The sequence below is a fragment of the Ranitomeya variabilis genome, chromosome 2 (assembly GCF_051348905.1).
Source record: "Ranitomeya variabilis isolate aRanVar5 chromosome 2, aRanVar5.hap1, whole genome shotgun sequence".
NCBI lineage: Eukaryota > Metazoa > Chordata > Amphibia > Anura > Dendrobatidae > Ranitomeya > Ranitomeya variabilis.
Window position 1 is genome coordinate 949,013,258 of NC_135233.1, and position 144,179 is coordinate 949,157,436.

General features: G+C 45.5%; 1 protein-coding gene across 1 annotated transcript; it reads right to left on the minus strand.

The window, feature by feature from the left end:
• Window positions 1–1,815: 1,815 nt before the first annotated feature.
• PFN2 (profilin 2) lies at window positions 1,816–104,274 on the minus strand. The gene is made up of 3 exons (XM_077290769.1): window positions 103,832–104,274; window positions 8,286–8,478; window positions 1,816–4,594 (listed from the first exon to the last, which is right to left on the minus strand). The coding sequence occupies exons 1-3, from the start codon at window positions 103,961–103,963 to the stop codon at window positions 4,497–4,499; spliced, it is 423 nt and encodes a 140-aa protein (XP_077146884.1). The 5' UTR covers window positions 103,964–104,274; the 3' UTR covers window positions 1,816–4,496.
• Between the last annotated feature and the right edge of the window lie 39,905 nt (window positions 104,275–144,179).

Genomic DNA, 144,179 nt, shown 5'->3' on the forward strand with positions numbered 1-144,179 from the left:
CTCCTCGCTGCTAGAATTTTTTTTTCATATGCAAGTTTAATCCATCGGATGTCTGTACATAGAGATTAAAGGTACCGTCACACTCAGCAACTTTGCAACGAGAACGACAACGATCCGTGACGTTGCAGCGTCCTGGATAGCGATCTCGTTGTGTTTGACACGCAGCAGTGATCTGAATCCCGCTGTGATATCGCTGGTCGGAGCTAGAAGTCCAGAACTTTATTTGGTCGTCAGGTCGGCGTGTATCGTCATGTTTGACATCAAAAGCAACGATGTCAGCAATGTTTTACATAGAGCTAACAACCAGCGAGAACGATAAGCGAGTCGCCGTTACATCACTGGATCGCTCCTGCATCGTTCTGGAGCTGCTGTGTTTGACGTCTCTACAGCGACGCTCCAGCGATCGGCTCGTTGTCTGTATCGCTGCAGCGTCACTGAGTGTGACGGTACCTTTAGTGATGAGCTGATTGTTTTTTTTTTGTTTTTTTTTAAACTACTGCACGTTACTTAAGGTATCTTCACACGAAACGACATCGCTAGCAATCCGTGACGTTGCAGCGTCCTGGCTAGCGATATCGTTTCGTTTGACACGCAGCAGCGATCAGGATCCTGCTGTGATGTCGCTGGTCGCTGAATAAAGTCCAGAACTTTATTTGGTCGTCCGATCGCCGTGTATCGTTGTGTTTGACACCAAAAGCAACGATACCAGCGATGTTTTACACTGGTAACCAGGGTAAACATCGGGTTACCAAGCGCAGGGCCGCGCTTAGTAACCCGATGTTTACCCTGGTTACCAGCGTAAAAGTAAAAAAAACAAACAGCACATACTTACATGCGTCCCCCAGCGTCTGCTTCCTGACACTTACTGAGCGCCGGCCCTAAAAGTGAAAGCACAGCGGTGACGTCACCGCTGTGCTGTTAGGGCCGGAGCTCAGTCAGTGTCAGGAAGCAGACGCTGGGGGACGCATGTAAGTATGTGCTGTTTGTTTTTTTTTACTTTTACGCTGGTAACCAGGATAAACATCGGGTTACTAAGCGCGGCCCTGCGCTTAGCAACCCGATGTTTACCCTGGTTACCCGGGGACCTCGGCATCGTTGGTCGCTGGAGAGCGGTCTGTGTGACAGCTCTCCAGCGATCAAACAGCGACGCTGCAGCGATCGGCATCGTTGTCGCTATCGCTGCAGCGTCGCTTCGTGTGAAGGTACCTTTACCTGTCTCTGCAGCCCCAAGCCTGAATAATCCCGTTAAGTAGTACAATAAAATTATCCTCCATTTATATGATAAGGGATAACTTTTGGATAGCTGGGGATCCAACAGCTGTTGACTCCATCAGTCTTGAGAACTGTGCCAAGAGCACCCATCTGAATGAAAAGATGGCCAATCAAGAGCACTGCCGCTCCATTCATTTTCTTGGTCTGCAGGAGATAACTTCTTGATCACGGGAATAAGTCTATCCTCCCCATGCCATAACTAGGGGACAACTTCCAAAACTTGAGTAATTCCTTTAGCTCCATTAATATTTACTATGATATACAGGACTGCAGATCTAGAAGTACAGGAGGAAGGTCTTCAATACAGCAATTAACAATTCGACAATACATTTAAAAAATAAAAAATAAAAAATCAGGATGACAACAATTTGGTTGGAATAAATTTTAATTTCATCTGTCTGTAAACAAGGTGTTTTAATAGTTTATGGCATTTTTTTAAATGCATATTAAATCAGATGAGTTAGACTGTATCCCAGATGTAACAAAAGTGCAGGGAAAGATATGGACAAATTAACATGAATGTGTAGTTTTTTTTTTTCTTCCTTCACATGATACACAAGACAAAACAGAAGCAAAATACTAAAATATCTTTACAGAAGTGCCATTCCAGAAGAAGTAAGACCTTGTGTCAGTTAAAACCCATCTCACGGCTTGGTTTTGTCATATGGCACAGAATACATATGAAGCTATCACAAATACAGCCGGGTTCATTCTAAAGAATGCCATCTACTATTCTTTAGTACAAAGAATGCATATTTTTCCCCATTTATTAAATTAGACAGTGAGTAGTGAATTTAACTGACCACCAGGTTATGCATGTGTCAAATAATACGAGGAAAAAATGTACTGAACTGATTCTGCAGCAAACTTTCCCCAATTGTTAATTTGCTGTTACGGTTTATCAGCAGCACTATTGCAGACTACCAACCCTTTAAAAACTATGAAGAGAATCAAGCAGCAATGTCATTGCTCTTAGGAGAGCCAGCCCAAAAAAAATATATATATATAAATCAGCTGGAGTACTTCACTACAGCTGGCAGCTCCTTCTTTAAAATGGGCCAGTCGTGACGATAAAGCGGCCATATTGTGGCCTGGACCAATGTTTGGATGAGCTCAACTGGAAACAAAGTTGCATCAGAGACGCTTCGTGATGATGACCTCAATGCACCCGTCTCCTGGTCAAATATGCAACTTAATACTGATGCAACCCACAACAGAGCTCCTTATAGTGACTGGTTTGCTTTAAGATACACTAAGCCTTTAAGCGCTTGGGAAATATGTAGCTGCAATTGGTCCAATGAACAAAAAAAAAGTTATACCACAATATTGTACATTATTAAAAAGGGTTTAATAACAATATTCCCTAACATTAAAAAAAGAACCTTAAAACTAAAAACTTAGCTAGCTGACCAAGAGCCTGTGTCAACGGCCCCTTCAAAAATGAAGGATTTTATAATTTTAGTGTTAAATAGCTTTCTTGGTTTTACGTTAAGAATGTAATCTAGTTCTTGCAGTATCCAGCAGGATCATCGATCAGCCAACTTCCACTAAAAAAAAAAATCCTATGTGGCAGACAGGAAAGGAGACACTGTCATTTACGCTAATGTCACAAGATCACAACAGAACTAAACAAGAAGATGGATATTTCTAGGAGGGAAAGGGAGACCAGAACATAGATTAGTCAACATTGCGATACAGGCCCTCGCCCGAGGCGGCAAATGCTTACTATGCAGGTCCAGAAAGAGAAATAAGTTATCAAGATATCCCCGAATCTCTTCCTTCTTACGGGACTCAATTAAAGACCTTCTTATACTGGCGCTTCTATAGTCACATGTTCGCTTCCTCATCCATGAAAACCTTTGCAGTGCTGGGTGTAAGATTTTTATAAACTGGAGCTTATAGTTAAAAATAAAAAGAAAGATTTACCCCCATCTCAACCACGATGAAGGAATACATTTTAGCAAATGGCTTTAAAACTTATTTAAAAAAATATGATTTGGCATATACTAGTGTGGAATAAAAAGGGTGTAACTGAGTTATTGCACTGAAAACACTTCCCTCCGAGCACGGCGGTCAATGCCAAAGCGGTAAGGGCGGCACCGTGATCTGCACTTATCATAGGAGGGATCAATCAGAAACACACCAAAAAGAATAAAAGATACAAGAAGTCGTGAGAACGTGGACCTAGAATTTAGTGTGTGTTGTAGGTATATCCACCTGTGTTTGAGCAAAGGAAGACTAAAGCTGAGCTATGTATATGCTCAAACCACTCAATAGGCAAACGATCCAGTGGTTTATCAACATGCTTTATTTTACAGCCGTTTTTCTGTGCACTGCCATTCACCCCAGTATGTATGTATGTATATAATATATATATCCCATACATATATACATATTTTATAGCCCATGTTCAGTCCTGCAGACGTAAGATGCTAGGCCTTTACTTTCCTAAGCCTAGACCTCCTCTAAGACAACATAAGCCTGTGCTAGATACCTCTTGCTTGTAGCAAAGCAGCACAAAATGGGAAAATCTCCTGGAAAAACTGGGTATTAAATAGGTCACCAATCTCTTTAGCAAACAGATTGTACTGGAGTCAAGTACTTGGTATTTTAGAAGAGAGGCCTGAAACTTCCTTAGCTGAGGTACAATTTGTGGCAAGTTTACATTCGGTACTCAAGTGGTCTTGAGCAGGGACCCATGTCCACAGTTTACTACAGAAATTCCAAATACAATGTGACGGACACTATGGTATGAAGGGAACTGGATGACGAGTTCTTTAATACATTTAAAGCCACAGTTCACATTATGGGACTACAATTAGGGCGGACATTAATGGATAAACGTAAGACGAATTGTAACCACCCCCCCACAGGCTGGATGATGGGGGAGACACAGCGATGGCTGGCAGGAGATGCTGCTCAGTGGCAAAGCCTTTAGGAAGGGTGAAAGCAGTTAACAGAACATCTGGTTGGGTTGTCCCATCGAGGACATAATCTGCCATATTAACTAAATTGCTTGAAAAGACAAAAATCAAAAGAAAAAAAAAAGAAAAATAACACTTTCCCCACTTAAATAGGGATACAAAGGAGACACAGGTTCATCCCCCATCACCCCAGTTATTGCTAATAAAATTTCCAGATGAAAGGATGCTTTGTTCAGACAGGAAAGTTTAGTAGCAATTTTTTTTTTTATTTTCCCCCTAGAATATAAGTTGGCCTAACAGCTAGAATCCCATATCTCTCAAATATTTTGCCATTGCAAACGCCTTTTTATTCAAGCCGCCTCCGTGGACTCCTTCTTTCCCCATTGCGAAGACCAAGACTGAAAAATAAAAAGAGAAAGTGGGTTACAAAAATAAGTCTTATTAAATGGAATCGGTCAACAAGTTTTTAATACCTGAGCATAATGATGTAGGGGCAAAGACCGGATACCAGCGATGTGGCACTTAATGAGCTGCTTGCTGCAGTTTTCATAAAAATCACTTTTCTGCAGATCAAGCAGGTTCTGAATGCCGAACCCTGTATAGCCCCGCCCACACCTCGGATTGGCAGCTTTCTGTTTACACTGTGCATAGGCAGAAAGCTGCCAATCAGCATTTTACCATCCATTGCACATTTGGACTCTATAATATATGTCTGGTGCATCCCTATTCATCTCATTCCATTTGTTCTTTTTCTTCTTGTTCCCACTTCACCTAGTATATACCGTATCTTTCGGACTATAAGACACACCGGACCATAAAATGTACTTAGGTTTTAGAGGAGAAAATTAGAAAAAAAAAATTGAAGCAAAAAGTGTGGTCAATTCTGTACTTAATATCCCTGATCCTGGCATGCATGCCCCCCCCCCCCCATCCCCATATTCTGGTAGGAATGGTCCCTCATCTCCGTGCTGTAATGCATGGCCCCATCCTTATTCTGGTGCGCAGGGCTCCTATCCGTATCCTGGCATAATTGGACCCCATCCCCATCCTGGTGCGTGGGGCCCCATCAGCTTCCTGTTCCGATGCCAGCAGCTGTTTTATGCTTGCAAGCAGCGCATGGCAGGGACGTCATGCACTGCTTACAAGCAGAGGACAGCTGCCGGAATACTCACTGCTCTGCACGCCGGGTCTGTGTGCGTGGAGGGCAGTGAGTAGTCATTGCTCTTTAGTAGTGAGCACAGTGTCAGCCGCAACCGCCAGGTGTCTCAGCTACTAAAGAGAATGAATATTCATTTCCCATGGGAGTGGAGAGCAGCGAATATTCATTTAGTAGCGGGCGACACGTGAACGCTCGGCGGTTGACACTGTGCTCGCTACTGAAGAGCAATGAAAACTGACTGCCCTCCAAGCGCATAGTCCCGGCGTGGGGAGCAGGGAGTAATCTGGCAGCGTTTCTTCAGTTTGCAAGCAGCGCATGAAGTCCCTGCCATGCACTGCTTACAAGCATAAAGCAGCTGCTGGCACTGGAACAAGACGCTGCGAGTTAGCGGAGGAAGGCAAGTGGAATGATTTGGTTTTCTTTTTAAATGTTTTTCTGTTGGGGCCATGCATACCAGGATGGGGATGGGGCCAGCCACACCAGGATAAAAATGAGGGCCAATCATACCAGGATGGGAGGCAAAATTATACCAGAATGAAGATGGGTCCATGCATACCAGGATACCACGGGCGTGGAAAGCAGTGTAAATTCATTTCTCTTTAGGAGCAGGCACAGGAGTTAGCCGCAGTAGCCGGCTCCTACCTCCGGTGACCCTCTGCTCCGCCACTCCCCCATCTCCCCACCACAGCCAGAGCAGGTGAGTCCGGACTATAAGATGCACTCTCCTCTATTTTCCTCCACATTTTTGGAGGAAAAAGAAAGTGCTTCTTATAGTCCAAAAATACGGTATACACTACATGCATATATATTTTTCTTGTACCATTCTATTATTTTATATATGCATTGATCTGTCAATATAACACAGCTTATATTACACATTTATTTAATTTTCAGCACACGTTCATTCCCCACGTCACATTTTATTATAATGTACTGTATATCTATTTCACACTTGGGCTTTTTAGCTCTTCAGACTTGCATTTATTGCTACAAACATGCACTCATTGCACTTTACTATAAGCTATGCTCACAGCCTCAATCATGTATTTACTTTACATGCACCAGTCGCACTCTCATTTGTGTAACTGACAAGTGTCCTTATGTTACAATTATCATCATCATCATTCTTATAATGGATGTAGCGTTTCCTCCTTCGATATGCACTATATATATGATCCTCTGTTAGATCCATTGGGTTGTACCCGCTCTCTCCCCTTCCTTTCTTTCAGAGGCTGCACAATACAGGGCTTGCTGGTGAGCATGCACGCTGAGGTGCAGTATCACTGACGCGTCTCGCTTGGCGGCGGGTAGGTCGTGTGACCGTGGCACCGCTTGTCATTGTGGCCCCTTCCGATAACACCCTCAGTGATGCTGACCTCCAGTAAACGTCAGCGCTTCATGCGCCAATCAACAGCAACCTCTCTTTTTGGAAAACAGCTACACGTTATATGATTGGTTTAGCAAAACTACTTAAGGGTTGCAGCTTTAGTATGATGACACTCAAACGAAACGCGCGTCACGGACACAGCGCCGCTGCGTAGCCAAGGTATATCCTTCCTCCTGTTTCTTTCAACATGCACTTGGTGGATTTCATACTGTTTTGATGGCATTACATTCTATCATATTTAGCCATTCAATGATGCCATCTATTGCACTAGATCACTTTACCTCAGGTTTACTACAAAGGAATGAATTCAGCATTATTGATATTACACACGATATGATGCCATTCGTCTGCTCCATATACTGTAAGCCATATAATTCATTTTTCACCTAGCTGTGGTTCCCCCTATTGGTCTTTCTGCTATACAATCACATGCCCACTATTTCCAATGCTTTATCTTTGTATCTAATAAAATTGTTATATTTTGAAAACATCATAATAATGATGTAAGGGCAAAGATCAGATTCCAGTGATGTAGCTGCTTGCTGCAGTTTTGATTAAAAAAAAAAATCACTTATCTGCTGCAGATGTACGTCTCTGAACGCTGAGCTCTGTGTAACCACAGCAACGCCTCCGATTGGCAGCTCTGTGCACACTGTGCATAGGCAGAAATATGCCAATCTGTAATGTGGGCAGGGTTATACAGAGCACATGGATGACAGTTTTTGCTCTCATTCTATTTGCTACTCCTCGGAGTTTTCAAAGTTTTCTTGGAAACCACGGTATAGTTCTAGAGATACAGGCTTTCATTTAGTGCTAATATGTATGGTCATTAGTAAAGGGTATTCTTACACAGCGTTGATTTGCTCATGAAAGACTAGGGCCGATAACACGAATGACACGTACTCTGTTAGAGTTAGACTTTCATGTGATCCCATTCTCACATAAGAATCGCAGCACAGGTGCGGAGAAGGAGAACTTCATTTCTCCATTGTCTTTGTCCATGTACATTAAACTGCACTCTGACGACATCTGAGTGCAGTCGAATGTTTCATACGCATCTATAGACTTGTATGAGTGAGTGTGATCCCAAAATCAGAGCCACACACAGCATGCATGAGAAAATTGCTAATCTACAATGCCCCATAGTATCACTTTGTTCCGAGGGCTATACGATAAATCACATAGCACTAGGCTGTGTTATGACAGCTCCTTATTAGAGACACTAAATAAAAAAGGTCCATCTCTCTGGAACTGTATGGCGGGTTTGAGAGAAAAAAAAACAAAACACAAATGAAACAGTCAGGGGAAATAAACTAGGAACAAAAACTGGCCACTTTTCACCTTCCGACAGGTCCTCCAAGTCTAGTGACAACCAGTTTTAGGCTTCCCTGACACGTGGGGATTTTGCCGGCTTTTTATTAGTGTGTTACGCATCTATTTTTGGGAACTCATGCTTTCCTCTTTACGTATAAGGACCATGGATAAAAAGGCATTTCAAGGACTACATGACACAAGCAGTCCCCACCAAGCCCATCAGTCTCACCTCTGACAGCTCTGCCTACAGCAATGTTGTATGTTGGTTCTCCACCTTGACTTTTTGTCCTGATGTCCATTGTGTAATCATTTTCAATATACAGGCTGTCTCTGATCACCGAGCACTTCTTTCCTCCAACAGTTAGGCCATTAGTGAAGAATCCTTCTCTGTCCTTTCCTATCAGCACATCTATTTCAGCAGGCTGGAGTTTAAGGAGGGAAAAAACACAAAAACAATTATTAATTTCTGACTTGAGCTATTCAAGGTTTCGTAAAAGAACAGAGCAAAGCCATAAAAAGAGATTAAAAACAGTCTGCCACCCAAAAAAAGTACACATTATGGGGACCTGGGGCGGAGAGCTGCCGGCATCAGGGACCGCACATAGTCACGTTTCTGCTGCCATACAGGTACAGTGCCTTGCGAAAGTATTCAGCCCTCTGGAACTTTTCAACCTTTTCCCACATATCATGCTTCAAACATAAAGATACCAAATGTAAATTTTTGGTGAAGAATCAACAACAAGTGGAACATAATAATGAAGTTGAACGAAATTTATTGGTTATTTTAAATTTTTTTTGAAATTCAAAAACTGAAAAGTGGGGCGTGCAATATTATTTGGTCCCTTTACTTTCAATGCAGCAAACTCACTCCAGAAGTTCATTGTGGATCTCTGAATGATCCAATGTTGTCCTTCATGCCTAATGATGATAAATATAATCCACCTGTGTGTAATCAAGTCTCCATATAAATGCACCTGCTCTGTGACAGTCTCAGGGTTCTGTTTGAAGCACAGAGCATCATGAACACCAAGGAACACAACAGGCAGGTCCGTGATACTGTTGTGGAGAAGTTTAAAGCTGGATTTGGATACAAAATGATTTCCAAAACTTTAAACATCCCAAGGAGCACTGTGCAAGCGATGATATTGAAATGGAAGGAGTATCATACCACTGCAAATCTACCAAGACCCGGCCGTCCCGCTAAACTTTCATCTCGGAGATGCAGCCAAGAGGCCCATGATCACTCTGGATGAACTGCAGAGATCTACAGCTGAGGTGGGACAGTCTGTCCATAGGAGAACAATCAGTCGTACACTGTACAAATCTGGCCTTTATGGAAGAGTGGCAAGAAGAAAGCCATTTCTCAAAGATATCCATAAAAAGTCATTTAAAGTTTCCAACAAGCCACCTGGGAGACACACCAAACATGTGGAAGAAGGTGCTCTGGTCAGATGAAACCAAAATCGAACTTTTTGGCAACAATGCCAAACAATATGTTTGGTGTAAAGACAGCACAGCCCATCACCCTGAACACATCATCCCCACTGTGAAACAGGGTGATGGAAACATCATGGTTTGGGCCTGCTTTTCTTCAGCAGGGACAGGGAAGATGGTTAAAATTGATGGGAAGATGATGGAGCCAAAAACAGGACCATTCTTGAAGAAAACCTGTTGGAGTCTGCAAAAGACCTGAGACCGGCACGGAGATTTGTCTTCCAGCAAGACAATGATCTCAAACAAAGCAAAATCTACAATGGAATGGTTCACAAACGTATCCAGGTGTTAGAATGGCCAAGTCAAAGACCAGACCTCAATCCAATCGAGAATCTGTGGAAAGAGCTGAAAACTGCTGTTCACAAACGATCTCCATCAAACCTCACTGAGCTCGAGCTGTTTGCCAAGGAAGAATGGGCAAGAATTTCAGTTTCTCGATGTACAAAACTGATAGAGACATACCCCAAGTGACTTGCAGCTGTAATCGCAGCAAAAGGGGGCACAACAAAGTATTAAGATAAAGAGGCCGAATAATATTGCACGCCCCACTTTTCAGTTTTTGAATTTCCACAAAAATTTAAAATAACCAATAAATTTCATTCAACTTCACAATTGTATTTTACTTCTTGTTGATTCTTCACCAAAAATTTACATTTGGTATCTTTATGTTTGAAGCATGATGTGTGGGAAAAGGTTGAAAAGTTCCAGGGAGCCGAATACTTTCACAAGGCACTAACGCATTCATGAGCTACAGGGAAAGGGCCGGCGGGACACGGGCTAAATGAGCTGCTGCCAGGGGTGCGGGGAGCTCACCTGGGGAGAACCTCTGTCCATATGTCCAGTTAGGGCACACAGAGGTCCTGGGGGCAGTTTATACCGGCCCTAGAGAATAAAGTTATCCCACAGACAGGTCGTACAGAGTTAGAAAAGGAAACCAAATCAATAAAGGACACATCACCTAAAGTGGTTAGCAAAAATTTACCGTAGACAGAAAAATGGCCCATCGTATGAAAAACATGGATCTCCCATTTAAAACAACGGGTGAGGGTTTGTGTGCACTTTTTACCTGGTATTTGGGGACGAAAACATTCAGAAACCCATACTGGGGGTGAAAAAAAAAAAAAAAAACAACCTCAGTTTAGCACACACTGGGGTTCTGGCCACAATATTTGGGCACAGCACGTCCTTTGGGCATTTTTGTGCTTGGGGGGTCCATGTCTATGTACTCTTCTAGCATACAAGCCTAAGGGTCGGAGCGGTTTCTTATAGCAGGAAGGTAGTAACAAGACGGTCCTGGCACGCCAACTTCACAGCGCTGGGCACGAGCTCCACTGACAGCTAAATGTCACAGAACTAATCATGGGGCGACTGGAATAATTGGGCCACAATAGAAACCATTCCTCTACAATAAAGGCTGAGTCACACATAACGATATCGTTGCAACGTCACGCTTTTGGTGACGTAGCAACGATCCCGCTAACGATCTCATTATGTGTGACAGCAACCAACGATCAGGCCCCTGCTGGGAGATCGTTGGTCGTTGGGGAATGATCAGGACCATTTTTTGGTCGCTGATCACCCGCTGTCATCGCTGGATCGGCGTGTGTGACGCTGATCCAGCGATGTGTTCACTTGTAACCAGGGTAAACATCGGGTTACTAGGGCCGCGCTTAGTAACCCGATATTTACCCTGGTTACCATTGTAAAAGTTAAAAAAAAAAACCAGTACATACTCACATTCTGATGTCTGTCACGTCCCCCGGCGTCCACAGGGTTAAAACTGCTTTCGGCAGGAGCGCTGCTAATGCACGCGCTGCTGCCAAGAGCTTCCCTGCACTGACTGTCAGCGCCAGCCGTAAAGCAGAGCGTCACCGCTGTGCTCTGCTTTACGGCCGGCGCTGACACATTCAGTGCAGGGAAGCTCTCGGCAGCAGCGCGTGCATTACCAGCGCTCCTGCCGAAAGCAGTTTTAACCCTGTGGACGCCGGGGGACGTGACAGACATCAGAATGTGAGTATGTACTGGTTTTTTTTTTTTTTAACTTTTACAATGGTAACCAGGGTAAATATCGCGTTACTAAGCGCGGCCCTGCACTTAGTAACTCGATGTTTACCCTGGTTACCCGGGTGCTGCAGGGGGACTTCGGCATCGTTGAAGACAGTTTCATCGATGCCGAAGTCATTCCCCTGATCATTGGTCGCTGGAGAGAGCTGTCTGTGTGACAGCTCCCCAGCGACCACACGACTTACCAACGATCTCGGCCAGGTCGTAGCGCTGGTCGTGATCGTTGGTAAGTCGTTTAGTGTAACGGTACCTTAAGTCATCAGCATTCACAGCCCATGAAGGTCGGTCTCGTGTAAGCCCATTGCCACATGCAGGTAGAGATTGCTGCCTAATCTAGGACTGTAGTGCTGACCCATAAGATGACGTGACACCGGGTCACTTAAGATTTAAAAACAAACAAACAAACAAAAAAAAAAACACAATTAATTTATGACTAATTGGACAGGAAAGGAAAAATGGAAAAAGTGTTGAGTGAATTACCAGCATAAGCATCAAGCAAAATGTGGAGTAAGGCAGACAACCGTACTATTACACCATGAGAGTGGAGTGGACCCCCAAATAAGATACCTAATCATATGTTGTGCTGTTGGGTTATTGCCAATTTTTTTTTTTTTTTTAACATCGCTTATAAAGAAAAAAAGAAAAAGGGGTTCATGGTAACTTACAAGATATCTAAGGTGCAGAGGGTCATTTGGCCAGGCCTCACTGGACACCTACTTGTGCCATTGCTGGTGGCCAGTAAGGAATCCATATTGACACCACATGTTGTGGTTTACCTGGCATCTACTGCATTTGGTCCTGGTCACTGGCTTTACAGAACGCTTAATGGATCCCACCAATGATCTTGTGTATTAGGAAAGACCCAATACATCCAGATGTGCGCTATGGTGGAGGGAGTGGGGAAACTAAGCATTGAGCACGGCTGCTTGAAAAAAATTGGATCTTCTCCTGAGAATTGAGAAGCGGCTCATTCCTCTTTCTTGATGCCAATAAACACATGATCAGCTGACCCATGAGGAGGAGTCGGCTTTTTAGGCTGTAATCACAGTAGTGCGTATCATCGGATGCGATATGCTAATGACACTCGGCTCCAGCTCTGCTGTGATCAGGAGCGGAGTGTCAGTGCTCCTATCCTCACTCATCAGCGAATCGCAGCCCAGCGGCGACTAAGTACAGTATATACTCGAGTATAAGCCGACCCGAGTATAAGCCGAGACCCCTAATTTTGCCCCAAAAAAAAACAAAAAACTGGGAAACTTAATGACTCAAGGATAAGCCTAGGGTAGGAAATGCAGCAGCTACCGGTAAATTTAAAAAAATAAAAATAGATAGCAATAAAAGTAAAATTAATTGAGATATCCATAGGATAAGTGTTTTTGAATATCCATATTGAATCAGGAGCCCCATATAATGCTCCATACAGTTCATGATGGCCCCATAAGATGCTCCATACAAAATACGCCCCATATAATGCAGCACAAAGGTTAATAATGGCCCTATAAGATGCTCCATAGACACATTTGCCCCATACAGTGCTGCATAAAGGTTAATAAGGGCCCCATAGAGATATTTGCCCCATATAATGCTGCACAAATGCTGATTATGGCCCCATAAGATGCTCCATAGAGATATTTGACCCATATGCTGTTGCTGCAATTAAAAAATAATAATGACATACTCCCCTCTCGTCACTCAGGCCCCCAGCACTTGTGATATTAAAAAAAAACAAAAAAACAAAAGACGTGCGCACTATTCAGCCTGAGATTCCTGTTTCACCTCCCTTCGGCTTGGGAGCGTAAGTTGCTACCACCACGGACCAAGGGTGCTCATTCAGAAAATAGCTGATCCACATGAACAAATAAAAGAAAAGGAAGAGCACTCACCATCCGTGTGTTGAGTCCGGTCTTTATTAAAGTGGCTTTACAATAAAAAGCAGAGCATGGCAGGGAGATACAATGGAGGGACGACGGCCGTTTCGCGCTGCCTGCGGTCCCATCGGACCCGTTGAAGCGCAGGCAGCGCGAAACGGCCGTCGACAAAATTATCTTAAAGTGCAATAATTAAAGAAACCTCCTGACGAAGATCGGCGAAACGCGCGTTGAGGCGACAGGCTGGGGCCCGGCATCCACATTCCACTCTAGGTAATATTTCTATGCTATACTAAACAGCCTTAAGTACATTTGTTAGTGTTGTTCCTGGGTTCAAACCTTTGCTGCATTTTTGCACTATGGCACTTTGTATCTAGAGCTTCACGTTAGATGTATCAGGCTAATTTATGCCTCCATATACCTATGCTGCTTAGCACAGTTTCTCCACGTTCCTAGGTTCAAACCTTTGCTGCATCCTGCACTACGGCACTTTGTATCTAGAGCTCCACGCTAGCTGTGCCAGGCTAATATATTCCTTTATATACCTATGCTGCTTAGTATAGTTTCTTTAATTATGGCACTTTAAGATAATTTTGGTACTTTTTACTCTGATTTATTTTTTATTTTGATTTTGTTTTTTGCCATCAGCTTTTAATTGTTATATGTGGTCAGCCGGGCTCTGTATCCTGTATGACTAGCCCTACCCTGCTTTATATTATGTGTAATTTTTGTATTTTATGATCTAATAAATTTATATATTTGTTATAAACACTCTTATTGGTTTTTTTTCCCTATTTGGAAATCCCTTTTGTTCTATATGTTATTAGAGTGATCTATTTATGATAGAAATCATTTGGTGGAATTGGATGTTCTAGTTTGAAAGTATGACAGATCTATTGGCAATCAACAATTTAACGCTTTGGTCTGTTTAGACCTTCATCAGAACGGTGTGAAATATACCAAAAGAGTAACAGTAATTGACAAGATCACAAAATAAATAAAAATCAAAAGTGTGTGACAAGTAGTTCCGCCATTTGTGACGAGTAACAATGCAAGATACAGTCAAAGGCATCAAAGTAATTTTTCAAAATCACAAAGGATACACCCTCCAAAAGTACACATTATAACAAAGAATTCGGACAGGTCAAAAAGGATATCGTAAGGGATCTGGAGCGAGGTCCCAAAAGACTATCGTAATGAAGGCCGGACCAAAAAGAGAAAGAATCAGCAAATGTTATAATACGATCAATAGATGAGCCATCCAAACTAAATATGGCTACATGAAGGATGAAATTAATGTGCGCATTTTAATGAGAACATATCCTAATGTCTAGGGTATTACCATTTGGGTCCATTGACAACTTGTGGGAAATTGGGCAAGTTCTTATCCGGTTTGGCTTGCCAATAAATCTGTTATACGTCCGAACTATCTGAGTGCTAGGATTATTGCTACTATTGGATTACGGGTTGAAACCCTACACGGGCACCAGAATCACTCAGCAGGAGTGCCGTATATTCCTTTTCTACATATGGTTTTTAAATGTAGCTTAGCATTCATATATCGGTTAAATTATATATTTATGATTAATAAATATCAAATTGTATTTTATGCCCAATGTTGATATATGGCGAGGTGTGTGTATACACATATACAGACACACGCACACTTCAATCTACTGTATCAACGTTTTACATAAAGACAACTTAACTGATCAACTATCCATTATAAAATACAAAATCTGCATACGCTCTCCTTGGACCAGTGCCACCCTCTTGGAGGTCATGTCACCACTGCAGCTGATCGGCAGCTGGTGATCAGCTGCAGCCTTTACCATTCCATCATAACAGAATCCTGAATACTGCAACTGTAAAGAGACATTGTTACATCCAAAGTGGCGGAGTCGCTATAAAATAGACAGCCTCCTAAAATATATAATAAATTGGGTACAGTGCAGGATGTGCTGTAAAATGTTCTTAATAATTTGGGAAAGTTATGAAATGTCCTATAAAGGTCTGTTCTGTTCCTGATCAAAGGATCCAGGCTTTTAGTTGAATCTCTGCTGCACTTTATATACATGCTCAGTTGTGACCCGTGCTATGGGGTTGGGGTCAGGGAAATTGGGGAGTCAGAGGTTTGGCTTTCCGACTCCACAGCCCTGGTTACGTCACTGCCAGAGACCAGCGCGAGGAGCTGCACTTGTCCACGGGGGAACGTATGAATTTTATGGTGGACAGTGGAGGGGTTATCCAGTACTGGTTAACCCTCTAATATTACAGGAAAAAAAATTTTTTTCCTCTTCTTTAGTCTTTCTGGGTGTATTAAACTTTTATAAGCGAAAAGGCTTACATAATACACTACAAGACATCTCTATTACGTCGAAGGCTACTTTCACACTAGCGTCGTGCACTGCACGTTGCAATGCGTCGTTGTGGATAAAAACGCATCCTGCAAAGTTGTCCGCAGGATGCGTTTTTTCTCCATAGACTTATTAGCGATGCATTGCGACGGTTGCGTCGTGTTTTGGCGCACCGCCGCCACAAAAAAGTTACATGTAACTTTTTTGTGTGTCGGGACCGCCATTTCCTACCGCGCATGCGCGGCCGAAACTCCACCCCCTCCTCCCCGTACCTTACAATGAAGCAGCGGAAGCGTCTTAAGACTGCTTCCGCTGCCAACGTCGGGCATTTTCTTCACAGTATGCGTCGGTACGTCGGACTGACGCAGCGCGACGGCCCCGTACCGACGCTAGTGTGAAAGCAGCCTAACTCATACGTTTGTGTTTAAACATAGAAAATGACGACACCAGTGCTATTTTTTTGCATCGGTGTATGGTCCGTGTGTCCGTTTCACCATGAGTGCGTCAATGTTTTTCATAGATGGATAAATTACAAAGCTTCTCCTATCCTTTGCCATGTTGTCTACGTACAGCACACGGACTGAACACGGATGTCATCTATGTGCCCTACGTGTTTTTTATGGACCTATAGACTAGTATTGGCCATTCTCATCCGCATTACCGGAAAAAAAAAATTGGACATGTGAACAACACCATAGATTATAAATTGGTATGTGTTGTAGCTGTGAAAAAAAAAATGGATACAACACGTACATGCAATATGGACGTGTAAAACAATCATAATGCCAGGTCACATAATGCCAGGTCACATAAAGCGCCCAGCTGCTATGATAAACGTATCACATCCCCTTGTCTAACTTAGACAATACTGACAATAGTGCCGATATCTACTAAGAAGGTACATGCAGAGTATCGGTGCACTCAAATCCCTGCAGTTTCAGCAGGAGCCCAGTTATGTATAGCAGCCGACCTTCTGCCACAGATAGTGAAGGTCCTAAGGCAGTACCCACCAGATCAGTATCTACTATATAATTGTCTAAGGGTCACTTCCGTCTGTCTGTCCTTCTGTCTTTCTTTCTGTCACGGATATTCATTGGTCGCGGCCTCTGTCTGTCATGGAATCCAAGACGCTGATTGGTCTCGCCAGCTGCCTGTCATGGCTGCCGCGACCAATCAGCGATGGCCACAGTCCAATTAGTCCCTCCCTACTTCCCTGCAGTCAGTGCCCTGCACCCGCTCCATACTCCCCTCCAGTCACCGCTCACACAGGGTTAATGCCAGCGGTAACGGACCGCGTTATGCCGGGGGTAACTCACTCCGTTAACGCCGCTATTAACCCCGTGTGACCAAGTTTTTACTACTGATGCTGCCTATGCAGCGTCAATAGTAAAAACTTCTAATGTTTAACCCCTTAAGCCCCGAGGGTGGTTTGCACGTTAATGACCGGGCCAATTTTTACAATTCTGACCACTGTCCCTTTATGAGGCTATAACTCTGGAACGCTTTGACGGATCTTGGCGATTCTGACATTGTTTTCTCATGACATATTGTACTTCATGTTAGTGGTAAAATTTATTCGATATAACTTGCGTTTATTTGTGAAAAAAATGGAAATTTGGCGAAAACTGAAAATTTCGCAATTTTCCAACTTTGAATTTTTATGCCCTTAAATCACAGACATATGTCACGCAAAATACTTCATAAGTAACATTTCCCACATGTCTACTTTACATCAGCACAATTTTGGAACCAAAATTTTTTTTTGTGACGGAGTTATAAGGGTTAAAAGTTGACCAGCAATTTCTCATTTTTACAACACCATTTTTTTTTTTAGGGACCACATCACCTTTGAAGTCATTTTGAGGGGTCTATATGATAGAAAATACCCAAGTGTGACACCATTCTAAAAACTGAACCCCTCAAGGTGCTCAAAACCACATTCAAGAAGTTTATTAACCCTTCAGGTGTTTCACAGGAATTTTTGGAATGTTTAAATAAAAATGAACATTTAACTTTTTTTCACACAAAATTTAATTCAGCTCCAATTTGTTTTATTTTACCAAGGGTAACAGGAGAAAATGGACCCCCAAAGTTGTTGTACAATTTGTCCTGAGTACGCTGATACCCCATATGTGGGTGTAAACCATTGTTTGGGCGCATGGCAGAGCTTGGAAGGGAAGGAGCGCCATTTGACTTTTCAATGCAAAATTGACTGGAATTGAGATGGGACGCCATGTTGCGTTTGGAGAGCCCCTGATGTGCCTAAACATTGAAACCCCCCACAAGTGACACCATTTTGGAAAGTAGACCCCCTAAGGAACTTATCTAGATGTGTTTTGAGAGCTTTGAACCCCCAAGTGTTTCACTACAGATTATAACGCAGAGCCGTGAAAATATATATATATTTTTTTTTCACAAAAATGATTTTTTAGCCCCCAGCTTTGTATTTTTACAAGGGTAACAGAATAAATTGGACCCCAAAATTTGTTGTCCAATTTGTCCTGAGTACGCTGATACCCCATATGTGGGGGGGGAACCACTGTTTGGGCGCATGACAGAGCTCAGAAGGGAAGGAGCGCCATTTGGAATGCAGACTTAAATGGATTGGTCAGCAGCCGTCACGTTGCATTTGCAGAGCCCCTGATGTACCCAAACAGTACAAACCCCCCACAAGAAACCCCATATTGGAAACTAGACCTCCAAAGGAACTTATCTAGATGTGTTGTGAGAACTTTGAACCCCCAAGTGTTTCACTACAGTTTATAACGCAGAGCCGTGAAAATAAAACATCTTTTTTTTTCCTCACAAAAACGATTTTTAGCCCCCCAAATTTTTAATTTTCCCAAGGTTAACAAGAGAACTTGGACCCCAGAAGTTGTTGTTCAATTTGTCCCGAGTACGCTGATAACCCATATGTTGGGGTAAACCCCTTTTTGGGCGCACGGGAGAGCTCGGAAGGGAAGGAGCACTGTTTTACTTTTTCAGCGCAGAATTGGCTGGAATTGAGATTGGACGCCATGTCGCGTTTGGAGAGCCCCTGATGTGCCTGGACAGTGGAAACTCCCCAATTCTACCTGAAACCCTAACCCAAACACACCCCTAACCCTAATCCCAACGGTAACCCTAACCACACCCCTAGCCCTGACACACCCATAATTCTAATCCCAACCCTAATCCAAACCGTAAATGTAATTCAAACCCTAACCCTAACTTTAGCCCCAACCCTAACCCTAACTTTACCTCCAACCCTAACCCTAACCTTAGCCCTAACCCTAACCCTAACTTTAGCCCCAACCCGAACTCTAGCCCTAACCCTAACCCTAGCCCTAACCCTAGCCCTAATGGGAAAATGGAAATAAATACATTTTTTTAATTTTATTATTTTTCCCTAACTAAGGGGGTGATGAAGGAGGGTTTGATTTACTTTTATAGCGTTTTTTATATCGGATTTTTATGATTGGCAGCTGTCACACACTAAAAGACGCTTTTTATAGCAGAAAAGTTTTTGCGTCTCCACATTTTGAGACCTATAATTTTTCCACATTTTGCTGCACAGAGTCATGTGAGGTCTTGTTTTTTGCGGGACGAGTTGATGTTTTTATTGGTAACATTTTCGGACACGTGACCGTTTTTGATCACTTTTTATTCCGATTTTTGTGAGGCAGAATGACCAAAAACCTGCTATTCATGAATTTCTTTTGGGAGAGGCGTTTATACCGTTCCGTGTTTGGTAAAATTGATAAAGCAGTTTTATTCGACGGGTCAGTACGATTACAGCGATATCTCATTTATATCATTTTTTTATGTTTTGGCGCTTTTATACGATAAAAACTATTTTATAGAAAAAATTATTATTTTAGTATCACTTTATTCTCAGGACTATAACTTTTTTATTTTTTTGCTGATGATGCTGTATGGCGGCTTGTTTTTTGCGGGACAAGATGACGTTTTCAGCGGTACCATGATTATTTATATCAGTCTTTTTGATCGCGTGTTATTCCACTTTTTGTACGGCGGTATGGTAAAGAGTTTTTTGCCTCTTTTTTTCTTACGGTGTTTACTGAAGGGGTTAACTAGTGGGGCAGTTTTATAGGTTGGGTCGTTACGGACGCGGCGATACTAAATATGTGTACTTTTATTGTTTTGTTTTTTATTTAGATAAAGAAATGTATTTATGGGAATAATATATATTTTTTTATTATTTATTTAGGAATTTTTTTTTTATTTTTTTTACACACGTGGAAACATTTTTTTTTAAACTTTTTTACTTTGTCCCAAGGGGGGACATCACAGATCGATGATCTGATAGTGTGCACAGCGCTCTGTCAGATCACCGATCTCACTGACAGGGCTGCAGGCTTACCAGCGTCTGCACTGAGCAGGCACTCGGTAAGCCACCTCCTTTTCCCTGCAGGACCCGGATGCCGCGGCCATCTTGGATCCGGGACCTGCAGCGAGGAAGGAGGTAGGAGACCCTCGGAGCAACGCGATCACATCGCGTTGCTCCGGGGGTCTCAGGGAAGCCCGCAGGGAGCCCCCTCCCTGCGTGATGCTTCCCTATACCGCCGGTACACTGCGATCATGTTTGATCGCGGTATGCCGGGGGTTAATGTGCCGGGGGCGGTCCGTGACCGCTCCTGGCACATAGTGCCGGATGTCAGCTGCGATAGGCAGCTGACACCCGGCCGCGATCGGCCGCGCTCCCCCCGTGAGCGCGGCCGATCGCGTATGACGTACTATCCCGTCACCCGGAATTAAGTCCCAGGTCACCTTGACGGGATAGTACGTCATACGGGATTAAGAGGTTAAAAATAATTAAAAAAATTAAAAAAATCATTATATACTCACCTTCCGCCGGCAGGTTTCGGTGGCAAGGATGGTATGCGCGAAGGACCTGCCATGACGTCACGGTCATGTGACTGCGACGTCATCACAGGCCCTGAGCGAGAAGGACCTGGCATGACGTCACGGTCATGTGACCGTTATGTCATGGCAGGTCCTTCTCGCACAGGCACGAAGCTGCGGTACCATGGGACAGGCAGGGACAGCGTCAGGAGCAGGTGAGTATTTCATATTCACCTGTCCGCGTTCCATCCGCCGGGCGCCGCTCCATCTTCCCGTCCTCTTGCAGTGACTGTGCAGGTCAGAGGGTGCGATGACGTATTAGTGTGCGCGCCGCCCTCTGCCTGAACAGTCAGTGCGGAGAGACGGGACGCTGAGGAGCAGCGGGCAGCGACAAGAGACGAGTATGATTTTTTTTTTTTTATTGCAGCAGCATTACATGTGGCACAATGCTGTATGGAGCGTCTATGGGGCCATAAAGAACTGCATGGAGCATTATATGGGGCATCTATGGGGCCATAATGAACTGCATGGAGCATTATATGGGGCATCTATGGGGCCATAATGAACTGCATGGAGCATTATATGCAGCTCACTGTTCCTCTGCCTCCTGCTTAAAAAGGGCCAGTGCGCTCCTGCTTGCTTGACCACGTAAACCAGCGGCATCATTGCTCATGGCCCACACTGTACAGGCTCTGATGTTGTTACATGGGAATAGCTTTGTCTTTGGAATCCCAGAGGCACTGAAGCCGATCAGGGTCAGGAGCCAACAACGAACTCCAGACAGGTTTAGAGCAGCGATTACAAGCTGTAATGGAAAGCTTGTAAGCACAATGTATGTTTGGCCACCGCCGCTAGACTCTGGTGGTGGGCAGTAACCTAGGCAATTAGCAGTGAATATAGTTAAAAGTCTCTCCACTCTTGAGAACGGAAGGATTTTTAACAAGTAAAATGCAAAGCTGTTGGTTTTCACAGGCAGATTTCCATTTTATCCATTAAAGATCAAGATATCATTGAGACATTCTGTTCTTTATACACGTTCCATTCATGGTTTTCATGGATGAAATATGCAACACATACTGGTCTGGAAAAATATCCGAACATCAATTACAGTTGTGGCCAAAAGTATTGACACCCCTGCAATTCTGTCAGATAATACTCAGTTTCTTCCTGAAAATGATTGCAATCACAAATTCTTTGGTATTATTATCTTCATTTAGTTTGTCTTAAATGAAAACACAAAAGAGAATGAAGCAAAAAGCAAAACATTGATCATTTCACACACAACTCCAAAAATGAGCCAGACAAAAGTATTGGCACCCTCAGCCTAATACTTGGTTGCACAACCTTTAGCCAAAATAACTGCGACCAACCACTTCCGGTAACCATCAATGAGTTTCTTACAATGCTCTGCTAGAATTTTAGACCATTCGTCTTTGGCAAACTGCTCCAGGTCCCTGATATTTGAAGGGTGCCTTCTCCAAACTGCCATTTTTAGATCTCTCCACAGGTGTTCTATGGGATTCAGGTCTGGACTCATTGCTGGCCACCTTAGAAGTCTCCCGTGCTTTCTCTTAAACCATTTTCTAGTGCTTTTTGAAGTGTGTTTTGGGTCATTGTCCTGCTGGAAGACCCATGACCTCTGAGGGAGACCCAGCTTTCTCACACTGAGCCCTACATTATGCTGCAAAATTTGTTGGTAGTCTTCAGACTTCATAATCCCATGCACACGGTCAAGCAGTCCAGTGCCAGAGGCAGCAAAGCAACCCCAAAACATCAGGGAACCTCCGCCATGCTTGACTGTAGGGACCGTGTTCTTTTCTTTGAATGCCTCTTTTTTTCTCCTGTAAACTCTATGTTGATGCCTTTGCCCAAAAAGCTCTACTTTTGTCTCATCTGACCAGAGAACATTCTTCCAAAACGTTTTAGGCTTTTTCAGGTATGTTTCGGCAAACTCCAGCCTGGCTTTTTTATGTCTCGGGGTAAGAAGTGGGGTCTTCCTGGGTCTCCTACCATACAGTCCCTTTTCATTCAGACGCCGACGGATAGTACGGGTTGACACTCTTGTACCCTCGGACTGCAGGGCAGCTTGAACTTGTTTGGATGTTAGTCGAGGTTCTTTATCCAACATCCACACAATCTTGCGTTGAAATCTCTTGTCAATTTTGCTTTTCCGTCCACATCTAGGGAGGTTAGCCACAGTGCCTTGGGCTTTAAACTTCTTGATGACACTGCGCACGGTAGACACAGGAACATTCAGGTCTTTGGAGATGGACTTGTAGCCTTGAGATTGCTCATGCTTCCTCACAATTTGGTTTCTCAAGTCCTCAGACAGTTCTTTGGTCTTCTTTCTTTTCTCCATGCTCAATGTGGTACACACAAGGACACCGGACAGAGGTTGAGTCAACTTTAATCCATGTCAACTGGCTGCAAGTGTGATTTAGTTATTGCCAACACCTGTTAGGTGCCACAGGTAAGTTACAGGTGCTGTTAATTACACAAATTAGAGAAGCATCATGTGATTTTTCAAACAGTTCCAATACTTTTGTCCACCCCCTTTTTTATGTTTGGTGTGGAATTATATCCAATTTGGCTTTAGGACCATTCTTTTTGTGTTTTTTCATTTAAGACAAATTAAATGAAGATAATACCAAAGAATTTGTGATTGCAATCATTTTCAGGAAGAAACTGAGTATTATCTGACAGAATTGCAGGGGTGTCAATACTTTTGGCCACAACTGTATATGTGGCAGTCCAAGAGACAAACGTCTGACCAAAATCCTGAGCTGGTTACATAGTTATTAAGGTTGAAGGAAGACTGTATGTCCATCTAGTTCAACCCATAGCCTAACCTAACATGCCCTAACATGGTGATCCAGAGGAAGGCAAAAAAAACAGACTAGTTCCCTGGATCAACGCCCTATCAAGGAATCTACTGTATATACCCTGTAACATTATACTTTTCCAGAAAGGAATCCAGTCCCCTCTTAAATTTAAGCAATGAATCACTCATTACAACATCATACGGCAGAGAGTTCCATAGTCACTGCTCTTACAGTAAAGAATCCGCGTCTGTTATTATGCTTAAACCTTCTTTTCTCCCTGTCACCAGTCTATGATTAAAAAGATGATCAGAAAGGTCTTTGTACTGTCCCCTCATATATTTATACATTAACATAAGATCACCCCTTAGCCTTCGTTTTTCCAAACTAAATAGCCCCAAGTGTAATAACCTATCTTGGTATTGCAGACCCCCCAGTCCTCTAAAAACCTTGGTCGCTCTTCTCTGCACCCGCTCCAGTTCAGCTATGTCTTTCTTATACACCGGAGACCAGAACTGTGCACAGTATTCTAAGTGTGGTCGAACTAGTGACTTGTATAGAGGTAAAATTATGTTCTCCTCATGAGCATCTATGCCTCTTTTAATGCATCCCATTATTTTATTTGCCTTTGTAGCAGCTGCCTGACACTATAATTACCGAGTTCAGTTTTTGTCCCCTTTTTGAATATTGGCACCACATTTGCTATACGCCAGTCCTGTGGTACAGACCCTGTTATTATGGAGTCTTTAAAGATTAAAAATAATGGTCTATCAATGACTGTACTTAGTTCCTGCAGTACTCGGGGGTGTATCCCATCCGGGCCCGGAGATTTGTCAATTTTAGTGATTTTTAGACGCCGCCATACTTCCTGCTGGATTAAGCAGGTGACATTTAATTGGGAATTTTTATCACTAGTCATTTTGTCTGCCATGGGATTTTCTTTTGTAAATACTGATGAAAAAAAGTCATTTAGCATATTGGCTTTTTCCTCATCCTCATCCACCATTTCACCCAGACTATTTTTAAGGGGGCCAACACTATCATTTTTTTATTTCTTACTATTTATGTAGTTAAAGAATATTTTGGGATTATTTTTACTCTCTCTGGCAATGAGTCTTTCTGTCTCAATCTTTGCTGCCTTGATTTGCTTTACAGAATCTATTTAATTTTCTGTATTTATTTAATGCCTCATCACTGCCTACTTCCTTTAATTTTCTAAATGCTTTCTTTTTTGTCACTTATTGCGTCCCTTACAGCTTTATTTAGCCATATTGGTTTCCTCCTATTTCTAGTATGTTTATTCCCATACGGTATATACTGTGCACAGGTCCTATCCAGGATGCTAATAAACGTCTCCCATTTTCTTTGTGTATTTTTATGTCTCAGGATATCGTCCCAGTTAATTGCACCAACATCCTCTCTCATCCGTTGGAAATTTGCCCTCCTGAAGTTTAGTGTCCTTGTCACCCCTCTACTACACATCTTATTAAAGGATACACGAAAACTTATTTTGTGATCACTATTTCCCAAGTGACCCCCAACTCTTATATTTGATATGCGGTCTGGCCTGTTGGTTAATATTAGGTCTAGCAGTGCCCCCCCTTCTTGTTGGGTCCTGAACCAGTTGTGAAAGGTAATTGTCTCTCATAGTTGTCAAAAACCAATTACCTTTGCTGGAACTGCAGGTTTCTGTTCCCCAATCTATTTCAGGGTAGTTGATAATAATAATTACTTCTCCTTGAGTCGCAGCTTCATCTATTTGCTTTACGAGGATATTCTCCATTGCTTCCATTATTTTTGGAGATTTATAACAAACCCCTATCAGTTATTTATTATTTTTCCCCCTCCCCTTATTTCCACCCACAGGGACTCTACATTTTCATTAAATTCACCTATATTATCACGCAGGATGGGTTTTAAGGATGATTTTACATATAGACACACCCCACCCCCTCGCTTATCTGTACGGTCATTTCTGAACAGGCTATAGCCCTGCAAGTTAACAGCCCAGTCATGGCTCTCATCCAGCCATGTTTCAGATATCCGCACCATGTCATAATTATGCTCCAACAACATTAATTACGTCACCGCTCTGCTTTACGGCCGGCACTTACACAGGATGCAGGAGGAGTGCAGGGAAGCGGACGCCGGGGACTGGAATTTGAGTATGTGTTTTTTTTACTTTTACAATGGTAACCAGGGTAAACATCGGGTTACTAAGTGCGGCCCTGGGCTTAGTAACCCGATGTTTACCCTGGTTACCAGTGAAGACATCGCTGGATCGGTGTCACACACACCGATCCAGCGATGTCAGCGGGAGATCCAGCGACGAAATAAAGTTCTGGACTTTCAGCAACGACCAGCAATCTCACAGCGGGATCCTGATCGCTGCTGCGTGTCAAACACAACGATATCGCTAGCCAGGACGCTGCAACGTCACGGATTGCTAGCGATATCGTTTAGTGTGAAGGTACCTTTACACTCAGGTCACACTCAGCTTGCTCACACTCGCTATGCTGAAGATTTATAGATTAATTTTTTTTTCCCTCTATTTCCCCTCAACAGGAATCCACCTTGCTGTTCAAATGCACTTCTAAAAAAAAAAAAAAAAAAAAAAAAAAAGGTTAGGGTCTGTTCCCACTAGTGTAACCTAGAAATTCATTTTTTTTCCTGTTCAATCATAGGGACAGAAGAACAGTACTCAAAGAAAAAAAAGAGACCCATTCCATGCAGGGCTGTGGAGTCGGAGTCATGGAAATTGAGGAGTCAGAGGTTTGGCTTACCGACTCCACAGCCCTGGTTCCATGACCACCACAAGCACTACCAGAAGAACCCCATCATCTACCCTGGCTCTCCCTAACCCGCCACCATGACTTTTTGCTCCCCATTTCTACATACTAACAAGCTCCTGCTTATTAGCGATTGCTCTATAAACCAACACCAAAATCTAATCTGCACTAGAGAGTCTTGCAAATCTGTGAGGACAAGCCTGGTGGTGCACCGATTACCCCAGGTTACTTCTCCCTCCCGTCTTGTACGCACGCCTCCGATGTGTGATCAATGTGATTTAGGGTCATTCCATATCAAGTGATCCAAATATGAATATTTTTTTTACCTGACGTCTTTAGATTTTTTTTATTTTTTGTTTTTATGAAGTACAACTTTAGTTAATTACAAATTAAAAGTTTAAATTTTTTTTCTTCATCAGTTAATTTTTTACAGATTTTTAAAGTTTTAAAAAAGCGCAGATTTTGGCCTGGTATGGCTTTACATTTTGTATCATATCTCGGGCTAGAATTAAGATATAGAGGTGGGAGAGGCATCATTTTTCTCAGAACGGTACCGGCTTTCATTTGATGTGTCACAAGACTATGTTTCTTTATATTTTGTTTTGGTGAAATCAAATTAAACATTTTGATGCGCCATTCTGAAAAAAACGTATGTTTTAAAATTGTGAAAACATGCATGTGTGTTACTTGTGTCCTTGTTTATATTTGTACAGGGATTCAACTTGGGACCTATCAAATTTGTATTTTTTTTTTTAAGCCTTGAATCATCTGATTTTATGTTTGTGTGAGTTTCTTCCCTTTTTCTTTTCAAATTACAACTTATTGCATTCAGCATTTATATGTAACAATAAATAAACGCAAAAAACAAATACCAAAGTGCCATAATAAATACATCTTAATCATCATAACACAACTTGCTCAGCATTTTCAACCTGATGTAATTGAACAAGCCAAAAGAAAAAACGTGATCATATCCTCAAGTGTGATTTTCTAAATACAGTCTGATCCTAATTATATGTTAAAAACAAGATTCAAAGAACCAATATTTTTACCACCTATTTATACATGGAACAATTTTTTTTCTACTATATCACTAAACATGTAATCTCTGAAGTGTTTAAGAAGAATAGTCCAGTAGTTAAATCCTCGTACTATAAAATATGAACTAATCAATCAATTAATAGTAGGTTTTTACACTGGTCTTCTATCATCAATGTGTCCCTTCTAGAGGATGAAATGTCATCTTGTCCATAAGCGCTCACTAGCAATGGCCGTTTCCTTTTGTGTCGGTATGTACTGCCTGTCATGGTGCTCGGCTCCACCTGAGTTATATCTGTTTTTTGTTCACTTTTACAATGTCTGGTTTTCTTGGATACACAAAGGACGGCGCTGGACCAGAAGGTGCAGAAAAGTCCTTTCTACATCTTCATTTTCACAATCTTTGGAGAGTCCAATAGCCACCAGCGCCGATCATATTCACAGGTCACATAGCCAGTTGTGTCATCCATTGCCGATCTTGTGCCGCCTTCTACCACGTCATGGACGTCACTGTCTTTATTTCCACTACATGTGATGACAGTCCGGTATTACTGAGTCCCTGTGATGGGTTCTGCTTCCTATAACCGATGTTTTCACAATCTCTCCTCCTCTTCGTAGTCCTGGCTCGTACAATACATGAATTGGATGTTAAGAATATTTTTCTCCCTCCATTTGAGGAGTTTCCTGGGTGATGAGATTTGGTGTGAATGTGGCCTCTGGAGGCTGGAGCTGCTGACCTGTCATCTGCTCTGCAGTCACTGTCTACCCCTGTTCAATCTCAGGTTGGGCCCTAACAAAGCTTTATTCTCTGTCCTCTCCTGCTTCTAAGCTCTAACATAATAAAATAATACAGGAATATCTAACAATCATGGATTATTTGGTAACTATGGACCCCACACTTCTACACCACAGACTGAACAGACCTGAAATCAAGATTTTTGAACTGACACTGTAATAGTTTTATTTTTTAAAATATGATCCCATCACGATCCCAGCTTGTTTTTTGGTACAGATGTGGCTAGGAGCAAAACAGGCACATTTGCAGTTTTTGAAATTTTTAAATTAAACTTTTTTTCGGAAATGCGTTTTAAAGTTTTGCGCTTGCGTTCGCATAGGTAAAATATTATTAAAGATACTCTTGTGACATATCTGGTGAAAGCCTGTACAGTTCTGAGTAGAATGGTGTTTATTTTGTTTCTCTATCTCTTTTCTAGCCTGAGTTATGGGGAGAAATGTAAAGGCAGGCAACACCGAAATTCGCACTTTTTCCGAACTTTGAAAATCAATAAAAAAAAAAATATCTAGAATTTTTTTTCTTCACATTTTGCATTCTCTGACACACTATTACCAAATAACAAAATCTCAAAAGAATTAAAAATATAGTGGTAAAAATCATTGGTTCACTTGACATGGAATGACCCTTTACAAGAGCAACGTCACTGTCGGCCCTATGCAAATCTTGCGGATCCACATAAAGTTCTGCTTTTCTGGTGATGAGAAATAAAGCCGGACGTAGACTCCTGGGCTTCATCAGCGCACTGCATATGCCCAGTGAGGCAGAAAGCCATGCTCATGGCTCACACATGGTGGCGGTTTATTGGAGCCAGAACAGATGAGAGGTTACCGTTACACAAGACAGGGTTTGTTGGGTTTCCATTAAAGGGTGTCATTCACTTGCGGGAAGGAAAAAAAAAAAAAAAAAAAAATTGTACAACAGGTAGCACTTTTTTCCCCCAATACAAAGTAACAAATTGCAGTATTTCCTTGAATGCACTGTGAAACTAGTCTGACATGTAAATATATAAACTATCAGCACTTGTGAAGAGTAGAAGGCGGCCATGAGACCAAGTGTCATCATTTGCTGCAGCCAGAACAGGTGATGGACGGCTGCCTGTAAGGTTGGGAGCTAATTAACATATCAGAATGCCGTACCCCAAAATATTTAATAGCAGCCGGATAGGTGAAAACACAGATCACAAATTCCAGCCCACATTGTGGCTCTTCTCTGCCTGCTTGTTGAATATTCATAATTCTTTCCAACTGGCCTGCCTCACAATATTAAAAGCGATTGTCTCAAGCTCTTGTGTGGTTAAAAATCGCAAAGTGCTTCTAAAAACAAGCAACTGCAATGTACTTATATCCTCTGTTCAAGAACGGAGGCATTATTAAATCTACATAGTGTACAGCGCTCATTGCCTAGGTTACCGACCAACCTGCGTGTCACCCAGGTAAGGAGCACGCATCTCTAACAAGCTCAGATTTCCAGACAGCTCGAACCGATGTGAAGCTGACCGGATCACTGAATGAGACCAACTGTGGTATTCCCATGATGCAGAGGTAAAGCTGCCCCTACTAGCAGCGACTGGTCTGAACCGCCAATCTTCAGAACAGCAGGAAGCTGGTGGCCAAGAGAGGAACAGTCCTGAAGGAAAGAAGTTGGGGCAACTCCTTTAAAAATTGGCAGATGACCTCATTAACCTTCATCACGTAACTTTTTTTTTTTTTTAAACTAAAAAGGATGGGCAGGAATGTGATGTGGGTAATTTGCATATACCAGACTCCTAAACTCAGTGATATAATACAACGGACTGCTTCAGCTCCAGCACATATACAGGTCCTTCTCAAAAAATTAGCATATAGTGTTAAATTTCATTATTTACCATAATGTAATGATTACAATAAACTTTCATATATTATAGATTCATTATCCACCAACTGAAATTTGTCAGGTCTTTTATTGTTTTAATACTGATGATTTTGGCATACAACTCCTGATAACCCAAAAAACCTGTCTCAATAAATTAGCATATTTCACCCGTCCAATCAAATAAAAGTGTTTTTTAATAACAAACAAAAAAACCATCAAATAATGTTTAGTTATGCACTCAATACTTGGTCGGGAATCCTTTGGCAGAAATGACTGCTTCAATGCGGCGTGGCATGGAGGCAATCAGCCTGTGACACTGCTGAGATGTTATGGAGGCCCAGGATGCTTCAATAGCGGCCTTAAGCGCATCCAAAGTGTTGGGTCTTGCGTCTCTCAACTTTCTCTTCACAATATCCCACAGATTCTCTATGGGGTTCAGGTCAGGAGAGTTGGCAGGCCAATTGAGCACAGTAATACCATGGTCAGTAAACCATTTACCAGTGGTTTTGGCACTGTGAGCAGGTGCCAGGTCGTGCTGAAAAATGAAATCTTCATCTCCATAAAGCATTTCAGCCGATGGAAGCATGAAGTGCTCCAAAATCTCCTGATAGCTAGCTGCATTGACCCTGCCCTTGATGAAACACAGTGGACCAACACCAGCAGCTGACATGGCACCCCACACCATCACTGACTGTGGGTACTTGACACTGGACTTCAGGCATTTTGGCATTTCCTTCTCCCCAGTCTTCCTCCAGACTCTGGCACCTTGATTTCCGAATGACATGCAAAATTTGCTTTCATCAGAAAAAAGTACTTGGGACCACTTAGCAACAGTCCAGTGCTGCTTCTCTGTAGCCCAGGTCAGGCGCTTCTGCCGCTGTTTATGGTTCAAAAGTGGCTTTACCTGGGGAATGCGGCACCTGTAGCCCATTTCCTGCACACGCCTGTGCACGGTGGCTCTGGATGTTTCCACACCAGACTCAGTCCACTGCTTCCTCAGGGTCCGGTCACCTCTTCTCGTTGTACAGCGTTTTCTGCCACATTGTTTCCTTCCAACAGACTTACCATTGAGGTGCCTTGATACAGCACTCTGGGAACAGCCTATTTGTTGAGAAATTTCTTTCTGGGTCTTACCCTCTTGCTTGAGGGTGTCAATGATGGCCTTCTTGACATCTGTCAGGTCGCTAGTCTTACCCATGATGGGGGTTTTGAGTAATGAACCAGGCAGGGAGTTTTTAAAAGCCTCAGGTATCTTTTGCATGTGTTTAGAGTTAATTAGTTGATTCAGAAGATTAGGGTAATAGGTCGTTTAGAGAACCTTTTCTTGATATGCTAATTTATTGAGACAGGTTTTTTGGGTTATCAGGAGTTGTAGGCCAAAATCATCAGTATTAAAACAATAAAAGACCTGACAAATTTCAGTTGGTGGATAATGAATCTATAATATATGAAAGTTTAATTGTAATCATTACATTATGGTAAATAATGAAATTTAACACTATATGCTAATTTTTTGAGAAGGACCTGTACACTAGGCACTGAGTGACAAAGGTTGAGGGATCTGCTCACAAGAACTTACAAGTTACGAGGAACTGGGAACAACTACACACAAAGTTTAATGTGCAGGTGACATGTCTGAAACCACATGAAAGATGACGACTACTATATGTAAGGGAAGAATTAGGCCCATCACAGAAAGGGCAGTAAAATGAGCAGTGCAGTAGAGAACACTGCCATCATCGCCAGGCCCCTCACAATGACGCCAGGGTAATAGACAGGCAGAAGAGGACGCTGGAGCTTTGTTATCCAATCTCACTACATAAACATGCACAAGATATTCTGGAGGAGGTAATGAACGTCCATAAATCATAAGCCAAGCATCTGCAAAGTATCACCATGACAAGGAGAGACAGGAATCCCAAGTATGAGGGAACGTAACCATCCGAAGGTAATGGTGAAACACTGCAGATTTCAGGTTCCATCATCCAACTTACACGAGCAGCAGTCTACCAGTCGTCTGGGGACAGCAACCTTTGGTTTTGCCCATTCGGTTTACTTCAGGACGACCCCAATACAATCTCTGCACCCTGCCGACTGATGACAACGGTCATTGGACGTGGTATATCTCGATTTTTCCAAAGCGTTTGATACCGTGCCACACAAGAGGTTGGTACACAAAATGAGAATGCTTGGTCTGGGGGAAAATGTGTGTAAATGGGTTAGTAACTGGTTTAGTGATAGAAAGCAGAGGGTGGTTATAAATGGTATAGTCTCTAACTGGGTCGCTGTGACCAGTGGGGTACCGCAGGGGTCGGTATTGGGACCTGTTCTCTTCAACATATTCATTAATGATCTGGCAGAAGGTTTACACAGTAAAATATTGATATTTGCAGATGATACAAAACTATGTAAAGCAGTTAATACAAGAGAAGATAGTATTCTGCTACAGATGGATCTGGATAAGTTGGAAACTTGGGCTGAAAGGTGGCAGATGAGGTTTAACAATGATAAATGTAAGGTTATACACATGGGAAGAAGGAATCAATATCACCATTACACACTGAACGGGAAACCACTGGGTAAATCTGACAGGGAGAAGGACTTGGGGATCCTAGTTAATGATAAACTTACCTGGAGCAGCCAGTGCCAGGCAGCAGCTGCCAAGGCAAACAGGATCATGGGGTGCATTAAAAGAGGTCTGGATACACATGATGAGAGCATTATACTGCCTCTGTACAAATCCCTAGTTAGACCGCACATGGAGTACTGTGTCCAGTTTTGGGCACTGGTGCTCAGGAAGGATATAATGGAACTAGAGAGTACAAAGGAGGGCAACAAAATTAATAAAGGGGATGGGATAACTACAATACCCAGATAGATTAGCGAAATTAGGATTATTTAGTCTAGAAAAAAGACGACTGAGGGGCGATCTAATAACCATGTATAAGTATATAAGGGGACAATACAAATATCTCGCTGAGGATCTGTTTATACCAAGGAAGGTGACGGGCACAAGGGGGCATTCTTTGCGTCTGGAGGAGAGAAGGTTTTTCCACCAACATAGAAGAGGATTCTTTACTGTTAGGGCAGTGAGAATCTGGAATTGCTTGCCTGAGGAGGTGGTGATGGCGAACTCAGTCGAGGGGTTCAAGAGAGGCCTGGATGTCTTCCTGGAGCAGAACAATATTGTATCATACAATTATTAGGTTCTGTAGAAGGACGTAGATCTGGGGATTTATTATGATGGAATATAGGCTGAACTGGATGGACAAATGTCTTTTTTCGGCCTTACTAACTATGTTACTATGTTAAGATGGTTAAATGTGATGATAGATTCACTTTTAATTAGGATGTGCATTTCATTGTGACAAACTATTCACCAAAAGTAAGGAAAATCGAGCGCTGTACTCCTGAAATAAATGCAATGATCGGTTGACTAGTAACGCCTCTGTACAGAACAGCATACCCAGTATTGGTGCTCACCAGTATTCGGAGGAGCTGCTCTTTTGGACACCAGCTGAGGGGACTCCATTTAGTTTTTCTGATACAAGAAACTCCTGCCCTCTACAAAGAACGCAATTTACACCTTCCATTAGATTTACATGATGATTTGCACATCTATTACTCCTACCCTTATTTTGTTTTAAAGAGTCACATTTAATTATCCTTTGCGCACTAGTTTAATAATAATCTTATGTACATTCCTTCCCGTCTGAGCCACACTGCATCCCAAACCTGCACTGTGATTGAGGAATTGCCCCACAACCTGCATGGATCTTAGCTGAGCAGCAGATAGATATATGTGTATCTATGTCTATCTAGAGTGAGCTCAGGAGCCAAGATGCAGATGCAAGCTGTTACATGGTCAGCATCTGCCTAGAACAGCAGCAACTGGAGCTAGTTTTGATCATAGCTTTTTAACTATTTATATGATGCTGTCAATCATGAGCATGCCCCTGCTCCCCCTCATGCCTGAACAATTAATCCATACAAAAAAAAAAAATTATAATATATATATATATATATATATATATATATATATATATATATATATATATTTGTACTAGATCCGCTGAACAGCAGTCTTTACATATGTCAGACAAAATTTCTTATTACACCCTTCACCACATGCGCTGTACATGTATGCCACAAGTTGGAAGCGGGTGTACGGTGCAGGATCACAGGATGAGCCCCCCCACCCTGCAGGTGATTGCTGTGTTACAGCCAGGACCGACCTCTAACTTCAAATCCACCTGTTAAATGTCAATCACTGGTGACCAACCTCTGAAACTCGCATTTAACACGTGTTGGCATGGAGATTTGTCTTTCCATGGGCCTGTGAAGTGATCATGGATTGCCAATGGGTTGCCAAGATAGCCAGGAGAGACCTCGGTGCCTGTCATTACGGAGCTCCTCTGAAACCAAGCCTGTGACCAGGCTTCAAAAGGAGACTGATTTTTGCTGTATACAGCAGTGCTGTGGCATCAGACGATTGCAGCTTCAAGTCCCCCTAAGGGGACTAAACAGCGAATAATAGAAAATAAAATTAAAACAGACACCATAAAAGTTCAAACCCTTTACTCCAACCAACATTTAAAAAAAAAAAAAAGTGTAGTACCAGGGATGTGGAGTCTGAGTCCATTTTGGTGGAGTCTGTATAAAATGGACAGACTCCAGAAATCTATAATGAATTGGGTTCAGTAGTACAATGCAGGCTGTGCCGTAAATGTTTACACAATAATTTGGGCGAGTTATGAAATGTCCTATAAAGGTCTGTTCTGTTCCTGATCTAGGAATCTGGGCTGCATTTTATGTACATGCTCAGTAGTGACCCTAGCTGTGGGGTTCGGGGTCAGGGAAACTGAGGTAGTCGGAGGTTTGGTTACCGACTCCACAACCCTGTCAGAGCACCGACACTCAGAACAATCTCGGACGGTTTGAGCGGAGTGTCATTTGCATAATCTGACAGATTTTCTCGCAAGAGAGAATTGAGGGCCGTCTGAGTGAGCCCTTACACGAGATGAAGATCTAAATTGACCTTTACTGGAAACAAAAAACCCACCTTCATGGGAGGGCTTCCTTAATCAGGCTTCACAGGCAGAACAGGAAAATTCCAGAATTGTAAACAGAATGGGCCAGATTCATCAAAGCTTTTACAAATAAAATTTGCGGATTTTTTGACAACTCGAAGCCTGGCTAAAATTGCTTGACATATTAGCAATCAAGATATTTAGAACCTCAGTTTTAATTACATTTAAAAAAAAAATAAAAAAAAACTGTTGAGGTGCCAAATATCTTGATCACTAATAAGTCCGCAACAGTTTTTTTTTCTTTTTTTATTAAGTCAAAGTGGGTGTGGAGACACGGGGGGGGGGGGGGGGGGCAGAGGGTGCTCTAGTCTGCTAGCCTGAAGCCGCATGGACAAGGGCTTTTCACCAAATGCCCACTCTGCTTTTACCATGGGCATTATACTACTCAGACAACACAGGGCGAGGGTAAGACAGTGTGGCAATACTTTATTGAAAGCCGGCAAATAGCTCAAAGTTACAACGTCTCACCCTTCCGCTGACTCGCCAGGATTAACACTAGCTGCGATTTCAGAGCTCTCAAGGCTGACTACACCCCCCCCGCGGCACGTAAAGAGAGGAGGCAACGATAAGTTTAGGAAACTGACAGTCCATTGAGGTATAAGGCCAGGTGACGGGAAGGTCACAACCTGGCTTCTCCAAATATCTCGATGGAGCCAGGTGACCGGTGGGTCCCAATCCCGGCTTTCCAAAACATATTCCTGGGTTCAGTGATGGCCAATTGAGCAAATCTGTATTCTTTCAGCTGGGGCCGTGGCATCCTGTAGAATATCAAATCTGTGTCCCTTGTGATGGAGCCTTAAACTAGCAGCTATCCTGCAAGGTGTTCCTGGCTGTGGCTTTGTAAAGAGTCTCAGGATCTCGGATGTTTTCTTACAGAGGCATATCCCCTCTTTATAGTTCACAAATGTTGTCCTTCAAGCCATTATTTACAGCTTCAGGGAAAGGGGTGATGAGGTTAACCCGCATTGTTTGATTATTTATAGTTTATCCTTCAAGGTTTGCAAGTCAACAAACTGCATGGCATGGTATAATGTGTAATCAACATATTAGCAATCATTGTTTATTGACTGTGCATCCCTGTATTGCAAAGATAACAATACTCTGTAGGAGCTGATACAAGAGTTAAATAACCATTATTCATCAATTTACAAATATCAATTCAACTTACAAGAAAAGTCAAAGATAACAGTCTACATGCCACCTGCCTTACTGAAAAAGATGTCTGGATAATTAAGATTAAATGCTGTGTCTCACAGTGGGCACTACATGTCTTTTCAACACGGACCGATCATAATCAGGCAGCAACACATTGGGGAACACCACCCCAACAATCGTATTGACTAATAGTCTACTCTCCTCAGAGAGGGCATGTGCTGGAGTACAGCAGAGCTGAGTGTGTTTAACTGACAGTTTTTCATCTCATCTGTGGCAGAAGGGTCGGTACTGCGGAAGTTGTCTAATTACAAACACTCCTAGTAGTTCTCCTCTCAAATTCAAATGAGTTTCCAGCAAATAAAGGTCCTGCCAATAAAGCTTTTCTTTACTGCCTCTCCCTCACAGATTGTGGTAGATCAAGGCAGAAACCTGTTGAGCACACTCAGGTATGCTATGCTCAGGCACATGCAATCACTATGCAGGGAGAAGAGCAGACTGTTATGTCTCAACAGAGCTTGTTCTAAGCTATTGTGGGGGCATGTTCTTTCCTCCCCCCTCTTATCTGGATGCCTGCTTGTGATTGGCAAGCTGTAGGAGAGGAGAACTACTATAAGGATATGTGCCCACGTTGCGGATTCGTGTGTGTAATTTTCTGCACCGTTTTTTAAAAAATACACACGTAAAATGCACTGTGCTTTACCTGCAGATTTCCTGCGTTTTTTGTGCAGATTCCACCTGCAGTTTTACACCTGCTGATTCCTATTGAGGAACAGGTGTAAAACGCTGCAGAATCCACGCAAAGAATTGACATGCTGCGGAAAATACAACACAGCGTTTTCACGCTGTATTTTCCGCACCATGGGCACAGCGGATTTGGTTTTCCATATGTTTACATGGTTCTGTAAACCTAATGGAAAACTGCGACCAATCTGCTGCGGATCCGCAGGCAAATCTGCAACGTGTGCACACAGCCTAAGTGTTTGTGAGGCGAGCGGAAAGACAGGAGAGGCGAGCGGAAAGACAGGAGAGGCGAGCGGAAAGACAGGAGAGGCGAGCGGAAAGACAGGAGAGGCGAGCGGAAAGACAGGAGAGGCGAGCGGAAAGACAGGAGAGGCGAGCGGAAAGACAGGAGAGGCGAGCGGAAAGACAGGAGACATTCATTAATAACTCCGCTATGCGGTGCTCCAGCACATTATCACTCTGCAGTGAGGAGATCAGACATCACTGCTATTGTGAGGGGGGGGGGGGGGTGTTGATCTTATTTTCCCCAGTGTGTTGCTCCTTGTGATTGGCCAGCATCACCCAGGGGGAAGTACACGCCCCCAGTAAGATCTCTGGTAATGCCAGCTTCGACAAAAAAACAAACAAAAAAAAAAAAAACACGACAACAGTTTACATGCCAAATACATTGCCAATATATCCATGTCATACAGCAAAATGAAAGTTTTATTTCACTCTGTAGAGCCCATTGCATAGTGTGTCCAGTTCAACATGAAAAATTTGGTGAAAGGCACTCTTTAAAAGCAATAAGTCAATCCACAGAAAGAGGGAACTACTAATACTACTACATAATTATCCCTCAGAAAGGACTATAATTCCCAGATTATTAATGGACTTTCTCATTAAACTATTTAAAGGGAACCTGTCATCAGGATTGTGCTCAGTAACCTACACACAGTGTCAGGTCAGCACCGTTATACTGATTAAAATGATACCTTGGTTGATGAAATCTGTTAAAAATCGGCGCTGAGGAATGAGGCCCCTTAGCTGCCACCATTAAAAGGCGTATCAGCGGACATTAAGGGGTTAGTACAAATTTCAATTCACACACCCATACAAATATACAATAGAAGAATCCATTATGTCTGTCACCAGGGAGAGGATGGTCCATATAAACAGGGTGTGAAATGCTTCTTTCCACCCATATCCCACAAACACCACACTGAGGACAAAATGCACTTTTGGTGACATGTCGGGGAACCTCCTTCGAAAAACATCCCAGAAAAGGGTGAGGTCGCCACAATTTTACAACAGGTGAGGACATTTGGACCCTGATGCAGTGTCTGTTGGATATGGGTGGAAAGAAGCAATGGATTTTTCTATTCCGCCATTGTATTTGAGTTTTGATTTTACAGTGCTCGTTTAATGGTAAAAGTGACCGGTCACCACGATTCTCCAGTTCAGCATGATTGAGGCTATAACGAACTTGTGTATATGTATATATGTTTAACGCAAGTCAAACATTTGTATCACTGTAGCATTTTTATATTTCCCCTTCACTGTGCTTTGGGAGGGCTTGTTTTTGCATGGCAAGCTGAAGTTTCATTTCGACACCATTTGGGGCTTGTGAGGTTTTGATTTCTATTAGTTGTATTTTTTTTAGGGACGTACAATAACTGAAAAAAAAATGCATTTCTGGCGTTCTGAGGTTTTTCCTCAGTTTAAGCTTTCATAGACCAGCCTTTCACAGAAACGGCCATACAAGTACGTTTCTTTTATTTCAAATTTAAATTGGGTAAGTTGGGACAATATAACCTAAAGGTTCTGAAATGTTAACCATGGTTCTCTATGGCGAAGAATAAGCCAAGACGAGTACCGTATGTGGGTAATGATACAATAGAAGAGAATGTACCGTATTTTTCGGATTATAAGACGCACTTTTGTCTGTGCCTGCCAGCAGCACAGGGGGGGGCATGTGTCTGCCAGTGGCACGGGGGACATATAGTGACCGGGGGTGGCATATACTGACCGGGGGGGGGGGGGGGGGCGCATGTCCCTGCCAGCACAGGGGGGCATATAGTGACCCAGGGGGGCTTGTGCCTGCCAGCACAGGGGGGCATGTGTGCCAGCAGCACAAGGGGCATGTAGTGACCCAGGGCGGCATGTCCCTGCCAGCAGCACAAGGGGATATATTGTGACCAAGGGGGCATGTGCCAGCACAAGGATGGGGGTTATGTAGATACCGGGATGAGGGACATATGATTTGTAAGACGGACACTGGCATTATAAGACAGACCCCCATTTAACAAAAAAAAAAAAAAAAAAAATTTCTTCACCAAATTTGGGGGTGCGTCTTATAATCAGGTGCGTCTTATAAAGCGAAAAATACGGTATACCTTCACTTTGCAGATCCTGCATGCTTTTTAAAAGGGCGAGTTGTACATGAAATTAGAGGATTTGTTGTCAATCTGATATGCAATTTCCTTATCTCTGGGCTCAAACACTATTACGGCAGATTCTGCAGTTCACAGATGAACACAAATGGACTTTGTAGTTATAAGTGGTATTAGAAAAGGTGATCACCCGGCAATGGCATGCAGAAAGCCGGAGCAATCTAGAATAATGAGTAAAGGTAGCTTCACACTAAGCGACGCTGCAGCGATACAGACAACGATGCCGATCGCTGCAGCGTCGCTGTTTGGTCGCTGGAGAGCTGTCACACAGACAGCTCTCCAGCGACCAACGATGCCGAGGTCCCCGGGTAACCAGGGTAAACATCGGGTTGCTAAGCGCAGGGCCGCGCTTAGTAACCCGATGTTTACCCTGGTTACCAGTGTAAAATGTTAAAAAACAAACAGTACATACTCACCTTCGCGTCCCCCGGCGTCCGCTTCCCTGCACTGACTGAGCGCCGGCCCTAACAGCAGAGCGGTGACGTCACCGCTGTGCTGTACTTTTACTTTACGGCCGGCACTCAGTCAGTGCAGGAAGCGGACGGCGAGGGACGCGAAGGCGAGTATGTACTGTTTGTTTTTTTTACATTTTACACTGGTAACCAGGGTAAACATCGGGTTACTAAGCGCGGCCCTGCGCTTAGTAACCCGATATTTACCCTGGTTACCATTGTAAAACATCGCCGGCATCGTTGCTTTTGCTGTCAAACACAACGATACACGGCGATCTGACGACCAAATAAAGTTCTGAACTTTAACCAATGACCAGCGATATCACAGCAGGATCCTGATCGCTGCTGCCTGTCAAACACAACGATATCGCTATCCAGGACGCTGCAACGTCACGGATCGCTAGCGATATCGTTTAGTGTGAAGGTACCTTAACACCGAGCAGGACATGGCTACCTATGGATACTCCGCATCATGAAATACACCAGCTGTCACAAGCCCCGCTCAGATCACGTCTGTGGGGGAATGTGACGGGGAGGAATATGTAGAAGGGAACATTACTGTGCACCTCAGCAGCTAGGAACAAAACTCTACAGATCCAATAGCGCCCCATAACCAGGGGCAATTAGTCTTCTTCTACTACCTCCCCATACACCTCAAACTATCTCCTAATGGGTTCCAGCCTCTCAACTTTAATGCAATAGCAAAGTAAAAAAAAATACCGTATTTTCCGGCGTACAAGACGACTTTTTAACCCCTGAAAATCTTCTTAAAAGTCGGGGGTCGTCTTGTACGCCGGGAATCGCCTTGTACGCCGGGTGTATATGGTGGGTGGGGGGGGGGAGTGATCCTGATGACGACGAGGGGGCGTCTCACAGAAAAGTGAGTATCCCCCATTACCTTATCATAGCGCTGCAGCGTGGGGTCTCTGTGCTGGGAGCGGCGGCGGCTGCTGTGCTGTGGCGGCTCCTCTTCTGCAGTGTGGAGCCTCTGGTGCTGTGGGGCGGTGGCGGCGGCGGCGTATCTTCATGCAGTCGGGGCTCCTCCGGCATCTCAGCCTGGAAGCCCCGCCGGCAACTCCATCGGTACAATGCGCTGGCCTCCGGGAAAATGGCCGCTGCTTAGATTCAGATCTCGTTGAGATCTGAATCTGAGCATGCGCAGCCCCCAGCGGCCGGGCCACCGCATCGCACCTATTGAGCTGCCTCCGGGAAAATGGCCACTGCTCAGATTCAGATCTCGTCTCCCGAGATCTCGGGACGAGATCTGAATCTGAGCAGCGGCCATTTTCCCGGAGGCCACCTGACCGCATTGTACCCATGGAGTTGCCGGCGGGGCTTCCAGTCTTTGAGATGCCGGAGGAGCCCCGACTGTATGAAGATACGCCGCCGCCACCGCCCCACAGCACCAGAGGCCCCACACTGCAGAAGAGGAGCCGCCACAGCACAGCACAGCACAGCAGCCGCCGCTCCCAGCACAGAGACCCCACGCTGCAGCGCTATGATAAGGTAATGGGGGATACTCACTTTCCTGTGAGACGCCCCCTCGTCCTCATCAGGATCACTCCCCCCCCCCAAAAGGCACATATTCACCGGCCCTATAAGACGACATAGGGTGTATAAGAAGACCCCCGACTTTTAAGAAGATTTTATTTTTTAACTGGTAAAGTTGGGGGGTCGTCTTATACGCCCAGTCGTCTTATACGCCGGAAAATACGGTAAATAAAATTGCCATGCCATTTCCATCGTTACATGGCACCACTTATAAAAAAATCCTGGAAATTTTTAATGTCTTGTTCTTTTACTAGGAAGGTTAAACCTGCAATCTTCTGATCGCTTATAAGGCTACTTTCACACTAGTCCGTCGGTACGGGCCGTCGCAAACCGTTGGCCTGACGTACAGTGTGCTAATTAATCACAACAGGGAGGCAGATGCAGTCTTACGACGCTTCCGCTGCCCCATTGCAAGGTCCGGGGAGGAGGGGGCGGAGTTTCGGTCGCGCATGCACGGTCGAAAATGGCGGACTCAAAGCCCAAAAAATCGTTACATGGAACTTTTTTGTGCCGACGGTCCGCCAAAACACGACGCATCCGTCGCACGACGGATATGACGTGTGGCCATACGTCGCAATGCGTCGCTAATGTAAGTCTATGGGGAAAAAATGCATCCTGCGGGCAACTTTGCAGGATGCGTTTTTTCTCCTAAACGACGCATTGCGACGTAGGCAAAACGACGCTAGTGTGAAAGTAGCCTAAGCCTTAGATAATACACTGAAGTGTCAGCATTGATTGCATCCGGTCGGTGACTGACAATGAGACTAAAGCTATGTGCGCTTATTGGGCATTTGCTTGCGGAAATTTCTGCAAGGTTTCTCCATCCCTTGGCAGCAAAAAATCCACAGAGCTTTTGGAGTGTTTTTGCATGTGTTTTTTTCCTGTGCATTCAATGGATCAAAAAAAATAAAAAGCACAAAGAATTGACATGCTGCGGATTTCAATGCACAGCAAATCCAGAAAGGAAAAATACTGATCATGTGCACAACACTTGAAAAAGCACTGTGTGCACACAGACGTAGATGCCCTAAGCACATGTCCAGGGGGACCAGGAGGCCATTGCTAGGCTTCCGATTACCCTTTCAACCCACAGGCACCCCACAACCCACTTACGACCTCTAAGCCAACAAGCTGTAATAGCCGGATCAGTGGAAACAGATTCTGCCCATTTTAACGTTTGCTGTAAATCCCCCTGGGCATTTGTGCTGTGGACCTCTTGCAGAAGAAATGCAGCTGTGAAAGCAGCATAGGTCATCACTGAGAAAACAGGCTCATGGTGCAGATCTCACACTGCAGCACTGGTCAAGTTTACGCTGCATGTGCATGAGATTTCTCCCACACCATTCTGGCACCGTAATACACAGAAGTATTCTTTCTAGAAAATCTGCGGTATTTACACTACATGGGAACTTATTAATTAGCAGTATTGAAAAATACGACAAGACCTCATATAGCTACATCCTTAAAGAGGACCGTTCAGCAGATTATTCATGTTGAACTGGACAAATGCTAGCAGATGCAGAGCAGAACACTTATTACTAATCAAACATTGACCGCCTAGAAAACTAAGTGGATATAAGAGTTTTCACTGAGTTGGGGGCGTGTTCTTTTCTCCCTGTAGGATGCTAACCCATCATAACCAGGCAGCGACACAGAGGAAAGGACACACCCCATTATAAACTTACAGCAGGGTTGTCAGTATGAAAGACGTATAGTAACAGACTGCCCTGACCTCCCCTAAGGAAAAAAAAGTATTGAGTGTCCAGTTCAATCTGAAAAATTTGGTGAAAGGTTCTCTTTATGGCCATGTTCACATATTAAATATTTGGTCAGCATTTTACCTCTGGTTTTGGCTTACAAATACCGGAGTGGGACAACCAGAGGAAAAGTATAACAAACACGTCACCACTTCAGTATTTGTAAGCCAAAACTAGAAGTAGGTGAAAAATGTAGTAAGTATGAACGTGGCATAAAGGAGTTAATCAATCTCACAAGAAAAGTCTGCAGTAACTCTGCGTAAGTGCCGAATTGATACACTATGCGAAGCATGGCGAAATGTGTCAGTGCTGTATGTGACCGCATGTATGCAACTTGCATACTCCTAGTCATGCACCAACTAGTCTCCTCCGCTTCTCAATGTTCCAATGGAGGGTAACCTAGTCAGCACATGACCACAAGTAAGCAAGTGACAAACGTGGTTACGTGACAGCCCGCTCGCACCAGCAGTGCAGACTTTACAACCTGACAGCTTGAAGATTATGTTCAATCTATGAACAACACAGAGCGGCAGATTTATATACAGATTTTGGAAAAGCTTTATATAAACTTGTATTTTAGTCATTGAAGTCGCTGCTCATGATGGGCCCAGAAGTCAAGAGGTTGGTTGGTGATACCAGAGAGGAATATCCTCCCCTGTATAAGGGTCTGCTTACTCAGCCAAACTGGGGTCACTAAGCTACTTTTACAGATTGGCGGTAGTTTGGTTTGTATAAAACAGACTATTAAAGTAAAAGATGCACACATAGTAATAGATCGCTTAGTGCACATAGGCGGCCATAGTTCTCGGCGGTGTGTCCTGGTTACACAGGAAGATGCACCATGGAGTGATGAACGTTTGTGCTACACAAAAGATCATTTCACCCGATGAATTGAGAATTCACATTAGAACATTAGATGGTGGTCACCCGATCTATGGTGCGGTCAATCATTCCATGCGGTGATACACTTGCTCTGCCAAGCCCTCCTGTGTTCTGCTTGAGAGCCACTGCCACACATCAGTGGTGGCCACTAGGCTCTAGGAGAACAAAAGGATTACCTGTCCAAAACGCCACCTACAATCACTTGTCTGGGGATCCCATACACACGAAACGGTCAGATGAGCATGTCGCCAACAGCGGCTTCAGTCTAATGTGTATGGGGAACGGATACGACATGATGTTATCAGATCACACCTCAATGTGAAGGTGCTCCAAGTCATATTAGACAGGTGCAGATGACTTATCGATCAAAGTGCTAGCCGACAAAACATCGAATTGCACTCAGAGCAGTTATCTTATGGAGCCATGCATATGCCAAATTCTTCCCCTCAGACAGAGCTGGTCTGTTGAAAACAAAAGGAAATCACAGGAAACCCGAGTTTTATCTGATCTTTGGATTGCACTCAGCCATGCAATTCAATAACTGTGTGGAAATAATTGGACTGCACTCTGATTTCAATAGACTAATAGACTGGAAAAGATTGAGATCCCCCCCCATCTCATCCTTACCCGGATCGGATCACATTTTGACCAAACTGATCAAAAGTTTGATGAGCGTGTAATTTGCATAAATGGCTTGATTAGCTCGGATCTGAGTGGACCCTAGTCTTACATGACCACGTAACTATACACATTTCAGCTCATATTGGCCTTTAGTCCAAGCGGGCCACCAACTTTTAATAGTATTGATGAAGAACAATTAGTCTAGGCATGTACTTTCAAGAAAAGTTCAATCGCAGCTGAAAAATCAGATGAAAGAAAAGTCAAACATGGCCGACTTCTTTCCAGAAGACGTAATCATCAGTCAGCTAGAGTGATCATTAAAGTTTCATCATCCAGAACACGTTTGTTAGGCCGGGATCACACATACGCGAGATACGGCCGAGTCTCACAGGTGAAATCCCTCCTCTGGCGCCGACACTTGGGAGCGGAGCGTGCGGCTCCATGTATTGCTGTGCGGCTGCACGCTCCGCTCCGGAGTGCCGGCGCCAAAGGAGGGTTTTCACCTGCGAGACTCGGCCGTATCTCGCGTATGAGTGATCCCGGCCTTATACTGAAATTCTCCCCATTTCAATTTCATTTTAACATTTATAGAAATCGGCAACTTTATTCTCCTTTCCGCAGCCAAGCAGACTGCAAGTTTATGATGGAGTCAGGGAAAAGGAGCATTGGCTGAACAGGCGCTCAGGGCAATTCCCACAAGATGATTCCTTCTCCAGGGTCCCACAATCGTAAAATAAAGTTATCAATTGCCATCGCTTAGCAAGTGTGCATGAAGAAGGCTCCTCTCCCATCCCCCAAGTACTCATTATCTGCTATTCATCGCCATTTGGTAGCACCATGTACTGTGCAGCAGGACAGCACAGAATGGCGACACATAGGGTGCACCAGCTGTTAAGAAGCAGCAGCTCCTCTGCACCACTGTGTGACAGGCAGCATATAGAGGTCACACTATAGACTATACACAGCTCCTCTCCTCTGCACCACTGTGTGACAGGCAGCATATAGAGGTCACACTATAGACTATATACAGCTCCTCTCCTCTGCACCAGTGTGATCGGCAGCATATAGAGGTCACACTATAGACTATATACAGCTCCTCTCCTCTGCACCACTGTGTGACAGGCAGCATATAGAGGTCACACTATAGACTATATACAGCTCCTCTCCTCTGCACCACTGTGTGACAGGCAGCATATAGAGGTCACACTATAGACTATATACAGCTCCTCTCCTCTGCACCACTGTGTGATCAGCAGCATATAGAGGTCACACTATAGACTATATACAGCTCCTCTACTCAGCACCACTGTGTGATCGGCAGCATATAGAGGTCACTATAGACTATATACAGCTCCTCTCCTCAGCACCACTGTGTGATCAGCAGCATTTAGGCTACGTTCACATTTGCGTTGTTGGGCGCAGCGTCGGCGACGCGACCAACAACGCATGTACACAACGCAGCGTTTTGCGACGCATGCGTTGTCATAAGATCCTACAGATCGGGACTTTCAGCGCAGGGAAAACGCTACAAGTAGCGTCCCCTGCGCCCTGTCTTGTGCGTCTATATGACGCATGCGTCGTAAAACGCAGTACAACGCATACCGGCGCATGTCCATGCGCCCCCCATGTTAAAGATAGGGGCGCATGACGCATGCGTCGTCGACGCTGCGCCCAACAACGCAAATGTGAACGTAGCCAGAGGTCACACTATAGACTATATACAGCTCCTCTACTCAGCACCACTGTGTGATCGGCAGCATATAGAGGTCACTATAGACTATATACAGCTCCTCACCACTGTGATCGGCAGCATATAGAGGTCACACTATAGACAGCTCCTCTCCTCTCCACCACTGTGTGATCGGCAGCATATAGAGGTTAGACTATATGCAGCTCCTCTGCACCCCTGTGTGATCAGCAGCATATAGAGGTCACCCTATAGACTATATACAGCTCCTCTCCTCTGCACCCGTGTGATCGGCAGCATATAGAGGTCACACTATAGACTATATACAGCTCCTCTCCTCAGCACCCCTCTGACAGGAAGCATATACACTGTGTTCCAAATTATTATGCAAATAATATTTCCTCATATTTTCTCTAAATTACCTATCTGAATTGCAGTCATTGTTATTTTCCGGTCATCTACTATTCTAGTATAATTGCAATGTTTTGGAACAAACTGCCTATGAAAACAGTATCTTTTTTAAATAATAAACACTCAAAATGCATGTTCCAAATTATTATGCACAGCAGAGTTTTCAACCTTTTTTGTTTTATTTTGAACACAAAAATTGTAAATTGTGAAGTTATAAGCATTATCAGCTTATTACAAAATGAAATCAAACAGTTTTCAAGTGAAAACTTTATTCTAGGTGACGTTACATTTGCACATAGGACCCCTTGTTCGAAAGAAGCTTCTGAACTCTCTCGTCCATTGAATTTGTCAGTTTTTGGATGGTTTCTGCTTCAATTGTTTTGCATGTGGACAGAATCCCCTCCCAGAGCTGTTGCTTAGATGTGAACTGCCTCCCGCCATCATAGACACTCCTTTTCATGATGCTCCGGAGGTTCTCAATGGGGTTGAGGTCAGGGGAAGATGGTGGCCACACCATAAGTTTGTCCTCTTTTATGCCCATAGCAGCCAGAGATGCAGATGTGTTTTTTGCAGCATGAGACGGTGCATTATCATGCATGAAAATGATCTTGCTGCGGAAAGCACGGTTCTTACTCTTGGAAGTGTTTTAGAAACTCCACATAGATTATGGAGTTCATCTTTACCCCTTCAGGGATCATAAAGGGGCCGACAATCTCTCTCCCCATGATTCCAGCCCAAAACATTACTCCACCTCCTCCTTGTTGGCGCCTTAGCTGTGTTTTCATGGGGTGTCCATCAACCAGCCATCCTCCACTCCATCCATCTGGACCATCGAGCGTTGCACGGCACTCATCGGTGAACAAAACAGTTTGGAAGTCAGTCTTCATGTATCGTTTGGCCCACTGGAGCCGTTTCTGCTTGTGTGCAGTGGATAGAGGTGGTCGACAGGATGGCTTACGCACAGCTGCAAACCTCTGAAGGACCCTGCATCTTGTTGTTCTGGGGACGTTGGAGGCACGAGCAGCTTCAAAAACTTGTCTGCTGCTTTGACAAGGCATTTTTGCAGCTGCTCTTTTAACCTTACACAATTGCCTGTTGGAAAGAGTCCTCAATTTTTCCTTATCGGCACGCACACGTGTGTGCGGGGAATCGGCTACATACTTCTTGATTGTGCGCAGGGTGGATTGATTTAAATCACGCCGATTTAAATCATGATTTAAATCACGATTTAAATCAAAAGATTTTTTTCTATTTAAATCGGATCGATTTAAATCATGATTTTAATCATGATTTAAATCACTGATTTAAATCAAAAGGTTTTTTTTAATATAAATCACGATTAAAATGAGAAGTGAGAGCAGTGCGCATGTGCGCCCATAGTTACACGGACGAAACTAGGGGCAACGATCTAACGCCAGGGTGAGGGGGGGACCCCAAAGTAAGTAAAAATCTTTTTTGTTTTACTATATGGCAATAGGTAGGTGTTTAAAAGCAGCATGTCTTAATTGTATAAACTATTAATAGCCTCCACATTTTGTTCATACTGCCCCTTTAATTCCACACTTCTAGCTTGGTTTCACTTTTGGTTTAGTTTCTTTTTCCATTCAGTTGACATGCCCAAACTTGTTGGATAGTCAGCAGTACTTGGCTGTAGTAACAATCAAACTTCATAAGTGATCTGTGTGAGCCATGGCAGGTCGTAAGAGAGACCCTATTTGGGTTCATTTTGTTGAGATGCCAGCAGCAGATCTTGGAAAGAAAGGTGCAAGAGCAAAGTGCAAATACTGTCAAAAGGATATCCAAGGACTTGTTTGCCGTTTGAAATCACATTATGAAAACTGCAACCAGAAGGGAAATGAAGATGTTGATAGTGAAGTGTTTCTTTGGTCATCTTCATCACCGCACTTCTCATGATGTTGCCTCATTCACGCCGCCAGGCCTTGCATCTCTTTGTTGCATCGTTTGCATTTTGCACGCATGCCTGCCTTACCGATAGGCGAAGGAGCTTCATTAAAATATTCCCAAACTGGGTCTCTTTTACGGCCTGCTGCCATTATAAGGAAAGAATGTAATAAACCTCAGATCGTACACACAAACAGATCCAGACTTGTCTGTCTGTGGCTATGCTGCAGTATTGTGCTCAAAGTTTCACTTTCATTTTTTTGTCTGCTTGCCCTTCCTCCTCAAAACACTTAGATTCACATTCTTCTTGTGTTGTGCAGATCTATTCCACTCCAAACAATCAGAAACATATTGTCTAACTTCTTGGACTTGGCACTGAAGGGGTTGATTCTGTATTCATAGGTTTGTAGAACAATAGGATTAAGGTCTTTTTCTCAACTCTGTTCATGTTGTAACATTTTTGCCATGAAGAAGAGGCTGGGACCTCTGCGGAGTCAAATTCAGTTTTGAGAACTGCGTAAGTAAAGCGAGCGTCTGTGATAATATAGGAGAGAAACTGCCCACTAATCCTACAGAAACCTCTGGAAGAGCATGGCATTGTGAATGTTACACATATACAGCCTTTATTCTACTGAGTTAAACATCTCAGCTTTATCTCATGATGGAAGAACCTTTGGATGGTAAAATATTTTCCTCAAAAAGCAGTTTATTGAAAAAAATCCGATTTAAATCAAAAAAATCCGATTTAAATCAAAAAAATCCGATTTAAATAAAAAAAATCCGATTTTTTTGATTTTTTTAAAAAAACATTGATTTTTATCCACCCTGATTGTGCGATGATCACGATGAAGTGTCTTGGCAATGTTGATTGTAGTCATGCCTTGACCTAAATACTGCACAATTTGTTGCTTCTCAGCAGCCGACACATCCTTTTTCTTTCCCATTTTGGCAAAAAATGTAGGCTGCTTAATAATGTGGAACAGCCTTCTTAAGTAGTCTTGCCTTTATTTGGACACACCTGCCAAACTAATTTGCACAGGTATCTGCAATTGCTTTCAGTGATGTAAAGAGCCCCGACACACATCACCATCAATGAGTTTAAATCACAAACAAAAAAATTCTAACCTTATCACTCCTAAACTCTTTGTGCATAATAATTTGGAACACAATGTAGAGGTCACACTATCTACTATATAATTGTCTGTCCTTCTGTCACGGATATTCATTGGTCGCGGCCTCTGTGTCATGGAATCCAAGTCGCTGATTGGTCGTGGCAAAACTCCCACGACCAATCAGCGACGGGCACAGTCCGGCAGCAAAATGGCCGCTCTTTCCTCCCCGCAGTCAGTGCCCGCTCCATACTCCCCTCCACTTAGCCCTCACACAGGGTTAATGCCAGCGTTACCGGAGCGCGGTGTAACACACTCCGGTTACGCAGCTATTAACCCTGTGTGACCAAATTTTTACTATTGATGCTGCGTATGCAGCATCAATAGTAAAAAGATCTAATGTTACAAATAAGAATAAAAAAAAAAAAAGGTTATTCTCACCCTCCGACGTGGCGCGGTGTCCTCGGCAGTGCAAGCGGCAGGTTCCGGTGCCAAGAATGCTATGCGAGAAGGTCCTGCCATGACGTCACGGTCATGTGACCGCAATGTCGTCACAGGTCCTGCGCGAGAAGGACCTGCCATGACGTCACTGTCATATGACTGCGACGTCATCAAGGGTCCTGCGCTCATACCAACCCTGGGACCGGACACTGCCGCGTGCACCGTACACAGGCGCCAGGACTTCAACGGCACTTCGGAAGGTGAGTATATGTTTATTTATTATTTTACGTCACTGGGCAATATTCTACGTGGGCTGGGCAATATACTACGTGGGCTGGGCAATATACTACGTGGACAAGCATATTCTAGAATACCCAATGTGTTAGAATTGGGCCACCATCTAGTAGACTATATACAGCTCCTCTCCTCTCCACCACCGTGTGATCGGCAGCATATAGAGGTCACACTATAGACTATATATTCCCTCTTACGCCGGGTGGTAGGCACAGACCAGTGCTGGCAGGGCTCCTGCTGCCACATACAGATCAAGGTTCAGTTTGGAGACGTGGCATGGGCACAACGCAGGAAAGCGCAGCAAGCTCTGGAGAAGCACGCCGCTTGTGGGCAATGTGGCTTTTGATGAGCAAAACAGCTGTCACATGTGCGGTGCTGAAAAACCAACAACTTCTCACTAACCAGAGAAAGTCCCAGAGGAAATAATGAGCCTGGCAGGAGGGATGAGCTCATCATGATCCCGATCCAACCACCACGTCAGTTCTCTGCAGCCGCTGGACAGGGCCCTGTACACAGCCTCCTGCCTGCTGGACCCCCAGCACTGCTTCCCATTTATAGGCCCGGTACAATGTCTTCATTACACGGACGCACAAGTGACTAATCAAAAAGTGGCGCCAGTTCGGAGAACCTCATTCATGCAGCCGCACAATTGTGTTGTGATCACTGTACCGGGGTCCTAAGAATTACTGTAATTTGCTCATCTCTACCAAGCAGTTTCTGAAGACACAGCTGAGGGATTATAAGCAAGTCTATAGTTACCTATACCTTTTAGCCAATGACTATAAAGTTGGAAAAGAAGAAACAGATGGTGCAATAACTCCTTAAAGTGACATTTAAAGGGGTGTCCTCTAATTAAACATCACTTTCTTAATCAGTATGTATAACCACACGTATACTCACCTCTGGCGCCTTTCCAGCAGTTTTGGCAATGGCTGTACCGGTAATAGCTTAACAGTTAGGTCACGTGAACCCTGCAGCTAATCAGCAGCTGCTTCACTACACCCACCTATGAAAGCAATCATTTACATTCAGAGGCAGTGAGCGCTGCTGCTGCTCTTCCTCCGTATGCATGTGATAAGTCCACTGATTGGCTGCAGGGTTCATATGATGGCACACTAGTACGCGATTGCTGGGCAACAGTGCAGATACGGCTGGAACGGCACCAGTGAGGAAATATTCGGATTACAAACAGGTTGTCAGAATGGTGGACAACCCCTTTAAGGACGATTAGCAGGGGCTGATTTCAGTCCCTGAACATGTGCGATTGGCTATATACAAGTCACTGATTTATTGGGCTACTACAAACTGATGGGAACAGAAATGGTTAAGATCGATCAGTCCTCATACAGCACCCATCGTGTTTGAAGCCCCTCCGTTGTGTACATGGGGACGGGGGTGCTGCTGGTAATCATGAGTCTTATGGGAAACATTCTGCTCAGCCACTGAATTAAGGTTTTGCCATTTTGTGGGATGATCGGTAATGTATATACAGGAAGAGAGTTGTTTTTTTAATGAACACCTGTTTGCTAAATATCAGTCTGCATAAAAAACCTTAAAGGGGTTGTCCACTACTTTGATATTTCCAAGTTCTCCCTAGGATACGTCATTAATATCAGATAAGTGCATCTCTTACACCTCTCCCCATCGGTCATTAATCACCTCTGGAGGCAATGTGTAGGAGGGGAGCGGATCTATACTTTTGGCTACGGCCCTCAACAATGGAGAGGTGCAGTCCAGCTCCAGACACATTTTCCACCCTTCTACTGCGCTGACCAATGAGAGTGTCGGTGCCAGATGTCGGATCATCGGTCTGATATTGAACCAAACATAGGTAGGTCCTTAATATTAAAAGTAGTGAACAATCCCTTTAAACATTTTGTGGAAAATAAAAAGGAAAAAAAACAAAACATTGCTGCCTTTTCGATTGTGACAAGAGATGAAATGATGTAGAAGTTTCTGGACAAAGCCTCGTGCACCCCCCCACATATAAACCTTGGATCTGCCTTATGCCACCATCTAGAATTTCCTTCAGCTCATCCAATATAGGAGACGGGAGCGAGGCACAAAGGCCACGAGTGCGGACTCCGTCTGGGGAGCACTTCTAGTGTCTCTAGAGGAGGAATGAGCTGCTCCTTCACATACCCTAATAAAGACAAGTCACACCATCCACCGCCGCTGTAATATTATGTCTACCATAAAGCACCGCCTCGTGACCTCAGAGGCAGCTGGAGATTCCCCAGGACAGAGTATGAGGGAAGCCACAGACAAGTCACGTCCTATATCACTACTGTGCTGGGACATCTGTTATACAGATCACACAGGGGCAGACCATGAAAACCCACCACTGACAATGGGAGGGCAGGAAACCTCACATCTGCACTATGGCTTCAGTCTAGAACATGGAAAGATCAACCGCACTGAGGCGGTGTTCACATGTACCGGAGTTGCTCCAGATTTCCCTTCCTGTACAGATTTTTGGGAGGAAACAAAAGGCACACGTTTTAGGCTAAGTGCACACGTTGCAGAATTGCCGCGGAAATTTCCGCAACTCCCTGCCGCGGGTATATCGCATGCACAATTAGCATTCCCCACTAAACACTAGCGTTTTGCAAGCGTAATTAGCTTACAGAATGCTAGCGTTTTCCAAGCGATCTGTAGTATCGCTTGGAAAATGGATTGACAGGTTGGTCACACTTGTCAAACAGTGTTTGACAGGGTAACCAACTTTTTGATATTGATGCTGCCTATGCAGTAACCGGATCAATGCATTCCTCTGTGTGCGGAATCCCCGCGATTCCGCACAAAGAATGAACACGCTGCATTTTTTTCCCAGAATGTGATTCCGCCGCGGAAAAAAAAAAACACAACATGTGCACAAAATTGCAGATTGCATTCTAATAGGATGCTTAATGTACGCCTTTTTCTCGCGGTTTTATCGTGTTTTTATAGCGAAAAATCCTGAACGTGTGCACACAGCCTTACAGTAACAGCAAAGAGGAGATCTTAGGTTTCATCCACATTCAGAACTGCCACACTTTATGAAGTCAAAATCCACAACAAAGAAATGTATTTTATGCACCAAAACTTACAAGTTCAGAATAAACCAAAACACAGCATGATGCTGCCCTCTGCTGCCAAATTCTTAAGTCCCGGATGGGTTTCCATTCAGACCCCCTTGTATCCAGAGACCAAAAATTCCCCCTTTTCTAGATGAAACTCAACTATTTTCATATGATCCTGCGACCATTCCCTTAGGGGCAGTTGGGAGATTCTTCCAGGATATAGATCAAGTGGAAGCCATTAAAGGAATTTCCCTGATGAAAACGACTTCTCACCTATCCCCAGGGTAGATGGCCCCCACCGATTAACAGAATAGGGAACTTGTGCACTAGAGCAATGGACAGCAAAGTCGGACCGACGCTCCATTTATTCTCTATCGGGCTGCCAGGAAAAAGCCGAGAGCCCAGCAGGGATTGAATGAAGTGGCGGTCCATCATGCATTGCCCTGCCGAACTGTGGAGGTCCCATTGCTCAAACCCTCACCAACCTATGAAAAGTGATCAATTGTTTCACACTAACCCCTTTAAGCCATGTGAACAGAGCCTTAGCGTAGAGAAAAAAAACAAAAAACGATGCTGTCGTCACATGCATCCAGAACACCACCCAACATTATAGCCAATGTCTGTATGGTCACTTACAAACCATGTGGCCAATTTCAGGGTCCTGTGACAATATGGTCTCGCCAAAGTTGTGCAGATGTTTTTATAAAATAAAAAATTTAAAAAATAAATAAAAAAAAAAAAAAAGGGGGGGGGGGGGGGGGGGAGAGAATTTGGCACAGACTGCAAAAATAATTGAGAACTGTAGCATGTCACTATTAATTGGCACAGCTCATTGTCAGCAAGAGAAGTGTGGCCCACAATGTGTCCGGTCCGGAATGACGAGATCCCGAGAAGGTTTATCTACAGCCAACCTCAGATATAGATTTCATCATTTTTAAAAAGGAGACATTAAATTTGTCTGGAGGAAGTAGACACTGATCGGTGCCAATCTTTTGTTTCTTCTAAAGATGAGCAGTGGCAGCAGCTTGCTGGTCTCCCATTGCTTACCCGAGTGACAATGGTAAGGGGGCTGACAGTGCCGTGGAACACCGCTGTCTGCCAGATGTTGTGGCCCTAAGGTCCAGTTTTCACAGTGGGCCCCTCGCATGTTTGCTTTCACGTGTGCAATGTTGATGCAGTGCTTGCACCCAAAATGGGCAATCAGGCTTTATAAATTCTAGAATTTCCTCGTGGGAATTATTGCCCATCCACACACACCTCGATTACAAATCTGTTGCAAAAATTTTACAGAAATCTGAACTTTACAATGAGAAGACTTTATAATTCTGTGCACACTGTCTTTTCCTAAGTTATTGGAGCAGAAACTCCAAGTTCTTGAAAAGTTTTGAGATTTGGACAGTTTCCGCTCACTGGCTATAAGCCAATAAAGTCTCTTTGCTGGAAGTGCCCTGGAAGAAGCTGCACCTCCTATACATAGAACAACTCGGCACAGACGGCGACAACCGTGGCACACGCTGCAAACACGTTTCCTGCAGCGGTGCTCCAGGTGCGCCGAACGTCTGTGGAGAAAATCTAATCTGCCCGAAGATTTCATCCATTATAAGTTCATGTTAAAAACATACAACTCTGCCCTTCACCTCTCCAAACAAACCTATTTCAACACCCTCATCACCTCGCTGTCCAATAACCCTAAACGTCTCTTTGACACTTTCCGGTCCCTACTCAACCCAAGAGAGCAGGCCCCAACCACAGATCTCCACGCTGACGATCTGGCCAATTACTTCAAAGAAAAAATTGACCACATTCGACAGGAAATCATTTCCCAATCTCTTCATACCAAGCACTGTCCTCCCTCCCCCACTGCATCTAGTTCACTCTCTGACTTTGAACCAGTTACAGAAGAAGAAGTAAGCAGGCTCCTTGCATCTTCTCGCCCGACCACTTGCACCAGCGACCCCATTCCGTCGCATCTCCTCCAGTCCCTTTCCCCGGCTGTCACCTCTCACCTAACAAAAATATTCAACCTTTCCCTCACTTCCGGTATTTTTCCCTCCTCATTTAAGCATGCCATCATACATCCACTACTTAAAAAGCCCTCCCTCGATCAAAATTGTGCCGCTAATTATAGACCTGTCTCTAATCTTCCCTTCATCTCTAAACTCCTGGAACGCCTGGTCCACTCCCGTCTTACCCGCTATCTCTCAGATAATTCTCTTCTCGACCCTCTTCAATCTGGTTTCCGCTCTTTACACTCTACTGAAACTGCCCTCACTAAAGTCTCTAATGACCTACTAACAGCTAAATCTAATGGTCACTATTCCATGCTAATTCTCTTGGATCTCTCCGCAGCATTCGACACTGTGGATCATCAGCTCCTCCTCACTATGCTCCGCTCCATCGGCCTCAAGGACACCGTTCTCTCTTGGTTCTCCTCCTATCTCTCTGGCCGATCCTTCACTGTTTGTTTTGCTGGTTCCTCCTCCTCTCACCTTCCCCTTACTGTTGGGGTTCCTCAAGGATCAGTCCTAGGCCCCCTCCTCTTCTCTTTGTATACTGCCCCTATTGGACAAACAATCAGTAGATTTGGTTTCCAGTACCATCTCTATGCTGACGACACCCAATTATATACCTCTTCTCCTGTTATCACGCCGACCTTTTTAGAAAACACCAGTGAATGTCTTACCGCTGTCTCTAACATCATGTCCTCCCTCTATCTGAAACTGAACCTGTCAAAAACTGAACTCCTCGTGTTCTCTCCCTCTACAAACCTACCTTTGCCCGACATTGCCATCTCTGTGTGCGGTTCCACCATTACTCCAAAGCAACATGCCCGCTGCCTTGGAGTCATCCTTGATTCCGAGCTTTCATTCACCCCCCACATCCGATCACTGGCTCGCTCTTCTTATCTGCATCTCAAAAACATTTCCAGAATTCGCCCTTTTCTTACTTTCGACTCTGCAAAAACTCTTACTGTCTCACTTATTCATTCTCGTCTGGACTATTGTAACTCTCTACTAATTGGCCTACCTTTTACCAGACTCTCCCCACTCCAATCTGTCCTGAATGCTGCTGCCAGGATCATATTCCTCGCCAACCGTTACACCGATGCCTCTACCTTGTGCCAGTCATTACACTGGCTACCCATCCAATCCAGAATCCAGTACAAAACTACTACCCTCATCCACAAAGCACTCCATGGCTCAGCACCACCCTACATCTCCTCTCTGGTCTCAGTCTACCAACCTACCCGTGCCCTCCGCTCTGCTAATGACCTCAGGTTAGCATCCTCAATAATCAGAACCTCCCACTCCCGTCTCCAAGACTTTACACGTGCGGCGCCGATTCTTTGGAATGCACTACCTAGGTTAATACAATTAATCCCCAATCCCCACAGTTTTAAGCGTGCACTAAAAACTCATTTGTTCAGATTGGCCTACCGCCTCAACGCATTAACCTAATTATCCCTGTGTGGCCTATTAATAAAAAACAACAACATAATCACGTTCCTCCATCATGTTCTCATACACTTTATGCAGTTAATAGCCTCTGTGTCTGTACTGTTACATACTTAGGCAGTTAACTGGTTCATGCAGCTTTACATGAACACCCGAGCCTTACACTATGGCTGGTCCAAATAACTAAAGCAATTGTTACCATCCACCTCTTGTGTCTCCCCTTTTCCTCATAGATTGTAAGCTTGCGAGCAGCAGGGCCCTCATTCCTCCTGGTATCTGTTTTGAACTGTGATTTCTGTTATGCTGTAATGTCTGTTGTCTGTATAAGTCCCCTCTATAAGTTGTAAAGCGCTGCGGAATATGTTGGCGCTATATAAATAAAATTATTATTATTATTATTAAGTTTCGGATCAGAAACTGAGCCGCACCTCCAAGTATGAGGAGTTTTGAGGTTTTGAAAAGTATTTGGAGCGTTTCTGCTCAGCTTCTGCTCGGAAAACTCACAGCCAGTTTCTGCTCCAAAGCTCCTTAAAAATTCAGTGTGCACATCGGTTTAAGGGAATGTGTTCATTATGGGTACGACATTTTTACTTGCAGCAGAATTTTCTGCAGCAAAAAAAACAGTACTGGCAGGAAAAACGCTGCGTAAAAAAAGTAAAAAAACTGCAGCAAAAACCATGACGCTGAACAAGCCTTATGTGGTGTCCCCACAGTTTGAGACATTCAAAGCCATTGAGTTTTTCAAGTGGAAACTGTCAGGTTCGCCGCTTTGTTTGGGGCGAGTACCGGTAGGTTCTTTCTGAAGCGTTTCCAGAAGCAGTTAGGAAGAGTTTAATAGAAAGAAGAGTTTATTCAGCCAATACCAGCGGATTACATCAGGATTTACTTCATAACACACAAAGCACAATTTGTTTTTCCACCAGATATTTTCTTTTTTTCCCCGTAAGTAATTGGACAGATCCTACTTTTCAGTGGATTCCATCAGGATTTGCTCCAAGTAAGTGCCGTACACACCAGGCATTTATCAAAAGCTCTTCAAGGGGCAAACAAAAAACTTTTGTGTATGTGACATTCTTTACACTTCCATTTCATCAGCAAATCTGGTGATCTAAACCACCACTCCGCTGTATTCTATTGTCAGCCCCAGAGTGGTAGCACCAACTTAAGGCCCCGTCTCACATAGCGAGATCGCTAGCGAGATCGCTGCCGAGTCACTAGTTTTGTGACGCAACAGCGACCTCAGTAGCGATCTCGCTATGTGTGACACGTACCAGCGATCAGGCCCCTGCTGTGAGATCGCTGGTCGTGTCGGAATGGCCTGGACCGTTTTTTGGTCGTTGAGGTCCCGCTGAATCGGTGTGTGTGACACCGATCCAGCGATGTCTTCACTGGTAACCAGGGTAAACATCGGGTTACTAAGCGCAGGGCCGCACTTAGTAACCCGATGTTTACCCTGGTTACCAAAAAAACCAAACAGTATATACTCACCATCTGATGTCCGTCAGGTCCCTTGCCGTCCGCTTCCTGCTCTGAGTGCCGCCGTACAGTGAGAGCAGAGCGCAGCAGTGACGTCACCGCTGCGCTCTGCTCTCACTGTACGGCGGCACTCAGTCAGAGCAGGAAGCGGACGGCAAGGGACCTGACGGACACCGAAAGGCGAGTATGTACGGTTTGTTTTTTTTGGTAACCAGGGTAAACATCGGGTTACTAAGCGCGGCCGGAACCCCGCACCTCACAATGGGGCAGCGGATGCGCTGGAAAAATGCATCCGCTGCCCCCGTTGTGCGGCGGAGACAACGCTAGCGTCAGTAACCTCGGCCCGACGCACTGCGACGGGCCGAGCCCGACGCTAGTGTGAAAGTAGCCTTACTGACCTCGGACGGAATAGTACATCTGCAGTCAGTACCCCCGCTTTCAGGTGGTTTTCAACAGCTGACATGTGTCCGCAATAGGCGTGGGTGGAATCGTGATCCACCCGTGCCTACTAACTAGTTAAATGCCACTGTCAAACTTGACAGTGGCATTTAACAAATGCTTCTCTCCATCGGGCTGGAAATGCGCGCACTGCTGGCCCCCGTCACATGATCGGGGGGTCAGTAGTGCGTCGGCATGACAACCAGAGGTCTCCTGAAGACCTTTATGGTTGTTGATGCCAGATTGCTGTGATCGGCGCTCATAGCAATGCTGTAATTCTGCTACATAAGAGTGATCTGAGCATCGCTCCTATGTAGCAGAGCCGATCATGCTATGCAAGCTTCTAGCCTTCCATGGAGGCTATTGAGGCATGGCAAAAAACAAACAAACAAAAAAAAACCCCTACACATTCGGTATCGCCGCGTTCAGAATCGCCCGATCAATAAATAAAAAAAAGGATTAAACTGATCGCTAAACGGCGTAGCGAGAAAGATTCAAAACGCAAGAATTAGGGTTTTATGGTCGCAGAGACATTGCATTAAAATGCAATAACGGGCAATCAAAAGATCGCATCTGCACCAAAATGGTATCAGTAAAAACGTCAGCTCGGCACGCAAAAATAAGCCCTAACCCGACCAGATATCACAAAAATGGAGATGCTATTGGAAAATTGAGCAATTTTTTTCTTTTTTTTTTTTTTTTTCTTTTAAGCAAACTTTGGAATTTTCTTTCACCTCAATTTCACCGCACTTGGGATTTTTCCCGTTTTCTAGTACACGACATGGTGAAACCAATGGTGTCGTTCAAAAGTACAACTCATCCCGCAAAAAAAAAAAAGCCCTCACATGGACATATTGATGGAAAAAAAAAAAAAGTTATGGCTCTGGGAAGGAGGGGGAGTGAAAACTGAAAACAAAACTGAAAAAAAGCTCTGGGGTTAAATGCTCATTTACACTCACAGACCAGAGTCACTGATGCACAGGCTGTCGTGGTTCCCAGGAACGCAAGTTCTGAACACACCGGATGGTGCAACGCCGAGCAGGGCTGTGGAGTCGGTAAGCCAAACTGCCGACTTCTCAATTTTCCGGACCCCAGAGCACTTGTCACTACTGAGCATGTGCATAAAGTGCAGCACAGATTCATCTCCACTAAAAGCCCAGATTCCTAGATCAGGAACAGAACATTTCATAACTTTCCCAGATTCTTATGAAAAAATGTATAGCAGATCCTGCAATGTACTGCTATACCCATATATTTTAGGAGTCGGCCCATTTCATACAGACTCCACAGCCCTGCCACTGAGGACAATGATCTTTTACGTTGTACAAAAGATCAATTTCACCTGATGAACGAGCAAAACGGTCATCCATCGAATGAAATTATCTTTTCGGCATCGTGATCAGCAACCTGTTTACACTGCAAGATAATCGTGAGCGTTTAATACTCTCTCATGATCATCTTGCAGTGTAAATGCTTCTTTAGTCTAAGAATCTCATACATGGAGAAGCGACTTCCGGTCTGCCCAGAAAACACTGGAGCGATCAGTGAATGGTGCAGAAGGGGACTGGAGAGGCACTGGAATCAGCAGAGGATGGCGACCAGCAAGTATTTTACTACACACAGGGAAAACACATTAGTGATACCACTTCAGGGCTAAAATAAAAAAACCTGGATGGTACTATCAGTGGAGAGATTAAACATGTCACTATAGGTGTAACTTCCAAGTGACATGAATGGGAAGCTTCTAACAAGTGTCAGGCACAAGCATAGGCCACAGATTTAAAAATAAATACAAATAATAAATATATATATATATATATATATATATATATATATATATATATATATATATATATATATATATATATATATATATATATATATATATATATTTTTATTACACACATTTTTTGTGGCCAAAAGTATTGACACCCCTGCAATTCTGTCAGATAATACTCAGTTTCTTCCTGAAAATGATTGCAATCACTAATTCTTTGGTATTATTATCTTCATTTAATTTGTCTTAAATGAAAAAAAACAAAAGGGAATGAAGCAAAAAGCAAAACATTGATCATTTCACACAAAACTCCAAAAATGGGTCAGACAAAAGTATTGGCACCCTCAGCCTAATACTTGGTTGCACAACCTTTAGCCAAAATAACTGCGACCAACCGCTTCCGGTAACCATCAATGAGTTTCTTACAATGCTCTGCTGGAATTTTAGACCATTCTTCTTTGGCAAACTGCTCCAGGTCCCTGATATTTGAAGGGTGCCTTCTCCAAACTGCCATTTTTAGATCTCTCCACAGGTGTTCTATGGGATTCAGGTCTGGACTCATTGCTGGCCACCTTAGAAGTCTCCCGTGCTTTCTCTCAAACCATTTTCTAGTGCTTTTTGAAGTGTGTTTTGGGTCATTGTCCTGCTGGAAGACCCATGACCTCTGAGGGAGACCCAGCTTTCTCACACTGGGCCCTACATTATGCTGCAAAATTTGTAGGTAGTCTTCAGACTTCATAATGCCATGCACACTGTCAAGAAGTCCAGTGCAAGAGGCAGCAAAGCAACCCCAAAACATCAGGGAACCTCCGCCATGTTTGAAAGTAGGGACCGTGTTCTTTTCTTTGAATACCTCTTTTGTTCTCCTGTAAAATCTATGTTGATGCCTTTGCCCAAAAAGCTCTACTTTTGTCTCATCTGACCAGAGAACATTCTTCCAAAACGTTTTAGGCTTTTTCAGGTAAGTTTTGGCAAACTCCAGCCTGGCTTTTTTATGTCTCGGGGTAAGAAGTGGGGTCTTCCTGGGTCTCCTACCATACAGTCCCTTTTCATTCAGACGCCGACGGGTAGTAAGGGTTGACACTGTTGTACCCTCGGACTGCAGGGCAGCTTGAACTTGTTTATAATAATAATAATAATCTTTATTTATATAGCGCCAACATATTCCGCAGCACTTTACAATTAAGCGGGGACATATACAGACAGATTCAATACAAGTTAAGACAATTTAAACAGTGACATTAGGAGTGAGGTCCCTGCTCGCAAGCTTACAATCTACAAGGAAATGGGGGGGGACACAATAGGTGATGGATGTTAGTCGTTTGGATGTTAGTCGAGGTTCTTCATCCAACATCCGCACAATCTTGCGTTGAAATCTCTTGTCAATTTTTCTTTTCCGTCCACATCTAGGGAGGTTAGCCACAGTGCCATGGGCTTTAAACTTCTTGATGACACTGTGCACGGTAGACACAGGAACATTCAGGTCTTTGGAGATGGACTTGTAGCCTTGAGATTGCTCATGCTTCCTCACAATTTGGTTTCTCAAGTCCTCAGACAGTTCTTTGGTCTTCTTTCTTTTCTCCATGCTCAATGTGGTACACACAAGGACACAGGACAGAGGTTGAGTCAACTTTAACCCCTTCCCGACCTTTGACGCCACGTAGGCGTCATGAAAGTCGGTGCCAATCCGACCCATGACGCCTATGTGGCGTCATGGAATGATCGCGTCCCTGCAGATCGGGTGAAAGGGTTAACTCCTATTTCACCCGATCTGCAGGGGGAGGGGGAGTTGTACTTCAGCCCAGGGGGGGTGGCTTTGCCCCCACGTGGCTACGATCGCTGATTGGCTGTTGAAAGTGCAACAGCCAATCAGAGCAATTTGCAATATTTCACCTATGAAAATGGTGAAATATTGCAATCCAGCCATGGCCGATGCTGCAATAGCATCTGCCATGGCTGGAAATCATGTTCTGCCCCCCCCACCGCCCCCGATCTCCTCCCCAGTCCTCCATTCTGTCCAGTACCCCCCCTCCGTCCCCCTGTCAGCTCCCCCGTGCTCCTGTCCGCTCCCCCCGTCCTCCGATCCCCCCCGTCCTCCGATCCCCCCATCCTGTGCTCCGATCCACCCCCCCCCACCACCCCCTCATACTTACCGAGCCTCCCGAAGTCGGTCCGTCTTCTCCCTGGGCGCCGCCATCTTCAAAATGCGCAGTGCGCCCGCCTAATCTGCCGGCCGGCAGATGCGTTCCATGTACATTTTGATCACCGTGGTAAACTTATCACAGTGATCAAAATAAAAAAAATAGTAAATGACCCCCCCCTTTATCACCCCCATAGGTAGGGACAATAATAAAATAAAGAAAATATTTTTTTTTTTCCACTAGGGTTAGAACTAGGGTTAGGGTTAGAACTAGGGTTAGGGGTAGGGGTAGGGTTAGAACTAGGGTTAGCGTTAGAATTAGGCTATGTGCACACGGTGCGGATTTGGCTGCGGATCCGCAGCGGATTGGCCGCTGTGGATTCATAGCAGTGTTCCATCAGGTTTACAGTACCATGTAAACCTATGGAAAACCAAATCCGCTGTGCCCATGGTGCGGAAAATACCGCACGGAAATGCTGCGCTGTATTTTCCGCAGCATGTCAATTCTTTGTGCGGATTTCGCAGCGTTTTACACCTGTTCCTCAATAGGAATCCGCAGGTGAAATCCACATAAAAAAAACACTGGAAATCCGCGGTAAATCCGCAGGTAAAACGCAGTGCCTTTTACCTGTGGATTTTTCAAAAATGGTGCGGAAAAATCTCACACGAATCCGCAACGTGGGCACATAGCCTTACGGTTAGGGTTGGAATTAGGGCTAGGGTTGGAAATAGGATTAAGAATAGGCTTGTGGTTAGAGTTATGGTTAGGGGTGTGTTGGGGTTAAAGTTGTGGTTAGGGTTGGGATTAGGGTTAGGGTTGTGGTTAGGGGTGTGTTGGGGTTGGGTTGTGATTAGGGTTATGGCTAGAGTTGGGATTAGGGTTAGGGGTGTGTTGGGGTTAGGGTTGGGATTAGGGTTAGGGGTGTGTTGGAGTTAGAATTGAGGGGTTTCCACTGTTTAGGCACATCAGGGGTCTCCAAACGCAACGTGGCGCCACCATTGATTCCAGCCAATCTTGCGTTCAAAAAGTCAAATGGTGCTCCCTCCCTTCCGAGCCCCGACGTGTGCCCAAACAGTGGTTTACCCCCACATATGGGGTACCAGCATACTCAGGACAAACTGGGCAACAATTATTGGGGTCCAATTTCTCCTGTTACCCTTGCGAAAATAAAACATTGCTTGCTAAAACATAATTTTAGAGGAATGAAAAATGATTTATTTTTTTTTCACGGCTCTGCGTTATAAACTTCTGTGAAGCACTTGGGGGTTCAAAGTGCTCACTATACATCTAGATAAGTTTCTTGGGGGGTCTAGTTTCCAAAATGGGGTCACTTGTGGGGGGTTTCTACTGTTTAGGCACATCAGGGGCTCTGCAAATGGAATGTGACGCACGCAGAACACTCCATCAAAGCCTGCATTTCAAAACGTCACTACCTCCCTTCCGAGCCCTGACTTGTGCCCAAACAGTGGTTTACCCCCACATATGGGGTATCAGTGTACTCAGGACAAACTGGGCAACAACTATTGGGGTCCAATTTCTCCTGTTACCCTTGAGAAAATAAAAAATTGTGGGCTAAAAAATCATTTTTGAGAAAATAAAAATTATTTTTTATTTTCATGGCTCTGCGTTATAAACTTCTGTGAAGCACTTGGGGGTTCAAAGTGCTCACCACAGATCTAGATTAGTTCCTTGGGAGGTCTAGTTTCCAAAATGGGGTCACTTGTGGGGGAGCTCCAATGTTTAGGCACACAGGGGCTCTCCAAACGCGACATGGTGTCCGCTAACGATTGGAACTAATTTTCCATTCAAAAAGTCAAATGGCGCTCCTTCCCTTCCGAGCCTTGCCGTGCACCCAAACAGTGGTTTACCCCCACATATGAGGCATCGGCGTACTCAGGAGAAATTGCCCAACAAATTTTAGGATCCATTTTATCCTGTTGCCCATGTGAAAATGAAAGAATTGAGGCTAAAAGAAATTTTGTGTGAAAAAAAAGTACTTTTTCATTTTTGCGGATCAATTTGTGAAGCACCTGGGGGTTTAAAGTGCTCACTATGCTTCTAGATAAGTTCCTTGGGGGGGGGTCTAGTTTCCAAAATGGGGTCACTTGTGGGGGAGCTCCAATGTTTAGGCACACGGGGGCTCTCCAAACGCGACATGGTGTCCGCTAAAGATTGGAGCCAATTTTTCATTCAAAAAGTCAAATGGCGCTCCTTCCCTTCCAAGCCCTGCCGTGCGCCCAAACAGTGGTTTACCCCCACATATTAGGTATCAGCGTACTCAGGACAAATTGGACAACAACGTCCGTGGTCCAGTTTCTCCTTTTACCCTTGGGAAAATAAAAAAAATTGTTGCTAAAAGATAATTTTTGTGACTAAAAAGTTAAATGTTCATTTTTTACTTCCATGTTGCTTCTGCTGCTGTGAAACACCTGAAGGGTTAATAAACTTCTTGAATGTGGTTTTGAGCACCTTGAGGGGTCCAGTTTTTAGAATGGTGTCACTTTTGGGTATTTTCAGCCATATAGAACCCTCAAAATGACTTCAAATGTGAGGTGGTCCCTAAAAAAAATGGTTTTGTAAATTTTTGTAAAAATGAGAAATCACTGGTCAAATTTTAACCCTTATAACTTTCCAAAATTGTGCTGATGTAAAGTAGACATGTGGGAAACGTTATTTATTAACTATTTTGTGTCACATAACTCTGGTTTAACAGAATAAAAATTCAAAATGTGAAAATTGCAAAATTTTCAAAATTTTCGCCAAATTTCCGTTTTTTTTCACAAATAAACTCAGAAATTATCGACCTAAATTTACCACTAACATGAAGCCCAATATGTCACGAAAAAACAATCTCAGAACCGCTAGGATCCGTTGAAGCGTTCCTGAGTTATTACCTCATAAAGGGACACTGGTCAGAATTGCAAAAAACGGCAAGGTCATTAAGGCCAAAATGGGCTGGATCATGAAGGGGTTAATCCATGTCAACTGGCTGCAAGTGTGATTTAGTTATTGCCAACACCTGTTAGGTGCCACAGGTAAGTTACAGGTGCTGTTAATTACACAAATTAGAGAAGCATCATGTGATTTTCCGAACAGTGCCAATACTTTTGTCCACCCCCTTTTTTATGTTTGGTGTGGAATTATATCCAATTTGGCTTTAGGACAATTCTTTTCGTGTTTTTTCATTTAATACAAATTAAATGAAGATAATAATACCAAAGAATTTGTGTTTGCAATCATTTTCAGGAAGAAACTGAGTATAATCTGACAGAATTGCAGGGGTGTGAATACTTTTGGCCATAACTGTATATATATAAAAAAAAACAAAAAACCCACACGCTGCACGAACCCACTCACATTCAGCAAGCATATAATGTATCACCTAAAAGGATAAATGGGAAGTCAACAATAGCCAAACATCACATAATATTGACAAAAGGGACATCTGCTCAGCCACAAACCTACCATGACCCTAAGATACGCTGCGCACTGGCACGCAAGCCGTTAACACCTTCCTTCCCTTATTGGTAAGAAAGCATGGCCTGGCAGAAGCGCACAGATTTGCCAACATGCCAGTAAGCCCCTGTGCAGCACTAACATGACTTGATCGTTAACGCATGAGAAATATGCCCTGATCCCCACCCACCTGCCACACTGGGCCATCACATCAGTGCGGGATCAGCAGCAAAGGTCAGAACACATCAATGCCGGCCAGTGACCATCATGAGACTATCGGGCTGATATTTAGGTAGAACTGTCATGCAAAAAAGCAAAATAGGCAACACTGTGGAGGAAGACGCCCACTGATTTTACTGAGGTTTCCAGGGACTTTAATATTGAAGGCTTACCCTGAGGATAGGCATCAGGTATAGATCAGTGGTAGGCCAGGTTCCAGCCAGCATTTGTCCCGTGTTTGTATTGTGCTCCATATGTCCGTTCTGCATACCTGTATTGCATCCTTTTTGCACGCACACTATTTTTACATGAACAATTTAACCCCTTTCTGTCATTAGACGTACTATTCCGTCCATGTGGGGTGGGCCCTACTTCCCAAGGACGGAATAGTACGTCATACGCGATCGGCCGCGCTCACGGGGGGAGCGCGGCCGAGTGTCAGCTGCATATCGCAGCTGACATCCGGCACTATGTGCCAGGAGCGGTCACGGACCGCCCCCGGCACATTGACCCCCGGCACACCGCGATCAAACATGATCGCGATGTGCCGGCGGTGCAGGGAAGCATCGCGCAGGGAGGGGGCTCCCTGCGGGCTTCCCTGAGCCCCCCGCAGCAACGCGATGTGATCGCGTTGCTGCGAGGGTCTTACCTCCCTCCCTGCCTGCTCCAGACCCGGATCCAAGATGGCCGCGGATCCGGGTCCTGCAGGGAGGGAGGTGGCTTCACAGAAGCCTGCTCAGAGCAGGCACTGTGAAGCAGCCTGCACTTCTCGCAGATCGGTGATCTGTCAGAGTGCTATGCAAACTGGCAGATCACCGATCTGTATTGGCGGCTCGTTTTTTGCGGGACAAGATGACGTTTTCAGCGGTACCATGGTTATTTATATCAGTCTTTTTGATCGCGTGTTATTCCACTTTTTGTTCGGCGGTATGATAATAAAGCGTTGTTTTTTGCCTCGTTTTTTTTTTTTTTTTTCTTACGGTGTTTACTGAAGGGGTTAACTAGTGGGCCAGTTTTATAGGTCGGGTCGTTACGGACGCGGCGATACTAAATATGTGTACTTTTATTGTTTTTTTTATTTTATTTAGATAAAGAAATGTATTTATGGGAATAATATATATATATTTTTTTTCATTATTTTGGAATATTTTTTTTTTTTTTTTTACACATTTGGAAAATTTTTTTTTTACTTTTTTACTTTGCCCCAGGGGCAAAAAAAAAAAACGAGGCAAAAAAACAACGCTTTATTATCATACCGCCGAACAAAAAGTGGAATAACACGCGATCAAAAAGACTGATATAAATAACCATGGTACCGCTGAAAACGTCATCTTGTCCCGCAAAAAACGAGCCGCCATACAGCATCATCAGCAAAAAAATTAAAAAGTTATAGTCCTGAGAATAAAGAGATACCAAAATAATTATTTTTTCTATAAAATAGTTTTTATCGTATAAAAGCGCCAAAACATAAAAAAAATGATATAAATGAGATATCGCTGTAATCGTACTGACCCGACGAATAAAACTGCTTTATCAATTTTACCAAACGCGGAACGGTATAAACGCCTCCCCAAAAAGAAATTCATGAATAGCTGGTTTTTGATCACTCTGCCTCACAAAAATCGGAATAAAAAGCGATCAAAAAATGTCACGTGTCCGAAAATGTTACCAATAAAAACGTCAACGCATCCCGCAAAAAACAAGATCTCACATGACTCTGTGGACTCAAATATGGAAAAATTACAGCTCTCAAAATGTGGTAACGCAAAAAATATTTTTTGCAATGAAAAGCGTCTTTCAGTGTGTGACGGCTGCCAATCATAAAAATCCGCTAAAAAACCCGCTATAAAAGTAAATCAAACCCCCCTTCATCACCCGCTTAGTTAGGGAAAAATAAAAAAATTAAAAAATGTATTTATTTCCATTTTCCCATTAGGGTTAGGGTTAGGGCTAGAGTTAGGACTAGAGTTAGGGCTAGGGTTATTGCTAGGGTTAGGGCAAGGGTTAGGGCTAGGGTTAGGGCTAGGGTTGGGGCTAGGGTTGGGGCTAGGGTTGGGGCTAGGGTTTGGGCTACAGTTAGGGTTGGGGCTAAAGATAGGGTTAGGGTTTGGATTACATTTACGGTTGGGAATAGGGTTGGGTGTGTCTGGGTTAGAGGAGTGGTTAGGGTTACTGTTGGGATTAGGGTAAGGGGTGTGTTTGGATTAGGGTTTCAGTTATAATTGGGGGGTTTCCACTGTTCGGGCACATCAGGGGCTTTCCAAACGGGATATGGCATCCGATCTGAATTCCAGCCAATTCTGCGTTGAAAAAGGAAAACAGTGCTCCTTCCCTTCCGAGCTCTCCCGTGTGCCCAAACAGGGGTTTACCCCAACATATGGGGTATCAGCGTACTCAGGACAAATTGGACATCATCTTTTGGGGTCCAATTTCTCCTGCTACCCTTGGGAAAATACAAAACTGGGGGCCAAAAAATAAGTTTTGTGGGAAAAAAAGGATTTTTTATTTTCACGGCTCTGCGTTGTAAACTGTAGTGAAACACTTGGGGGTTCAAAGTTCTCATAACACATCTAGATAAGTTCCTTGGGGGGTCTAATTTCCGATATGGGGTCACTTGTGGGGGGTTTGTACTGTTTGCGTACATCAGGGGCTCTGCAATTGCAACGTGTCGCCTGCAGACCAATCCATTTAAGTCTGCATTCCAAATGGCGCTCCTTCCCTTCCGAGCTCTGTCATGCGCCCAAACAGTGGTTCCCCCCACATATCGGGTATCAGCATACTCAGGACAAATTAGACAACAACTTTTTGGGTCCAATTTATCCTGATACCCTTGTGAAAATACAAAACTGGGGGCTAAAAAAATCATTTTTGTGAAAAAAAAAGAATTTTTATTTTCACGGCTCTGCGTTATAAACTGTAGTGAAACACTTGGGGGTTCAAAGCTCTCAAAACACATCTAGATAAGTTCCTTAGGGGGTCTACTTTCCAAAATGGTGTCACTTGTGGGGGTTTTTAATGTTTAGGCACATCAGGGGCTCTGCAAACGCAACATGGCATCCCATCTTAATTCCAGTCAATTTTGCATTGAAAAGTAAAATAGCGCTCCTTCCCTTCCGAGCTCTGCTATGCGCCCAAACAGTGGTTTACCCCCACATATGGGGTATCGTCGTACTCAGGACAAATTGCACAACAACTTTTGTGCTCTAATTTCTTCTCTTACCCTTGGGGAAATAAAAAAATGGGGGCGAAAAGATCATTTTTGTGAAAAAATATGATTTTTTATTTTTACGGCTCTGCATTATAAACTTCTGTGAAGCACTTGTTGGGTCAAAGTGCTCACCACACATCTCGATAAGTTCCTTAGGGGGTCTACTTTCCAAAATGGTGTCACTTGTGGGGGGTTTCAATGTTTAGGCACATCAGGAGCTCTCCAAACGCAACATGACGTCCCATCTCAATTCCAGTCAATTTTGCATTGAAAAGTCAAATGGCGCTCCTTCCCTTCCGAGCTCTGCCCTGCGCCCAAACAATGGTTTACACCCACATATGGGGTATCAGCGTACTCAGGACAAATTGCACAACAATTTTTGGGGCCCAATTTCTTCTCTTACCCTTGGGAAAATAAAAAATTGGGGGCGAAAAGATCATTTTTGTGAAAAAATATGATTTTTTATTTTTACCGCTCTGCATTATAAACTTCTGTGAAGCACTTGTTGGGTCAAAGTGCTCACCACACATCTAGATAAGTTCCTTAGGGGGTCTACTTTCCAAAATGGTGTCACTTGTGGGGGGTTTCAATGTTTAGGCACATCAGGGGCTCTCCAAATGCAACATGGCGTCCCATCTCAATTCCAGTCAATTTTGCATTGAAAAGTCAAATGGCGCTCCTTTCCTTCCGAGCTCTGCCATGCGCCCAAACAGTGGATTACCCCCACATATGGGGTATCAGCATACTCAGGACAAATTGTACAACAAATTTTGGGGTCTATTTTCTCCTGTTACCCTTGGTAAAATAAAACAAATTGGATCTGAAATAAATTTTGTGTGAAAAAAAAGTTAAATGTTCATTTTTATTTAAACATTCCAAAAATTCCTGTGAAACACCTGAAGGGTTAATAAACTTTTTGAAAGTGGTTTTGAGTACCTTGAGGGGTGCAGTTTTTAGAATGGTGTCACACTTGGGTATTTTCTATCATATAGACCCCTCAAAATGACTTCAAATGAGATGTGGTCCCTAAAAAAAAAATGGTGTTGTAAAAATGAGAAATTGCTGGTCAACTTTTAACCCTTATAACTCCGTCACAAAAAAAAATTTTGGTTCCAAAATTGTGCTGATGTAAAGTAGACATGTGGGAAATGTTACTTATTAAGTATTTTGCGTGACATATGTCTGTGATTTAAGGGCATAAAAATTAAAAGTTGGAAAATTGCGAAATTTTCAAAATTTTCGCCAAATATTCGTTTTTTTTCACAAATAAACGCAACTTATATCGAAGAAATTTTACCACTATCATGAAGTACAATATGTCACGAGAAAACAATGTCAGAATCGCCAAGATCCGTTGAAGCGTTCCAGAGTTATAACCTCATAAAGGGACAGTGATCAGAATTGTAAAAATTGGCCCGGTCATTAACGTGCAAACCACCCTTGGGGGTGAAGGGGTTAATAAATAATTAAGGCCAATTACAGTTTTCTATCTTTATGGGGTTGTCTGGTCTTCTGGAGTCACTACTCTCAGGTATTGCCGGTGAGAGCATGCTCTCATGTGACCGCGAGTATGCGATTTGCCCGTCTAGTCGGAATGTGGCCGGAGATATGCAAATAACATACTTGCGGTCATGTAACCGCCCGCTCTAGCCGGCAATACCGAAGAACCCTTAGGCCACATGCACATGGGTGAAAAATGCAGAAGTGGTGGCGTGTTTCCATTATACTTTCTCTAACAAATACTCATGGTGTGTGCGTGGCTTTACAGTGTGGGGTGCATGTGCTGGAAGGATCCAGCAGTCAGTCACAGAATGACTGCAGGCTTAGCAGGAGACCCCTTTATTTGTAATGGATGTGACATACTGATGGTAATCTTAACGTGATTTTTTTTTTTTTTTTTTTACACATCCATATAGCACTTTGTGATTTTTACGTGCAGACCATTGGTGCAAAGGTAGCTGTGACCGGGCACATTAACCTGCATGCTTCTCATTTTGCTGTAGTCTGACTCCCAAAATCCACACTGACTAGCTGACTAAAGTGCTGTACATTATGTGGGGGCTGCGGATTTGTTCTATCCATGTGAATAGGACTAAGGCCGGGGTCACACTTGCAAGTGCAATGCGAGAATGAGTCCCTCACCTCAATACCTGGCACTGCGGAGCGTGCGGCTATATAGAAATACATGCAGCCGCACACTCCGGTCTGAGTGCCGGCAGCAGTGCTGGGTATTGAGGAGAGTTTCTCAAATTGAACTCGCAAGTGTGACACCGTCCTAAGGTCCATAACCAGGAACAGTCGCTACAAAATTAAGGAAACTGTGCTTTGTAAGCAATGAAGGGGACAACACTCACCAGAGCACAGCAAACCCTTCAAATCAGGAGACTGATCCAACCCTCTGATATCTAGGATCTATTCTAAAGGTCCAAATAACCGATTTAAGGTTATATTCACAACTAGCATTTTTTCCTGCATGAAAAACACAAGCAGTTGTCAGAAGACCGCAGCACAAATTCAGCACACTTTTGGTGGCTAACCAAGTCCCGAGGCACTTCGTTCAACAAGGAGGAATAGAAGTGGGAAGATCTTTAAAAAAGAAAAAAAACAACATTAAAAAAGTTGAAGCTAACAACATCGCAGTGAAAAAAGCAAACGTGTTTCAGACAAGAGTCATTGCATAAAGATTAGCGAATCAGATCAGCGTTTTAAGGGTATGTGCACACGTTGCGGATTTGGCTGCAGAATTTTCTGCGCAGATTCCTCCTCTTGGCAGAAAACGCAGGTGAAAATCAGTGCTTTTTTTAATGCATTTTTGATGGGGATTTGTATGCGTTTTTGTAAACTCAAAGATCTATTTAACAAAAAACAAATTGTGATGTAATTTCCTTGTCCAACCTCTTTTACATACGCCATTGAAGAATAATGTTTACACACAGATAAATACCAAGCCCGATATTTAGTGATAAACATAAAATGTTATATAAAGAATTAAATAAAGACACACAAAATCTGCGTTAGGCCGGGGTCACACTTGCGAGAAACTCGCACGAGTCTCGCACCTCAGTACCCGGCACTGCCACCGGCACTTGGGACCAGAGCTTTCAGCTACATAGAAATACATGCAACCACACACTCCGGTCCCAAGTGACGGCGGCAGTACCGGGTACCGAGGTGCGAGTTTCTCGCAAGTGTGACCCTAGCCTTAAACGCAATATCTGCTTTAAAAGAAAAAAAAGTTCAAAAAAAAAATAAAAATTCAAAACCAGAGAGGGAAAGCCAGTGACTGGGGGCAGATTTTTATAGCCTGGGAAGGGAATAATACCCATGGATCTTCCAAGGCTATTAATATAAGCTCACAGCTGTATATTTAGCCTTTAATGGCTATTAAAATAGGGGAGCCCCTCTATAATAAGCACTACTGTACAATTTGTACAGTGTGCAGCTTAATGTACATGTTAATTAATAAAAGATTTTTCTGAAAAAAAAAAAAAAATGGCGTGATCTCCCACGCAATTTTCGTAACCAGAAGAGGGAAAGCCGCTTATAGCCTAGGAAGGGGGTAATACCCATGGGGCTTCCCAGGCTATTAATATCAGCTCACAACTGTACACTTAGCCATTACTGGATATTAAAATGGGGGACCCTAAAAAAAAAAAAACGACCAGCAAAGGCTATGCAGTCAGCTGTGGGCTGATATTAATAGCCTAGGAAGGGGCCATGGATATTTTAATGAGTTTCCCATATTTATTATACAGCTAATCCATGCGACGCCCTTGATCTCCTGTAATAAAAATAAACCAACACAAATACTCCCCGTTCCTATGTAGTCCATTTAATAACGAGTGTCCCACGACGATCTCTCGTGTAGGAGATGTGACTGCTTTACAGGGGCTCCGGCGATGCACTGACAGGAGACAATGGCTCCTGCAGTGCATCACTGAAGAGGTCACTAAAGTTTGTGCTCTCACTTTACGGCTCCGCTGCGTGAGAATTTTCTCACAGTGTTGCCGGTGACAGCATGAACTCAGGTGACCTCTAAACCGGCGGTGGAGGGATACACTGCGGAGGATTACCTCCTGTCAGTACATCGCCGGAGGCCCTGTAGAACGGTGACATCTCCCGATGTCACTTGTTATTAAATGGACTATGGTGGAAAGAAGTATAGGTTGGTTTATTTTATTTTTGTTACAGGAGAACGAGGGCATCGGGGACTAGGTTTTTAGTGAGTATGTACTGTATGTTGTTTTTTTGTTTGTTTTTTTTCAATTGAATACAGGCATCGTCTGATTGGACTACTGTCCCATCATCAGCTAATGCTGTCACTCATATTTTACAGCAGACATAGCCGGAGGGGAGCAGTATGCCTGCCTACACAGACACTCTTCCTCCTGCCTTTCTGCTGCGTTTTTCGCACGCACATCAGCAACAAATCCGCAGACCTTTTTACACCTGCTATTTTGCTGCGGATTTGACAGACTCAATGCAAGTCAATGGGTGCAGAAACGCTGCAGATCCACAAAAAGAATTGACATGCTGCAGAAAATAAAACTCTGCAAGTTCGTATAGATTTTTCTGCAGCATGTGCACACCAATTCTGTAATTCCCATTGATTAACATTGGTTGTGCATTACATTGCGGATATGATGCAATTCTGCGCTTCCAAAAACGCGGATCCGCAACAAAATCCTCAAAGTGTGCACATAACCCAAGTCATATCCTGTCAAGACACATGGTGCAAGGTGACCAATCACAGAGCCAAGAAAAATCAATCAAGACAGATGGGGTTTTTTGCTTGTATGTATGTATGTATGTATGTATGTATGTATGTATGTATGTATGTATGTATGTATGTATGTATGTATGCATGCATGTATGTATGCATGCATGCATGCACACACACACACACACACACGTCATTATATAAACTAGAGGGCAGGTTATTGAAGGATCCGTGACCTATCAGAAGCCATACTGATGAATACCTAAGCAGCGCACCACATCAAGACCCCCCCCCCCCCCCCCCCAGACCGCCCCGGGGCACAAGCATATAATTAATTCAAAACTGAAAATAAAACATTCAACAACCACAAGATTGCTTTCACCAACTCAGGTGTCATTTTAAATCAGTATAACGGCACCAACCTGTCACTGTCTGTAGGTTACTATGCACAATCCTGCTGACTGGTTCCATTTAAAAGGGATAGTCCAAAATACAAATTAATTTTCAGCTTAAATCCTTATCTATTTAATGTCAAACTAAACTATTAATATAATTTTATTAAACCTTTACTCACCACCACTTTCTTTTTATGACACTTCATTTGAGAATCCTAGTGCACTTGTGGGGGGGGGATGGGGGGTACATTATATATATATATATATATATATATATATATATATATATATATACACATACATATATATATATATACATATATATATATACATATATATATATATATATATATATATATATATATATATATATATATATATATATATATATATATATATATATATATATATATATATATATATATATATATATATATATATATATATATATATCTGTCCCCAATGGGGCTTACAAACTAATTACCCTATCAGTTTGTCTTTGGAATGTGGAAGGAAACTGGAGAATCCGGAGGAAACCCACACAAACATGGGGAGAACATACAAACTACTTGCAGATGTTGTCCAAGGTGGGATCAGAACCCAGGACTCCAGCGCTGCAAGGCTGCAGTGCTATCCACTGAGCCACCGTGCTGCACAATGCACATAGACAGTGCGCTCTGTTGCCGGTAGAAGCGCACTGTCTTTGGGCACACCACACAGTGAGAGCAGGGACTAGCCCAGCCTCTGAAACTAGCATCACTGATGACGCTTCATTTCACGGAGGGGCAGAGGCTACAGAAGTGACCGCAGCCTCTGCCCCCTGATGTTGCTTCATTTCAGTATTCCAGCATGCAATGTGACTTAAACAAAGAGTCATCAAAAAGAAAGTACAATAGAAACAAAAAAAATAAATAAATAAAAATTATAAAAAATAGTTTAGAGATTACGGCATTAGATTAGGGGTGGGGAGCCTTTTTTATACTGGGGCCATTTGCATATTAATACCATTATCCGAGGGCCGTAGAAAATCATCAACTTGATATTTATCCTGCTATATAAACATTACTGTAACTCACCCCTAAGGGAACGGCTTATCTTTGGTGTGGCTCATCTTTGGCAGGCATTTTTTGGAAAAACGAGGGGGTAACACTACCACAAGCAAACTAACAGGTATTAAATGGATGAAGTGACCATCAGAGGCGAGGACCTCAGAAGTCTCGTTTGTACGAGTGTTGTGCTTGTCATGGATAGTACTTGTACCTATTGTCTATTGAGTAGTTAACTTGTTGGATTTTTTCCTTGACCCGAGTGGTCTGCACAAAAGCACGGAGACCTTTCTGATATTGATCCAAGTGTAGGATCAAACTGGACAGTGCAAATCTAGGAATCCGTAAAAATAAAGTAACCATACTATGATAGAACCTTGAGAAACCACCAGATTATTTGTTATCCAACAAAAACAAATAGAACTTGGACCTATTTTTTGCATATGATAAAAATCAGATGTGGAGGAGCCCTTGTACTGAATCTTATCCAACGAACCTATGATTGTGCTCAGATCGCACAAGGCGACAGGTTCCCTCTATGCCAAAAGATAAAGTATATACATTTTTTTCCATTTTAACAGGAAATGTGTAACAATTCATTTGCGGCTGCTAGTATTACTGACAAGGCTTCTTCCACACTATATAAGGCTGCATACAAATGATTGCAGACCATTTATTTTTTTGCAAGTTAGCCCTCTAGAGAAAAAAAACCATCTTCCAAGCAGCAGCAATGAGAGGAAGCTACTCTATAAGGACAGAGTCTGACGGCTGTAATGACGATCACGTCACAATGCTCGGACTGGCCGGCGGCTCTCCTGACCCAGGTGTGACAGCTGCATAGAAATACATGTGGCCATGCTCCTGTTAGGAGAGCTGCTGGCCAGTCCAAGCATTGCTATGCGATGGTCAACCTAGTTATACGGCCGCCTGACTGCACCTTCAGTCAGTGTCTGACTCTTTAAAGGGGTTGTATCTTCTCAATAAAAAATTCCAGACCAGGCAACCCCTTTAAAATGACCCTTGCAATAGGACCAGGAAGAACAGATTCTGCACTCTACACTGATGAGGAGCAAAGACCCCAAAACAGGCCATCCATAGATGATTTTCTGTCATGGTATTTAATCCTGGTCACGCTGGGTCAGACATTATCTTCTAGGTAGTACTTTCAAAATGGTCTCTCACTATGAGAGCCAATGTACACATAGGCAGTGCTCCACAAGTGAAAAGCACGGCTGTGCACAGCTAGTTTCTTTGAGGCCATATGCACACATGCAGAATTGCTGCGGCAATTCTGCAACTCCCTGCCGCAGGAAATACGCATGCAGAATTGGCATGCATTTTCCCGCTAAACACTAGCGTTTTGCAAGCGATCTGTAGCATCGCTTGGAAAACTGATTGACAGGTTGGTCACACTTGTCAAACATAGTGTTTGACAAGTGTGACCAACTTTTTACTATTGATAGAATGTTAAAATAATGCAATAAGGCAATGACCCCAGATGATGTAGCATCTCGCGAGACCGCTACATCATCACAGGTCATTGCCGCAAAGCATCCCTGGGAACGAGAGCATCGCAAGGAGCGGGAAAGGCTGCGGGGGACGCCAGAAGGTGAGAACATCACGATTTTTTATTTTTTAACAGGGATATGGTTCCCAGGGCCTGGAGGAGAGTCTTCTCTCCTCCACACCCGGGTGCCAACCGCACATGATCCGCTTACTTCCTGCAAGGTGGGCATAGCCACATGCAGGAAGTAAGCGGATCAATGATTTCCTAGGTGTGCGGAATCCCCGCGATTCTGCACAAAGAATGAACATGCTGCATTTTTTTCTGGAATGCGATTCGGCCATGGGAAAAAAAACACAGCATGTGCACCAAAAATGCGGAATGCATTAAAAATGATGGGGTGCTTATGTAAGCATTTTTTCATAGGATAACGGCTGAAAAAAAAAAAAAAAAAAAAACACTAAAAATCCTGAACGTGTGCACATAGCCTAGAGGGGACTTGTGACCGCCCTCTGGACCTTTATACATTCAAACACCATGGATTCCAACTAATACAAGTAAGGCCCCCCTTCACAAGTCAGTGTCTCCAGTACGTGTGGTGTCGGTGTTCACCTATTTAAATCTTTGGGGCTGCGCACATGTCCATGTGACCTACACGTGGACATGTCAAGTTTTTTCCGGCAGCATGGACCACAATACGTTCTGCACACAGGATATCTGTGTGACATGTAGCAGAATGAAATGCTCTGGCACTTGGGAGAAGCCGCACAGTTAGGCCATGTTCACACAGTGCGTTTTTTACTGCAGAACCGCAGCGGTTTTGCCGCTGCGGTTCCGCAGCTGTTTTCCATGCAGGGTACATTACAATGTACCCCTATGGAAAACAGGAACCACTGTGCACACGGTCCTGAATTTCCCTTAAAAAGCCGCGATGAATCGGTGCGGGAAAAAAGAAGGAGCATGTCACTTCTTTCCCCGAAACTGCAGCGGTTCTGCACCCATAGACCTCCATTGTGAGGTCAAACCCGCAGATCAAAAATATATCTGCGGGTTTTATTGCGGTTTGTGGTGCAGAACCGCTGCAGCCGGAAGTGCGTCGGCGGAAGTGCTTGGGCGGAGAGACATGGAGGCGTACCGTCGCATGGGGATCGTGTCGGCCGTTTGATTGAATTGGTATGTGTGTGTGTCTGTCTGTGTGGTGTGTGTGTGTGTGTGTGTGTGTGTGTGTGTGTGTGTGTGTGTGTGTGTGTGTGTGTGTGTGTGTGTGTGTGTGTGTGTGTGTGTCCCCATGCGACGCTAGTGCCACCATTGTGCTAAGTCGCCGTATGGGACTACGACTCCCATCCGGTATTAGGATGGGAGAGTTGTCCCTGTGTCCGGCGACTTAGCACAATTGTAAAGTTACACAAAACACCTACACACAATACACATACATGACACACAGTACATACAACATATAACACAGAGTATATACTCACCAACAGCACACTTGTAGGCGAAGCCCTCGATCCTCCAGGAAAAAATCACAAAATAAAAAATCAAATTCATACTCCCTGTCCGCAGAATCCATAAAACGAGTGTCCCACGCCGATCGGCTGCTCTCCGGCGATACACTGCCAGGAGCGAAGCTCCTAGCAGTGTATCGCGTACTGTTCCGGAGTTCAATGACTCCGGCGTCTCGGTTAACAGCAGTACAGCTGCGTTGAACTTTCCCACGCAGCACTGCCGTTAAGCGAGAGTGCCGGGGTCAATGACCGCCGGTAAACTCGCTCGCGCATGAAAAGTGACACACCGACAGGAACTATGGCTCCTGTCAGTGTGTTGCTGCAGCCGTGGAGAGCAGACATGTCTCTGGATGTGTCTGTTCTCCATGGAAAATCTTCGTGGGATACGTGGCACTTAAATACGTGGCAATTAAATACGTGATACGTGTCACTTAAATATGTGGCACTTAAATACGTGGCACTGAAATACGTGATACGTGGCACTGAAATACGTGATACGTGGCACTGAAATACGTGATACGTGGCACTGAAATACGTGATACGTGGCACTGAAATACGTGATACGTGGCACGTGGCACTTAAATACGTGGCACTGAAATACGTGGCACGTGGCACTGAAATACGTGGCACTGAAATACGTGGCACTGAAATACGTGGCACTGAAATACGTGGCACTGAAATACGTGGCACTGAAATACGTGGCACTGAAATACGTGGCACTGAAATACGTGGCACTGACATACGTGATACGTGGCACTTAAATACGTGGCACTTAGGCTACGTTCACATTTGCGTTGTGCGCCGCAGCGTCGGCGCCGCAACACACAACGCAAACAAAAACGCCGCAAAACGCATGCACAACGCTGCGTTTTGCGCCGCATGCGTCCTTTTTTTGATTGATTTTGGACGCAGCAAAAATGCAACTTGCTGCGTCCTCTGCGCCCGGATGCGTGCGCTGCAGTGACGCATGCGGCGCAAAACGCAAGTGCGACGCATGTCCATGCGCCCCCATGTTAAATATAGGGGCGCATGACGCATAGCTGGATAGAGCTGGATCCGCGGGCTGTGATCTGGCCTACGCTCCGCACTCTGCGGAGCGCTGTCATTCAAAACACGTCCACTCATTTTGGTGTTTAGTCCCAAAATGGAGGATGGAAGAAGAAAAAGGGTTGGACAAGGAAATGACATCATTTCTTTTTTTTTTTTCCCCCACTGCAGTTAAAGCTTTATTTGTGTCAAACACAGACAATTGCAGAGAAAACTGCATAAAAAACCGCACTAAAAACCGCATCAAAAACCGCACCAAAAACGCACCTGCGTTTTCTGCCAAGAGCTGCGGTTTTTGTCCTGAAAAAAAAAGGATTGAAATCAGGATCGTGTGAACATACCCTTAGCGTTGTTCCCAGGCACTGACTACAACTGTCCTCATCCTTGCCTAGTCTCCCTGCGATCAGCGAGAGCAGTCGACACCAATGACACTTGTAGTCAGCACCCGCCTGGGAATAGCGTGCGCTAAATAAACAAAAAATAAATAAAAAACACTGCTTGGGGTCCCTCCTACATTTTAAAACCAGCACAGATGGGCAGCACGGTGGCTCAGTGGTTAGCACTGCAGCCTTGCAACGCTGGGGTCCAGGGTACAGATCCCACCAAGGACAACATCTGCAAGGAATTTGTATGTTCTCCCCGTGTTTGAGTGGCTTTCCTCCGAGTTCTCCGGTTTCGTCCCACATTCCAAAGACATACTGATAGGGAATCTAGATTGTGAGTCCCATGATAGTGTGCAAACTGTAAAGCGCTGTAAAATATGTTAGCGATATCTAATATATAAAGCTGAATGTGTGTGTGTGTGTGTGTGTGTGTGTGTGTGTGTGTGTGTGTGTGTGTGTGTGTGTGTGTGTGTGTGTGTGTGTGTGTGTGTGTGTGTGTGTGTGTGTGTGTGTGTGTGTGTCCGGGATTGGCATCTGAACCGTCGCAGCTACAGCCACAAAATTTTGCACAGTCACACGTCTGGACCCCGAGAGCGTCAAAGCTATGTTGTGAGGTGAAAATTTTAACCCCGCGCTTTCCAATTCACCAAACAATTTTGCCCCTATCTACATAATGGGGAAAAAATGAAAGGAAAAGTGTTGGAGGCAAATTAACAGCAGCCAGATGTGAACAAGGGGGACTTAAAGAATGAGAGCGATGGCGCCAAAGAGTATATACTGTACAGTTGCTAAGGTGGGGCCCCGACATGGGATAATCACCACACCACCACGGGAATATGAACACACACACAAAATGCGCCACACACTACCACGTGCTCGAACACATATACCACCCTCAGCGCACATTTCACCACACATACACCAACCTTGCCACATAAAAGTTGACACAAAAGTCGCCGCTCAAAACTCGCCACGCGCAAAACTCTCCACATGCAAAACTCGCCACACGTGCAAAACTTGCACACGCGGAAAAATTGCCACATGCACAAAAGTTGCAACACATGCAAAAGTTGCCTCACACAAAACTTGCACATACTCAAAAGGCACCACACATAAAACTCGCCACGCGCAAAACTCGCCATGCGCAAAACATGCTGCACACAACTTGCTACACTAACCTGTCACATGCAACTCAACACAAAAAATTGCTACACGCATGTCGCCACACAAAACTCATCTCACAAAAGTCGCTACATGCATGTCGCCACACGCAACTCAACACACACAACTTCACACACGAAACTCGCCCTAAAACACACACAAGTCTGGTATTATCCTTCAAAAATAAAAATCTGATTAATAAGCTGACAAACTACAAGAGCAACAAATGTACCATATAGGAATCCGGCAGCTGTCAGTCACATGACCAGTCTATTATGTGTATGTGTGAGCTAATATATACTGCCAGGGGGTGGGCTTACTGTTGGCTGGGGATTTATCAGGCTGCCAATTTAGCTTACAAATACCGAGGTAAAAATACTGACCAAATAACGTGTGAACGAGGTCTAATACAGGAGGAGATGACATACAGATATATACTATTTACAGGGGAGATGACACACAGGTATATACTATATGCAGGAGGAGATGACACACAGATATATACTATATACAGGAGAGATGACACAGGTATATACTATATAGAGGAGGAGATGACATACAGGTACATACTACATACAGCAGGAGATGACATACAGGTATATACTATATACAGGAGCAGATTACCTACAGGTATATAGTATATACAGGAGGAGATGACACAGATATATACTATATATATAGGCGAGATGACACAGGTATATACTATATACAGGAGGAGATGACATACAGGTATATACTATATATAGGAGGAGATGACATACAGGTATATACTATATACAGGGGAGATGACACAGCAGGTATATACTATATACAGGGGAGATGACATACAGGTATATACTATATACAGGAGATGACATACAGGTGTATACTATATATAAGGGAGATGACAAACATGTATATACTGAGGTGAAAATGAGAGGTGTGAGGTGAAAATGAAAAGGTGTGAGTGCAAAATGAGAGGAGTGAGGGAAAATAGTGGAGTGATCGGAAAATGACAGATGTGGAGGTCAAAATGACAAGTGTTAGGGGGGAATGAGAGGTGTGAGGGGGAAAAAGATGTGAGGGAGAAAATGAAAGATGTGAGGGAGAAAATGAGAGGCGTGATGGGGAAATAAGAGAAGTGAGGTGCTATAACTAACCACAGATATTTACTATGCCCAGGCAACGCCGGGCTCTTCAGCTAGCTTAGATTTACAATCTCCATGCTTTTCTCATGGTCAACTTTATGTGGCCTGTTCAAGAGTTGGAACAGCCAAAAATCTGTTTGTCTTTGCACCTGAAGGAAAAACTAAGAATGTCGTTTATCAAAAGGCTCTCGAATAAGTAGTAGAAGATTACTTCACATTACTTGGCCAATTTAGTTAAATCTGTGTGGAATATCTCTGGTGTTGAAATATATGTTGTAAAATGCTTCTATTAGCTTAGTTTTTGCCTTTTAATAATTACATTTCTATCTATTTGTTTTGTGTTTTTTTGTGCAGAATAAATTTTTGTTAACACATTCTATTTTGCTAACAGCAGTTATTACCCCGGGCGAGAATGAATGAATGAATGAATGAATGAATGAATGAATGAATGAATATACAGTGGGGCAAAAAAGTATTTAGTCAGTCAGCAATAGTGCAAGTTCCACCACTTAAAAAGATGAGAGGCGTCTGTAATTTACATCATAGGTAGACCTCAACTATGGGAGACAAACTGAGAAAAAAAAATCCAGAAAATCACATTGTCTGTTTTTTTATCATTTTATTTGCATATTATGGTGGAAAATAAGTATTTGGTCAGAAACAAAATTTAATCTCAATACTTTGTAATATATCCTTTGTTGGCAATGACAGAGGTCAAACGTTTTCTGTAAGTCTTCACAAGGTTGCCACACACTGTTGTTGGTATGTTGGCCCATTCCTCCATGCAGATCTCCTCTAGAGCAGTGATGTTTTTGGCTTTTCGCTTGGCAACACGAACTTTCAACTCCCTCCAAAGGTTTTCTATAGGGTTGAGATCTGGAGACTGGCTAGGCCACTCCAGGACATTGAAATGCTTCTTACGAAGCCACTCCTTCGTTGCCCTGGCGGTGTGCTTTGGATCATTGTCATGTTGAAAGACCCAGCCACGTTTCATCTTCAATGCCCTTGCTGATGGAAGGAGGTTTGCACTCAAAATCTCACGATACATGGCCCCATTCATTCTTTCATGTACCCGGATCAGTCGTCCTGGCCCCTTTGCAGAGAAACAGCCCCAAAGCATGATGTTTCCACCACCATGCTTTACAGTAGGTATGGTGTTTGATGGATGCAACTCAGTATTCTTTTTCCTCCAAACACGACAAGTTGTGTGTCTACCAAACAGTTCCAGTTTGGTTTCATCAGACCATAGGACATTCTCCCAAAACTCCTCTGGATCATCCAAATGCTCTCTAGCAAACTTCAGACGGGCCCGGACATGTACTGGCTTAAGCAGTGGGACACGTCTGGCACTGCAGGATCTGAGTCCATGGTGGCGTAGTGTGTTATTTATGGTAGGCCTTGTTACATTGGTCCCAGCTCTCTGCAGTTCATTCACTAGGTCCCCCCGCGTGGTTCTGGGATTTTTGCTCACCGTTCTTGTGATCATTCTGACCCCACGGGGTGGGATTTTGCGTGGAGCCCCAGATCGAGGGAGATTATCAGTGGTCTTGAATGTCTTCCATTTTCTAATTATTGCTCCCACTGTTGATTTCTTCACTCCAAGCTGGTTGGCTATTGCAGATTCAGTCTTCCCAGCCTGGTGCAGGGCTACAATTTTGTTTCTGGTGTCCTTTGACAGCTCTTTGGTCTTCACCATAGTGGAGTTTGGAGTCAGACTGTTTGAGGGTGTGCACAGGTGTCTTTTTATACTGATAAGTTTAAACAGGTGCCATTACTACAGGTAATGAGTGGAGGAAAGAGGAGACTCTTAAAGAAGAAGTTACAGGTCTGTGAGAGCCAGAAATCTTGATTGTTTGTTTCTGACCAAATACTTATTTTCCACCATAATATGCAAATAAAATTATAAAAAAAACAGACAATGTGATTTTCTGGATTTTTTTTTCTCAGTTTGTCTCCCATAGTTGAGGTCTACCTATGATGTAAATTACAGACGCCTCTCATCTTTTTAAGTGGTGGAACTTGCACTATTGCTGACTGACTAAATACTTTTTTGCCCCACTGTATATATCTGCAGCCACCCTAGAATTGGTACATCACATTAGATGCACCAATTCTAAATTTTACCTGGCTCATCCCAAATGCCCTGGAGCGGTGGCAATCAGGGTAATGTATGGGTTTGATGACAGCAGTGATTTGTCATCAAGCCCTGGGGTTAGTAATTGAGAGATGCTCATGTCTAATGTATTTGTCTATATTTGCCCCGTATTTCACATGTACAGCGCCATGGAATAAATGGCGCTATAAAAATCAATAATAATAATAATAATAATAATAATGTCAGACACCCCCATTACTAAACACACAGTCAAAAGAATTACACACCTTAAATTGTAAAAAGCCCTCCCCAACAATTACCCTATATTAACCATTGACAAAAATAAAAAGTAATCCACAGAATCTGGTGTAAATCCATAATATGGAAGTCCCATGGCGATGCCAGACTCTGCTACATCTGGTGGCAGTGACTTCAGTAACGTGACGGCTCACCATGGCTACGGAAACAGAGTAGAGTATGAACCCGGCTGCAGTGACACCAGGAAGGTTACCGTAGGTCACAGCTGATGAACTGCAGTAACCTTACTGACATCACTACTCGCATGATAAGTTCTCACGCAGTGAGCGGCGATGTCTGTAAGGTTACTGCAATTCACAGCTGGCGGATCATAGAAGTTACCACGAAACCGCCGGCTGTAACCCACAATGAAGTCACTGCAGCCGAGTCCAAGTTTTTTTTTTTTTTTAACCCCTTCATGACCTTGCCGTTTTTTGCAATTCTGACCAGTGTCCCTTTATGAGGTAATAACTCAGGAACGCTTCAACGGATCCTAGCGATTCTGAGATTGTTTTTTTCGTGACATATTGGGCTTCATGTTAGTGGTAAATTTAGGTCGATAATTTCTGAGTTTATTTGTGAAAAAAACGGAAATTTGGCAAAAATTTTGAAAATTTCGCAATTTTCACATTTTGAATTTTTATTCTGTTAAACCAGAGAGTTATGTGACACAAAATAGTTAATAAATAACATTTCCCACATGTCTACTTTACATCAGCACAATTTTGGAAACAAATTTTTTTTTTGCTAGGAAGTTATAAGGGTTAAAATTTGACCAGTGATTTCTCATTTTTACAACAAAATTTACAAAACCATTTTTTTTAGGGATCACCTCACATTTGAAGTCAGTTTGAGGGTTCTATATGGCTGAAAATACCCAAAAGTGACACCATTCTAAAAACTGCACCCCTCAAGGTGCTCAAAACCACATTCAAGAAGTTTATTAACCCTTCAGGTGTTTCACAGCAGCAGAAGCAACATGGAAGTAAAAAATGAACATTTAACTTTTTAGTCACAAAAATTATCTTTTAGCGAAAATTTTTTTATTTTCCCAAGGGTAAAAGGAGAAACTGGACCACGGACGTTGTTGTCCAATTTGTCCTGAGTACGCTGATACCTCATATGTGGGGGTAAACCACTGTTTGGGCGCACGGCAGGGCTCGGAAGGGAAGGAGCGCCATTTGACTTTCAATGAAAAATTGGCTCCAATCTTTAGCGGACACCATGTCGCGTTTGGAGAGCCCCAGTGTGCCTAAACATTGGAGCTCCCCCACAAGTGACCCCATTTTGGAAACTAGACCCCCCAAGGAACTTATCTAGAAGCATAGTGAGCACTTTAAACCCCCAGGTGCTTCACAAATTGATCCGTAAAAATGAAAAAGTACTTTTTTTTTTCACGAAAAAATTATTTTAGCCTCAATTTTTTCATTTTCACATGGGCAACAGGATAAAATGGATCCTAAATTTTGTTGGGCAATTTCTCCTGAGTACACCAATACCTCACATGTGGGGGTAAACCACTGTTTGGGCACATGGTAAGGCTCGGAAGGGAAGGAGCGCCATTTGACTTTTTGAATGGAAAATTATCTCCATCGTTAGCGGACACCATGTCGCGTTTGGAAAGCCCCTGTGTGCCTAAACATTGGAGCTCCTCCACAAGTGACCCCATTTTGGAAAGTAGACCCCCCAAGGAACTCATCTAGAGGCATAGTGAGCACTTTAAACCCCCAGGTGCTTCACAAATTGATCCGCAAAAATGAAAAAGTACTTTTTTTTTCACACAAAATTTCTTTTAGCCTCAATTCTTTCATTTTCACATGGGCAACAGGATAAAATGGATCCTAAAATTTGTTGGGCAATTTCTCCTGAGTATGCCGATACCTCATATGTGGGGGTAAACCACTGTTTGGGTGCACGGCAAGGCTCGGAAGGAGAGGCGTGCCATTTGACTTTTTGAATGAAAAATTAGCTCCAATCGTTAGCGGACACCATGTCGCGTTTGGAGAGCCCCTGTGTGCCTAAACATTGGAGCTCCCGCACAAGTGGCCCCATTTTGGAAACTAGACCTCCCAAGGAACTAATCTAGATCTGTGGTGAGCACTTTGAACCCCCAAGTGCTTCACAGAAGTTTATAACGCAGAGCCATGAAAATAAAAAATAATTTTTCTTTTCTCAAAAATGATTTTTTAGCCCACAATTTTTTATTTTCCCAAGGGTAATAGGAGAAATTGGACCCCAAAAGTTGTTTTCCAGTTTCTCCTGAGTACGATGATACCCCATATGTGGGGGTAAACCACTGTTTTGGCACACGTCGGGGTTCGGAAGGGAAGTAGTGACGTTTTGAAATGCAGACTTTGATGGAATGCTCTGCGGGCGTCAGGTTGCGTTTGCAGAGCCCCTGATGTGCCTAAACAGTAGGAACTCCCCACAATTGACTCCATTTTGGAAACTAGACCCCCAAGGGAACTTATCTAGATGTGTGGTGAGCACTTTGAACCCCCAAGTGCTTCACAGAAGTTTATAACGCAGAGCCGTGAAAATAATAAATGTGTTTCCTTTCCTCAAAAATATTTTTTTAGCCCAGAATTTTTTATTTTTGCAAGAGTAACAGGAGAAATTGGACCCCAAAAGTTGTTGTCCAGTTTCTCCTGAGTACGCTGATACCCCATATGTGGGGGTAAACCACTGTTTGGGTACATGCCGGGGCTCGGAAGGGAAGTAGTGACATTTGAAATGCAGACTTTGATGGAATGGTCTGCGGGCGTCACATTGCATTTGCAGAGCCCCTGATGTGCCTAAACAGTAGAAACACCCCACAAGTGACCCCATTTTGGAAACTAGACCCCCGAAGGAACTTATCTAGATGTGTGGTGAGCACTTTCAACCCCCAAGTGCTTCACAGAAGTTTATAACGCAGAGCCGTGAAAATAAAAAATAATTGTTCTTTCCTCAAAAATTATGTTTTAGCAAGTAATTTTTTATTTTTGCAAGGGTAACAGGAGAAATTGGACCCCAACAGTTGTTGCCCAGTTTGTCCTGAGTACGCTGGTACCCCAAATGTGGGGGTAAACCACTGTTTGGGCGCACGTCGGGGCTTGGAAGGGCGGGAGCACCATTTGACTTTTTGAACGCAAGATTGGCTGGAATCAATGGTGGCGCCATGTTGCGTTTGGAGACCCCTGATGTGCCTAAAACAGTGGAAACCCCTCAATTCTAACTTCAACACTAACCCCAACACACCCCTAATCCTAATCCCAACTGTAGCCATAACCCTAATCACAACCCTAACCCCAACACACCCCTAACCACAACCCTAACCGCAACACAACCGTAACCCTAATTCCAACCCTAATCCTAACCCTAATCCCAACCGTAACCCTAATCCCAACCCTAACCACAACTGTAACCCCAACACACCCCTAACCCTATCCGTAACCCTAACCACAAGCCTATTCTTAACCCTATTTCCAACCCTAGCCCTAATTCCAACCCTAACCCTAAGGGTATGTGCCCACGTTGCGGATTCGTGTGAGATTTTTCCGCACGATTTTTGAAAAATCTGCAGGTAAAAGGCACTGCGTTTTGCCTGCGGATTTACAGCAGATTTCCAGTGTTTTTTTGTGCGGATTTCACCTGCGGATTCCTATTGAGGAACAGGTGTAAACCGCTGCGGAATCCGCACAAAGAATTGACATGCTGCGGAAAATACAATGCAGCGTTTCTGCACGGAATTTTCCGCACCATGGGCACAGCAGATTTGGTTTTCCTTAGGTGTACATGGTACTGTAAACCTGATGGAAAACTGCTTCGAATTCGCAGCGGCCAATCCGCTGCGGATCCGCGGCCAATCCGCTGCGGATCCGAGGCCAATCCGCTGCCGATCCGCGGCCAATCCGCTGCAGATCCGCGGCCAATCCGCTGCGGATCCGCGGCCAATCCGCTGCAGATCCGCGGCCAATCCGCTGCGGATCCGCTGCGGATCCGCGGCCAATCCGCTGCGGATCCGCGGCCAATCCGCTGCGGATCCGCGGCCAATCCGCTGCGGATCCGCGGCCGATCCGCTCTGTGTGCACATGCCATAACCCTACCCCTAACCCTACCCGTAACCCTAACCCTACCCCTACCCCTAGTTCTAACCCTAACCCTAGTGGTAAAAGAAAAAAAAAATATTTTCTTTATTTTATTATTGTCCCTACCTATGGGGGTGATAAAGGGGGGGGTTTATTTATTATTTTTTTTATTTTGATCGCTGTGGTAGAACCTACCACAGCGATCAAAATGTACCTGTAACGAATCTGCCAGCCTGCAGATTCGGCGGGCGTACTGAGCATGCGCCCGCCATTTTCCAAGATGGCGGCGCCCAGCGAGGACACGGCCGGACACCGGGAGGATCGGTAAGTATGAGGGGGTGGTGGGGGGGTGGATCGGAGCACGGGGGGGGGGGGGGAATCGGAGGACGGGGGGAGCGGACAGGAGCACGGGGGAGCGGACAGGAGCACGGGGGAGCGAACAGGGGGACGGAGGGGGGTACCTGACAGAACGGACGACTGGGGAGGAGATCGGGGGCGGTGGGGGGGGGCCAGTACATGATTTCCAGCCATGGCAGATGCTATTGCAGCATCGGCCATGGCTGGATTGCAATATTTCACCATTTTCATAGGTGAAATATTGCAAATTGCTCTGATTGGCTGTTGCACTTTCAACAGCCAATCAGAGCGATCGTAGCCACGTGGGGGCAAAGCCACCCCCCCTAGGCTGAAGTACAACTCCCCCTCTCCCTGCAGATCGGGTAAAATAGGAATTAACCCTTTCACCCGATCTGCAGGGATGCGATCATTCCATGACGCCGCATAGGCGTCATGGGTCGGGAAGGGGTTAAATAATCGGTAAAAGCTAAGCAGACAGCTGTGAGCTGATCTAAATTGGCTGGGAAGGTCCATGGATATTGGCCCCTTCCTAGACTAATGAGAACAGATCACAGCTGTCTGCTTTCCCTTAGCTGGTTATTAAAAGTAAGGTGGGCCCCACACTTTTTTTTTTTTTCATTTTGTGCGCCAAATACAAGTACAGAATAAAAATACACAAGCAATGCACTGATTATATATCTCACTGACATCTATTTTCTATCTTTGCACATCTATCACCTAAACATCTCATGTCTAGTCTGCATTCTTTTCCAGCATGTTTCACAAGGATCGTGGGTATAATCCATGCACAGATACGGATAGCAACGGTACTGGTTTTTCCAGTACTGGAAATATCAGAACATACGAAGGGGCATAAGGGTTTATATGCACACAGTTTTGGGGGCACTCAAAAACAGTGAGTTTTTGTTTAGAAGGACACACTTCAGGGGATGCTCCTTCTATGTGGCGTTTCCTAGGCGTTTAATTGTCCTGAAGCGTTCGAAAAATGTTAGCAAAAAGCGATCGAGGAAAACTATACTTTTTTTTTTTTAATCCATTAAAAGGCAATCTGTTACCAGGTTTTTGCAGCACCAAGTGAAAGCAGCATAAATTAGAGACCGACCACGTAGTATCGAGGAGTCGCTTACTGGGCTGCTTTTTTGCTTTTTTTTCCTATAAAAAAAAAAAAAAAATTAGAACACTTCTTTGCTGTAGATATACTAATTTTCCACCCCCACCATTGATTGGCAGCTTTCTGTGTACACTGTGCATAGTCAGAAAACTACCAATCAGTAATGGGGGCGGGGTTACGGTATATAAAGCTCATTAATATGCAAGACTACCTGGCAACAAGTGAAAAAAAAAAAAAAAAAAAAAATCACTTAGGAGGAGGATCATCAAATTTCCAACAATCAGCCCAGCAAGGCCTCTTTCACACTTCCATCTTTTTCCGTCACAATGCGTCGTATTGTGAAAAAAAACGGATCCAGCAAATGTTTCTGCTGGATCCATTTTTTTCTCATAGACTTGTATTAGCGACGAATGGCCATCCGTTTCATCCGTCGTGTGCTGGATCCGTCGTAAAATTGCTGTCCATCGGCCGGAGACAACGCACAGAGGAACGTTTTTTCTGTACGTCGGAAAATCGCTGACTTGAAACTGATCATGCGTGGAATCTCTCTCAAAAAAAGAAAAAAAATCGTGATACTCTTACCTTCCGGAGTCCCCCGCAGCCTTCCCGATGCTGCCGGCAGCTCCCGTTCCCAGTAATACCTTACGAGACAATGACCCGATGACGCAGTGGTCTCGCAAGACTGCTACGTCATCACAGGTCATTGTCTCGCAAGGCATTACTGGGAACGGGTGGTGCCGGCAGCATCTGGAAGGCTGCGGGGGACGCCGGAAGGTAAGAATATCATGATTTTTTTAATTAATTTTTAACCTGGGTTGTGTTGTGTATGTGTTTTCGCAGCGGAAAAATGTGGCGAAGACGCATACACAACGTGTGCACATAGCCTTGACGGATCCATAAAAAAAATAAAACGGACCCAGTGCATACTTTTTTTTTTTTTTTTTTTCAATCTGCACAGGATCCGTCTTTTCAACATTTTGACAAGTTGTGACTGATTGTAAAACAGAGCTGTGAAAGAGGGCTAAGGCTGTTTTCACACATCAGGTTTTTGCAGTCAGGCACAATCTGGCAAATTTTGGAAAGAACAGATCCGTGGAAATTTGTGAAAAACTGAACCGGATCCGGTTTTTTAATAGACACAGAGAGAGACTCAGACCCCAGAATGGAAAATGCATGGTTTAAAAAAAAAAAAAAAAAAAAAAAAAAAAAAAAGAGGGAATCTGTCGCCGGATTCCATCATTTCACCTCACGTCACGTTTCATCCATTGCTGTCCGTTTTTCCAATGGACAGAAAAAAACGTTCCTATGTCAGTTTTCTCCGGCCGCCGGAAAACAAATTTGACGGATCCGGCAAAAGGGATTTAATGTGAGGCCATGCGGCGCTAATAAAAGTCTATGAGAAAAAAACGGATCCGACGGCAACTTTTGCCGGATCCGGTTTTTTTTCTTCAAAGTTTGCTGGATTGTGCCTGACAGCAAAAACCTGATGTGTGAAAGCAGCCTTAGTGACATCAATGAACTGAGGGTCTCTTTCTCTACATTATGATGCCCTTTATTTGTAGTTTTCAGCTAATGATGATATGCTCGTGCTCCGGGGCGGCATCTTCATGTGGTACTCGAATTAGCTATTCATACTGAAGGCTTATGACAGGTCATATCGTAACAAATTAGAAACGCTCAAAATTGAACATATGAACACCAGGTCATTTTTCAACAAAAATGTAAATAGGTCTCCATCTAATCTCATTCTGCTCAGATTCTCCTTCACACCGTGCTGCAGATTGCACTGCCTATACAGGACATGGTTTCCTTCAAATTAGAAAAATTGCAGAGTATGCCGGTGAAAATGCAGCAAAGCCAAGATATAGGTTGACCGTTACACGTGTAGGATTCCTGCTCTACTGCAGTTAACGCCAATGATGTAGAATGCAGAGTACTGTGGACCACCTCAGATGAGGCATCAGAGAACACCCTGCACAGCGATGCACAGCCCTGCCTGAGTCTTGGAGGAGAAAGCGTGGGCTTCCCGAATATCTGCAGAGTCACTCCAGCCCCGGTAAACGTGTCTGCATGCGTGGGTCTCATCTGTGAGGGAGGAGCGCTGCACTGACTCATTGTGACGCACGCCAAGCCAGAATCAATTCTCCTTTTTAAGCTGAAAGTGGTCATTATTCAATGAAAGAAAAATCAGCGACCAAGGCATCTGCTCATCATAAACAAGGACCGCCACATCTACCCCACTGTGGAGGACGAACATCCCTGACCGCAGATCTAAGAAGGTCACCACACAGATTCATTACATAGAAGGTCTTGCATTAATCCCATAGTGCAGATGTGAATAGAGAAATTATTCGGACCCTCAAATCATGGTTTATGAAAGAAAAGCTAAAGATCATAAGGGAGAAAGCCGACTTCAAGGGTGCAATGTCCAGGATTTACATAGGCCCTCCACTATACAGCGCCTCATCAAATATGGATAGTAAGTGGCCCGACTCATCATAGAGAAGCAATCACAATATGGCCGACTCCTATAAAGCAGACCACTAATGCACGCATATGCACTAGAGCCCCTTAATTTACAGGGTACTACTGATACCACCACCACCATGACAGGCATCCTCAGGATCGCATGCACATTTTATTAACCTTTATTTTATATAGCACTAACATTCCGCAGGGCTTTACAGTTTTGCACACTATCACTGTCCCCGATGAGGCTCACAATCTAAATTCCCTATCCAGTAGGTCTTTTGGAATGTGGGAGGAAACCGGAGAACCCGGAGGAAACACACACAAACACGGGGAGAACATAACATCTGCAAGGAGTTTGTGTCCTTGGTGGGATTTAAACCCAGGACCCCAGCGCTGCAAGGCTGCAATGCTAACCACCATCCCCCAATATGCCAGTATTAGAAGCAGAGACGGCACGAAGCAAGAAAGAATGAGGATTATTGCTACATTCAAACAATTAGTGGTGGTCCCGGCTCCAGGACCCCACACCAATACCTTTTTACTTGTCTCAAGTCACCTTGAGACAGTTTCCTCCTATAATTATCTAATATCAGATTTGGTGCCAGGTGTTGTGGGGGCCGGATGTACAGAGCCCTAATACTGTGGCGCGTACACTGTACAGAGGTGGATCTCAGGTACTGCAGATAGCACCCTACTGAAGTGACTGGGAGCAGAGCAGCGGTACCCGAGAACGACCTCTACACACTGTACGCCCTGCTGATGATCAGTGGTGGTGCCGGGGGTTGGACACTAGACTATGTGCAGCATTATTAGGCAAGTTGTATTTTAGAGGATTATTTTTATTATTGATCAACAACTATGTTCTCAATCAAATCAAAAGACTCAAATATCAAAGCTTAATATTTTTGGAAGTTGGGAGTGTTTTTTGTTTTTGTTTTTAGATTTGGCTATCTTAGGAGGATATCTGTTTGTGCAGGTAACTATTACTGTGCAGAATTATAGGCAACTTAATAAAAACCAAATATATTCCCATCTCACTTGTTTATTTTCACCAGGTAAACCAATATCACTGCACAAAATTTAGAAATAAACATTTGACATGCAAAAACAAAACCCAAAAAAATTAGTCACCAATATAGCCACCTTTCTTTATGATGACACAACAGCCTTCCATCCATAGATTCTGTCAGTTGCTTGATCTGGTTACGATCAACATTGCGTGCAGCAGCCACCACAGCCTCCCAGACACTGTTCCGAGAGGTGGACTGTTTTCCCTCCCTGTAGATCTCACATTTTATGGGGGACCACAGGTTCCCTATGGGGTTCAGATCAGGTGAACAAGGGGGCCATGTCATTTTTTCTTCTTTGAGACCTTTACTGGCCAGCCACGCTGTGGAGTAGTTGGAGGCATGTGATGGAGCATTGTCCTGCATGAAAATCATGTTTTTCTTGAACGATACCGACTTCTTCCAGTACCACTGCTTGAAGAAGTTGTCTTCCAGAAACCGGCAGTAGGTCTGGGAGTTGAGCTTCACTCCATCCTCAACCTGAAAAGGTCCCACAAGTTCATCTTTGATTATGCTAGCCCATACCAGTACCCCACCTCCACCTTGCTGGTGTCTGAGTCAGAGTGGAGCTCTCTGCCCTTTACTGATCCAGCCTCTGGCCCATCCATCTGGCCCATCAAGAGTCACTCTCATTTCATCAGTCTATAAAACCTTTGAAAAGTCAGTCTTAAGATATTTCTTGGCCCAGTCTTGACGTTTAATCTTATGTTTCTTGTTCAAAGGTGGTAATTTTTCAGCCTTCCTTACCTTGGCCATGTCCCTGAGTATCGCACATCTTGTGCTTTGTTACTCCAGTAACATTGCAGCTCTGAAATATGGCAAAACTGGTGGCAAATGGCATCTTGGCAGCTTCACGCTTAATTTTCCTCAATTCTTGGGCAGTCATTTTGTGCCTTTTTTGCCCAACACGCTTCTTGCGACCCTGTTGGCTATTTGCCATGAAAGGCTTGATTGTTCGGTGATCACGCTTCAAAAGTTTGGCAATTTCAAGACTGCTGCATCCCTCTGCAAGACATCTCACAATTTTGGACTTTTCAGAGCCCGTCAAATCTCTCTTCTGACCCATTTTGCCAAAGGAAAGGAAGTTGCCTAATAATTAAGCACACCTGAGGCCAGTCTCACACGTCCAGATTTTTTCCGGTACCGGAAAAATCGGTACCGGAGTTGTCCGTGTGCTCACGTGGCACATCAGTGTGGCACACGTGCGGCAGCCGTGTGCCGACTGAGTACCACACGGACCGTGCAGGAGACAGCGCTACAGTAAGCGCTGTCCCCTGCTTTGGGTGCTGAAGCCGGAATTCATTCCTTCTTCCCAGCAGCGTTCGCTGGAGAGAAGGAATCAAAAATCATTGTTTTTTTTTTATGGTTAAAATAAAGTTCTCGGTAACCTCCCCCCTCCCACCCCCTGTGCGCCCGCCCGCTGGAAATAAAATACTCACCCAGCTCCCTCGATGCTTCCTCTCAGCGTCGCAGCTTGTCCTGTATGAGCGGTCACGTGGTGCCGCTCATTACAGTGATGAATATGCGGCTCCACCCCTATGGGAGGTGGAGCCGCATATTCATCCCTGTAATGAGCGGCACCACATGACCGCTCATACAGGACAAGCTGCGACGCTGAGAGGAAGCATCGAGGGAGCTGGGTGAGTATTTTAATGCCAGCGGGCGGGCGCACAGGGGGTGGGAGGCGGCAGGTGACAAGGATCTTTATTTTAAACACAAAAATAATTTAAAAAAAAAAACATTGATTTTTCATTCCTTCTCTCCAGCGAACGCTGCTGGGGAGAAGAAATGAATGGCGGCTTCAGCACCACTGTAGCGCTGTCTCCTGCACGGCACATGGACAGCATCCGTGTGCGGTACGTGTTTACACGGACCCATTGACTTTAATGGGTCCGTGTGATCCGTGCGCTCCCACGAACACTGACATGTCTCCGTGTTTTTCACATGGACACACGGTCCGTGAAAACACGCTGACATGTGCAGAGACACATTGATTTTAATGTGTCTACGTGAGTCAGTGTCTCCGGTACGTGAGAAAACTGTCACCACACGTACCGGAGCCACTGACGTGTGAAACCGGCCTTATATAGGGTTTTGATGTCGCTAGACAACACCCCTCCTCATTACAGAAATGCACATCACCTGATTTACTTAATTGGTAGTTGGCTCAAGCCTGAACAGCTTGGAGTAGGACAACATGTATAAAATGTATTATGTGATCAAAACACAACTTGCCTAATAATTCTGCACACAGTGTATAATCAGAGGTACGTGACCCCTTTAAACAGAGGTTGAGATGGATACCTAACATATGGGATGTCACACATGACAGATTTGTAAAACGAATGCCATTTTCATCTGTGGTTGAGGGATGCCACCGTTAGGCATCCATTATGGACATACAAGGTAAAGTTGTTTTCTCCAGGACTCAAAAGTATGAAAGATTGTAATCTTCTAATCCATGTCATACATTGGTTGCATTATACCGCCATATACTGGCAGAGATGTCGGTAGAAATCTCTTATCCTTTGACCACAAGGCCCTATAAAACGTTGGCCAATACGTTGGAAGCTTTCCTGGGACACATGATCCGCCCTGGACCTTACAGACAATAATGAAGCATCCGGCCCCCGCAATTCTATACACAATACAAACCGGAGTCTTGAAGAAAAATCCCTGGCCTGTTTGCTTGGTAGAATTAGTTCTTTTACATGGTGTGTATGGACACGAGCAACATGCATTAATTCAATTAGTCACTTTGTTATCTAAACACACACAAGACTCCGGGAGGTTGAATCTGAGGATTTCAGCGAGACAGACCAACTCGATTTTGTGTAAAATGTTTGGGGCAACATCAATTCAGCTTATATCAGGAAATAATAATGATTGAGCATACTGCATGTCAGCATGCCTGATCCTTTGTTCCAAAGGGAGATAAGCACCAACTGAGGTGCATCATAGCAGCTTTCCCCACCTCTTCTCAATTTTTGCACTCTTGTGTACGGAGGGGGACTTGCATTATAAACAGCAGCATGAGCGTTCAACCAACAAGAACCAAAAGTATATGCTCAGTTTAAATGGAAACGGTCGTTTCAACAAACTGCAGAAATGAACGGTTGAGTGACATGAAACCCCTCCAAAAAAATATATTTAAAAGCCATCTTGATCTAGGCAAGATGGACAGTCAGCTCACTCAGATTACAGCTGCCCATTGAAGTCTGTTTATTAGGCAGAAAGGAGAAGCAGAGTGAAAGGTAGACACACGCAGACAGTGCTGCTGCTTTCTAGCAAGTGCTGGATTCACAGCTACTCTGTTCAGTACTGATGATTCAAAAACTCAGACTGCAAATAGCCTAGTGGTCTTCATTCTGAATATGCGCTACAAAGGGATAGGAGAGCGGGAATCCCTCATGTCTGTGGGTGCTGCTTATGGAAGAGATCATGGCAGATCATTTCCACCCACAAGCTCATTGACCACTGGTAGCCAGAGAACCTGCAGAAGGGAAGGCTGGTGAAAAATGCAGGGTACATATTAGATAACATTAGGAAATCGTGTTTTTCCTCATGTGTAAGCACACATGGTTATTCTAAAAGCTCAAATGAAATGTGCATGCTTTAAGGCTTTGTTCACACTCCAGTTGTTGTTTCTGCTCCAAACAGAAGCCAAAACACTGAAGAATCAGCAGAAAACGACAGATACAACCGGCGCCCTACAGACTTTATGGGGTCCACCAAGCTCTCTTGTGGTTTCTGTCATTTTGACAAGAGACAGCATTCGTACAGTGCAAATCTTTCCATCAAATTTGTGGAGATTGTTGAGAGGTGCTCTGACCGAAGCGGGAACCTGCTGGGTGACACTCACTTATGATTACCACCAGTAAAGGCCCCGTCTCACATAGCGAGATCGCTAGCGAGATCGCTGCTGAGTCACAAGTTTTGTGACGCAACAGCGACCTCCATAGCGATCTCGCTATGTGTGACACGTACCAGCGATCAGGCCCCTGCTGCGAGATCGCTGGTCGTGTCGGAATGGCCTGGACCTTTTTTTGGTCGTTGAGGCCCCGCTGACATCGCTGAATCGGTGTGTGTGACACCGATCCAGCGATGTCTTCACTGGTAACCAGGGTAAACATCGGGTTACTAAGCGCAGGGCCGCGCTTAGTAACCCGATGTTTACCCTGGTTACCAAAAAAAACAAACAGTACATACTCGCCTTTCGGTGTCCAGGTCCCTTGCCGTCTGCTTCCTGCTCTGACTGAGCCGCCGTACAGTGAGGAGTGAGAGCACAGCGGTGACGTCACTGCTGCGCTCTGCTCTCACTGTACGGCCGGATCTCAGTCAGAGCAGGAAGCAGACGGCAAGGGACCTGGACATCGAAAGGCGAGTATGTACTGTTTGTTTTTTTTGGTAACCAGGGTAAACATCGGGTTACTAAGCGCGGCCCTGCGCTTAGTAACCCGATGTTTACCCTGGTTAGCCGGGTGCTGCAGGGGGACTTCGGCATCGTTGAAGACAGTTTCAACGATGCCGAAGTCGTTCCCCTGATCGTTGGTCGCTGGAGAGAGCTGTCTGTGTGACAGCTCCCCAGCGACCACACAGCGACTTACCAACGATCACGGCCAGGTCATATCGCTGGTCGTGATCGTTGGTAAATCGCTTAGTGAGACGGGGCCTTAAGTGTCGATAGGAAGTGTCCCCGTCACAAATCCTCCACCCCAGACCCTTCTCACACACCACTTCTTTGCCCCAGTAGAGTGGAGATTATGTTTATTAATGAAACAGGAAGATCAGGAGGAACTTGGAGTAAAAAGGCATTGAATGATCCATCACACGTATAATCAGAAATTAACATTGAAATAGACTGCAAAAAATTGAAGCAATCAATGAAATGCAAGAGTACAAGTTGAATTCCTGATCACAGGTGGCTACACAGACACCAAAATGCCCGATTATAATGCAGCCCTCGGTGTCAAGGGGTAAGAACCACTTATACAGATGACCGGCAAGAGGAACAATGCTGGGACCATTCACTTCCTGAACAATGAATGACTTCAACTAAAAGTGTTGACATTACTGAAACTTTTATGACAAATGTATTTCAGTCTGATCAGCTCATCCTGCTCTATAACATCCGCCTTCAGATCAGATACCAATTTTCTACATGACCGGTTCCTTTAAGGCTATGTTCACACCTTGCGGAAAATTTCTGAAAAATTTGGCTAGAAGTCTACAACCATTCCATCTCCGCCACTTGCAGATTTGACTCCACATTTCACTTTGCTCCATTTACTAAGCAATGAATTGAGGTGAAAATAAGGACGTGCTGTAGATTGGAAATCCGCACCGTCAGCTCATTCTCGTGCAGATTTTTCAGCAACATGTGACTGGGATTTTTTATAAACCCATTTACTTCTATTGAACTGCAAATTGCAGTAGATTTGCGGAATCTGCGATGTGTGAACATTGCCCGAGTGTATCCTCTGCCAAGCTCCTGCGATAGGGTGATCTCCGGCAGACGGGGCGGAAACCCTATTGGGTGCAAAGGAAAAAAAAAAAAAAAAAGAAATGAAGCCCTTCAGAATGAGAGGTCCGTTTTCATGGTGGATTCTCTTTATGAAGTCAATGCTGCAGAAATGGAGATCAGTCACGGCAAGCTGTCAGCCTGCGTGTGTGCACAGTGTCGGCACATTGTCCGTGCCGGCAGGTCACACTGACATCACAGGTATTGTGCAGATGTGGATGGGATCTACACAAAGCATGAAAGAACGGTGAAGAATATACACAGGTATTAAGGGAAGGATTGTAGACAGAAATTCGTGTTTTATGGGGGGTTAGAGTGCAATCGAGGGGCTATCTATTCCAATTAGCTGACTTCACAGATCGGTTTTCTATTTCGCTATAACAAAAAAAATATGGATCTTGTTACAGAAACAAAATCATCCCATGACGGACGCAAACAGTACTCTGACTATACACCAGTCCGCTGTTTCCTTTTTTTCTTTTTATGGGAAGAAAAACTACAAAACTTCTTAGAGGGATAGTCCCACCTTCATAGATGGGTAATAATGTCACATACAGCTTACCGCACTTATCTTTTCATCCGTTCTTGAAATATTAACACTTTTCTTCAGAGCTTGTTGCCTATGGTGCCGACCACCTTTTCTAGAAAGCAGCACAAGTGCAGCACTTACCAGCCCTTTTCTATTGAGCTTATAAGCACGGTTTTGAAGCTGGCCAGTATCGATGGAGTGCGCCGTTGCTTCCTAATCCTGGCCAGGTTTAAGGCTGTGTGCACACGTTCAGGATTTTTTGTGTTTTTTCGCTATAAAAACACATACATATGCATCCCATCTACTATATAATTATCTAAGGGGTACTTCCGTCTTTCTGTCTGTCTGTCTGTCACGGATATTCATTGGTCGCGGCCTCTGTCTGTCATGGAAATCCAAGTCGCTGATTGGTCGTGGCTGTTTTGCCGCGACCAATCAGCGACGGCCACAGTCCGGAAGAAAATGGCCGCTCCTTACTCCCCGCAGTCAGTGCCCGGCGCCCGCTCCATACTCCCCTCCAGTCACCGCTCACACAGGGTTAATGCCAGCGGTAACGGACCGCGTTATGCCGCGGGTAACGCAATCCGTAACCGCTGCTATTAACCCTGTGTGTCCCCAACTTTTTACTATTGATGCTGCCTCTGCGGCATCAATAGTAAAAATATCTAATGTTAAAAATAATTTTAAAAAAATCAACATATACTCACCTTCCGGCGCCTTTCCAGTTCCTCGCGACGCCCCGGTGACCACTCCATGCACTGCGATCTCGCGAGATGATGACGTAGCGGTCTCGCGAGACTGCTACGTCATCTCGCGAGAGTGAGACAAGGAAAAACAAGAGGGCGGCGGGAAGGTGGCGCGAATCCCCACGGGAGCCGAGGCTGTGAGCCTGGGAAGGGGGAAGGTAATATGGGAGGAGGAGCAGAGCGGCCAAGGTGAGGCGCCTCAGTCCCCACGGAGAGCATGATGCCCAGTGCTGCCGGCACTGTACGGCCTGACTGCTGCTGCTGACAGGTGCCGGTCTGTGCGAGACCCCAGCCCGGGGTGGCTCTGTGCTGTATACTACATCGCTGTGCAATATACTACGTGGCTGGGCAATATACTACGTGGCTGGGCAATATACTACGCGGACATGCATATTCTAGAATACCCGATGCGTTACAATCGGGCCACCATCTAGTCATTTATAATGCATTCAGCAATTTTTGTGCATATGTGGTGTTTTTTTCCGCAAAAAAAACGCAGCATTGTTCATTAATTCTGCAGATTTTTTGCATCTTTACCGTTATTTATGCGGATTTCCTGCAGAAAAAGACCGGTTTTGTTCAGGAAAATTCTGCAGAAAATCCTGACGTGTGCACATAGCCTAAGAGTACTTCTAGACAGCAGCGGTGGTGGTCAGTCTCCTAGGCAACGAGCTGTAAATTCTAGAAAAAAAAAATGTTAGTATAAACATCTCAAGAACGGCAGCAAATCTTAAAAAGCAGTCAAATTGCAAAAGTGTTTGTTTATATAATATCCATCTTTGAACAGACATGTGAACAAGCCTACGACATCAATGGGGACGTATCCTAGCCGTAACAAGAAGAGAACTCGCACGTGACAAACGGACTTGTGCATAAAGACTCAGGCCCTGTTCACACAGCGCTTCTGCCTGGATCCCCCTAATGACAGGATTCCGGAGGACCCTCGATGGGCCATGCACGGTGACACGAATGAAGTTGAAATGACCTATGTTAGTCATTAGTTTTGGGCATTTTCCGAGCATCCATCTGCCCAGAGGGGCACAATAATATAAACAGACTACGGTAGATTTATTTCTTACATACGGACACCTTCAGAAAAATAAACAAACAATGAACTTTATTTGTGTCACTGCAGTCTATGGCCCCACCAACCCATATAAATCTAGGTATGGAGACCCAGGCAGGAATATGGTGGGATCAGGGCCTGACACCGGAAAAACAAAGAAAAAAGTCATTTTGAAAGTAACTAAGACTCAACAAGTGCGCGGACCAGTTATTGGTTTTGTTTATATCCTATTCAGAAATGTAGATGTGCGAGTTACTCCAACATGGCAACTATTACATATCATGTCCATGTATGAGGTCAGTCCGCCCCCTGCACAGCACCATCCGTCACGCCGCCCCCTGCACAGCGCCATCCGTCACAGTGCCCCCTGAAGAGCGCCATCCGTCACGCCGCCCCCTGAAGAGCGCCATCCGTCACGCCGCGCCCCCTGCCCAGCGCCATCCCTCACGCCGCGCCCCCTGCCCAGCGCCATCCCTCAGGCCGCCCCCTGCACAGCGCCATCCCTCAGGCCGCCCCCTGCACAGCGCCATCCCTCAGGCCGCCCCCTGCACAGCGCCATCCCTCAGGCCGCCCCCTGCACAGCGCCATCCCTCAGGCCGCCCCCTGCACAGCGCCATCCCTCAGGCCGCCCCCTGCACAGCGCCATCCCTCAGGCCGCCCCCTGCACAGCGCCATCCCTCAGGCCGCCCCCTGCACAGCGCCATCCCTCAGGCCGCCCCCTGCACAGCGCCATCCCTCAGGCCGCCCCCTGCACAGCGCCATCCCTCAGGCCGCCCCCTGCACAGCGCCATCCCTCAGGCCGCCCCCTGCACAGCGCCATCCCTCAGGCCGCCCCCTGCACAGCGCCATCCCTCAGGCCGCCCCCTGCACAGCGCCATGCCTCAGGCCGCCCCCCGCACAGCGCCATCCCTCAGGCCGCCCCCCGCACAGCGCCATGCCTCAGGCCGCCCCCCGCACAGCGCCATCCCTCAGGCCGCCCCCCGCCATCCCTCAGGCCGCCCCCCGCCATCCCTCAGGCCGCCCCCCGCCATCCCTCAGGCCGCCCCCCGCCATCCCTCAGGCCGCCCCCCGCACAGCGCCATCCCTCAGGCCGCCCCCCGCACAGCGCCATCCCTCAGGCCGCCCCCCGCACAGCGCCATCCCTCAGGCCGCCCCCCGCACAGCGCCATCCCTCAGGCCGCCCCCCGCACAGCGCCATCCCTCAGGCCGCCCCCCGCACAGCGCCATCCCTCAGGCCGCCCCCCGCACAGCGCCATCCCTCAGGCCGCCCCCCGCACAGCGCCATCCCTCAGGCCGCCCCCCGCACAGCGCCATCCCTCAGGCCGCCCCCCGCACAGCGCCATCCCTCAGGCCGCCCCCCGCACAGCGCCATCCCTCAGGCCGCCCCCCGCACAGCGCCATCCCTCAGGCCGCCCCCCGCACAGCGCCATCCCTCAGGCCGCCCCCCGCACAGCGCCATCCCTCAGGCCGCCCCCTGCACAGCGCCATCCCTCAGGCCGCCCCCTGCACAGCAGCATTCAGCACCCTCTGTTGCAGAGCCCCTGTGCAGGATCAGCACCGAGCACGGTACGGGCCCCTGTGCACGGAATGATCAATGGTTGCACGCCATCTTGCAGGAGAACATGGTGCCAGCAGCGGCGGGGGCGGGATTCTCGAAAGCCGATTACGTCAAATACGTAAATCTGATGATGACAGTGACTTAGGACTACGCAAAAGACCCCAGTGAGCAAAATCTGCGCCCGGCCGCGAGTAGATAAGCCGGCAGCGCACACGGTCACCGCCGCCTCACGGAGGAGGACGGTCCGTTATGTGCCGCCCCGCAGCAGGTGCACCGGGTCACTCGCCCTCCCGCCCGCCCGCATAGCACGGCGCTCTTACCGTTAGTGTCTGGAAGAAGCCTCCGGGGGTTGTTGCCCAGACGTATTTGGCGTCCACGTACCCGACAATGGCGGCCTCCTGGCAGCTGCCATCGGCCATCAACATGTCCACGTAATCCTGCCAGCCGGACATCTTCAGTGGGGGGGACACCGACAGGGGCGACCGAAAGGTACCGGTGTTAGTGAGGGCGGGGATGAGGGTAGCCGGTAACGGGGATGAAGCGGCTCCGTCACGGCCGGAGATAATCTGAGCTCCGACAGCCGGGAGAAGCCGAGGAAATAGGACAGCGCCCGGGTGTAGCCCCCCTCCCCCTAATGCCGCTACAGATCCCTCCGCCAGCAGCAGCGGAAGGACATTGGCACACCTCCACGGCAGGAGACCAGTTTACCACACAGTGAGCTGTGCTGGAATCACTGCACGGGGACTGGGCCCAGAAACAGCCCTCACCGGCCTGCTGGGGGCCCGGAGCCCCTTATCACATAGCCCCTCTACTGTATGTACATCACTGCGCACATAGAGTCAGGAGTCACTGCACATGTACCTAGTCCCCGTTATAAAATAGTCCCAGTGCATCAGATTCATCCTACAGTGCACTGACTGGTCAGAAAGTCAGGAGTCACTGCACATGGGCCAACTGCCTGAGGAAATAGCTCCAGGGAATGATGGTATCACCCAGTGCAGCGCTATAGGACCAGGCATCACTGCACACCAAGTGCCTGCTATACAGGGGATCCAGTGAGTTATACAGTGCAGCCCTATAGGGCCAGGCATCACTGCACACCAAGTGTCTGCTATACAGGAAATCCAGGGAATTATACAGTGCAGCCCTATAGGACCAGGCATCACTGCACACCAAGTGCCTGCTATACAGGGGATTATACAGTGCAGCCCTATAGGACCAGGCATCACTGCACACCAAGTGTCTGCTATACAGGGGATCCAGGGAGTTATACAGTGCAGCCCTATAGGGCCAGGCATCACTGCACACCAAGTGCCTGCTATACAGGGGGTCCAGGGAGTTCTACAGTGCAGCCCTATAGGGCCAGGCATCACTGCACACCAAGTGCCTGCTATACAGGGGATTATACAGTGCAGCCCTATAGGACCAGGCATCACTGCACACCAAGTGTCTGCTATACAGGGGGTCCAGGGAACTATACAGTGCAGCCCTATAGGACCAGGCAACACTGCACACCAAATGTCTGCTATACAGGGGTTCCAGGGGATTATACAGTGCAGCCTTATAGGACCAGGCAACACTGCACACCAAGTGTCTGCTATACAGGGGATCCAGGGAACTATACAGTGCAGCCCTATAGGACCAGGCATCACTGCACACCAAGTGTCTGCTATACAGGAGATCCAGGGAGTTATACAGTGCAGCCCTATAGGACCAAGCATCACTGCACACCAAGTGTCTGCTATACAGGGGATCCAGGGAACTATACAGTGCAGCCCTATAGGACCAGGCATCACTGCACACCAAGTGTCTGCTATACAGGGGATCCAGAGAGTTATACAGTGCAGCCCTATAGGGCCAGGCATCACTGCACACCGTGTCTGCTATACAGGGGATCCAGGGAATTATACAGTGCAGCCCTATAGGACCAAGCATCACTGCACACCAAGTGTCTGCTATACAGGGGATTCAGGGAACTATACAGTGCAGCTCTATAGGACCAGGCATCACTGCACACCAAGTGTCTGCTATACAGGGGATCCAGGGAGTTATACAGTGCAGCCCTATAGGGCCAGGCATCACTGCACACCAAGTGTCTGCTATATGGGAGAGCCAGGGAGTTATACAGTGCAGCCCTATAGGACCAGGCATCACTGCACACCAAGTGTCTGCTATACAGAAGATCCAGGGAACTATACAGTGCAGCCCTATAGGACCAGGCATCACTGCACACCAAGTGTCTGCTATATGGGAGAGCCAGGGAGTTATACAGTGCAGCCCTATAGGACCAGGCATCACTGCACACCAAGTGTCTGCTATGCAGGAGATCCAGGGAATTATACAGTGCAGCCCTATAGGGCCAGGCATCACTGCGCACCAAGTGTCTGCTATACAGGGGATCCAGGGAATTATACAGTGCAGCAATATAGGACCAGGCATCACTGCACACCAAGTGTCTGCTATACAGGGGGTCCAGGGAACTATACAGTGCAGCCCTATAGGGCCAGGCATCACTGCACACCAAGTGTCTGCTATACAGGGGATCCAGGGGATTATACAGTGCAGCCCTATAGGACCAGGCATCACTGCACACCAAGTGTCTGCTATATGGGAGAGCCAGGGAGTTATACAGTGCAGCCCTATAGGACCAGGCATCGCTGCACACCAAGTGTCTGCTATACAGGGGATCCAGGGAATTATACAGTGCAGCCCTATAGGACCAGGCATCACTGCACACCAAGTGCCTGCTATACAGGGGATCCAGGGGATTATACAGTGCAGCCCTGTAGGACCAGGCATCACAGCACACCAAGTGTCTGCTATACAGGGGATCCAGGGAATTATACAGTGCAGCAATATAAGACCAGGCATCACTGCACACCAAGTGTCTGCTATATGGGAGAGCCAGGGAGTTATACAGTGCAGCTCCATAGGACCAGGCATCACTGCACACCAAGTGTCTGCTATGCAGGAGATCCAGGGAATTATACAGTGCAGCCCTATAGGGCCAGGCATCACTGCGCACCAAGTGTCTGCTATACAGGGGATCCAGGGAATTATACAGTGCAGCTCTATAGGACCAGGCATCACTGCACACCAAGTGTCTGCTATACGGGAGATCCAGGCAATTATACAGTGCAGCCTTATAGGACCAAGCATCACTGCGCACCAAGTGTCTGCTATACAGGAGACAGGGAATTATACAGTGCAGCCCTATAGGGCCAGGCATCACTGCTCATGGACCAAGTGTCTGCTATACAGGAGATCCAGGGAATTATACAGTGCAGCCCTATAGGGCCAGGCATCACTGCACACCAAGTGTCTGCTATACAGGAGATCTAGGGAACTATACAGTGCAGCCCTGTAGGACCAGGCATCACTACAGTTGGACCAAGTGTCTGCTATACTGGAGATCCAGGGAATTATACAGTGCAGCCCTATAGGACCAGGCATCACTGCACACCAAGTGTCTGCTATACAGGAGATCGAGTGCAGTCCTATAGGACCAGACATCACTGCACATAGAATAACTGTCTGCTATACAGGCGATCCAGGGTATTATACAGTGCAGGCCTATAGGACCAGGCATCACTGCACATGGACCAAGTGTCTGCTATACAGTTGATCCAGGGAGTTATACAGTGCAGCCCTATGGGACCAGGCATCACTGCACATGAACCAACTGTCTGTAATGCAGGTGATCTAGGGAATTATACAGTGAAGCCCTATAGGACCAGGCATCACTGCACACCAAGTGTCTGCTATACAAGAGATCCAGGGAAGTATACAGTGCAGCCCTCTAGGACCAGGCATCACTGCACATGGACCAAGTGTCTGCAGTACAAGTGATCCAGGGAACTATACAGTACAGCCCTATAGGACCAGGCATCACTGCACACCAAGTGTCTCCTATACAGGGGATCCAGGGAAATGTACAGTGCAGCCCTATAGGGCCAGGCATCACTGCACAGCAAGTGTCTGCTATACGAGAGATCCAGGGAACTATACAGTGCAGCCCTATAGGACCAAGCATCACTGCACACCAAGTGTCTGCTATACAGGAGACAGGGAATTATACAGTATAGCCCTATAGGGCCAGGCATCACTGCTCATGGACCAAGTGTCTGCTATACAGGAGATCCAGGGAATTATACAGTGCAGCCCTATAGGGCCAGGCATCACTGCACACCAAGTGTCTGCTATACAGGAGATCTAGGGAACTATACAGTGCAGCCCTGTAGGACCAGGCATCACTACAGTTGGACCAAGTGTCTGCTATACTGGAGATCCAGGGAATTATACAGTGCAGTCCTATAGGACCAGACATCACTGCACATAGAATAACTGCTATACAGGAGATCCAGGGAATTATACAGTGCAGGCCTATAGGACCAGGCATCACTGCACATGGACCAAGTGTCTGCTATACAGTTGATCCAGGGAGTTATACAGTGCAGCCCTATAGGACCAGGCATCACTGCACATGAACCAAGTGTCTGCAATGCAGGTGATCTAGGGAATTATACAGTGAAGCCCTATAGGACCAGGCATCACTGCACACCAAGTGTCTGCTATACAAGAGATCCAGGGAAGTATACAGTGCATCCCTCTAGGACCAGGCATCACTGCACATGGACAAAGTGTCTGCAGTACAGGAGATCCAGGGAATTATGAAGGGCAGCCCTATAGGACCAGGCATCACTGCACATGGACCAAGTGTGTGCTATACAGGAAATCCAGGGAATTATGCAGTGCAGCCCTATAGGATCAGATCAGGCATCACTGCACACCAAGTGTCTGCTATACAGGGGATCCAGGGAATTATACAGTGCAGCAATATAGGACCAGGCATCACTGCACACCAAGTGCCTGCTATACAGGGGGTCCAGGGAGTTCTACAGTGCAGCACTATAGGGCCAGGCATCACTGCACACCAAGTGCCTGCTATACAGGGGATTATACAGTGCAGCCCTATAGGACCAGGCATCACTGCACACCAAGTGTCTGCTATACAGGGGATCCAGAGAGTTATACAGTGCAGCCCTATAGGACCAGGCATCACTGCACACCAAGTGTCTGCTATATGGGAGAGCCAGGGAGTTATACAGTGCAGCCCTATAGGACCAGGCATCACTGCACACCAAGTGTCTGCTATACAGAAGATCCAGGGAACTATACAGTGCAGCCCTATAGGACCAGGCATCACTGCACACCAAGTGTCCGCTATATGGGAGAGCCAGGGAGTTATACAGTGCAGCCCTATAGGACCAGGCATCGCTGAACACCAAGTGTCTGCTATACAGGGGATCCAGGGAATTATACAGTGCAGCCCTATAGGACCAGGCATCACTGCACACCAAGTGCCTGCTATATAGGGGATTATACAGTGCAGCCCTATAGGACCAGGCATCACTGCACACCAAGTGTCTGCTATACAGGGGATCCAGGGAATTATACAGTGCAGCAATATAGGACCAGGCATCACTGCACACCAAGTGTCTGCTATATGGGAGAGCCAGGGAGTTATACAGTGCAGCTCTATAGGACCAGGCATCACTGCACACCAAGTATCTGCTATACAGGGGATCCAGGGAGTTATACAGTGCAGCCCTATAGGACCAGGCATCACTGCACACCAAGTATCTGCTATACAGAGAATGATGGTATCACCCAGTGCAGCGCTATAGGACCAGGCATCACTGAACACCAAGTGTCTGCTATACAGGGGGTCCAGGGAACTATACAGTGCAGCACTATAGGACCAGGCATCACTGAACACCAAGTGTCTGCTATACAGGGGGTCCAGGGAACTATACAGTGCAGCGCTATAGGACCAGGCATCACTGCACACCAAGTGTCTGCTATACAGGGGATCCAGAGAGTTATACAGTGCAGCCCTGTAGGACCAGGCATCACTGCACACCAAGTATCTGCTATACAGAGAATGATGGTATCACCCAGTGCAGCGCTATAGGACCAGGCATCACTGAACACCAAGTGTCTGCTATACAGGGGGTCCAGGGAACTATACAGTGCAGCGCTATACGACCAGGCATCACTGAACACCAAGTGTCTGCTATACAGGGGATCCAGGGAATTATACAGTGCAGCCCTAAAGGACCAGGCATCACTGCACACCAAGTGTCTGCTATACAGGGGGTCCAGGGAACTATACAGTGCAGCCCTATAGGACCAGGCAACACTACACACCAAGTGTCTGCTATATAGGGGATCCAGGGAATTATACAGTGCAGCCCTATAGGACCAGGCAACACTGCACACCAAGTGTCTGCTATACAGGGGATCCAGGGGATTATACAGTGCAGCCTTATAGGACCAGGTATCACTGCACACCAAGTATCTGCTATACAGGGGATCCAGGGAATTATACAGTGCAGCCCTATAGGACCAGGCATCACTGCACACCAAGTGTCTGCTATACAGGGGGTCCAGGGAACTATACAGTGCAGCCCTATAGGACCAGGCAACACTGCACACCAAATGTCTGCTATACAGGGGTTCCAGGGGATTATACAGTGCAGACTTATAGGACCAGGCAACACTGCACACCAAGTGTCTGCTAAACAGGGGATCCAGGGAATTATACAGTGCAGCCCTATAGGACCAGGCATCACTGCACACCAAGTGTTTGCTATACAGGGGATCCAGGGAGTTATACAGTGCAGCCCTATAGGGCCAGGCATCACTGCACACAAAGTGTCTGCTATATGGGAGAGCCAGGGAGTTATACAGTGCAGCCCTATAGGACCAGGCATCACTGCACACCAAGTGTCTGCTATACAGAAGATCCAGGGAACTATACAGTGCAGCCCTATAGGACCAGGCATCACTGCACACCAAGTGTCTGCTATATGGGAGAGCCAGGGAGTTATACAGTGCAGCCCTATAGGACCAGGCATCGCTGCACACCAAGTGTCTGCTATACAGGGGATCCAGGGAATTATACAGTGCAGCCCTATAGGACCAGGCATCACTGCACACCAAGTGCCTGCTATACAGGGGATCCAGGGGATTATACAGTGCAGCCCTATAGGACCAGGCATCACTGCACACCAAGTGTCTGCTATACAGGGGATCCAGGGAATTATACAGTGCAGCAATATAGGACCAGGCATCACTGCACACCAAGTGTCTGCTATGCAGGAGATCCAGGGAATTATACAGTGCAGCCCTATAGGGCCAGGCATCACTGCGCACCAAGTGTCTGCTATACAGGGGATCCAGGGAATTATACAGTGCAGCAATATAGGACCAGGCATCACTGCACACCAAGTGTCTGCTATACAGGGGGTCCAGGGAACTATACAGTGCAGCCCTATAGGGCCAGGCATCACTGCACACCAAGTGTCTGCTATACAGGGGATCCAGGGGATTATACAGTGCAGCCCTATAGGACCAGGCATCACTGCACACCAAGTGTCTGCTATACAGGGGATCCAGGGGATTATACAGTGCAGCCCTGTAGGACCAGGCATCACTGCACACCAAGTGTCTGCTATACAGGGGATCCAGGGAATTATACAGTGCAGCAATATAGGACCAGGCATCACTGCACACCAAGTGTCTGCTATATGGGAGAGCCAGGGAGTTATACAGTGCAGCTCCATAGGACCAGGCATCACTGCACACCAAGTGTCTGCTATGCAGGAGATCCAGGGAATTATACAGTGCAGCCCTATAGGGCCAGGCATCACTGCGCACCAAGTGTCTGCTATACAGGGGATCCAGGGAATTATACAGTGCAGCAATATAGGACCAGGCATCACTGCACACCAAGTGTCTGCTATATGGGAGAGCCAGGGAGTTATACAGTGCAGCTCTATAGGACCAGGCATCACTGCACACCAAGTGTCTGCTATACGGGAGATCCAGGCAATTATACAGTGCAGCCTTATAGGACCAAGCATCACTGCGCACCAAGTGTCTGCTATACAGGAGACAGGGAATTATACAGTGCAGCCCTATAGGGCCAGGCATCACTGCTCATGGACCAAGTGTCTGCTATACAGGAGATCCAGGGAATTATACAGTGCAGCCCTATAGGGCCAGGCATCACTGCACACCAAGTGTCTGCTATACAGGAGATCTAGGGAACTATACAGTGCAGCCCTATAGGACCAGGCATCACTACAGTTGGACCAAGTGTCTGCTATACTGGAGATCCAGGGAATTATACAGTACAGCCCTATAGGACCAGGCATCACTGCACACCAAGTGTCTGCTATACAGGAGATCGAGTGCAGTCCTATAGGACCAGACATCACTGCACATAGAATAACTGTCTGCTATACAGGAGATCCAGGGTATTATACAGTGCAGGCCTATAGGACCAGGCATCACTGCACATGAACCAACTGTCTGTAATGCAGGTGATCTAGGGAATTATACAGTGAAGCCCTATAGGACCAGGCATCACTGCACACCAAGTGTCTGCTATACAAGAGATCCAGGGAAGTATACACTGCAGCCCTCTAGGACCAGGCATCACTGCACATGGACCAAGTGTCTGCAGTACAAGTGATCCAGGGAACTATACAGTACAGCCCTATAGGACCAGGCATCACTGCACACCAAGTGTCTCCTATACAGGGGATCCAGGGAAATGTACAGTGCAGCCCTATAGGGCCAGGCATCACTGCACAGCAAGTGTCTGCTATACGAGAGATCCAGGGAACTATACAGTGCAGCCCTATAGGACCAAGCATCACTGCACACCAAGTGTCTGCTATACAGGAGACAGGGAATTATACAGTATAGCCCTATAGGGCCAGGCATCACTGCTCATGGACCAAGTGTCTGCTATACAGGAGATCCAGGGAATTATACAGTGCAGCCCTATAGGGCCAGGCATCACTGCACACCAAGTGTCTGCTATACATGAGATCTAGGGAACTATACAGTGCAGCCCTGTAGGACCAGGCAGCACTACAGTTGGACCAAGTGTCTGCTATACTGTAGATCCAGGGAATTATACAGTGCAGTCCTATAGGACCAGACATCACTGCACATAGAATAACTGCTATACAGGAGATCCAGGGAATTATACAGTGCAGGCCTATAGGACCAGGCATCACTGCACATGGACCAAGTGTCTGGTATACAGTTGATTCAGGGAGTTATACAGTGCAGCCCTATAGGACCAGGCATCACTGCACATGAACCAAGTGTCTGCAATGCAGGTGATCTAGGGAATTATACAGTGAAGCCCTATAGGACCAGGCATCACTGCACACCAAGTGTCTGCTATACAAGAGATCCAGGGAAGTATACAGTGCATCCCTCTAGGACCAGGCATCACTGCACATGGACAAAGTGTCTGCAGTACAGGAGATCCAGGGAATTATGAAGGGCAGCCCTATAGGACCAGGCATCACTGCACATGGACCAAGTGTGTGCTATACAGGAAATCCAGGGAATTATGCAGTGCAGCCCTATAGGATCAGATCAGGCATCACTGCACACCAAGTGTCTGCTATACAGGGGATCCAGGGAATTATACAGTGCAGCAATATAGGACCAGGCATCACTGCACACCAAGTGTCTGCTATATGGGAGAGCCAGGGAGTTATACAGTGCAGCTCTATAGGACCAGGCATCACTGCACACCAAGTATCTGCTATACAGGGGATCCAGGGAGTTATACAGTGCAGCCCTATAGGACCAGGCATCACTGCACACCAAGTATCTGCTATACAGGGAATGATGGTATCACCCAGTGCAGCGCTATAGGACCAGGCATCACTGAACACCAAGTGTCTGCTATACAGGGGGTCCAGGGAACTATACAGTGCAGCGCTATAGGACCAGGCATCACTGAACACCAAGTGTCTGCTATACAGGGGGTCCAGGGAACTATACAGTGCAGCGCTATAGGACGAGGCATCACTGCACACCAAGTGTCTGCTATACAGGGGATCCAGGGAGTTATACAGTGCAGCCCTGTAGGACCAGGCATCACTGCACACCAAGAATCTGCTATACAGGGAATGATGGTATCACCCAGTGCAGCGCTATAGGACCAGGCATCACTGAACACCAAGTGTCTGCTATGCAGGGGGTCCAGGGAACTATACAGTGCAGCGCTATAGGACCAGGCATCACTGAACACCAAGTGTCTGCTATACAGGGGATCCAGGGAATTATACAGTGCAGCCCTATAGGACCAGGCATCACTGCACACCAAGTGTCTGCTATACAGGGGGTCCAGGGAACTATACAGTGCAGCCCTATAGGACCAGGCAACACTGCACACCAAGTGTCTGCTATATAGGGGATCCAGGGAATTATTCAGTGCAGCCCTATAGGACCAGGCAACACTGCACACCAAGTGTCTGCTATACAGGGGATCCAGGGGATTATACAGTGCAGCCTTATAGGACCAGGTATCACTGCACACCAAGTATCTGCTATACAGGGGATCCAGGGAATTATACAATGCAGCCCTATAGGACCAGGCATCACTGCACACCAAGTGTCTGCTATACAGGGGGTCCAGGGAACTATACAGTGCAGCCCTATAGGACCAGGCAACACTGCACACCAAGTGTCTGCTATACAGGGGTTCCAGGGGATTATACAGTGCAGCCTTATAGGACCAGGCAACACTGCACACCAAGTGTCTGCTATACAGGGGATCCAGGGAGTTATACAGTGCAGCCCTATAGTACCAGGCATCGCTGCACACCAAGTGTCTGCTATACAGGGGATCCAGGGAATTATACAGTGCAGCCCTATAGGACCAGGCATCACTGCACACCAAGTGCCTGCTATACAGGGGATCCAGGGGATTATACAGTGCAGCCCTATAGGACCAGGCATCACTGCACACCAAGTGTCTGCTATACAGGGGATCCAGGGAATTATACAGTGCAGCAATATAGGACCAGGCATCACTGCACACCAAGTGTCTGCAATATGGGAGAGCCAGGGAGTTATACAGTGCAGCTCTATAGGACCAGGCATCACTGCACACCAAGTGTCTGCTATGCAGGAGATCCAGGGAATTATACAGTGCAGCCCTATAGGGCCAGGCATCACTGCGCACCAAGTGTCTGCTATACAGGGGATCCAGGGAATTATACAGTGCAGCAATATAGGACCAGGCATCACTGCACACCAAGTGTCTGCTATACAGGGGGTCCAGGGAACTATACAGTGCAGCCCTATAGGGCCAGGCATCACTGCACACCAAGTGTCTGCTATACAGGGGATCCAGGGGATTATACAGTGCAGCCCTATAGGACCAGGCATCACTGCACACCAAGTGTCTGCTATATGGGAGAGCCAGGGAGTTATACAGTGCAGCCCTATAGGACCAGGCATCGCTGCACACCAAGTTTCTGCTATACAGGGGATCCAGGGAATTATACAGTGCAGCCCTATAGGACCAGGCATCACTGCACACCAAGTGCCTGCTATACAGGGGATCCAGGGAATTATACAGTGCAGCAATATAGGACCAGGCATCACTGCACACCAAGTGTCTGCTATACAGGGGATCCAGGGAATTATACAGTGCAGCAATATAGGACCAGGCATCACTGCACACCAAGTGTCTGCTATATGGGAGAGCCAGGGAGTTATACAGTGCAGCTCTATAGGACCAGGCATCACTGTACACCAAGTGTCTGCTATGCAGGAGATCCAGGGAATTATACAGTGCAGCCCTATAGGGCCAGGCATCACTGCGCACCAAGTGTCTGCTATACAGGGGATCCAGGGAATTATACAGTGCAGCAATATAGGACCAGGCATCACTGCACACCAAGTGTCTGCTATATGGGAGAGCCAGGGAGTTATACAGTGCAGCTCTATAGGACCAGGCATCACTGCACACCAAGTGTCTGCTATACGGGAGATCCAGGCAATTATACAGTGCAGCCTTATAGGACCAAGCATCACTGCGCACCAAGTGTCTGCTATACAGGAGACAGGGAATTATACAGTGCAGCCCTATAGGGCCAGGCATCACTGCTCATGGACCAAGTGTCTGCTATACAGGACATCCAGGGAATTATACAGTGCAGCCCTATAGGGCCAGGCATCACTGCACACCAAGTGTCTGCTATACAGGAGATCTAGGGAACTATACAGTGCAGCCCTGTAGGACCAGGCATCACTACAGTTGGACCAAGTGTCTGCTATACTGGAGATCCAGGGAATTATACAGTGCAGCCCTATAGGACCAGGCATCACTGCACACCAAGTGTCTGCTATACAGGAGATCGAGTGCAGTCCTATAGGACCAGACATCACTGCACATAGAATAACTGTCTGCTATACAGGAGATCCAGGGTATTATACAGTGCAGGCCTATAGGACCAGGCATCACTGCACATGGACCAAGTGTCTGCTATACAGTTGATCCAGGGAGTTATACAGTGCAGCCCTATGGGACCAGGCATCACTGCACGTGAACCAAGTGTCTGTAATGCAGGTGATCTAGGGAATTATACAGTGAAGCCCTATAGGACCAGGCATCACTGCACACCAAGTGTCTGCTATACAAGAGATCCAGGGAAGTATACAGTGCAGCCCTCTAGGACCAGGCATCACTGCACATGGACCAAGTGTCTGCAGTACAGGTGATCCAGGGAACTATACAGTGCAGCCCTATAGGACCAGGCATCACTGCACACCAAGTGTCTCCTATACAGGGGATCCAGGGAAATGTACAGTGCAGCCCTATAGGGCCAGGCATCACTGCACAGCAAGTGTCTGCTATACGAGAGATCCAGGCACTTATACAGTGCAGCCTTATAGGGTCAGGCATCACTGCACAGCAAGTGTCTGCTATACGAGAGATCCAGGGAACTATACAGTGCAGCCCTATAGGACCAAGCATCACTGCACACCAAGTGTCTGCTATACAGGAGACAGGGAATTATACAGTGTAGCCCTATAGGGCCAGGCATCACTGCTCATGGACCAAGTGTCTGCTATACAGGAGATCCAGGGAATTATACAGTGCAGCCCTATAGGGCCAGGCATCACTGCACATGAACCAAGTGTCTGCAATGCAGGTGATCTAGGGAATTATACAGTGAAGCCCTATAGGACCAGGCATCACTGCACACCAAGTGTCTGCTATACAAGAGATCCAGGGAAGTATACAGTGCAGCCCTCTAGGACCAGGCATCACTGCACATGGACAAAGTGTCTGCAGTACAGGAGATCCAGGGAATTATGAAGGGCAGCCCTATAGGACCAGGCATCACTGCACATGGACCAAGTGTGTGCTATACAGGAAATCCAGGGAATTATGCAGTGCAGCCCTATAGGATCAGATCAGGCATCACTGCACACCAAGTGTCTGCTATACGGGAGATCCAGGGAACTATACAGTGCAACCTTATAGTACCAGGCATACGATGCCTCCGAAAATAGCTCCATGGAATGATGTTATCACACAGTGCAGCAGGAATCACTGCTGATAGCCCCAGTGTCTGCTGTTCAGGAGATCCAGTGAATTATACAGTGCAGCCCTATATATTAAGGAATCACTGCACATATCACCAGTGTCTGCTATACAAGAGATCCAGGGACTTATACAGTGCAGTCCGACAGAATACTGTAAGTAATCCACTGCACATAACCCTATTATCTGCTATAGAAGAGATCCAGGGAACTGTACAGTGCAGCCCTATAGAATAAGGAGTCACTGCAAATAGCCCCAGTGTCTGCTACACAAGGGATTCATGGAATTATACAGTGCAGCCGTATAGAATAAGGAATCACTGCTGATATCCCCAGGAGTCACTGCTCTCTACACTGCAAATAGCTCCAGTGTATTGGTGATATTACCAAGCAGTGCATTTCTAGGGTATGTGCACACGTTCAGGAATCAGCAGCTATTTGGACGCAAAGCATGTTCACTACGTCCAAAGCGCTGCCAGCTATTGAACGCAGGTGAATCCGCATGTGATCACTGAACCATCCGGAATCACCGCGTCCCATACATTGTAAGGGTGAAATGTATCTTGCGGAGGCTCACGTGTCTGCAAGATAAATAGACACGCTGCAGTCTAGAGAGACGCGTCGCATATCCATCTCAGAGGGTGATTCGTGTGCGTCTGTACACGCATAGTGGAGATGGGATTTCTTGAAATCCCATTCACTATGCTGTAACATCTGGACGCTGTGGGTTGGATGCTGTGGATGAGTGCACAGCCAAAGCATGAGAAATCCATGATGTCTACTACGGTGAGCTGGACCTTTTTCTACAAGTATGCAGCGTCCAAGCGGCAGCGTTTACTGACCATGGGAGTGAAACGGAGGCCAGGGGGGTAGTCGTGGTTGGGAGTGGCAGCACTGATACACCCTGGCCCTCCTCTCTATTAACACACGTAGTTCACTCACTTGCAAGTCAGGGTCCATTTTACACTGGCGAGAGCCCTTTCCTTTAACACCATGCAATGACAGTCAGAGTCCAGGTTCATCTTCAACAAAACAATTTTACTCAGCTCATCCAGTTTAGTCACAGAAACAGCACAAAATTCTTCGCAGACTATCACCATTCCGTTCCCTGTACTGTCCCTCACTCCTCTAAGAATATCCGCCGGTCCCACAGCTTCCTTCAGGAGCTCCCTGCCCACTTCCCTTTCCGAAGGTGAAGTCGAGAAATGGCTCTTCCATTCCTTACCAGGCCCTAGGCCTCGGCCTTAAGGTTGTTCCCATGAAGTTAGCTGCTGCCATTCTGATGCTGCCAAGATATTCCTCACCAGTCACCACGTGTCACTGTCAGCTCTAGGCCCTGGACTGCTGGGCTCCTCGACTTAAACGTTCCCCTCTGGACACTACTGTCCTGCCCTTGCTCCCGGCTCACACTCACTCTCTCTCTACCTCCAGGAAGCTCCCCCAACTACCTTGTCTTAGCCCCTCCTAACTAACCTAATCCAATTGGAATATCTAATTCCTATCTTACTCTATTGTGCTTCCCTTAAGGTACCTTCACACGAAACGACATCGCTAGCGATCCGTGACTTAGCAGCGTCCTCGCTAGCGATATCGTTTCGTTTGACACGCAGCAGCGATCAGGATCCTGCTGTGATGTCGCTGGTCGCTGAATAAAGTCCAGAACTTTATTTGGTCGTCCGATCGCTGTGTATCGTTGTGTTTGAAAGCAAAAGCAACGATACCAGCGATGTTTTACACTGGTAACCAGGCTAAACATCAGGTTACCAAGCGCAGGGCCGCGCTTAGTAACCCGATGTTTACCCTGGTTACCAGCGTAAAAGTAAAAAAAACAAACAGTACATGCTCACCTGCGCGTCCCCCAGCCTCTGCTTCCTGACACTTACTGAGCGCCGGCCCTAAACTGAAAGTGAAAGCACAGCGGTGACGTCACCGCTCTGCTGTTAGGGCCGGAGCTCAGTCAGTGTCAGGAAGCAGACGCTGGGGGACGCGCAGGTGAGCATGTACTGTTTGTTTTTTTTACTTTTACGCTGGTAACCAGGGTAAACATCGGGTTACTAAGCGCGGCCCTGCGCTTAGCAACCCGATGTTTACCCTGGTTACCCGGGGGCCTCGGCATCGTTGGTCGCTGGAGAGCGGTCTGTGTGACAGCTCCCCAGCGATCAAACAGCGACGCTGCAGCGATCGGCATCGTTGTCGCTATCGCTGCAGCGTCGCTTCGTGTGAAGGTACCTTTAGTGGGCTAAAATTCTATACTTTCCCTATATCTACTTGACACATTAACATCTGTACATTGCATTACACAGTATGACAGCATTATAAAACATCAAATATACATGGCATTCCACAGTATCCCATATAAGATATACCAGCTTTTAAGGGACATGGGCAAGGAGTGTGGGGCATAAACTAGCCTCCGTACCCCCTTAAAGAATCAGGAATCACGGCAGACATCCCAAGTGTCTGATGTACAATAGCTCCAGTGCTTTATGTACAATACACAGTGCACTGTATTTTGTGTTATTTGTCACTGCATATATTCCTAGAGCACATTATACAATAATTCCAAGGCGTTATATTCATCACTTAGTGCACTACGAGAAATCACATTTTTTCTCCACATTATTCCTGGAACGTGCACTTTGTCCTATTTTCAAGTATCAAGTGCACGTTATAAAATGCCTCCAATTCCAGTGCATTAAATTCACCCCGCAGTGCACTGTACAGCCCTTCAGCTGTCACTGCACAAATATTGAAGCTTCTAGTTACATAGGTTGATAAAATACCTAGGTCCATCAAGTTCAACCTTTCTCCACCAACTGTACATTTCTTCACTAATTTAGCTATAACCTGCAATGTTATGTGTATCATGGAAATCATCCAGCCCTTTTTTAAAAGCTGTTATAGTGTCGACCTTTACTACCTCTTGTGGTCGGCATTCCACAGTCTGACTTCTCTAACTGTAAAGAACCCTCTCCTGTTTAGCTGCCGGAATCGCCTTTCTTCCACCTGTAATGAGTGCCCTCTGGCCCTTAGTATGGTCATTGAAGGAATAAGTCATGCGCCAGTGCTTTGTACTGACCACACATATATTTTCACATGTAAATGAGATCCCCTCTGAGGCGTCCTTTTTCTAAGCTAAACTAGCCCAACTTTTCCAACCTCTCATCATATTAGAGGCCTTCCATCCCTTGTAATAATCTAGTTGCCTGTCTTTGCACTGATTCTAACTTATGAATATCCTTTTTAAAATATGGAGCCCACAACTGGATCCCATATTCTAGATGTGGCCTCACCAGTGAGTTATAAAGGGGTAACAGTATGTTGGGATCACTGGATTTTATCTTTTTATATACCCTAAAATCTTATTTGCTTTTGCGGCTGCTGCTTACACTGGGTACTGCTGCTCAGCTTACTTGTATCCAGAATACCCAAGTCCTTCTCCTGTTCTGTAGCCCCGAGTATACTCCCATTTAATGTATATGCAGCAATAGGATTACTCCGTCCCAGGTGCATTACTCTACATTTATCAACATTAAATCTCATTTGCCAAGTGTTTGCCCATTCAGACATTTTATCCAGATTGTTTGTCAAAATTGTAATGTCAAGGTCAGATTTTAGTATCCTACATAGTTTAGGGTCGACAGCAAAGACTGCCATTTTACTCTCAATCCCATCCACAAGGGCATTAATAAAGAGGTTAAAAAGAATCGGTCCTAGCACAGATCTCGAACGGTGGTTGCTCAGATCCACCTTCTTACCTTTCTTATATATCGGCACCACGTGAGCCATCCTCCAATCCTGTGGCACCACCCCTGCACATTGAAATCTGTATTTAAACAGGTAAAAGTCAGCCCACCTGTATAAAGAGAGGACCAAGTGCATGGAAATCTTGCAGCAATTCAAGTTCCAGGAATAATATAGAAAAAAAATGTAAATCCAGCATCCTCTTATTAAAAAATTATTGTATTACCAAATATTAAAAGCCACAATATCCAAAACTGCGCACCAAGTGTCTGCTATACAGGGGATCCAGGGAATTATAGAGTGCAGCAATATAGGACCAGGCATCACTGCACACCAAGTGTCTGCTATACAGGGGGTCCAGGGAACTATACAGTGCAGCCCTATAGGGCCAGGCATCACTGCACACCAAGTGTCTGCTATACAGGGGATCCAGGGGATTATACAGTGCAGCCCTATAGGACCAGGCATCACTGCACACCAAGTGTCTGCTATATGGGAGAGCCAGGGAGTTATACAGTGCAGCCCTATAGGACCAGGCATCGCTGCACACCAAGTGTCTGCTATACAGGGGATCCAGGGAATTATACAGTGCAGCAATATAGGACCAGGCATCACTGCACACCAAGTGTCTGCTATACAGGGGATCCAGGGAATTATACAGTGAAGCCCTATAGGACCAGGCATCACTGCACACCAAGTGCCTGCTATACAGGGGATCCAGGGGATTATACAGTGCAGCCCTATAGGACCAGGCATCGCTGCACACCAAGTGTCTGCTATACAGGGGATCCAGGGAATTATACAGTGAAGCCCTATAGGACCAGGCATCACTGCACACCAAGTGCCTGCTATACAGGGGATCCAGGGGATTATACAGTGCAGCCCTGTAGGACCAGGCATCACAGCACACCAAGTGTCTGCTATACAGGGGATCCAGGGAATTATACAGTGCAGCAATATAAGACCAGGCATCACTGCACACCAAGTGTCTGCTATATGGGAGAGCCAGGGAGTTATACAGTGCAGCTCCATAGGACCAGGCATCACTGCACACCAAGTGTCTGCTATGCAGGAGATCCAGGGAATTATACAGTGCAGCCCTATAGGGCCAGGCATCACTGCGCACCAAGTGTCTGCTATACAGGGGATCCAGGGAATTATACAGAGCAGCAATATAGGACCAGGCATCACTGCACACCAAGTGTCTGCTATATGGGAGAGCCAGGGAGTTATACAGTGCAGCTCTATAGGACCAGGCATCACTGCACACCAAGTGTCTGCTATACGGGAGATCCAGGCAATTATACAGTGCAGCCTTATAGGACCAAGCATCACTGCGCACCAAGTGTCTGCTATACAGGAGACAGGGAATTATACAGTGCAGCCCTATAGGGCCAGGCATCACTGCTCATGGACCAAGTGTCTGCTATACAGGAGATCCAGGGAATTATACAGTGCAGCCCTATAGGGCCAGGCATCACTGCACACCAAGTGTCTGCTATACAGGAGATCTAGGGAACTATACAGTGCAGCCCTGTAGGACCAGGCATCACTACAGTTGGACCAAGTGTCTGCTATACTGGAGATCCAGGGAATTATACAGTGCAGCCCTATAGGACCAGGCATCACTGCACACCAAGTGTCTGCTATACAGGAGATCGAGTGCAGTCCTATAGGACCAGACATCACTGCACATAGAATAACTGTCTGCTATACAGGAGATCCAGGGTATTATACAGTGCAGGCCTATAGGACCAGGCATCACTGCACATGGACCAAGTGTCTGCTATACAGTTGATCCAGGGAGTTATACAGTGCAGCCCTATGGGACCAGGCATCACTGCACATGAACCAACTGTCTGTAATGCAGGTGATCTAGGGAATTATACAGTGAAGCCCTATAGGACCAGGCATCACTGCACACCAAGTGTCTGCTATACAAGAGATCCAGGGAAGTATACAGTGCAGCCCTCTAGGACCAGGCATCACTGCACATGGACCAAGTGTCTGCAGTACAAGTGATCCAGGGAACTATACAGTACAGCCCTATAGGACCAGGCATCACTGCACACCAAGTGTCTCCTATACAGGGGATCCAGGGAAATGTACAGTGCAGCCCTATAGGGCCAGGCATCACTGCACAGCAAGTGTCTGCTATACGAGAGATCCAGGGAACTATACAGTGCAGCCCTATAGGACCAAGCATCACTGCACACCAAGTGTCTGCTATACAGGAGACAGGGAATTATACAGTATAGCCCTATAGGGCCAGGCATCACTGCTCATGGACCAAGTGTCTGCTATACAGGAGATCCAGGGAATTATACAGTGCAGCCCTATAGGGCCAAGCATCACTGCACACCAAGTGTCTGCTATACAGGAGATCTAGGGAACTATACAGTGCAGCCCTGTAGGACCAGGCATCACTACAGTTGGACCAAGTGTCTGCTATACTGGAGATCCAGGGAATTATACAGTGCAGTCCTATAGGACCAGACATCACTGCACATAGAATAACTGCTATACAGGAGATCCAGGGAATTATACAGTGCAGGCCTATAGGACCAGGCATCACTGCACATGGACCAAGTGTCTGCTATACAGTTGATCCAGGGAGTTATACAGTGCAGCCCTATAGGACCAGGCATCACTGCACATGAACCAAGTGTCTGCAATGCAGGTGATCTAGGGAATTATACAGTGAAGCCCTATAGGACCAGGCATCACTGCACACCAAGTGTCTGCTATACAAGAGATCCAGGGAAGTATACAGTGCATCCCTCTAGGACCAGGCATCACTGCACATGGACAAAGTGTCTGCAGCACAGGAGATCCAGGGAATTATGAAGGGCAGCCCTATAGGACCAGGCATCACTGCACATGGACCAAGTGTGTGCTATACAGGAAATCCAGGGAATTATGCAGTGCAGCCCTATAGGATCAGATCAGGCATCACTGCACACCAAGTGTCTGCTATACAGGGGATCCAGGGAATTATACAGTGCAGCAATATAGGACCAGGCATCACTGCACACCAGTGTAATATACATGACAATAAATATTATACTAATTAATGAATGCCGTGGCTTGTAATATTTGGTCATAAAATCATTTTTAAGAAGAGAATTTTGAAGCTGGATTCACCAGGTTTTAAAATAACTCCAGTCATATAGATCACACAGTGCACTGCATTTGTACCTTGTCCTCATTATAAAATAATCCCAGTGCATCAAATTCAGTATACAGTACCCTGCACAGAAAGTCAGGAGTGACTGCACATGAAACGAAGCTGTCTTTAAAGGGAATCTGTTGGTAGTATCACACTCCTTTGCTGTATATATGGGCATGTAGTTCATAGGAAGCTGTATAAAGTGATACCTTGATATACAGTACAAAGCAAAAGTTTGGACACACCTTCTCATTTAAAGATTTTTCTGTATTTTCATGACTATGAAAATTGTAAATTCACACTGAAGGCATCAAAACTATGAATTAACACATGTGGAATTATATACTTAACAAAAAAGTGTGAAACAACTGAAAATATGTCTTATATTCTAGGTTCTTCAAAGTAGCCACCTTTTGCTTTGATGACTGCTTTTCACACTCTTGGCATTCTCTTGATGAGCTTCAAGAGGTAGTCACTGGAAATGGTCTTCCAACAATCTTGAAGGAGTTCCCAGAGATGCTTAGCACTTGTTGGCCCTTTTGCCTTCGCTCTGCGGTCCAGCTCACCCCAAACCATCTCGATTGGGTTCAGGTCTGGTGACTGTGGAGGCTAGGTCATCTGGCGTAGCACCCCATCACTCTCCCTCTTGGTCAAAAAGCCCTTACACAGCCTGGAGGTGTGTTTGGGGTCATTGTCCCATTGAAAAAGAAATGATGGTCCAACTAAACGCAAACCGGATGGAATAGCATGCCACTGCAAGATGCTGTGGTAGCCATGCTGGTTTAGTATTCCTTCAATTTTGAATAAATCCCGAACAGTGTCACCAGCAAAGCACCCCCACACCATCACACCTCCTCCATGCTTCACGGTGGGAACCAGGCATGTAGAGTCCATCCGTTAACCTTTTCTGCCTCGCACAAAGACGCGGTGGTTGGAACCAAAGATCTCAAATTTGGACTCATCAGACCAAAGCACAGATTTCCACTGGTCTAATGTCCATTCCTTGTGTTCTTTAGCCCAAACAAGTCTCTTCTGCTTGTTGCCTGTCCTTAGCAGTGGTTTCCTAGCAGCTATTTTACCATGAAGGCCTGCTGCACAAAGTCTCCTCTTAACAGTTGTGGTAGAGATGTGTCTGCTGCTAGAACTCTGTGTGGCATTGACATGGTCTCTAATCTGAGCTGCTGTTAACCTGCGATTTCTGAGGCTAGTGACTCGGATAAACTTATCCTCAGAAGCAGAGGTGACTCTTGGTTTTCCTTTCCTGGAGCGGTCCTCATGTGAGCCAGTTTCTTTGTAGCGCTTGATGGTTTTTGCCACTGCACTTGGGGACACTTTCAAAGTTTTCCCAATTTTTCGAACTGACTGACCTTCATTTCTTAAAGTAATGATAGCCACTCGTTTTTCTTTACTTAGCTGCTTTTTTCTTGCCATAATACAAATTCTAACAGTCTATTCAGTAGGACTATCAGCTGTGTATCCACCAGACTTCTGCTCAACACAACTGATGGTCCCAACCCCATTTATAAGGCAAGAAATCCCACTTATTAAACCTGACAGGGCACACCTGTAAAGTGAAAACCATTTCCGGTGACTACCTCTTGAAGCTCATCAAGAGAATGCCAAGAGTGTGCAAAGCTGTCATCAAAGCAAAAGGTGGCTACTTTGAAGAACCTAGAATATAAGACATATTTTCAGTTGTTTCACACTTTTTTGTTAAGTATATAATTCCACATGTGTAATTTATAGTTTTGATGCCTTCAGTGTGAATTTACAATTTTCATAGTCATGAAAATACAGAAAAATCTTTAAATAAGAAGTTGTGTCCAAATTTTTGCTCTGTACTGTATGTGATCCAATGTCTGATTCCAGAGAAATCCACATTTTTGTTATTTGTCAATGAGCTGTTCAGGACTATGAACAGAACACTGATCTGTATGAGGCTCTGCTCCCAAAGGCTATTTTTAATAAAAGGGGGAGTTACCAGTGTGAGACATATAATGACTGACAGTCTCCTCTCCTGACCTACATGTCTCACACTGGTAACGCCCCTTTCATCTAAAATAAGCTCTGGGGCAGATTTTCATGAGGATCTATGTCCAGCCCATAGATCTTAACAGCTTATTTATAGATAATAAAAACAAACACTTAGGAAGCAACACTTTTTGACAATCAATTTCACATGCTGTTGTGCAAATGGAATTGACAACAGATGGAAATTATTGGCAATTATCAAGACACCTTCAATAAAGGAGTGGCTCTGCAGGTGGGGACCACAGACCACATCTCAGTACCAATGCTTTCTGGCTGATGTTTTGGTCACTTTTGAATGTTGGTTGTGCTTTCACACTCGTGGTAGCATGAGATGGACTCTACAACCCACACAAGTGGCTCAGGTAGTGCAACTCTTCCAGGATGGCACATCAATGCAAGCTGTGACAAGAAGGTTTGCTGTGTTTGTCAGCGTAGTGTCCAGAGGCTGGAGGCGCTACCAGGAGACAGGCCAGTACACCAGGAGACGTGGAGAGGGCCGTAGGAGGGCAACAACCCAGCAGCAGGACCGCTACCTCAGCCTTTGTGCAAGGAGGAACAGGAGGAGCACTGCAAGAGCCCTGCAAAATGAGTTCCAGGAGGCCACAAATGTGCATGTGTCTGCACAAACGGTTAGAAACCACCTCCATGAGGATGGTCTGAGTGCCCGACGTCCACAGATGGGGGGTTGTACTCACAGCCCAACACCGTGCAGGACGCTTAGCATTTGCCACAGAACACCAGGATTGGCAAATTCGCCACTGGCGCCCTGTGCTCTTCACAGATGAAAGCAGGTTCACACTGAGCACATGTGACAGACGTGACAGAGTCTGGAGATGCCGTGGAGAGCGATCTGCTGACTGCAACATCCTTCAGCATGACTGGTTTGGCAGTGGGTCAGTAATGATATGGGGTGGCATTTCTTTGGAGAGCCGCACAGCCCTCCATGTGCTCGCCAGAGGTAACCTGACTGCCATTAGGTACCGAGATGAGATCCTCAGACCCCTTGTGAGACCATATGCTGGTGCGGTTGGCCCTGGGTTCCTCCTAATGCAGGACAATGTCAGACCTCATGTGGCTGGAGTGTGTCAGCAGTTCCTGCAAGATGAAGGCATTGAAGCTATGGACTGGCCCGCCCGTTCCCCAGACCTGAATCCGATTGAACACATCTGGGACATCATGTCTCGCACCATCCACCAACGTCAGGAGTTGGCGGATGTTTTAGTACAGGTCTGGGAAGAGATTCCTCAGGAGACCATCCACCGCCTCATCAGGAGCATGCCCAGGCATTGTAGGGAGGTCATACAGGCACATGGAGGCCACACACACTACTGAGCATCATTTCCACTGAAGTTGGATCAGCATGTAACTTCATTTTCCACTTTGATTTTGAGCATCATTCCAACTCCAGACCTCCGTGGGATATTAGTTGTGATTTACGTTGATCATTTTTAGGTATTATTGTTCTCAACACATTCCACTATGTAATGAATAAAGATTTACAACTGGAATATTTCATTCAGTGATATCTAGGATGTGGGATTTTAGTGTTCCCTTTATTTTTTGAGCAGTGTATATATATATATATATATATATATACACTCACCGGCCACTTTATTAGGTACACCATGCTAGTAACGGGTTGGACCCCCTTTTGCCTTCAGAACTGCCTCAATTCTTCGTGGCATAGATTCAACAAGGTGCTGGAAGCATTCCTCAGAGATTTTGGTCCATATTGACATGATGGCATCACACAGTTGCCGCAGATTTGTCGGCTGCACATCCCAAAGATGCTCCATACAAGGCAGGATGGATCCATGCTTTCATGTTGTTTACGCCAAATTCTGACCCTACCATCCGAATGTCGCAGCAGAAATCGAGACTCATCAGACCAAGCAACGTTTTTCCAATCTTCTACTGTCCAATTTCGATGAGCTTGTACAAATTGTAGCCTCAGTTTCCTGTTCTTAGCTGAAAGGAGTGGTACCCGGTGTGGTCTTCTGCTGCTGTAGCCCATCTGCCTCAAAGTTCGACGCACTGTGCGTTCAGAGATGCTCTTAGGCCTACCTTGGTTGTAACGGGTGGCGATTTGAGTCACTGTTGCCTTTCTATCAGCTCGAACCAGTCTGCCCATTCTCCTCTGACCTCTGGCATCAACAAGGCATTTCCGCCCACAGAACTGCCGCTCACTGGATTTTTTTTCTTTTTCGGACCATTCTCTGTAAACCCTAGAGATGGTTGTGCGTGAAAATCCCAGTAGATCAGCAGTTTCTGAAATACTCAGACCAGCCCTTCTGGCACCAACAACCATGCCACGTTCAAAGGCACTCAAATCACCTTTCTTCCCCATACTGATGCTCGGTTTGAACTGCAGGAGATTGTCTTGACCATGTCTACATGCCTAAATGCACTGAGTTGCCGCCATGTGATTGGCTGATTAGAAATTAAGTGTTAACAAGAAGTTGGACAGGTGTACCTAATAAAGTGGCCAGTGAGTGTATATATATAATCATATATGTCCTGAAAAGAGTTCACAATGCTTGACACTTTTGACAAATTCACAACCATTATCTATAGTAGCAAGTATCAAAGCTGATAGATATAACGAGATTCAAGCTTCATCGTAGAAACAGATGTTTATTGAAAATGTTTAAAAAAATCAAACAACCATAAAAAAAGACAGGGCAGGAAACCTCCAAAAAAGGGATGAGAATACCCGGGTAACAGTAAATCACAATATTAAAAAAGAGGGATAGTCATATACAGTATATAGTTCTATTCAAAATCTGTAACTCAAAAAAGAGATGCTGGAACAAAACTGTAATAAAACTGTAATGTGTAATCATTTATAGTGCCCAATAGGAGGCCGATATATAAGGAATAAGACCTATGTATGCATAATCATAAGGTGGCAAAATAAAGAGCTAAGTGCAGTATGTACAGTGGGTACGGAAAGTATTCAGACCCCTTTAAATTTTTCACTCTTTGTTTCATTGCAGCCATTTGGTAAATTCAAAAAAGTTCATTTTTTTCTAATTAACCCCTTCATGACCCAGCCTATTTTGACCTTAATGACCTGGCGGTTTTTTGCAATTCTGACCAGTGTCCCTTTATGAGGTAATAACTCAGGAACGCTTCAACAGATCCTAGCGGTTCTGAGATTGTTTTTTCGTGACATATTGGGCTTCATGGTAGTGGTATATTTAGGTCGATAATTTTTGCGTTTATTTGTGAAAAAAATGGAAATTTGGCAAAAATTTTGAAAATTTCGCAATTTTCAAATTTTGAATTTTTATTCTGTTAGACAAGAGAGTTATGTGACACAAAATAGTTAATAAATAACATTACCCACATGTCTACTTTACATCAGCCCAATTTTGGAAACAAAATTTTTTTTGCTAGGAAGTTATAAGGGTTAAAATTTGACCAGCAATTTCTCATTTTACAACGAAATTTACAAAACCATTTTTTTTAGGGACCACCTCACATTTGAAGTCAGTTTGAGGGGTCTATATGGCTGAAAATACCCAAAAGTGACACCATTCTAAAAACTGCACCCCTCAAGGTGCTCAAAACCACATTCAAGAAGTTTATTAACCCTTCAGGTGCTTCACAGCAACAGAAGCAACATGGAAGGAAAAAATGAACATTTAACTTTTTAGTCACAAAAATGATCTTTTAGCAACAATTTTTTTTATTTTCCCAAGGGTAAAAAGAGAAACTGGACCCCAAATGTTATTGTACAATTTGTCCTGAGTACGCCGATTACCCATATGTGGGGCGGGAACCACTGTTTGGGCGCACGACAGGGCTCGGAAGGGAAGGAGCGCCATTTGACTTTTTCAATGAAAAATTGGCTCCAATCTTTAGCGGACACCATGTCGCGTTTGGAGAGCCCCTGTGTGCCTAAACATTGGAGCTCCCCCACAAGTGACCCTATTTTGGAAACTAGACCCCCCAAGGAGCTTATCTAGATGCATAGTGAGCACTTTGAACCCTCAGGTGCTTCACAAATTGATCCGTAAAAATGAAAAAGTACTTTTTTTTCACAAAAAAATTCTTTTATCCTCAATTTTTTCATTTTCACATGGGCAACAGGATAAAATGGATCCTAAAATGTGTTGGGCAATTGTTACTGAGTACACTGATACCTCACAGGTAGGGGTAAACCACTGTTTGGGCACACGGCAGGACTCGGAAGGGAAGGAGCGCCATTTGACTTTTTGAATGAAAAATTAGCTCCAATCGTTAGCGGACACCATGTCGCGTTTGGAGAGCCCCTGTGTGCCTAAACATTGGAGCTCCCCCACATGTGACCCCATTTTAGAAACTAGACCTCCCATGGAACTAATCTAGATGTGCGGTCACCACTTTAAACCCCCAAGTGCTTCACAGAAGTTTATAACGCAGAGCTGTGAAAATAAAATTTCTTTCCTCAAAAATTATTTTTTAGCCCGCAATGTTTTATTTTCACAAAAGTAACAGGAGAAATTGGACCCCAAAGGTTGTTGTCCAGTTTGTCCTGAGTATACTAATACCCCATATGTGGGGTAAACCACTGTTTGGGCACACATCAGGGCTCAGAACGGAAGTAGTGACTTTTGAAATGCAGACTTTGATGGAATGGTCTGCGGGCGTCACGTTGCGTTTGCAGAGCCCATGATGTGCCTAAACAGTAGAAACCCCCCACAAGTGACCCCATTTTGGAAACTAGACCCCCCAAGGAACTTATCTAGAAATGTGGTGAGCACTTTGAACCTCCAAGTGCTTCACAGAAGTTTACAACGCAGAGCCGTGAAAATAAAGAAATCATTTTTCTTTCCTCAAAAATGATGTTTTAGCAAGCAATTTTTTAGTTTCGCAAGGGTAGCAGGAGAAATTGGACCTCAAAAGTTGTTGTGCAATTTCTCCTGAGTACGCTGATACCCCATATGTGGGGGTAAACCACTGTTTGGGCACACGTCGGGGCTCGGAAGGGAAGTAGTGACTTTTGAAATGCAGACTTTGATGGAATGGTCTGCGGGCATCACGTTGCATTTGCAGAGCCCCTGGTGTGCCTAAACAGTAGAAACCCCCCACAAGTGACCCCATTTTGGAAACTCGACCCCCCAAGGAACTTATCTAGATGTGTGGTGAGCACTTTGAACCCCCAAGTGCTTCACAAAAGTTTATAACGCAGAGCCGTGAAAATAAAAAATAATTTTTCTTTCCCCAAAAATTATGTTTTAGCAAGCAATTTTTTATTTTCGCAAGGGTAACAGGAGAAGTTGGACCCCAATAATTGTTGCCCAGTTTGTCCTGAGTATGCTCGTACCCCGCATGTGTGGGTAAACCACTGTTTGGGCGCACGACAGGGTTCGGAAGGGAGGGAGCACCATTTGACTTTTTGAACGCAAGATTGGCTGGAATCAATGGTGGCGCGATGTTGCGTTTGGAGACCCCTGATGTACCTAAAAAGTGGAAGCCCCTCAATTCTAACTCCAACACTAACCCCAACACACCCCTAACCCTATTCCCAACTCTAGCCATAACCTTAATCACAACCCTAACCTCAACACACCCCTAACCACAACACTAACCCCAACACACCCCTAACCCTAATCCCAACCCTAACCCTAATCCCAACCCTAACCACAACTCTAACCCCAACACACCCCTAACCATAACCCTAACCACAAGCCTAATCTTAACCCTATTTCCAACCCTAGCCCTAATTCCAACCCTAACTCTAATTCCAACCCTAACCCTAAGGCTATGTGCCCACGTTGCAGATTCGTGTGAGATTTTTCCGCACCATTCTTGAAAAATCCGCAGGTAAAAGGCACTGCATTTTACCTGCGGATTTACCGCGGATTTCCAGTGTTTTTTGTGCAGATTTCAGCTGCGGATTCCTATTGAAGAACAGGTGTAACGTTGTGGAATCCGCACAAAGAATTGACATTATGCGGAAAATACAACAGCGTTTCCACGCGGTATTTTTCGCACCATGGGCACAGTGGATTTGGTTTTCCATAGGTTTACAAGGTACTGTAAACCTGATGGAAAACTGCTATTAATCCGCAGCGGCCAATCCGTTGCGGATCCGCAGTCAAATCCGCACAGTGTGCACATAGCCTAATTCTAACCCTAACCCTAGTTCTAAGCCTAATTCTAACCCTAGCCTTAACGCTAACCCTAGTTCTAACCCTAATTCTAACCCTAACCCTAGTGGAGAAAAAAAAAAATGTCTTTATTTTATTATTGTCCCTACCTATGGGTTTGATAAAGGGGGGGTTCATTTACTATTTTTTTATTTTGATCACTGTGATAGGTTTTATCACAGTGATCAAAATGTACCTGGAACGAATCTGCCAGCCGGCAGATTCGGCGGGCGCACTGCGCATGTGCCCGCCATTTTGGAAGATGGCGGCGCCCATGGAGAAGACGGACGGACACCGGGAGGCTCGGTAAGTATGAGGGGAGGATCGGAGCACGGGGGGTGGATCGGAGCACGGGGGGGTTGACCGGAGCACGAGGGGAGCAGACAGGAGGACGGGGGAGCGGACAGGAGGACGGAGGGGAGTACGGGACAGAACGGAGGACTGGGGAGGAGATCGGTGGCGGTGGCAGGGGGCACATCAGGGTTTCCAGCTATGGCCGATGATATTGCAGGATCGGCCATGGCTGGATTGTAATATTTCACCACTTTTCATAGGTGAAATATTACAAATTGCTCTGATTGGCTGTTTCATTTTCAACAGCCAATCAGAGCGATCGTAGCCACGGGCTGAAGTACCTTTCCCCCTGTCCCTGTAGGTCGGGTGAAATTGGAGTTAACCCTTTCACCCGACCTGCAGGGACGCGATCATTCTGTGACACAGCATATGCGTCACAGGTCGGATTGGCACCAACTTTCATGACGCATACGCTGTGTCACACTGCACCCCATCTTGACTGAAAAAAACAGAAATGTAGTAATTTTTGCAAATTTATTAAAAAAGAAAAACTGAAATATCACATGGTCATAAGTATTCAGACCCTCTGCTCAGTATTGAGTAGCAGCACCGTTTTGAGCTAGTACAGCCATGAGACTTTTTGGGAATGATGCAACCAGTTTTTCACACCTGGATTTGTGGATCCTCTGCTATTCTTCCTTGCAGATCCTCTCCACTTCAATCAGGTTGGATGGTGAACGTTGGTGGACAGCCATTTTTAGGTCTCTCCAGAGATGCTCAATTGGGTATAGGTCAGGGCTCTTGCTGGGCCAGTCAAGAATGGTCACAGAGTTGTTTCTGAAGCCACTCCTTTTTTAGCTGTGTGCTTAGGGTCATTATCTTGTTGGAAGGTGAACCTTTGGCCAGGTCTGGGGTCCAGAGCACTCTGGAAGAGGTTTTCATCCAGGATATCTCTGTACTTGGCCGCATTCATGTTTACTTCAATGGCAACCAGTTGTCCTGTCCCTGCAGCTCAAAAACACCCCCATAGCATGATGCTGCCACCACCATGTTTGACTGTTGGGATTGTATTGGGCAGGTGATGAGCAGTGCCTGGTTTTCTCCACACATACCACTTAGAATTATCACCAAAAAGGTCTATCTTTGTCTAATCAGACCAGAGAATCTTATTTCTCATTGTCTGGGAGTCCTTCATGTGATTTTTAGCAAACTCTATGCGGGCTTTCATATGTCTTGCAGGAGAGACTTCCGTCGGGCCACTCTGCCATACAGGCCCGACTGGTCCAGGGCTGCAGTAATAGTTGACTTTGTGGAACTTTCTATCTCCCTACTGCATCTCTGGAGCTCAGCCACAGTGATCTTGGGGTTCTTCTTTACCTCTCTCACCAGGGCTCTTCTCCCATGATTGCTCAGTTTGGCTGGACGGCATGGTCTAGGAAAACTTCTGTTGGTCCTGAACGTTTTCCATTTAAGGATTATGGAGGCCACTGTGCTCCTCTGGAACTTTGAATACTGCAGAAATTCTGTTGTAGCCTTGGCCAGATCTGTGCCTTGCCACAATTCTGTCTCTGAGCTCCTTGACCAGTTCCTTTGACCTCATGATTCTCATTTGGTCTGACATGCACTGTGAGCTGTGAGGTGTGTGCCTTTCCAAATCAAGTCCTATCAGTTTAACCACAGCTGGGCTCCAATGAAGGAGTAGAACCATCACAAGGAAATGGACAGCATGTGACTTAAATATGAGTGTCTGAGCAAAGGGTCTGAATACTTATGACCATGTGATATTTCAGTTTTTCTTTTTTAATACATTTGCAGAATTTTATACATTTCTGGGGTTTTTTTTCGGTCAAGATGGGGTGCAGAGTGTACATTAATGAGAAAAAAAAAGAACTTTTTTGAATTTACCAAATGGCTGTAATGAAACAAAAAGGGAAAAATTTAAAGGGGTCTGAATACTTTCCATACCCACTGTATATACACTATCTGAAGCCTCCAGATGATCACACATAATAAGTAAATGCCGCCTCTATATAAAGTGCATAAAGATAATAACCCCTGTGACAGAGTCACTTGTGAAGTGATGGAGGGGAGATATGTGTCACTGTGCATGACGGCGTCAGTGATATAAAACCAGAGTAGTTTTCTCCAGCGCACTATGTGTTGAGAATATGAAATGAGAGTTACGTTATGGGCTGGTTTTAGTGGACCTACATAGAGCGGGTGGGAGGGGTTCCACTGTATCTCCACATGCAGAGTCCTGACAGGACCTGTGTGATGTCAGGATCATGTGATCAGTCACATGATGGAGAGTCACATGGTCTGGCTTTAAATAGCTCAACAACTTCAGGGTTAGTCTGGGCTGTATAGGGCCTGGAGAGGAATACTCCAGGAGAGTGTTTATAGAACATAGTAGTTGTGCAAGGACATTGTTATCCCAAAGTGCCACAGTTTTGTCTTGTTTTGCCCAGAGGGCCGTGTTTATTTTTCTGCTTAAAACCTTGGTTTATGCTGTACTAAATAAACCAAGCACACCCATAAAGGCACAGTGTTCCATTGACTACCTCCGTGTGCAGCCGAGTAAGCCGATCTACCACACACCAGAAGAAGCATAGGCGAAACGGCGTCGGGTGTGGGGAGGACACGGCACCTGATTTTCTCATCTGGTGGTTTCCTGTTCAGGTATAAAACTACTTACTTACTATTATGTCATACCAGTTGGGATCAGCTGAGTACTATCCTTTTAGCATTTATGGGTTGGATTTTCTAATTATTGTCTCCCATCCCTCATTGTTAATTTGGCGATTTATTGTTACCTGTATTTGCAGCGCCCCAGAGTCCTGGTTGTTGCAGTACTGACGCTCCGCCACTAAGGGGAGTGATGGTATGTCTGATGGCACTTAGAGTTCACCTGACCCGGTATCACCGTCACACATTACACTTCACACTCTGGCCTCCAGGGGGAGCAAAGGGTTCTATGTATTAGGCCACTCCTCACAATCTGGTAAAACTGGGGGTTGGATAGGAAGTTAGAGAGAAGCTGACTGGGTTTGATCCAGGCAACATCCTGTGGCAGAGGGTGTTGCAGGGGAAGATTCAGGGGGGTCCCTGTCAGGGGTGGGATCCTGACAGAGGCCTAGCAAAAAGGACAGATTGTTACGGAACCGCGCCTGCACCTGATTGCGGTGGTATCTTAAGAAAGGATAAGAAGCGAGGTTTATTGTGGAGAAGTGAGAAACGAGATCACAGCACAAAGGAGAATAGAACCAGTAGGAGTCGTGCCTTAAGATCGTGACAACATCCTACTGAGGCGCGTAGCCAGTGGTCGGAACGCCGAGGAAGTATTGGGCTCCAAGCATTACTTCAAACAGCGGCAGGGCAGTTGACTTTAGGTTGGCTGTCTCCCCTAAATCACCTAAGCAGACATAGGAGGCAATTGTGGGAGAGGGGCGACTCTAGGGTCCCGGAAGAACTCCAGGCCTACCCGTCATACGGGTGCGTCCTAGCCATATCATCTGGGGGACGGAGAAGAACATCAGAACAGAAACGAGAGTTGTGAGAAAGAACATCAGAAACAGACACAACAGTTGTGAGGACTATCCCGTGGTGCTCAGCAGGGAGGTACTGCAACACACAGGCGCTAGAAGGTAGGCACTGATTTCCACCTGCAAAGGGAACTCTGGATGTGCCTTCGGACCGGCCGGTCTTAGCCAGCCCTGTTAACAGTACTCTGGATTGCGGATCCTGAAGCCTTCAGTAAAGAGGTAAAGAGACTGCAACCCTGTATCCTCGTTATTCATCGCACCCTGCACCACGCACCATCATCACACCTTTCATTGGACGCCCCTTAGCAGGGTCACGGACCGGGTCTAGCCACCATGACAACCCCAGGACCGAGACAGAGAGGCCCAGTACCGAGTACCCCGCGGCCCTGCGTCTGGGGGCGCTCCATATTTCCTCCCCTTTTATGGAAGTTTTCTGCCCAGTGTTTTATTATATTTTTCACATTTTTAATAAACATCTGTTTTTACCTTGACGCTTGAACCTCTTTATGTCTATCAGCTTTGATATTTGCTGTTATAGATATTGGTTGTGAATATTTCTTTATAAGTATAATAAAGCAGCATCATTAAACTGGATGCCCCAAATGTATCACAGTGTTATATGCTGGATGATAAATTTAGTGCCTATTATATTAGTCATTCCTAACTTGACATCATTTCATGGTTGGCTTACTTTCGATCAATTTCGGTGCATTTTAAAGGGGTTTTCTAGTTTAAGAAAAACACATTGTTCCCCTGTTAGAGTTGGTTAAAATTAATCTTTCCATTACTCATTCTTCCCAGGTCCAGCACTGACTCTCTTTTGCGGTTCCCGGTGGCCACATCTGTTATTATTTGCAGCCATGATGTCACCTCGCCAACGCTGCCACCAGTAACTGGGCACAGAGGCTTTGTCCGATATATGAATACTTCCTAGATATATGAATACTTCCTCGGCGTTCTGGCCACCGGTTGTGCGCCTCAGTAGGATGTTGCCTCGGTCTTACAGCACGACTCCTACTGGTATTCTCCTTCTTGCTTTGATCTCGTTTCTCACTCAGCACAATATATCTCGCTTCTGATCCTTTCTTAGGGCACCGCCGCTATGCTGAGCAGGCACGGTCCCGTGACGTTCTTTCTTGTTGCCAGGCCTCTGTCAGGGTCCCAAACCTGACAGGGACCCTACCGAATCTTCCCCACAACACCCCCTGCCACAAGGTGTTGCCTGGTTCCAACCCAGTCAGCTTTCTGTCTAACTTCCTGCCTGACCCCCAGTTTACCCACACGGTGAGGAGTGGCCTAATAAATAGCACCCTTAGCTCCCCCTGGAGGCCCAACTGTGAAATGTATTGGTGTATGTGATACCTGGTCAGATGAACTCCTTCAGTGCCATCAGACGTACCATAGCCCCCCTTAGCGGCGGAGCCACAGTACTGCGACGACCAGGACTCTGGGGCGCTGCACAACCAGTAACTGGGCACAGAGGCTCTGTCCGAGGTGACATGTCACCAGCACTGCAGCCAGTAACTGAGCAGAGAGGCTTTGTCTGAGGTGACATGTCACCAACGCTGCAACCAGTAACTGAGCTCAGAGGCTCTGTCTGAGGTGACATGTCACCACCACCCCTGCAGCCAGTAACTGAGCACAGAGGCTTTGTCTGAGGTGACATGTCACCACCACCCCTGCAGCCAGTAACTGAGCACAGAGGCTCTGTCCGAGGTGACATGTCACCAGCACTGCAACCAGTAACTGAGTGCAGAGGCTCTGTCTGAGGTGACATGTCACCAGCACTGCAGCCAGTAACTGAGCACAGAGGCTCTGTCTGAGGTGACATGTCACCACCCCTGCAGCCAGTAACTGAGCACAGAGGCTCTGTCTGAGGTGACATGTCACCACCACCCCTGCAGCCAGTAACTGAGCACAGAGGCTCTGTCCGAGGTGACATGTCACCAGCACTGCAACCAGTAACTGAGTGCAGAGGCTCTGTCTGAGGTGACATGTCACCAGCACTGCAGCCAGTAACTGAGCTCAGAGGCCCTGTCTGAGGTGACATGTCACCAGCACTGCAGCCAGTAACTGAGCACAGAGGCTCTGTCCGAGGTGACATGTCACCACCCCTGCAGCCAGTAACTGAGCACAGAGGCTCTGTCTGAGGTGACATGTCACCAGCACTGCAACCAGTAACTGAGCACAGAGGCTCTGTCTGAGGTGACATGTCACCAGCACTGCAGCCAGTAACTGAGCTCAGAGGCTCTGTCTGAGGTGACATGTCACCAGCACTGCAACCAGTAACTGAGCACAGAGGCTCTGTCTGAGGTGACATGTCACCACCCCTGCAGCCAGTAACTGAGCACAGAGGCTCTGTCCGAGGTGACATGTCACCACCCCTGCAGCCAGTAACTGAGCACAGAGGCTCTGTCCGAGGTGACATGTCACCAGCACTGCAACCAGTAACTGAGCACAGAGGCTCTGTCTGAGGTGACATGTCACCAGCACTGCAACCAGTAACTGAGCACAGAGGTTCTGTCAGAGGTGACATGTCACCAGCACTGCAACCAGTAACTGAATAAACATAATCCAATAACACCCCTATAGAGTAGGGTTGAGAGAAGAAATCCCTCCCTAGATGCCACACGGGCACCAACTCTCCGGGACAACTCCCAAACTGGTATAGCACAAGAAAATGGAGCAACAGAGTCCCAATCATAATATTAAAAAATAATATTTATTAAACAATAATCATAAAATCGTACAAACATATATAAATACATGTATGTCTGCTGTATGCAGCATACATTTAAGCAGGAGTGTGCAAAATGACAGACATGACGGTACAGCAGGTGAAACAGTATGGCAGGGAAAACACCCCTATAGTGTGCATTGTATTACAAAGCCGATTGCCAGGCTTAGAGGGGCAACATTTAGTAGCTCCGAGAGCATTCACCAAATACATCAGGCTGTTCCCCTATCAATAGCCCTGCAGCAATATCTAAGCCAAAATAAGTGCACACTTACCCATGTGAATAAGGGGTACCCCGCCACACGTCACCTGGAGGCCCTGGACGCGCGTTTCGCGTTGAGCTTTTTCAACAGGGAACGTTGTATTCAGCGTCTTTAATGTTTATATATAGATAATACCGGAAATGGGGCCGGAGAAAGCCGCGCATGCGCAGTCGCGACCCGCATATGAGACTCCTCCCCTCACACGGCCGTCATAGATGGTGCGTCCATAGGGCGGAATACCGCCTGATGACGTCACAATGATATGGGCGCACCACTCATACTGATAGCTGCTAGAGGAATATAAGTGTCAGACGCAAGCAACAGCGCATGCGCACCTCCAGCCACCATTAAACTGGAGACCAGGGGCACAGTCAGAATTGGAAAAGCTACAATACAGGTATGTCGTGCTAATTAGTAAATATAAATAGCGAAAAAACACACATACAATGCCATCATGTGTAATATTACATCTCAAATAAAGTGCAAAAGTGGAATAAAGTGCAAAACGGTAAAAAGAACCGTAGAGTAATAAAACATGTGACTCTGAGTGATAGAGTAAAAAAAAAAAAAAAAAAAAATTGCCAATGATATAATCTGTGTAGACACTTTGGATGAAGCATCTCGATCATTCTTGATGAATGGACCATCTTCGGGTATAAAGTGAACAGTATGACGAAAAAAGAAGAAGAACTCTGTATGTAGCCTGCAGCCTCTGGACACCATCAATTTATAAAAGGAAAAAACTAAAAAACAACAAGACAACATGAAAACACAAATAAAATAACGTTAAAATTGAGTGGAGATTAGGAGACAAAATAGCAGAGAGAGGAACATCATTCTAAAGCAAATTTGCTTAATATGAACCGCTACACAGACGGACGAATAAGGCGGAAAAATATAGAAATAAATGCCAAATTTAGCTGCAAATTTAATCACAAAAAAGGGCTAAAACTTAATTGTTCATTCAGTCCTTTTGGGGTTAGGGTATCAAGGATGACAATCCATCTGCACTCCCGTTGTGCCAAAACCTTTTTAAGATTGCCACCCCTGATACCCCCATGGACTCTATCTATACCCCTAATCTTCAGGCCGCTGGGGTCAGAGCCATGGTGTATCCGAAAATGTCTCGGCAGAGTCTTTAAGCTAGACAAATCTGTGGCCCCCTTGGCGGCGGCGATATCACGTATATGTTCGCGCGTCCTAACCTTAAGTTCTCTTGACGTGAGGCCAACGTATATTAGGGAGCAGGGGCATGTAGCGTAATACACCACAAATGTGGAACTACACGAGATATATTCACGGATCTTAAACTCCCTGCTCCCATCCGATGTTCTGAAGGTCCCACATCTCAAGATGTTAGGACACGCGACACAATCACCACAGGGGAAACACCCCTGTCGTGGTTTGCCACCGCCAAGGAAACTTCTATTCTTGGCCACATAGTGGCTCCTTACCAGATCATCTTTGAGGTTTCTACCTCTCCGCTGTGTCATCAGAGGAGATCTGGGAAGTTTTGCTGCCAAGATTTTGTCGGTAAGCAGCACAGGCCAATGTTTGTTAAAGCTCTCACGGATCCGACCCCAGTGGCAATTAGATGTGGAGATGAATCTAACCTCAGATTCGCTCGATGCCTCAATTTTCTTGGAGCATGAAAGTAGATCCTCCCTACGTGTTGTCTTAGCCCGTTTATATCCTGCCCTGATACAACGATGGCTGTACCCACGGTCTTCAAACCGCCTTGTGAGGATGGCTGACTGTCTCTCAAAGCGGGCCTCTGTGGAGCAGACCCGCCTGTTCCTCAAAAACTGTCCAACTGGGATGGCTTTAATAACAGCCATTATGCAGATGGATTGTCATCCTTGATACCCTAACCCCAAAAGGACTGAATGAACAATTAAGTTTTAGCCCTTTTTTGTGATTAAATTTGCAGCTAAATTTGGCATTTATTTCTATATTTTTCCGCCTTATTCGTCCGTCTGTGTAGCGGTTCATATTAAGCAAATTTGCTTTAGAATGATGTTCCTCTCTCTGCTATTTTGTCTCCTAATCTCCACTCAATTTTAACGTTATTTTATTTGTGTTTTCATGTTGTCTTGTTGTTTTTTAGTTTTTTCCTTTTATAAATTGATGGTGTCCAGAGGCTGCAGGCTACATACAGAGTTCTTCTTCTTTTTTCGTCATACTGTTCACTTTATACCCGAAGATGGTCCATTCATCAAGAATGATCGAGATGCTTCATCCAAAGTGTCTACACAGATTATATCATTGGCAATTTTTTTTTTTTTTTTTTTACTCTATCACTCAGAGTCACATGTTTTATTACTCTACGGTTCTTTTTACCGTTTTGCACTTTATTCCACTTTTGCACTTTATTTGAGATGTAATATTACACATGATGGCATTGTATGTGTGTTTTTTCGCTATTTATATTTACTAATTAGCACGACATACCTGTATTGTAGCTTTTCCAATTCTGACTGTGCCCCTGGTCTCCAGTTTAATGGTGGCTGGAGGTGCGCATGCGCTGTTGCTTGCGTCTGACACTTATATTCCTCTAGCAGCTATCAGTATGAGTGGTGCGCCCATATCATTGTGACGTCATCAGGCGGTATTCCGCCCTATGGACGCACCATCTATGACGGCCGTGTGAGGGGAGGAGTCTCATATGCGGGTCGCGACTGCGCATGCGCGGCTTTCTCCGGCCCCATTTCCGGTATTATCTATATATAAACATTAAAGACGCTGAATACAACGTTCCCTGTTGAAAAAGCTCAACGCGAAACGCGCGTCCAGGGCCTCCAGGTGACGTGTGGCGGGGTACCCCTTATTCACATGGGTAAGTGTGCACTTATTTTGGCTTAGATATTGCTGCAGGGCTATTGATAGGGGAACAGCCTGATGTATTTGGTGAATGCTCTCGGAGCTACTAAATGTTGCCCCTCAAAGCCTGGCAATCGGCTTTGTAATACAATGCACACTATAGGGGTGTTTTCCCTGCCATACTGTTTCACCTGCTGTACCGTCATGTCTGTCATTTTGCACACTCCTGCTTAAATGTATGCTGCATACAGCAGACATACATGTATTTATATATGTTTGTACGATTTTATGATTATTGTTTAATAAATATTATTTTTTAATATTATGATTGGGACTCTGTTGCTCCATTTTCTTGTGCTAAACCAGTAACTGAGCACAGAGGCTCTGTCTGAGGTGACATGTCACCAGCACTGCAGCCAGTAACTGAGCACAGAGGCTCTGTCTGAGGTGACATGTCACCACCACCCCTGCAGCCAGTAACTGAGCACAGAGGCTCTGTCTGAGGTGACATGTCACCACCACCCCTGCAGCCAGTAACTGAGCACAGAGGCTCTGTCTGAGGTGACATGTCACCACCACCCCTGCAGCCAGTAACTGAGCACAGAGGCTCTGTCCGAGGTGACATGTCACCAGCACTGCAACCAGTAACTGAGTGCAGAGGCTCTGTCTGAGGTGACATGTCACCAGCACTGCAGCCAGTAACTGAGCTCAGAGGCTCTGTCTGAGGTGACATGTCACCAGCACTGCAGCCAGTAACTGAGCACAGAGGCTCTGTCCGAGGTGACATGTCACCACCACCCCTGCAGCCAGTAACTGAGCACAGAGGCTCTGTCCAAGGTGACATGTCACCACCCCTGCAGCCAGTAAGGCTACGTTCACATTCGCGGCGGGCGCCGCAGCGTCGGGCGCCGCAGCGGCGCCGCATGCGTCATGCGCCCCTATATTTAACATGGGGGCGCATGGACATGCGTCGCACTTGCGTTTTGCGCTGCATGCGTCGCTGCGGCGCCCGCGTCCGGCCGCAGAGGACGCAGCAAGTTGCATTTTTGCTGCGTCCAACTTTCGGCCAAAAAGGACGCATGCGGGGCAAAACGCAGCGTTTTAGCGTGCGTTTTGCCGCGTTTTTTGTTTGCGTTGTGCGCTGCGGCGCACAACGCAAATGTGAACGTAGCCTAACTGAGCAGAGAGGCTCTGTCCGAGGTGACATGTCACCAGCACTGCAGCCAGTAACTGAGCAGAGAGGCTCTGTCCGAGGTGACATGTCACCAGCACTGCAGCCAGTAACTGAGCACAGAGGCTCTGTCCGAGGTGACATGTCACCACCCCTGCAGCCAGTAACTGAGCACAGAGGCTCTGTCTGAGGTGACATGTCACCAGCACTGCAACCAGTAACTGAGCACAGAGGCTCTGTCTGAGGTGACATGTCACCAGCACTGCAGCCAGTAACTGAGCTCAGAGGCTCTGTCTGAGGTGACATGTCACCAGCACTGCAACCAGTAACTGAGCACAGAGGCTCTGTCTGAGGTGACATGTCACCACCCCTGCAGCCAGTAACTGAGCACAGAGGCTCTGTCCGAGGTGACATGTCACCACCCCTGCAGCCAGTAACTGAGCACAGAGGCTCTGTCCGAGGTGACATGTCACCAGCACTGCAACCAGTAACTGAGCACAGAGGCTCTGTCTGAGGTGACATGTCACCAGCACTGCAACCAGTAACTGAGCACAGAGGTTCTGTCAGAGGTGACATGTCACCAGCACTGCAACCAGTAACTGAATAAACATAATCCAATAACACCCCTATAGAGTAGGGTTGAGAGAAGAAATCCCTCCCTAGATGCCACACGGGCACCAACTCTCCGGGACAACTCCCAAACTGGTATAGCACAAGAAAATGGAGCAACAGAGTCCCAATCATAATATTAAAAAATAATATTTATTAAACAATAATCATAAAATCGTACAAACATATATAAATACATGTATGTCTGCTGTATGCAGCATACATTTAAGCAGGAGTGTGCAAAATGACAGACATGACGGTACAGCAGGTGAAACAGTATGGCAGGGAAAACACCCCTATAGTGTGCATTGTATTACAAAGCCGATTGCCAGGCTTAGAGGGGCAACATTTAGTAGCTCCGAGAGCATTCACCAAATACATCAGGCTGTTCCCCTATCAATAGCCCTGCAGCAATATCTAAGCCAAAATAAGTGCACACTTACCCATGTGAATAAGGGGTACCCCGCCACACGTCACCTGGAGGCCCTGGACGCGCGTTTCGCGTTGAGCTTTTTCAACAGGGAACGTTGTATTCAGCGTCTTTAATGTTTATATATAGATAATACCGGAAATGGGGCCGGAGAAAGCCGCGCATGCGCAGTCGCGACCCGCATATGAGACTCCTCCCCTCACACGGCCGTCATAGATGGTGCGTCCATAGGGCGGAATACCGCCTGATGACGTCACAATGATATGGGCGCACCACTCATACTG

Excerpts from the sequence above, each read along its gene's own strand:
- PFN2 (XM_077290769.1), bottom strand. The coding sequence starts at position 103,963 with ATGTCCGGCTGGCAGGATTACGTGGACATGTTGATGGCCGATGGCAGC. Across the intron at positions 8,479-103,831 it reads GCTTCTTCCAGACACTAACG|CCTGCTGAAATAGATGTGCT; the intron begins GTAAGAGCGCCG and ends CTTAAACTCCAG. Across the intron at positions 4,595-8,285 it reads TGTAGGCAGAGCTGTCAGAG|TCTTGGTCTTCGCAATGGGG; the intron begins GTGAGACTGATG and ends TTTATTTTTCAG.